Source organism: Bombus vosnesenskii, unplaced genomic scaffold (genome assembly GCF_011952255.1).
Source record: "Bombus vosnesenskii isolate JDL3184/JDL3185 unplaced genomic scaffold, Bvos_JDL3184-5_v1.1 scf7180000016274, whole genome shotgun sequence".
Lineage (NCBI taxonomy): Eukaryota > Metazoa > Arthropoda > Insecta > Hymenoptera > Apidae > Bombus > Bombus vosnesenskii.
The window spans coordinates 1937852-2042110 of record NW_022884343.1 but is presented as its reverse complement, the minus strand read 5'-3'; the positions used below and the strand labels follow the sequence as shown (position 1 = coordinate 2042110).

General features: G+C 32.9%; 10 protein-coding genes and 1 long non-coding RNA gene across 27 annotated transcripts; 7 read left to right on the top strand and 4 right to left on the bottom strand.

Moving 5' to 3' along the window:
- The first annotated feature begins 11403 nt into the window (after positions 1-11403).
- Positions 11404-14069, top strand: LOC117242546 (basic helix-loop-helix transcription factor amos). 3 transcript variants are annotated; one of them, XM_033509321.1, is made up of 6 exons: positions 11404-11517; positions 11590-11827; positions 12274-12431; positions 12724-12835; positions 13106-13317; positions 13664-14069. In XM_033509321.1, the coding sequence occupies exons 2-6, from the start codon at positions 11724-11726 to the stop codon at positions 13768-13770; spliced, it is 693 nt and encodes a 230-aa protein (XP_033365212.1). In that variant the 5' UTR covers positions 11404-11517; positions 11590-11723; the 3' UTR covers positions 13771-14069. The 3 variants fall into 3 exon arrangements, with proteins under 3 accessions (XP_033365212.1, XP_033365213.1, XP_033365211.1); XM_033509322.1 differs by having other exon boundaries at positions 11425-11827; positions 13109-13317; XM_033509320.1 differs by having other exon boundaries at positions 11426-11827.
- A 765-nt stretch (positions 14070-14834) lies between these two features.
- Positions 14835-18543, top strand: LOC117242547. Its single transcript, XM_033509324.1, has 3 exons — positions 14835-15573; positions 16250-16547; positions 16773-18543. The coding sequence occupies exons 1-3, from the start codon at positions 15149-15151 to the stop codon at positions 18423-18425; spliced, it is 2376 nt and encodes a 791-aa protein (XP_033365215.1). The 5' UTR covers positions 14835-15148; the 3' UTR covers positions 18426-18543.
- A 1084-nt stretch (positions 18544-19627) lies between these two features.
- Positions 19628-23231, bottom strand: LOC117242451 (transmembrane protein 26; the record flags this gene model as incomplete). Its single annotated transcript, XM_033509133.1, has 5 exons — positions 22680-23231; positions 21587-21764; positions 20447-20854; positions 19923-20281; positions 19628-19826 (listed from the first exon to the last, which is right to left on the bottom strand). Coding segments are annotated over exons 1-5 (1338 nt in total), but the record flags the coding sequence as incomplete, so codon positions are not given.
- A 2608-nt stretch (positions 23232-25839) lies between these two features.
- On the bottom strand, positions 25840-39685 carry LOC117242539 (serine/threonine-protein kinase OSR1-like). Of its 3 annotated transcripts, none has more exons than XM_033509304.1 (12): positions 39512-39685; positions 39244-39386; positions 35386-35511; positions 30939-31282; positions 29695-29807; positions 29318-29568; positions 28617-28791; positions 27953-28188; positions 27681-27795; positions 27332-27597; positions 26672-26858; positions 25840-26595 (listed from the first exon to the last, which is right to left on the bottom strand). In XM_033509304.1, exons 1-12 carry the CDS (start codon positions 39521-39523, stop codon positions 26518-26520), a joined length of 2046 nt encoding a protein of 681 aa, XP_033365195.1. In that variant the 5' UTR covers positions 39524-39685; the 3' UTR covers positions 25840-26517. The 3 variants fall into 3 exon arrangements, with proteins under 3 accessions (XP_033365195.1, XP_033365196.1, XP_033365198.1); XM_033509305.1 differs by having other exon boundaries at positions 28626-28791; XM_033509307.1 differs by lacking the exons at positions 35386-35511; positions 39244-39386; positions 39512-39685 and adding an exon at positions 32416-32603.
- On the top strand, positions 30532-31114 carry LOC117242545. The gene is made up of 2 exons (XR_004495288.1): positions 30532-30841; positions 30898-31114. It is a non-coding gene; the product is annotated as an uncharacterized LOC117242545 (long non-coding RNA).
- LOC117242543 lies at positions 33791-42645 on the top strand. Of its 3 annotated transcripts, none has more exons than XM_033509318.1 (4): positions 33791-34150; positions 41406-41630; positions 41703-41852; positions 42256-42645. In XM_033509318.1, exons 1-4 carry the CDS (start codon positions 34124-34126, stop codon positions 42421-42423), a joined length of 570 nt encoding a protein of 189 aa, XP_033365209.1. In that variant the 5' UTR covers positions 33791-34123; the 3' UTR covers positions 42424-42645. The 3 variants fall into 3 exon arrangements, with proteins under 3 accessions (XP_033365209.1, XP_033365210.1, XP_033365208.1); XM_033509319.1 differs by lacking the exon at positions 33791-34150 and adding an exon at positions 39730-39849; XM_033509317.1 differs by lacking the exon at positions 33791-34150 and adding an exon at positions 40460-40965.
- Positions 42646-42667: 22 nt separating this feature from the next.
- LOC117242541 (tRNA-dihydrouridine(47) synthase [NAD(P)(+)]-like) lies at positions 42668-46667 on the bottom strand. 3 transcript variants are annotated; one of them, XM_033509312.1, is made up of 6 exons: positions 45151-45293; positions 43592-44888; positions 43132-43499; positions 42919-43047; positions 42765-42849; positions 42668-42686 (listed from the first exon to the last, which is right to left on the bottom strand). In XM_033509312.1, the coding sequence occupies exons 1-5, from the start codon at positions 45237-45239 to the stop codon at positions 42777-42779; spliced, it is 1956 nt and encodes a 651-aa protein (XP_033365203.1). In that variant the 5' UTR covers positions 45240-45293; the 3' UTR covers positions 42668-42686; positions 42765-42776. The 3 variants fall into 3 exon arrangements, with proteins under 3 accessions (XP_033365203.1, XP_033365200.1, XP_033365201.1); XM_033509309.1 differs by lacking the exon at positions 42668-42686 and adding an exon at positions 46528-46667 and having other exon boundaries at positions 42696-42849; XM_033509310.1 differs by lacking the exon at positions 42668-42686 and adding an exon at positions 45523-45660 and having other exon boundaries at positions 42696-42849.
- Positions 46473-51575, top strand: LOC117242540 (putative sodium-dependent multivitamin transporter). The gene is given in 10 exon segments (XM_033509308.1): positions 46473-46619; positions 46621-46671; positions 47423-47551; positions 47626-47847; positions 47931-48271; positions 48341-48460; positions 48518-48735; positions 48835-49052; positions 49144-49376; positions 49447-51575. Coding segments are annotated over 10 exon segments (1986 nt in total). The 5' UTR covers positions 46473-46487; the 3' UTR covers positions 49769-51575.
- Positions 51576-53926: 2351 nt separating this feature from the next.
- Positions 53927-63680, top strand: LOC117242542 (sodium-coupled monocarboxylate transporter 1-like). 5 transcript variants are annotated; one of them, XR_004495287.1, is made up of 10 exons: positions 55819-56206; positions 59255-59597; positions 59824-60049; positions 60126-60193; positions 60394-60689; positions 60776-60994; positions 61138-61321; positions 61498-61782; positions 61929-62741; positions 62819-63680. XR_004495287.1 is itself a non-coding variant. In XM_033509316.1 (9 exons), exons 2-9 carry the CDS (start codon positions 59265-59267, stop codon positions 62175-62177), a joined length of 1860 nt encoding a protein of 619 aa, XP_033365207.1. In that variant the 5' UTR covers positions 53927-53950; positions 59255-59264. The 5 variants fall into 5 exon arrangements, 4 of the variants coding, with proteins under 4 accessions (XP_033365207.1, XP_033365204.1, XP_033365205.1 ...); XM_033509316.1 differs by lacking the exons at positions 55819-56206; positions 62819-63680 and adding an exon at positions 53927-53950 and having other exon boundaries at positions 61929-62177; XM_033509313.1 differs by having other exon boundaries at positions 61929-63680.
- A 742-nt stretch (positions 63681-64422) lies between these two features.
- LOC117242365 (45 kDa calcium-binding protein) lies at positions 64423-68400 on the top strand. The gene is made up of 5 exons (XM_033508959.1): positions 64423-64945; positions 65172-65631; positions 66134-66397; positions 66777-66958; positions 67106-68400. The coding sequence occupies exons 1-5, from the start codon at positions 64892-64894 to the stop codon at positions 67280-67282; spliced, it is 1137 nt and encodes a 378-aa protein (XP_033364850.1). The 5' UTR covers positions 64423-64891; the 3' UTR covers positions 67283-68400.
- Positions 68401-69362: 962 nt separating this feature from the next.
- Positions 69363-94291, bottom strand: LOC117242360 (PDF receptor). Of its 5 annotated transcripts, none has more exons than XM_033508951.1 (13): positions 93769-94291; positions 91646-91753; positions 80021-80181; positions 79259-79362; positions 78319-78463; positions 76798-76900; positions 75706-75826; positions 75133-75211; positions 74951-75036; positions 74202-74382; positions 73376-73490; positions 71631-71724; positions 69363-69962 (listed from the first exon to the last, which is right to left on the bottom strand). In XM_033508951.1, the coding sequence occupies exons 1-13, from the start codon at positions 93848-93850 to the stop codon at positions 69893-69895; spliced, it is 1449 nt and encodes a 482-aa protein (XP_033364842.1). In that variant the 5' UTR covers positions 93851-94291; the 3' UTR covers positions 69363-69892. The 5 variants fall into 5 exon arrangements, 2 of the variants coding, with proteins under 2 accessions (XP_033364842.1, XP_033364843.1); XR_004495233.1 differs by having other exon boundaries at positions 69894-69967; positions 71541-71724; XR_004495235.1 differs by having other exon boundaries at positions 69908-69962; positions 71541-71724.
- Positions 94292-104259: the final 9968 nt, after the last annotated feature.

Genomic DNA, 104259 nt, shown 5'->3' with positions numbered 1-104259 from the left:
TACATAATGTTCCTAATTAAATAAAAGCTAAGTTTAATTTTGTCAAGAGTAGTACATAATTAATTCTTAGTATCATTTATTTTCTTTACCCAAATATTGTTAGTATCATTAATTTTCTGTACTTGCATTTATCAAACTATTGGTAATCCTAAATTTAAGTTCTATTTCCAAAAAGAAAGATATCAAAGAAGTTATGAACTAGTTAACCAGTTAACAAACGCTACCTCTCCAGATATCCTCCATTCCGTACCCTTTAAATCCAAAGCATATTTTGTACCCAGAGTTGGTTGATCGTGGTAGCAATGGGAAGACGTTATCGAAGGAGGCGGTCGAAGAGGGTGAGCTATGAAGGAGCGGTACAGAAGGGAGAGACGAGGAGAATGCAATCAGAGGGGTTGATAATACGAGCAAACCGATAGGAACCGACCCAAGAGCAGCGTAATGGTGTTGGTATATAAGGCACGAGCAGCGAACGTCTGCTCCTGACAGCCCATTACCACTGTACAAACGCTAGCACAGAGCTTTGGGAGGATGGCGAAGCTTCTCCTCCCTCCCAACGTCCCGTCCCTTTCTGCGTCTGTTTCCCTCCTCCAGCTTCCCGTCGCTCTTCCTCCGCTTATACGACTTGCTCGTCCTGGGGGAAGATGCTGGAAACTGCCGAAGAACCAGCGGAACTTCCGCTATGATTTCGTCGAACACGAAAACTGCTGTCTCTAGTATGAGAATAGGATGTTGTTTGGAGGTTCTGAAATGTTTAAGAAGTTTTGGGTAGTAAATGATAGTTTATATTGAATTTGAGGTTGAAGTTGGCTTTTGAAAGCTTTAAGTTTGGTATTTTGAATCTTAAAGGAATAGAAGGTTAATTTTAATAAAATTCGTTGAGGGGTTAAGGGAACAGAGTTAATATTAATAATATTTTGGGAAGTTAAGGGAATAGAGAGTTAATTTTTTGGAGTAGTAATAATCTAGTAATTTGTAATCTTTTTATTTTAAAAATTGTCATAAAGAAAGGATTCTCTTTATTTAGCATTAACCTTACCAGGCCTTTTATTCATTTAATTTATGTAAATTCTTATATTAACAAAAATTGTGAAATTAATTAATCAGATAATATAAGAATTTACATAAAGTTAAATAAACTTGTAAGAAATAACAATGAATGTATAATTTTAAATTAAATTTTGAAACCGGGCTAATTTGACCGGGCTAGGAAGGTTAGTGTTAATTGATACCTACTTGTTAAATATAAGGTTTGTTGTTTTATGACGACCATTCATCGTTTTATACAAGTTTTAGACATCATAGTGAAGTATAGGTCTAATTCTTGAAGAAAGTTATCAATTTCTTCCCCTAAAAGTAATTATATCTAAAAGATCCTTTAAATTCAATATTTGCTACTTCTTAATCTTATTACGTTTTCACCACAAACGTTCAAAAGCTCCAATCTCCAACTTTCCCTGCTGATTTACTCTAATTTGCCATTCTCAAATACTAGAAAACAATCAATTAAACCAAATATTCCGCTTCCTAGTCTAACTTTTATCTTTTTGCAGGAACCAGAAAGAGGTTATGTCACGCGAAGCGACGTGTAATCCGACGAAAGGCAGGCAGATCTTCGTCTAGAAAGAAAGCAGAACGTGTAAGAAAGGGAAAATCCGTGCGGAATCAATTCGCCCCGTGTATCCCGATGCAGGGAGGGTGACTGGTGGTTTTTCAAGGGTGGCGTTCGGGCCACGCCTGCCGGCTAAGCCACGCCCGTTCACGAACCTATCCCCGGAGGCTGTGTCGAGGACCGAAGGGCTAATAATTCACGTCACGAGCACACCCCACCATAAAGAGTCAGCCACAGCCGTGGCGCGTCGTATATTCGGTATTAGCGTGCCGTATGAACGTTATCCAGCTCCAGTTACTGTTAATTACCGATCATCTTCCGTAATTAATTGCCTCCTCGATCGATGGAATCTCTTGGCTGTCGACACTGTTGGTTGCTGGATATCGATCCCGCGTCCCCAGTCTGTGCAAATCATTTTCACTAGGTTAGGTTATGGAGTACTCCTGGGAGGTTATAGAATATTGCCGCAGAGCACTATTGATATTGCAATAGAGGTATTTTTTCATATAGTTTGGTGTATTGTGAAAGATTTATAGTTGAAGATGTTGAAATTGAGAAGAATAGTGAGAGGATATTGAGTTTTGTCATTTTTGAGGGTTACGTTTATAATTATCTAGGTTGAAGGGCAACACTAATATAAATTTTAGCTCTTAATTAGAATTTTGGAATGTTAAGATAGTATATATTGAGATAGTGGGATGTTCTGCTTAGCTTAATGGATTTTGATGGTAAAACAGAACATTGATAAGGACATATTAAATTGTGCAGATTCTTAGGAAAGATGGGTATGCATGTTCAGATTGAAGAAATTCAAGAATATAAATAATATTAAAAAATTGGAAGATCATGTAATATGGTTTATACAATAAGAATATTTTAATATTTTAAAAGAATATTTTAACTTAATATTACTAGAGACGTTATGAAAAATGATTCAAGCAAAAGTAAGTAATAAATGAAAAGTATGGATAGAATTATTTGCACAATGAAATAAAAATACCACGATAGAAATAAATTGGTAAAATATAGAAATTGCTGAATTAAATACTCGTTTCCATTGTGCGTGAATGTGTTCTGGTCCAGCGGCGGTGTTTTAATTCTGAAAATCGATATCATCTTTTGTCATTTATTATCTCGCCAGGGAACAAGATCGCAACGATACAGGCTGGAGTGAGGTAATTAACTGGTCTGACAATTATGTAACATATTGACTCGTTTACATCCGGACGTATTTCATCGTTATTTGATAATCCATCGTCATCATGAAGATGATTGTTTTTGATGTGATTGCGAGTCGAACCTTCAAGCATAATTCAGGCTTTTGTAATTTTGCAATTTTCATTTTTTAGTGACAAAATTTCACATCGTGTTATGAAAAACAATTTTAAAGGAAGTTTATAGGAAATTATTTGAACAGTTAAAATTTCAAGTATATATTACTTTACATTAACATTTCATATAGAAAATAACACACAAAATCGTAAATTAATTTTATTTATTATATATTCAATTAAGTTTGTTTGTTAAAAATTTAATTAGTTTATTGATATAGAATATTATCTACGATAATATTAAAATACTGTTACAAATATTATTACAATATTATTATTTTTTAATTTCATCGTCATTTTCATTAAATCAGTTTCAAATCAATGAAACTGCACAATGATAATAGAACTCACTATAATACTGTAACTACGAACAAGAACGTGCAATCTATATTAGTACAATATCCAAATAAGTTCTCCTAACAACCAAACACATCAATCTCCAAATCTCCAATTTCATCGCTCCAAGAAATACATCAAATTTGGTGTTCAATCAAAATGAAGGTAAAATTCTCAAGAGTTTCAATGAAGCAAACAAATCGGTTGAAAATCGGTTACAGGACGTAAATTCACTGAAAGGAATCGACTTTGTCGCCGGTGCGGTGGTCGACGGTGTGCCCCTAAAATTAGCCACAGTGACATATTGAAGAGTGCACCGAAGCGGGCGGGTCACAGTGCCCCATGAGCCGCTTCCCCCGTCTGCTATTAAGCACAAAAGCGGTGCCCTGGGAAAATCAACTGACGCGTAACTAAACGGTGTATCATTAATTCCGACGTGTATGTTTATATCGACAGTGTTAAGCAGCATTTGCACGGCCAATTTTCCATGACGATCATAGTACCACTACAATCTTCTGTTTTTTTATACATCACCTTTACTTTCTTCGTCACAAAAAGTTCTTTAAAATGGTCGAAAAATTTTCAATGAAGACGTATCAAACAATCGTCTCACAAAAGTAGCAAAAAATTAATAAAGCAATCGATAACAACCAGAAACGTTAATATTCTCTTCGTACCTTTTACGTTTCCTGTCTCATACCTATCCAACACTCACAGAATGAAATTCATGTCACTCGTTTCCTCTTTTTTACCTACACGCACTCTAGTTAAATTGAATCGAACTAACTCTGTCTCTATTCCCTGTATTCGTTTCGTCTTGACGCCGTCTTTCACATTCTGTCTTCACTGACACCGAAACCGGAGCTCTTCCTTTTTCCGCAACACTCTGTCGCGACGAACGGATACCTTTCGTGCCAATCAAAGGCCCTCCATCGCCGAAGGTGAACGCCGATAACCGGTGCTGAGAAATCGACGTTTCCGCTCGACAGCTTCAACGCGTGCGAACCATCGCACGGATTGGTGAATTTCCAGAGGTGAAAAAGCAACGACAGAGCTTCAATACTGTGGAATCATAGTCAATTCCTCGTGTTTCTGTTTCAAGCACGTTTTAATATACGCCTCGATGATGGTTTCATGCGCAGAACTGAAGGAATTGTTTGTTAAGATTGATTTGACAATGAGTGGGGAAATGTAGATGAGAATTCTGATTATAAGTGTTAGAGAAATTCAGGTGAAAAGTAGTTTGGTAATATTTCAGTCACAGATAGGATAAATTTGGGAAATAGGAATTGTTCGAAATTTAAGGTTAGGAGATTTAAATAAGATTAGAAATTGAATCATATTTAATTGGAAGTTAGGTTAAATTAGGTTAGATTAAGTTACTAATCTTTAGCAAAATTGTGCCTTAATAAGAATTTAACGTTGCATAACAGGATTTATTATTAAGTCAGAAATCTTAGCTTGAAACTAATGTAGGTTATGGAAAGTAGAATTTAATGAAAATTTAAAGTTAACAAAAATTCAGGAAAGCTTTAAGCTTAAAAATTCTTGAGAGTACTTAATTGTAGATAATAGAAATTGTAGATAATAGAAAAGTTATAAAGAAATTCGACGAAGTCTAAGATTAAAAGCTTTTTTCTTAGCTAGGTTAGAAACTTGTTGCAGATTATGGAAGGTAAAACTTATTGGAATTGAATATTCAAGCGTAAAAGAAACAAAATTGAGTCTGACCTACATCAGAAAAATTGATCCCTATCAAAACTCTAGTTTATAATATTAAATAAATTAAAAATACCTAAGATTGAGATCAAAATAACAAAAAAAAGAGGTCCAAATTATTACAGATTAGTTCCAAAACACACATTTCTTATCAAAATCTAAATAACAAGACGAAAAGATGAAAGATAAAGCGGAGTCGAAACGCGTTAACCATTTAATTTTCCTGGTGCCTTTGATCCTTCCAATGAAGGGCAGCTCAAGAACCACACGCTTCATTGTGCCCTAGACTGTCACTACGGTGGTCCTTGGTCGAAGCAAACAGGCTTTGGGCCACCAAGCCTATTTGGTACACGTGTCCTAGCACGTTGAATCTCGGCGATCCTCCCCCTTGTTGGGTCGAAGAAGAGACCGAGCTCGTGACAAAAGGTCGGCACGCGTCGGCACGTGGCTGTCAGTGGGACAACTTCAGGGCACCAGTAAGTGCCAACGAGTAGAGGGGTCGCGAAGCTCCTCTCACTGGATCCTCTGTTCCCTCCATTTTTTCTTTTTCCTCTATTACCTTTTCGCTAGGCTAACTTAAATGACTGAGTGGCTAAGGTAAGAACAGGTTCTCTTTAGGCCAGGTACTGTTGGTGATGTAAAGATAGGTATGAAAGAGTTCGGGCTAGGTTTGTTGAACGTTAAGTAGTATATGGAAATGTTATTGTAAGGTTAAATGCAAACTTGGTATTCTTAGTGTTCAGGTTATAATTAGATTACAGCCATACTAGACTCTAGATTATAAGTAAGTTGTAGCTGATGTTGTAGTCATTTTATAGTTGGGATAGATTTGAGTCAATTAGCTAAATCAGAAATAATTACAAGGTAATTTTGTAACTATTCATATAACAATTAAGTTTTAATCACAGTACAGTGGGTTTTCGGTTATAAATAAGTTGTGGATAGTTAGTTCTTGTATATAACCAATACATAGTGATTTTCAAATTATAAATAACTATTTCCTAATTTATATTTAAGAATCATAATTTATATGTAAGCGATGATTTAAAAAAAAGTTATAATTAACCTATAAATTAACCTATAATGTGAATTCTTCTTGAGCAGATCTCTTAAAACAATTTTTCTTCTTTATTTCTTTTTTCCATATTTTCAACGTCCCTCTTTTTATCTTTCCTGGTAATTTTTCTTCTTTCTCCTGGCAATTGTCTCTGATATACCCCTGTGCTCTCTCCCTCTATCTCTCCGTCTGTCTCTCTCCCTTTCTCTCTCTCTCTCTCTCTCTCTGTGGCTCTTTCTCCCTCTCCATTCTGGTCTCTTTTCAACGTCAGACCGTCGATTGGCCGCAATTCAGTGTCGCGTCGTTGCACACAGTTTGGTGGCGGTGAATGTCAATTGCATTGCTCCGCATATTTCATTTCAGGCTGCTCCACGATCTATCACTGTTTTCAAGGGATCCTAATGATAATCTTGAGAGGAAGAAAAGACAACCAAGTGCCAGAAGTCTGTAGATTGGTTACATTATGGAAACTACTGATGTTAATTTGTTTTTATAGGAACTAAACTAAAAAATAAGATATTTTAATTATTTTATAAATATTCTTTTAATTGTGTTTATAGTAGTCTTCAGATCAATTATATCATGGAGATTAGCGATAGTGTCTTTTTATAACAGTCAAGAATAAATATAAATTCCTAATTGTTTTGTTATTTCTTTATAATCAAGTATGGTATGCTTAATGTATATTGATATTTTTGAAAAACATATTTAAGAATGTTTTATTCTTAATTATTGAAGGTTTTTAGTTTGGACGCAAAAAATTAGAATAAATAATTATTAAAATAAAAAAGTAGTATATTATAGAACTGCAATATATATGTCGGATCACGATTCGAATTTTGGGCGCGCGACGACTCTTCATGTGGACTAGCCATCGTTTCACAAAGCCGAGATTTTATTTACACGTATATACAGGTCTATCGCTAAGCTTAACAAATAATAAGTACAACTAATAATAAGTCTAACAAACACTAAGCCTAATGAATAATACGATCTACGAATAATTAAATTAAATAATACTATTAGCAATGTTTGAGTTCAAACGAATCCACGGTCACCGAGATAACTCCTTACTAAGCGAAACTAACTTAGACGCAAATGCGATCGTCGAAAATGCTCGATGTATCACTCTCCAAGGCAATCGCAAGAATGCCAGCCTCGTGGAGATTTTTCTCCCTGTACGATTGCATTTTGTTTTCTATACCCGTTTGGAAGCATCGAGAAGGTTCCAAACGCCGTTGCTAGGCACACTCGTTGGAAGCATCGAGAAAGTTCCAAACGCCGTTGCTAGGCAGTTTCTGCCTGGAGTTTTGATTACTAATACAATGTATGTCCCATTGCATCGGCACCTCCGAGGCAACATCACACGTGGCTAGGCCCGCTCTCGAGGCCGCATGCCGCCACAACCACATTTCTCGGAAAACACATACAACCACTCCAGACCTCCGTTAGATAAAACATCCATCCCGTGACCGTGGCTACGTTCAGCGACCGATTGTCACCTCGAACCCAATCTCGCTTATTACAAATCTTAAGCAATTACAACTATAATAAAATCTAGGCTAAGGTACTAGAGGATGTTCCCAAAATTTCCAAGGAAAGGCTTCGGCTTTCCTTTCATCTCCGACATATATATGTATATATATTCTTCTCTTCATTTTGTATTACAACAAAATAATAAAAATTCATGTTAATATGGAAGAGTAATGTTATTATTATATAAATCTAACTTCATTCCCAGAATAACTGAAGTTGAGACAGCATCCGTCGGATCCGCAAGATTCCTCCATCAAATAATTTCTCCCAATTCTGAACAGGTTTTCCTATCAAAGAGGGGTTGGAACTTTTCAAAAAAAGTTTCCAGACAAGATGCCTCAAACCCTCTAGATATACTCTCGTTTTAAATAACTTATAGAATTAGAAAATATTTCTGGGAGATTCATAATTGCTTTCTGAATTTCAAATTCCTAATTTTAAAAAGCTTATACCTAAATGCTTAATCACAAACACATTAACCAATAATTGAACATAAACATTTCATTTTTAAGCTATTATATATAATGATCTGTCTAAAGTCTCTATACTGTTCTAGCTATATCCTCAATTATAATAAATACATCAACCAACAGTTAAACATAAAAATTTCATGTTTAAATCTTATGTAGCCAAAAACCTAATTCACTGCAAGTATCCATATCATTCCAATTGCATCCGTAATCGTCATTTCAATCGTATCTATAAAAGGATCAAATTAAACAAAGACTTTGGGATAACAGCAAGAACCACGAAAAATCTCAAGTTTACCTTTCCCAAACCGCAGTTTAAACAGATTGGTGGCTCAGATGGCGTCACTTTCACCGGGAGCCTTGTCGGTATATTTAACCAATAAATAATTTAGCAAACAAATTGATCCCCAGAGACTATAAACAGATACTTAGAGGCACGCGTTTCACTCTGCATCTCCGTCGGGGTATGAATTGACCATATTTTCTGGGAGGTTAAAGCGTACGATGATTGGACAATAAATATTCGATAGAGTACGAGGCCCCTACTGTGAGAACCGAAGTGGGGCCCGCGGCGTGAAATCTCTATTATCGAGGGGTTGGTATGGTACCCCGTTGTTCGATGGTGGTTGTATGTGTACTCTGGTCAAACTGGTGCTGACAGGAACCCCTCGCCCCTCGGAAATAATGTAATCGCGAATTAAATGTTTGCTCGGATATCCGCGATCCCTCGGCATTTCTACGATATGGAAAGGAGAAAAGAGAGGAAACGCAATTATGTTTGTGACATAAGTGGGACGTTTTTAGTGATCAAAAATATATTAGATTGTTGTTTTCAACTAAGGAGATTGAAAATTTGAATATTAGTGGAAAAATTAGTTTAAAAATTCAAATATTAATGAGGAAACTTGGGATTCAAAAAGTAACGTAGGAAAGTTAGGTTAAGAATTGAAAAATTCATTTAGTGACCATTGATCAATGGACAGTTAGAATGTACTTAGTTGACTTAGACGTAGTCTTAGACGTACTTAATATTGATGAAGTTGACATTCACTAACTATTTTTTGGACGCAAAATCTATTTCCACGATCATCACAGAATTTAGCAACACCATTCCAGTTCCTAATTGAGACACAATCCGGTTAAATTAATTGGATAATATTGTTAACTTATGTAGTATAGTTAGCAATAAAAATAGAAATGATTGTAGACGATATTAGAAATAAAATAAGAAAATTACGATGATTATATTAAGTAGTAAAATAGAAGAAAGAAAAAAAGAGATTCTATGAAGTAGAGTCATGATGGCACTCGTTCTCGGTTGATATTGATAAAATCTTGGAATATCGTTTCTGAAAGGAGGATGCCGACCAGATGCGACTCAAGTATCGGTTTTACGAGTATCAACTCGCAAATGTTCCGGAGCGTGCCGTTTCGAGTATCGCCGTGACAAATTTCAAGAGAGCATTGTGTACCCACAAACGATTATTTATCTCAATTTGTCACGTACAACAGGGGAGAGATTTGGTCCATGTCGAGTTCCCGTGCATCTTTCATCTTTTCCATCTTATTTTAAAAATTCAGATCGGTCTTTTAAACAGATCAACTTTTTATTAATTTTTCCTCGTTATTTCTAATTTGTCTAGAAATAATTTTTTAAATAAATAAAGGTGGAGTAAATTGCCATTATTATTCAACTTTTAATTGTTCAAAAAAGTTAGGATATTGTTATATAATATTCTTTGATAATAATTTTGCAATTATACGAAATAAAAAACCTTTCACCTTTTTAACCTGTACATATTTACAACTAATTTTTAAATAGAAAAGAGCAGTATCTTCTATATCTCCAATACTATATCTTCTTCCTAACGATAAACTGTTATTTTCATAAATATTACATCATTCCGAAACATCAACCTAACCTTCAATTTTTTCTTTCAGGAGCCTAGCATGAAATTAATCTCCAACCAGCAGATAACATCAAAATATGCAAATTGAACGTGGAAAGGGCTCTACTTCTTTCGTCTGAAACTTCGATTCACATACGTTCCCCGACATAATCCCAATTATGTTGCGAGGTCTATAGTGTATATCGATGATCGACAATAGTAATTCACTTTGGAACCAACCAAAGGCAATGGGATATAGCTTTTTCAAGCTAGATGGTGACAAAACTTTGTCAGTTTACTAGGTACAACCCTAGCGAACCAGCATTGTGATCGTATTAACACCTTGCATAATTGCATCGCCACCGACGCCGCCGCGTTTCTCATTGTGCCTCCGTTAAACACGTCTCATTTGAATATTGGCCCATTCAGTGTTCTGTCTGTCGCACAACCTCTCTTCCTCGCACTGGAAAGCTCGATCACTGATAAAGGGGAAGGTTCGTGTACTCGTGGTCGCTTCCTATAATGTTCTCTGTACTCTTTCTCAGGCTGTCAGCTTTCTTTAATTGTGCACCATTTGATATAGATAACACGAGTGAGATATTAACGATTTTAATAACATTATTAACTCTTTTGAGTACATATTAATTCTTTTTAAGGAAGAAGTCAAAATTCTAGTGTAAATGATATCCATGACGTAAGTAGGAAGTTTGTTGTGATTAAGTTGCCTGCTTTTTATAATTGGTTACAGTATGTATGAGTTTTTGGAGAAATTAATATTAACTCCTATGGGAGACATGCTTACATGGAAAATATGAATTTGCCTAAATATCTGCAGTTTAATAACAATATTTCAAAGTTATTACCCAATAAAAGTCTACCATCTTCCTTTAATCTCCACCTCAATTATACAACCTCGAGTTCCAAAAAAGCTCACCTCGACATCTCCGAAAACCTCCAAAAAGTCCTCTAAAACATCGTAGATTATTCAACAAATTCCAAAATTAATCTCCGCCTCCAAAGTATTTATGTGTCACAACAACCTAACCTCTTCATCCGGAATAATATTTCTAAAAAACTTGCACAAACCTTACCATCCATGAAAGCTCTCGAGTGACCCGAAATAATTTCGTGGAAAATTTCCAGGTTTTAAGAAGAGTTCCTCCGTGTGTCTCGTTGGTCGGACTGTCGCCAAATTGTGGAAGGAGGAGGGCGAGGCGGACAAATTTCGCTGGGAAGTGGGAGGATGGAGGATGGAGAATGATAGAAATAAAATTTCCGACGGCAGTAACAATAAACCGCAGCATTCAGTGGGTTTCTACTATGCTCGTTCAGCGATCCACCAATGGCTGAGTGGTCTGAGGGTACGTTTCACCCTGTATGGTTTCCGATTGGCTGGATTCTCCGCCCAGGGGTTGCATCGATCATCCCCTTGGCGTTTCCACGGGTTTTGGTATATAAAGCAGCCTCCCCAGGGACACTGACGATAGTCTGAATCCTTTGCTGTTCGTGAATCTTCGGTTCTCACCGACCACTATCGTGAAGTAGTGACCTAACCTAGGAGACATAAGTTAATGTTAATATTATTAATCAAGTAGCAGGGATAAAACAGACTTTAACCAAAAAGTAAATTTGGTTCTAGAAGTGAATCTTTTGTGGAGAGACTTTTGAGGAGAGCTGGAAGTTGGGCAAAAGATTTTGAGGAATTTGCAGACTTGGTAAATTAATTAGGGAATTGCAAGTGAAGTGATTAATGATCTGGTAAGGGTAGGAAGCATGGCGAGCCATTCGAGTTACGAGTATGAAGACAGGGGGCAGAGGATGAGGCACCGGGTCGGTACCACTTCCAGGGCGGCTGACTCCACTGTGGCTTGCACTAGGTAAATTTTTTGCGAACAAAAAATGAATCTCTCGACACTTTTCTAAAAAATTGGAGTTAAAGCATTATTTTCTTGTTATAAAAATTTAATTTCTCTAGAATTACTGACAAATCTTGATGTTAAAGTTTAAAAGATTTTATTCTGGCTTGTTCTGAGATTTCACAATCATAAACTTCTGAGATCCTAAAATTAACAAATTCTAATATTTCAAATTTCAAAATTCCAGAATTCCAATATTTCAAATTTCCAAAATTCCAAGATTTGTCTTAAGATTTTTCATTTCTGAAATTATTGTTGAATACGATTGTAATAAGTAAAATTATTTTCTATTATAAATGAGAAACGTGGGAATGTTGTAGAAAAAAAAATTTGCTTAATAGATTAACGAATAGACAGAATAGAGAATTTAGACCTTTTGATGAATTGGTCATATTTATTGATTACAGCAGTCAGTATTACGTGGGTCCAAGCAGTGATATCAGCGAGGAGGACCTTGCAGAGCTTCCTTCCTGCGTTTACGCGGGTAGATCCACTCAACACGTCGCACACACCTCCCCACATACTCATTCTCCTCTCCATTACCACATGCCGGTTTCTACACCTGGTAATTTAAAAAAAGATCAAATACAAAGTCTTGATTTTATGTATTTTAGAATTTCCTATAATTGGTTATCCTTAGTCGGAGCGAAAAATAAGTAACGGTTCTGTCTGAAAAATTTGTCAATATTGATAAGACTTAAAATTCTAAATTAGAATGGAGGTTTAGTAAGCTGTAAACCGGAAAATTCGAAATGTCCAAATTGTTTCGTAAATTCGAATATCTTGCGGAACTTTTTTAACATTGAGCGTATAAATGAATTTTTCTTTTCGAATTTATTATATTATCTTTCCTTTAGATCACAATGATACGGAGATCAATGGTGTAGAAGAGGGCTACTACCCAAATGGCAGCCCCTATAGAATTCAACGACACGCCGCCAATATACGCGAAAGAAAACGCATGCTGAGGTGAGAAATTATTCTCAACGAAATCTTTATCCAATAATTTATTTAAATTATCATTTATCTTTTACGTAATCTAGCTCTCGAATAGCCTATACAAATATATTATAATACTAATATCAATATTTAAATTTTTATTACAGTTATCTATTTTTATTACATTATTATTTTTGCATCATGTTAAATATTACTTTTATTACAAATTTAAAAAATTGTATTGAAGAGAAGAATTTAATAAATTGTGAAGCAGGTTGTCAGTGTGATTACGATTTTTAGCAGCATCAACTCGGCTTTCGACGAGCTCCGAGTTCACGTTCCAACGTTTCCATATGAGAAAAGGCTGTCCAAGATTGATACTCTACGTCTGGCTATAGCGTATATCGCGCTCCTTCGAGAAGTGTTGGCTGCAAGGCTCGACCCATTGACCTACGTCGAGAGGTGCCTTAGAGGAGAAATAAATGGTGAACGCGCTGAATGGAACACCAGTGGTGAGAATCATTAATTAAAATTATTTGTTTTCCAGTCAGGAGTATGGAAGTACCTTAAAAAATTAGAATATTATTATATGTATTTCATTTTAAAAAAGTAATAACTTTCGAGGTCATTGGACTTTTTCACCGTCCTATTTTAACTTCGCTATATGTTTGTTGTATAATCATTTTACTATATACATATTTATATTCTTGCAGATTATATTTTATTTTATTTTATTTTAGTCTAGTTATTTAGTTCTAGTTACTTTTTTAAAAAATAGAGGACGTTCGTAATATTGAATATTTAAATAGCTTATATTAATAAAATAACTAAATAAATAAGTATTGTTTTTAATTGTAGATCTGACAGCACGTTTGTCGTGGATAAATTGGGAGAATTTAGGCGTGAATCCTAATCGACGGTCAGTCTTAACCACGCTCGCCCTAACGACGGACAATATGAATTAAAAACACAGAAGAAGAAAAAAAAATCTCATCGAGGATAATCGCAGACGAATTCTCCTTTTCTTTGTAAATAAATCCCAGTCGAATAGAGTGCCAAAGGATGTTATACATAAATATGTATACATTTCAGTTCTAGTCTGGATCGTGCAATACGAAGCGATGATATTATATTTCGTATTTCTACATATAAATAATTATATATTATACGTACACGCGTGTACATGTAAAATGGGAATAGCTATACATATATTCTAGTTTTAGTATTTTGTTTGGAATAAAATCAGCGCTTGTGAGAAAACCTATATCGATCTTATGATTCACTACTTCTACACCCTCTGTATGTAATATAATATGTATATACATATACTTTGTTTAAGATTATAAATTATATTATTTTTATTCTGATTAAATCTTAAAATAATTCTGTCTTTTAATTTCTATATTATTTATTGAAGGTTTAATTTAATATCATGTGTATATCTATTGAAGATTTAGCAGTTTGTAAATATTTTTTATTTAAATATTATATAGCATTAGTTATAAAATTATGCCCATGATCGATCAATTAATAATTCTTTTTTATATTTCCCTAATATTTCCAATAACTGTTACTGCTTATAATTTCATAATCGTATAATATTAATCTCAATAATTGTCAGAATAAAAAGTAATAATTTTCCACAATAAACGTTGCAGTATTCTACAAAACAATTATTAAAATTATTAATATCACATATATAATATCTGAAATTAAATTGATATTAATTTTCTGAAAATTCAATTAATACCAAATGAAAATTTAATCAACTAAACGTAAAAATTTCTTTAATATGAATCAAAATTTAATTTAAAGTTGAATCTGAAAGTTTGACTCAGTACCAAATTAAAAATTAACATCTGAGCGTATAATGGCCAAGTTCACAGCATCCTCTCGATTAATTAATTTAATTTCAGGGTAACATCCTGTTTCATGGTGTCATCGAACGCGAATCTTGATTGCCAGATGACACTATTGTTCCCATTATTGAAGCAGAGCAAAAACAAAAGCATGTGACACGTGCCCGGTGTCAGTATACTGGTTATGTTTCATCAGTCACTTTAAACAGGAACAGATTCGTTTAATCGGCAAGTGTCTTCTACGGAACCTCACAATATATCTACATTAAAACCAATTTATAAATATTACCATTAAATCTCTATTTTTGTGTGTAAGAATAAATAATTCTTCCCAAGGACACGTGAAGTGTATGACGTGTATTCCATTATATTCCACATCTTGTCTCCGTCCATTCATCTCTATTTCAAGTTCACCGAAAAAATCACAAAATATTATATAAGTGTGTTTGTGAATATTGAATAAATAAGTTTTATGTGAAATGAGATGGAAGGTCCGAAGAAAATGGAATCGAAACAAAAACAATTTTCCGATGATGATGATGTGAGCGTGATTGCTGTGATAAGAAAAGAAAACGATCGGTGGTCGATGGAGCAACAAGATGAAAAACCGGTTAAGCAGCAAGAGAGGAAACGAGTGTTCGAGTTGAGCGACGAACGGTGCAAAATGGCACTCCGGAAACAGCTCGATCTGGATTCGTTATCGACCGAGCAGAATAGCAAGGCTAAGGAATACGAGGCTGTCGAAATTTTGCGGAAACTTCCGCCTGGCACCATTGTGATTAAACGCGAAAAGATATATAAAGATGATAGCGATTATGTAAGGGAGTCTACTGAAACGAGTAGCGGTGGATCGTCTTCTAGCAGTGGAGTGACCAAGGTTAAGAGGATCCATCGCGCTACGAGGAAAAAGTAGGTTCTACGAAAGACGAGGAAGTTTGAGATTTGGTTTCTATTATTGAGAAATTGATTTTAATACGTGGTGGATGAGAGTTGGAATATTTGGAAAAATGTTATTTTTAGAAATTTTTAAGATTGTTGGTAGATAATTAAGAGATATTAAATATTTAAGATAATATACTAATTTGTGTATATTTGGCAAAGTATCTTTTCATAAATATGTGATATTTGGGGGAAATGTAGAATAACAAATGTTTTACTATTAAGGAATATTTTCAAGTCTTCAGACTTTCAAAATACTCAATTTTCCAGCCACCAAAATTTTCAGTCTTCCAAATTCTCAAAATTTCCAGTTTTAAAATTGAAAAATTTCAATTTGTTAATTTCCCAATTTTCTAAACATTCAAAATCTCCAAATTTACAAATTCCTAAGATGTTTAATTTTCAAAATTTTTAATTCTGAAATTATTAATTTTTCAAAAACTCAAAATGTAAAATTTTGAAGTTTTTCGATTCTTTAAATATTCAAAATTTCCAAATTCCCGAAGTTTTTAATTTTTCACTTCCAAAACTTATTCGCAAATTTCTGGAATTTCAAATTATGTAAATATTGGTTCTGGATTTAAAAGATTTCAGCAGGATTGAATATTTCGAGAAATTTATATTATTTCGTCAAAATTTATTGTAGCCGTGGAACAGCGGAAGTCAGAAGAAATCCCACGCGCGTTACCAAAAAAGACCAGGACAAGGATTTTTCCCGCCCAAGACAACGATTACTTTCTGCGAAACGAAAGGAGATGCTGTTCAATTCTGAACACATTAAACGTGGAAAATCTTCCACCATGCCTTACATGAACACAAGGTCTGTTACTCGTAAAATGTATAATGTGGGGGCAACTTATCAAGCGCCTACTATAAGAGATGCAACAGAGTGGAAAGAATGGCCTGCTCATGGCATGCATGAACGACCTGTGTTTCACCCACAAGTAAAAATTTTGCATAAACAATTGTTATAAAAAGAGCTTAGATTTACAAATTTTTGTATTTTAACATTTTACTATTTATACGATCTGTAATGTTTGTAATACTTTGTATATTTTAATATTCGTAATATTTTCGAAATTTAAATGAAATTTCGAATTAAAAATGAACATGTTTTCGAGTAAATAATAATTCGTGATGTTTTTCAACTAACTAAATATATTTTTCAGGTTGGCCTGGCTGCAGAATATTTGGGCCGTTACTTTACAAGCTTAGACGGATTCTCTTACCGAGAAATAATCGACAGACCGGAAATAGAAGTGGTATCCGTGGATCCCCATTGTGACTACCTCCCATCATCTGCTGAAAAAAAACGAACCAAAAAGATCAAGCCTAACAAAGGCTCTTCCAATTGCAAAGGTGCAAAATCAGTCTCTTTAGAGTCTACTGAAAAGAACAAATCTTTTGAAACTTGCATGCATGAAAGTTTTCACTGTGTTCTTGGTTACTGTTCTCAAATAATGACGCCAAGTTACAAAACGAATGTAGAAGGGAAAATAAGCATGTTAAACGAGAGCAAAAATTTATCCAACACTAGCAAGGAAATAGAACAGCATTCTTCGGCGATAAACACACTAGAACGCAGCTCCAAAAGCGATTCTTCTGTCTTAAGTTTTAAGGAGAATTTACAGAAATCAGTGGAAGAGAACAAATTCATGGACAATTACGCAATCACGATGTTCCCACAAAATGTGAAAAATTTTACTCAGGTTCCAAAAACACGTTTATTTCCTGCTCAGAAGGTTTATATAGCCAATCCTCAGAAATCCATTGCGTTCACTAATGCAAAAACCTTTCAAGGAGGGCATATGAAGATTCAAGAAATGGCACGACCTTCCAAGAGCCCTTTTATCATAGTAAACCCTTTAGACACAAAGGAGACACAACTTTTGAACCCAAGTACTAGTACCATAAATGTGAGCAGAATGGAAGAATCTTCAGCCAGTGAAGAGACATTAGGAGAAGTGACTTCTATATATAAGAATGTATCCAGTGAAGAGATGACAGTGAAACAGGCTCCTGTAAAGCAAAGAAACAAAGTGGAATTCACAATGACAAAACATCTTTTAGATAATATGCAACAGAATAAAATTCAGTTTGGAAAAGAATCAAATTCCATGGAAAAGAAAATATGTTACGAAACTACTAGCAAACAGTTGAACTTAAAAACCATGTCTGGCGGCATAAGTAAGGCCTGGTGCACTGGAGAAGCTTCAGAAATAGCAAAAATTCTTTCTGAGTACAATAAAAGTAATTTAAAAAAGCCAGCTATAGAAAACCAGATACCCTATACCAATGTAAAGAACATTAGAGTTAAAGAGCTCTGTAATAAGGAAGAAAATACCAAACAAACTGTTCAAGAGAGTTTTATGGACAGAAATGTGAATATAACTTTTCCTCAGGGAAAATGGAGGCGATTTCATTTAACTGTGGAGAAGCTGAAAGACCTAAAAAGTAATTCCAATGAGAAGAGACAGTCTTTGGGGATTCCGAATAAACAGTCATTGTTTAAAATTGATCAGACAATTGGAGAAATTTCATCTGATAGAAAAATTGAAGTTCCTAAACAAGTGGAAATTGTTCAAAGGGGACAATCAAGTATAATGAACTTGGAAAAGAAAGAAAGCATTCTGATGGTGAATAATAGCGTAGATTCAGCTATTGTGAAGACACAATCTTTACAAGAATTGTTGGAGAATACCGCCATGTTATATTGCGCCGCTACTGGAACTCACCAAGACGATTTGGCTAATTATATCGATAATTTAGACGGCGTTCAGAGCATACAATGGTTAGAAAGTTGCAAGGATTTAATTGTATGAATTATTGTCATACAGAGAAGCATTGCAAGGTTTCTTAATTTTGCGATGAAACTCCAACGAATTTGTATTTCATAGATTTTAACCATCTCTTCCACTTAATTTTATGTATACACAAATACTTTTCTTCTTTAATCGTTGTAATCAATATTTTAATTAGAGTAAGAGTGAACTAGGTGTGCAAAGAATATACTTTTGTTCCTTTACTATCACTTTCATTAACTACAGCTGAAAATAGTAGAAATATCTTTATTCATACGATTTACATATGTCAAGCAGCATTTAGTTAATTATTAGTCGTGTTTATATATTAAAATAACATCTTAGTGTCCTAGAACACGTTCAAACTACTTAATTTACGCTGGTAGGGTGCTGAACCTAAATAAAATCAATCTTGATTGTTCTTAACTTTTTGCACTTCGATTTTAACTTCAAATATATTTTAATAAATATATTGTTTTAGTAATCAATCATAATTTGAAAATAGATTAAAAGACTAAAAGTGCTTATAAGAGATAAAATTTTGAACTTTTTGTGATACTTTCATAAAAAGTGCAGAGGGTTAACTAGTAAGGACCATTTTCTTCGCCCTTGTGGTTAATACAATACCATCGTTGATCCCGGCGTATATAAAAATCATGCAAATAACGAGGATCGCAAAGTACACAAACAGAAGGGCGATTATGCCGAGGCATCGTTGTCAGTCTCTGTTCTGACGTCGCTTCCTATGAACATACCTGTAAAGAAAGTAATGCAACATATTCCCAAAATTTTCAGAAAAATATCTATACTTAGTACATTTCTAACTATATATAAAAAATAGTATAATCTATATCCATATTAATTGCTACTATGTAAAAATTATTTTTTTATTACAAATTCCTATTAAATAATCAAGTGTTCAATTTCATATTGTAATAGTTCCTAAATATAATAAATGTTCTGTGCATAATATTATTTTTTGCTTTATAATTAATTTTCTTTATTTTATTATAAATTGAAGTGGCCAAAGTTTTTGTTATATATTTGGTAATTTATTAATTTATTTACCTTTTTCTTTCTGATTCTGATTCACTTTCTTGACTAACTATTTTATCAGCTACTTCTTCCGTTGTCGATTCATCTTCTTCGCTGTCTTCTTTGCACTTCCGGCTTTTGCTTGAACTTTTACTAGAATCCTCGTTCCTAGTTTTCATTTTAATACTCTCTGATAACTTCCTATCCCTCTTCACCGACGATCTTTTATCAATTCTTTTTCTACGTTTGTCTTCATCACTGGAAATTTCAATTTTTGTGCTTTCTTCACGTGAAGATCTTTTTTTGCTATCACCTCTCTGAGATTTTCGATGTCTTCCAGAATTTTTGGAGCTAGATGTGGAATATCCGGTGTCCTGGCGCGTTTTTCTATAAAATTATAAAATTTCCAGATAATAAATTTGAAAATTTACTAGTCAATAAATTAATAGGTAATTTTTAATTATTCATTTATGTATTTTAAACCTTCTGGAATGACGAATATTTCTAGGAGAGGAATCAAATTTATCTGCTTCTTCCGTAGTTTCCTCACTATCTGAATAATTAGCCTCTATATCTTTGTCTCTTCTTCTTTTTCTTCTTCTTTCTTCAGAAATCCTTTTACTTTTTACATCTTTGTACATATCTTCTTTCGATATGATACTGATGCTAGGTACTTCAGATTTCTTCTTTATCTTGCTTCGATTCTCCGTCTGCACAACGTACAATCGGTAAAGTTGCAGCAGTATTACTAAAGTATTCTTGCACGTGAAGAAAATGTTCATGTAGCTGACTATGCGATAGTGGACGATTAAAATCAATCTGAATGAAAGGAATGGTCCATCCTGTAATATTTTGAAAGACATAAAATCTTCAGTTTCCTGCTGAAGACGTAAAAGTTCAAAAAAATTTTGAGAGAAGGTTTTTCGTGAACCGACAGGAACTTTCGGTTAAAATTTGAGATTTTGTATTGAGTTGCCACGAAAAATATTCTAATAAATAAAACAGACCTGTAGGAGCATGTTCAATGCAATTCCCCATACATCAATGCTGCAGCAACTAGTTTCAGTGTGCGCTCTCTTTTTAACGGCGTTACCGGAAGACAGTCTAGATTTTCGGGACTTGGTGGCTGTAAGGACGACTGTAAATTGCATCAAGGACCACGCCCAAATTCCTAAAGTCAAATATACTAAAACGGGTTCGCGAGCTATGCGGTCTTCTTTAAAGGAATCGAAAAATTCAATGATGTCTGCTGCTGTACCAATGTAAACCAATAATAATTGACTTAGTTGATCTCTGGTTAACTCTCCCTTTGGTAACATCCATCTTCCAATGATCAGAATTAACATCAGAAACTGCTCGATCAAAGTTACCCAGGTCTCTGTCGATATTTTTATGTCAGGTAGATTTATATTTACCTAAATGATAAGTTACAGTGTATTTATAATAATAAAATAATCATATTTATAGGAATAAATTGCGAAGTTTTACAACAATATGATATAATTATTGAATTTCATTTTGGGGTATACAAATTTGTAATTTTTTCTATAAAAAAAATATTAATTCCGCGGCATGGAGACAGATGGATTAAAAGAGGTTATAGCCCACAGCATCGTCTCTTTGCGATCTGCACTATTCAAGAAAAATACATCTTATTTTACTATTACAAATAAACCATTCGTTTATCTCAAAAGAACCGAAGAATTCAACTTACAAGAAGTGTATAGTTTCAAGCCTCAGAAACTTTAATTTGGTCCTGTGGAAATCATTATTTTAAAAATTATACATACATATATATATATATATATATATATATATATATATTAAGCTCATGCATATTGCACAGTTTTCTAGTTACCATATGTCACTATGTGTGTTAAGAAATAGTTGGTCGGCAAAGTCACCACTGTGATACCGACCTCTCGTATTCATCCAGTCAATATGCATAAACTATACATATATACGCATAATTTTTAAAATAGTGATATTCGTGCCTTAAAATTGATAGCTTCGAATTTTGTTCTGAGAGAAAATTTCCTTTCTGTTTATAAAAAACATTGCAAATTCGATGTGTCCCAAAATGAGGTTTAGTTATATGTACATATAGTTTACAATATTGTGAATAAAATAATGTGAATTGTACCTACACCAAATGCTTTTTCTAAGTGTTTCAAATCTTCAGCTGCCAGGTTGGTTAAATCGAAATTTTCGGATATGTTCACGTTCGTTTCGAACGTTTTCATTCTCCTATCGACCTTATCTAATTCCAGAAGCCATATCGCTGGAACTACACTGCTTAGGTACAAGAAAACGGAAGGACAGAACCTTCAGAAAAAAGAAATTTTAAATATTATATTAACTTATTGTATTTCTACTCCGTCAGTAAAACAGGGTAGTTAACGATAATGTTTCTTAAAACTATAATACGTAATAAACAGAATGTCCGTCAATTATAGTGAGAATTATGGTGTAATTAAGTTTGAGATAGTAAAGATTATCTTCTTTTGTAATTGCACTCTTTCTTAATTTAATATATTGATCGTCTTCGGGAATAGTAAAAAATACGACTTTCAAGGAATCAGTCGATCAATCATATGATATGAATGGTAAAGGATATTAGAAAAAGAGGTCACTGTTACGCAGCTCTTTCTGTATATCGATAATTTTCGACGTATAGTGGATTGTGTCTCGTCTCGCTCTTATTACTAATGCTCCAATTTCCGACTGTCAAACTGAGACGGACCCACAAAAACACACCCTTTCCTTCCCGGAGGAAAGTAGGTTTGTTTTAGCGTATAGATTGTTGCATTAGAGAACTTAAATTTGGTTACTATTCTTTCTGTCTTAAAGCAATATTTATGTATAAAGCAATGTTTATGTATAAATATTCGCAAAATATATTTGGAAATTAGATTTGAGTATTTATATATACGTATAATTAATATCTATTTAAGTTATTTCTATTTTCTAGTAAAAATGTATTTTATTATGTTATAATCATTATTATTTATACATAGAAGGTTTATATAGTAATTTTTATTTCATATAATCCCTAAATATTTCTTATTAAATTTTGTTAATGAAAGGAATATTATTTGAAGAAATTTGTTAGTATTTAATATTATTATTTATTTATTATTTTGGTGTAAATTATTATTTGTGTTTCTTCAATCACGACAAATGTAATTAAAATGATGGAAAAATAATTAAATAATTAATAAATAAATTTCCGTTACTTACCATTTCCATTCTTGATTTTCCTTTATAGTAAGCGTGAAAATTCCTTCGAAAAACAGTAACAAAATTGGGCAACTCAAGTACCAAAATAGAGGATTCTTTTTAAACGTAGTTACTTGCCAAATTGCAATAAAGCCATGAGATGCGAAAACCAGTCGCGTAATTATCGCTTTAATCGTAGCTAAAAATTTTGCCATTTTCACAATAGAATTTTTGTTTTTCTATTTAATATTTTTCACTATATAATTTTGTTTATTGTCATTCACCAATTTTTTAAAACACACAAATATCTACTGGTTACACTAAGAAATAGAAAAATATTGATAATACGAATTTTTTGAAATTTTCATTTGGATATTACATTTTTTCACTGAATCATGTTTTAGAACAATGAAATAAACAATTGTTTTGCGGTACATTGAGTGTCGTTTAACTGGAGCCCACTGTATCAGAACTGGAATGAAAGTATAGAAGCTTCAGAACGTTTGTATTTCAAACAGCCGCGCGCATGCACAGTAAAGACGGTAGTAGTGCTTAGAATTTATTCTAAACATGTGTTTCTTGAAAGGAAATTCATTATATTATTAAATAATTTAATTTGAAACATTTTTCAGCTACAAAATAATTATAACAAAATATTTCATTTGTAAAAAAATTACAAATCGGTAGAATAAAGTTATTTATAAGGAAAATGTGAAACGAAAATCAAAATATAAAGAATAAATTACAATATTGTACAATAAAATATATTATTACAATAAAATACAAGAAGAAAAATTATGTAAGAGTCATTTAATAATGAAAAGAAGTTCAAAAATTTGAACCATTATGAGTAATTTGCGGTAAGCTACGTGCATGCGCGTTTGATAGTTTTGTTCCGCAATCCACAGTAAGCGCCGAACATCGTAAGAGTAGGGAAGTTCTTCATTTCTCTTAAACAAACATTCTATTTTTTCGTAGTCTTCAATAAATTTGTATACTAGAAGTAAAATAAATTATTTTCCTCATTCCTCGTTTGTGATATTTAATATGAGTTATATTATTGTTTTATATGTATATTCTAACCTTTCTTACTTCATACCAAAAAATTATGTTTAATTAATTTTTACGTAGCAATAGCCAACAAAAATGTTTTACTACTTAAAGCATTTGAATGATATCAAGGTGTAATAAATCTGTTCAAAAGTTATGAATTACTTTATTCAAGTTTGATTATCCATTTCTCACAAACAATTAAATTCTTTCTAATAATTCTATAAAAATAAAGAATCGTTGGACAGAACTATTTCTCGGTCAATTGTGTTAAAATGCATTGCTCTTGTTTAATGATACGCATTACTGCAAAAAGAAAATGAAATCCAACAGGAGTTAACAAGCATCAATAGTTTTTCCGTAACAATTTTTACTTGTAAGCAAATACGACAATTTTTCTCGTGAAATACAAAGGAATTTTGTATTTTGCAAGTGGTTTATAAAAATTTACCGTTAAACGTTTTTACAGTAGATAAAGGAATTCTATTTTAATTAAAAAATGTTATTCATTCGTTAGAATAATTCTAGGCTTTATTTCATTTGAAACCTCCTTTTTGTATTGTTTTTCCAAGCAATAAATATTTCCATTTCTATGTACCATCATCTTCATTTATCGATATATTTATAATATTGCGAAAAATATTTGTTTCCTTTATCAATCTTACAAGAGTCACTACGTGGATCAGAAACTCGCTTAACACCAGAATCACATTATTTTAAAACAAGCTAATTACGATCATTTATTTGCCCTGTATAATTCACATACATTTTCACGGTTTTATCAATCATATGCAGAATTAGTTGCGCTTATATTTTATTTCATTCTATTTAATGTGATTCCAACACAATCTAATTTACAACCCTTTACGTCGTTTATGTCTCATCAGGCAATTTTTTTACATCAAAATCAATACACTATTAAGTCTCGAGACCACTTATTTCGGATTTTTAAAATATAGCTACAGTTTAGTAAATAAAAGTATGCAATGAACAAAAGAGAATGAACATTAATATTATATTATTAACGAAACAATACATACTGGATATATCATGAAAAGTTTTCTCTTTTACTTATAAATTATTGAACAATGATAGATAATTTCAAGCCTGACCAGAAAATAAGACCTCAAAGGGTTATTACAAACCATTCCTAGAACCTGTATCTATGAGTGCTTTTCTTTAAAATCACCGATAAAGACGTGTGAATCATAATTTTCCATTTCTCAACCGTTTGTTTCTAATGAAGCTACAAAATAATAAATCCACTATTCGTTAATTCTATTTAATTAAGTACAAAACACGTTTCTTTAGTACTTTCGCGTGTTCTACGATCCTGTAACGTGAAGCATAAGGAAATACGCTAAACGACCTTTACATCGTACAGGAGGAAAGACTGACGACTGCTTTTTTCCCGCTTTCTCTTTTTTTCGTTTTTTTCTTCTAATACAAGATATGCATTCGACCATTGCGCATATTTTTCAAGAAAGACTAAAAAGAATATATACATATACATATATATATATATATATATATGTATGTATATGTATATATATATATATATATATTCACGTGATCATAGTGATTTATGTGTATATATCCAATGATATATGATATATATATCATTTGTTTGTCTGGCATTTCAAATAAGTAAGTCAGATGTGTTTTTAAGCACCTTTCGACAGTTCGCCACTCGTTTACTTAGTTATTTGAAATTCTGTCATGCCCGCTTATGCGAGCCGGATAAACCTAAACTCCTCGAGGAATTCATCGACTATTAATATTTACACAGGAATTAATGCAATAATATGAGTGATATAGGTTGAATATATGAGACTACAGCCATTAATGATTAGAGCAAGTGAAAACTTAAGCCAGTACTATATTGTTTTCTCCTCTATCTTCGCAGGTTCAGAACCGAACAGTTGGCAGAATTGGATCAATACTTTTTCACCACAGAAGCTCATCGCGAACTACCCTTGATTATTTTCTGTCAGCTTCTTTTTTCCTATTAATATCAGCATTCATAATCTATTCTCTATTTTCATAAGACTGATAGTTCTGCATGTAGCTTTGAATGTGCATCCAAGCAGTCCATCAACAAATGAATTCTATTCATTGTCCTGTATTTTTCTGAACCATGTATGTAAGAAGTACAGACCGCGAATGCCTTATTGAGAAAATGGGGTTCATTGAGAAAGAGATGGAAATTAATAACGAGGTCTCTCTTTCCTTTTTTATCTGCTAGAAATAAATATCTGCTAGAAAGGGAAAGGATGACCGCGTTAATCCTCAATTGGTATTATTCGATTGTAGTTGACCTACAAAACTTTAGGATTAGTTACTTAATTTCAGAATATTCCACGCTAATTTTTATGGTATATTTTACGTCATAAAGACCATCAATAACATATATCGTGCAAAGTATAAAATACACAAATCTAAATTAAATACTTTAAAACTAAATATAATCAGACTTAAAATTAACCTTTGTTTCCTATAATCCAACAATATCAACTGAGGGCTAGGCATTTCTTTTCCAATACGGGTCACGCTCTTCATTTGGCACTCGTAGTTTGTATTTCATATGTTTATGGTTAGAACTAAGGAAGTGAAAGTAGCAAAAGCCGTGAGAAAGCAAAAAACGAATGGTAGAATTATTTTTGGTAGAATTGAGTTTAAGAATTGGTAAATCTTTTTTCTCAAATTCTCAGATATCGAGAGAATCCATCAGCTTTTGATACTTTCCATTCTCTGAACTGACGTTTAAGAATGGTATCCTGAGAGATTTCGAGAACTTTCGTGTGTTGCTTTAATCGGTGATGGAGATCTGAGCAAATCCTATTAATGCCTTGTCGTCCGGCACTTCGTTCGCTGCATGACCAGAATTCTGAAACAATGTCATTTACATTGAACTATCGTTTGATCTTCCTAGCCTCAAAATGTTGCTATGGAAGAAGGTTTACCAGTGAAAACGTTACAGTCCGCAACTGGCCAGCACTGTCTATGAGTTTTTGCAAGTTTGCAGCAATCACAACGATATCCTTGCCGTCAACCAACCCTGCACCAACTAGCTCCGCCGCGATTCCTTCGGCGGAATCTACTCCAACAGCGAATTCGAATCTGATGTCGTTAAGCTCTCGTTTCTGGTTTCTAAACAGGAAACGATTTTCTATTCAATAGGAAATCACAATTTAGGCACTATCTTCATTAAAATGTTTTTTATTATGAGAAAAAGATTAAGTTAGCAATAGCTGTGAAAGATTAGGAATTGGGTAGGAACGTACTCGGATTTGTCTTCAAGGGTGAAATGGGTTTCAGGACGTCTGTAATAAAAATATAATAACGTCAAATAAGTGAAAAAGAAAATAGAAATTTATAGGAGAGAAAATGTTTTAATTCTGAAATGAATATTTTGTGACCACATGAGACAAATATGATACATTCATTTCAATTTTGATGTGGAATTGGTTGAATATCTTGAATTTTTAAATTGCTTTATTATAAAAGGCGAGAAATGTGAGTTAACATATTCTTTATCAGCGGCCTTGAAATTTGAAATTTGAAAAGGTTGCGAATATAGTATTGAAATTAAAAAATGGTAAAATATAATTAAAAAGATATACCGTAATCTTAGCACCAAGTTTATGGGAACATTCGGCTCGGTGGCTTGCACAACAATGTGACTTCGTGCTGACTTCACTTGTCCATAAAACTCTTCTTCTGGTTCCTCTTCGGTACTAGATGCATTTTCGATCGTGTTAACCGGCAGAGCTTCTTTTCCCTCATCGCCACTAGACGCGCTACTGTCTTCTTCTTCCGAAGACCAAACCCATTCTCCTGTAACTGTTCTGTGTAGACGACCCGATGTGCCGGGTTGTCTCTTTGAAGCCTGGAATAAATACAAAAATAATAAAGTATAAATATAAATTATAAACTATTGGTTTATAAAAATTTAATAAGGAAAAGATATACCTTTTGTACTCGAGTTTCGAGACTAGGACCACAAGCTACCAAAGTCTGCTGCAAATACTTTTTATCCTTTGCTTTTTTGAAGAATGGATGTTTCAGCAGTTCTGTTGCTGTTGGTCTGTAAAATTATTCTCCTTTAATATTTATTGTATAATTTTTCAGTTTCTTTAATCCACGAAGAACCAACATTTCATTTGCAATTTTGTTTCAGTCAATTTATTACTATTGTTTGGCCCTTAATAGATTAATAGAACAATTTTTCCAGTAAAATTAACCTCTTTGTTGGGTCTTTTTGCAAGCAATCGACAATCATTTTCCGGAATGTTTTTCCATAGGCTTTGTATTGGTCTTTATCGTCGGCGGCAGTATCTAAAGTTGGTGGGTCATTTTGCAGAGTTAACATCAGCACCTTCATTGGAGGATACTTATGGTATGGAGCTGTACCACTGGCCATTTCGATGGCAGTGATGCCAAGCGACCAAATATCTGCTTTGAAATCATAGCCATGGTCCTGCAAGGATATTTGCATATCATAATTGATTTTACAATGTACGCATTAAATCGGAATGCCAATAGCGGGATCCAATCATGCTGCTCCAAACAGTTACATGCCTTTTATATTAGTAATATTAAAGAAAAGATTTTGTAGTTAATAATAAATAATCTGATGGACAAATAAAATAATTGTTACACAATTTACATGCTCAAGAGGACATACAAAAATTAAAAAACCCAAAGATTGAATTTAGAATTTTTTAAGTAAGGTAGAGTAGTCTTGTGAGAATTGGATATGTGTTATGAAAAAGGAACTAGCTATTAGGTTAGTACTAGATATTAATCTCTATGAAATAAAGATATGCAATTTCAAGAAGCCTACTAAACAGAAAATATAAATATGGACACCAAAAACGCAGGCTAAGAAGATGTAATGTTACTTTCCTCTCTCACCTGCTCCATGACCTCGGGTGCCATCCAGCAGGGCGTGCCCACAAACGTGTGTCTGACTTTTTGCCTGCTTAGATCTCGACCAGTCGCTAACCAGGCACTGACACCGAAGTCGGCTATCTGCACGGTGCCATCTTCTCCTAGTAGGATATTACCGGCTTTTATGTCCCTAATATTATTCTGTTATTAAAATTTGTCTATATATTATCAGAGAATCAAATACATTCAGTTTGCACTTCATTAGAAATTATTATTTCTATAACTGATCTCCAAAATTTTTTAATTACTTCAAAAACTAAAGAAGTCCAATACAAAATTTTTTACAAATAAAAACATGTTAACCCTCCATCTGCAACCTGAGTCATTTGTGAATTATTTTTATTAGAAAATTTTTTAAATATATGACGTAAAAACTGATTGTATAGTGTAGTAGAGACATCAATAAGTATTCCAGAATTTCTTCATACTCTGGAAGCCTAGAAAAGTAACAAAATTAGGATATAAACTTGCTTGGATATAAACAACCCAGTATATCCATGGAGAGTTAATATCAATGCACTAAAAAACTGAATAATATTAGAGAACAGTAAGAATTTAAGGAAAATAAGAATATCCAAGATACTTTGCAACTTAAACGTTGCGAATTACTTTTCCTTACACAATTTCATAAATCTAAAAGGAAATTAATAATATACCTGTGGATTTGCCCATTACTATGGAAGTATTCAAGGCCTTTGAGTACTTCTCGTAAGACTGTTGCTATTGTAGCTTCATCAAACACTCCATGTTTACAGTTTGTAGTTCTGGTTTTGTGTTTGATGATGTCCAATAGGGATCCACCTTCTAGCAACCTGAGTACGAGCCAAAGCTCCTCTTTCACGACGAATGACGTGTAATATGTGACCACATTCTCGTGATTGCACGAGGACATTGCCTGTATTTCTTTCTGTTAACAAACAGAGATTTTAAATAATTTAATATTTTGAGTAGTTATGTTTTTTTCCATAGTTCAATGTATATTATCAAATAATTTTTCTAATTTTTCCTCAATAATATGTAATGGAGAAATTACCAGAAGTTCGTCCATGCTTGTGTTCCATTTTTCCAAATTTATTCTCTTGATCGCGCATTTTTCCTGTCGAGGAATGCAAAATGCTGCGTGTACTACGGCGGTTGCACCAACACCTGAAATAAAACGAATTATTATAATACACAATTTTAAATGAAGAATATAAAAATTTTCAGCAATAAAATATTGTATAGGTTGAATCGAGTGTTTGAACAGTCGATGACGTAATTATACGTCATCATACGTCGTGTCGCTATCATGACGTAGCATTCTGTAGTATACTGACGTAGGATATGTACGTACTTTTCAAATTACATCTCTTTACCCCGTTTTTAAGTTTTTAATTTTTTAAGGAAAAAATGTATTATTTAATTAACAGGTTTATAAATGTAAAAAGACTTTTTTATACGGAAATTTGTCTATCAATTAATTGAATCAATTTAATAACAACATTAAATTAAAATTAATATTTAATATTTATACTTCAAAAGTTATTGTATGTATAAAAGCTGTATTAAAACCTTAAAGTAATAATCATTTTAAAAATTTATTGAAATAAAAGATGTTCTTAAAAACCTAATATAAATAGCAGAATAAATATCTCAAAACTCTATTTTTAATACTGCAACAAATTATTATACAAGAGTTACATTAAAATTTTAAGGTAGTTAATCATTTGAAACACACATTAGAAGCAAAATGTTAAAATAATTAATTATTTTAAAAATATATTCGCGGTAATGATATCTTTAAAAAAGCTAGTAATAATTCTATCTACGACAATTTATAAATATATCTGGAGAGCTTTTGCGAGTATTCTACGTATATATATTACGTTAAAAATTACTGGATCCGTTTCTCAAGCAAGTTAACTAGGTTAGGACGTATCGGGCACCGGTATACGTGCCTTGGTTGAGAGCGAGCGAGACAGTAGACTTTAAACATAGGTGTGAGAGAGATAGCCGCGTAAACGCAGACGGGGACAATGCGTCAATTTAAACCTCATTATTGACGATCGTAAAATCATCAATGTTTCAACATATTCAATTTCAAAACGTCGCGTTTTTAAGTAATGTTTCACTTAATGAGCCAAATAACTTTCTGTGTGCATAATGTCAAGAAGCAGAAGTAGCTATTCATTCGGGACCCGGTAGAGTATCATGATGTCGATCCGTATTCTGAAAAATCTCATAAATGCTTTTGTAGTTGTAGTGGATGAGGGAAATAGCGAGGTAACGATTACTCACCAATAACCTCTTTGAGCTCATAGTCGTCCTTGGTGTTCGGCCAGCCCTGCACGACCGTGGTAGAGCTCGAGGACGCCATTTTGTTCGCCAGCGTCGTGCCAAGACGTGCGTGCTTGCTGGTGCCTCGGGTGCCCCGCGCGAGAAGTAACACGCCGCTCTTTAAACGTGCGCTACCGCTGTTAGGTGCTTTCGGCTCACGTGGATCTCGCGGTTCCGCGCCTGCGCGTTGATGATTTTTCGCCGCAGGTGCGCCCGCGTTGTTTTTCGGCGGTGTCGACGCGCCGAACGACTTTTGCCGGAAAATACCCGGGGAACACGACGGCAAAACGTCTGGCGAGATTTTCCTAAAATTTAATGAAATATTTCATGTTTCATATTGAAGGATCTGTTTTTATAACTTTACTGCGATCTTTGGGTTATTGTTTATCCATTGGTGTTTTTTTATGGCTAAGAACTTCTGAATAATCATACAAATCCAAAGAATTTATTTAACCCTAATGTGATCTTTGGGTTATTTTCGATTCATTCGGAAATCACCCAAGAAATGGTGAAATCATATTCATGAAATATTAAAAATTGTAATATCTACATTTTATTATAATATTTATTTTAAATATAATATTTATTTCTAGGAAACTAGCAGAATAGAAAATTCAAGAGCCACAACAGAGTTAAGAATCTGCTAGCTGTAAACATTTTTTAAAAATCTTGTATATTTAATTTAAAATAGAATTACAAATATTTGATCGAGAAGATATGTTGGAGTTTGTTTAAAGGTTTGTTTCGGTAAACAATGCACGAATTAGGGACAGACTGTATTAAGGAGGCAATGACAATGTGTTTATTAAGTCTCAATTACATGTAATGTTGTCAAAATAAATGCGTCGACAAAGCGTCGACGCAACCTACGCAGGCCCCAATCTGATTCATTAAGTCGATTGGTCTTTCTTAGAGAAACCAACTACACGAGCAATAAATTCTAATTCAGAACAATTTGCTGATCCTAAAAGAATTTTCTTTCTGTTTTCAGTACTTTCGCTATTGTCATTATCATTATTTAAAGAAACTCATTAAAAATCCATTCTAAGGAATAGAAAATAATTATTCACTTAATCTTATTTCACATACATACCATAGCTAGTGTATTGATACATTATATGATACTCTATAGAAAGTGTACCAAAAACACTGCAATACTCCAACATCATCTCTTTAAAGTTCACATTGTGTGTCAACCAGAAAATGAAAAATTTTATTAAATCACAAGGAAATTTAAATGTAATTTAGCCCCATTTCTGTTAAAATGATTATATTACGTCGGTGGAACCGCATTAACGAATAGATTCTAATTCAGAACAATTTACTCTAGAATAACTTTTTTCCCAGTACTTTCCCCATTGCCATTTCCATTATTTAAACAAATTCATTAAAAATCCACTCTATGGAACACAAAATAACTTTTACTTCACTTACATACCATAGCGAATGTATTATACACTGTAGAATATGTATTAGAAACACTACAATACTCCAACGTCTCCTCTTTAAAGCACACATTGTATATTAACCAAAAATTGGAGGAAAATTTAAATGTCACTTTAGCCCCATTCCTATCGAAATGATTCTATTGCGTGGATGGAACTGCATTAAAAAAATTATCGAAATAAAATTAAGCTGTATGACCTTTTTCTAACCCTGTTGCGACATGCCCTGTCCTCTTTAGAATGCACGATGTATATCAACCAAAATATGGAGGGAAATTTAAATGTCACTTTGGCCCCATTCTTATTTAGACGATTTCATTACGTGGGTGGAACTACATTAAAGAAATTATCGAAATAAAGTCAAAGCTGTGTGACCTTCCTAAAGTTGACTTTTGTGATATTTTCCTGTTGTGATATTTCTATCGGGGGTTTACTCACGTAAGTGTCGAATAGCCGAGGATTAAAGTTTATCCGACATAAGCACTGCAGTCTGGTGCGCGGAATCCGTCACTACTGTCGAACAACAGTTGAAAAGATTTTTTCGGCGAGAGAGAACGAGAGTCGCGTGATACGTGACCGCGATATTAAGGTTAATCCTGGCCCGTCTGTCCAAGTCCCACCATAAACTCGGCACGCTCGTCGCGATTAGTAATTGAAGTGCTTTCATCATTGTTCGCGCGTATATCGAGAAGCAAGTTAAATAGAGAAAGAGGAAAGGAGAAAAGACAGAGAGAATCAAAGAAATGAGCGGGAAAGAGAAACAGGGATGCCAATCGCGGCACAGTCGAAGAAAACAAAGATGGAAAATGAAAGAATAGGTTAATACGTTGATTGTCGCACGAATTTCCTATATCTTGACCTAGGAGCCACAACAGATCGAAATATACTATGGCATAATATTTAATTTTTGTAAAATTAAATTGTTAATTATTGTATTTGTACACATTTTTTCTAACAATATTATTTACAGACTGCGGATTTTTATTGCGAATTCGTATTTTTGTAAATTTAATTAAACAAATGAAATCTAAGTAGAAATTTATTTCATCCATTGAATATTATAACAAATTTTTTATATAAAAGGATAAAAAATTCGCAACCTAGTTACTTTAATCATTCACGTTATTAACAGTTTGTTAGTTTATGAAATTTATCTTATTTTAATTGCTCTAAGAAATTTGGTAATGTAGGTGACTCATGACCAGCGTGGTAGTCAACGTGTTAAGAAGAAAATAGACGGAAAATTGTAAAATTTGAAAGTTTAGGAAAGGACAGGAAATCAAAGAATAGAATTGGTGTGTTTTTATGGGAAAAAAAGGATAAAAGAAAGTGTATAAAGGATAAAGAACATGACAATATGAAAATGAAAGGACAAAGAAAATGACAATATCGAATGTATCTTTCGAGTTATCGATATCAATATCAGGACGTGTCAATCGACACGATTAAAAAATTCAATTAAATGGTAGGCGATCAAATAGCTACGTGGAGATATTAGATTTCAGTATTTGCAAAAAGATCTATTGTCGATGTTCTTTACTTTTGAAATGACAAATGACCTAATGCGATCAAATCCTGTGGGTGATATAAAAGAGCTTGATAAAAGTTGAGAGAGCAGTGATCTGGCTCACGGCTTCTAATACAGGTGGCTTTTTGGACAGCACTATCGTTGAAGCTAGACAAATTGAAGATTTTACCATTATGCATCGATTAGGTTATATTACCATGGTAAGTATTCACAAAATATACTAGGAATTTTATAAAAAATTTTAACTTGAAAGTTTCAATCTTCAAAGTTTGTGCTCACAAAATTACGAATTTATAAATTGTATAATTTCAAACCTAGAAACTTGCATTCCAAAGTTGCAAACGTGAAGATGTCACATTTATAAACCTTTATTAAAAAATTCCAAACCTCAAAATTTAAATACCAAAATTTAAATACCCAAGTTTCAGATTAAAATATTTCGAATTTTTATATTTGAATCCCAAATTTTGATTGTTCATAATCTAAACACCAAAGTTTCATATTTAGAAGTATAATTTTAAATTTGAAAATTTGTGTTTAAAGTCTTATGGAATGGAAGTTATAGCGAGGAATAACAATGTATATTGCAAAATGTTTGCACTTTTGCGTACATAATCGTATCCTATATATATAACATGCTGGCAGCTTTAAACACTTTAATTATCATGGATGTACTACTACGTCATTAAGAAAACTTGCGTTGTTTGCCATCGAACCATTAGTACGTCTCCGTGTGTTCACCATGCCCATTCGTAATAATTCATTTAGAAAGACATTAAACGCACTCGTTAATTTGTAACGTAAATTGCGATTAAATTTAGCGTTTCCAAGTTTAAATTTATCGTCGCACATATAATTTTAACAAGCATGCAGACGATTCAAGAAATTAACTGAAAACAAATCAAATCGGCACTTTAACTAGACATATGGTAATCGCCTTTGAGATTAGTTCATAAAAATTTATCGATTTTACAATTATAATAACTATGGTTACAATTTCAAATACCTTTCAATAGACAATGACAAACAATAATTCGAATATTTAACATTTCAATAATTTATATTAATAATTGTTTTTAAGATTGATTCGTAAAAATTTTATCCGCTTTATAATTCAACAATTGTGAATAGAATTTCAGGTACGTCTGTGCTTTTTAGAAACGAACAACAGTTTGAATGTATCTCAAATTTCAATAAGTTCTGTTGACATTAGAAATCCCTAGACAACTCTCCAGTAAGCAAAACCGGTCACGTGACCACACGCGCAACAATCCATCATTATTAAATAACCGAATAACCGTCAATGCTTTTGAATTCGATGCAACGCAATTTAAAACGAACCTTCTAAAACCACAATTGAAACGAATTGCTACGTGGGGAGGGTCGATGAAATTCCGAATTACACGAGCAAAATGAGAACAATGCTGGTACTCACCTATTTCTCCCGAGTACTAATGTCGTCAAGAACCTGTTGTCTTGAAACTTCAATCCTTCTTCTGTAGACATAGGCGCCGCGGCGCCAAGCGTGCCGGTCTTACGTTGCCTCATGCTGCCCGTAATTCTGCGAACAAACGAACGTCTAAGTTACACCGGTTGCATACTGCAGAGGTGCCTCGCGCTTGTGCTGAATACATTTGTTAATTAATAATTACACTGCTTAAATTTGTTAATCAATACTTACGCTGCTCTCTCTAATGAATATACTACGGGTTTTTATACAAATTCATATTGTTGAGAATATAATTAAAAAGGTAGAATTTTAATAGGAAATTATTTTACTCGCCAAGCATTATAGAGAGCAATACACTTTGGATATTTCATATTATTTTTTTACATTATGTGTATTTTGTGAAACATCGCAAATTTCATGCAAATGCATAAATATTCAAAATCTGCTAATTAGATATTTTTATTGTAATATTCTCTGAACTTTCTCCCATTTGATTGAATATTGTTGAACTTTGTTTGGAGTTTATATTGTTGAATGTACAATTTTTAGTTTTTCATCTTTCAATATTGTTGTAATGGAATAGGAACTACAGAATGCTTTTTCTGTCCTGGCAACATATTATTTGCATTCGTCCAGAACGCTGACTGAGGTCCCCGTGCTGTCAGCGTGTGGAATATTTCTAAATTGGCGGTCAGTCGATTGTCACCTAAATACCTAAATGGAATAATTGGAGCTGGATTGGCCTTACCGGCTATTTTTAGCCAGCATCAAGGGGTAGCCTCTATCTGGCTACCTAAAAATAATCTCACAGCGAATGGACCTTTGGTTGTTTTCAGTCTGTGGCCCTAAGAAATATTTTAGATATCCTAACATATGATAATAATTCAACATTTTCATCGATTTAAAATGAAACAGAAGAATAAAGTAGGTAAAGTTAGGGTCAAGGTATTCAAAGATACAGAACATTATAACGAGTAAAATTTCATGGTTTTGAAGAATAATTCTCATTTTTCGAATAGCTATTTTATTTAGAATTTTCGTACACGTCATTCGCGATTTGCTAATAGGATTAAATTCGTCCTCGCGAAAATGTCTTGACAGCATGATCTAATTGTCTCTTTAAACACAAGATACTCGTGTGCATTCCTTCTTAATATAGTTATACACAAGCTCTCTGTCTTGAGTAAAAAATATTCCCCAGCAGATTTCCCCTAGCAACGGAAAGTTTTATCTTAAGAAAAAGTTGTCACCAAAGTGTTAACTGGACTCGTTACATTCTTCAGATGTTCGATTACATCCAAAGTATTTAAAAAGGGCAAACAGTTACAGAAAAAAGGAAACGCCATATGGAATTAGTATTAGCAGAAATTATCTTCAGCAAATTGAGTAATTGTATTTATCGACTGTTGATAAAAGAGTCAAAAGAATTGCAAAGAACTTTTTGCAAATTTGAACAATAAAACTAAGTAATTCTAATAAGTATCAATTAAAAACAGATGAATATGTAAAAGAGACAGAATGAAGAAATAAAAATTTGTGAGGATCATGCGAGATGAATGTAGGTAGAGCGACACGTCGACTATAGACTTAAATTAAAGTCTCTGTTCTGCTCAGGAAATGAAACTTTTAACCCAAATAAGATGCTCGTGCATAAGCTGCGACAAGCTTTGAAATAGCTCTATAACGGAGAAAGGGAAAAATTTCTTTACAAATATTTATAAAGATAATTATACTATTTCCAAATATGATAACTAAACAATTTCAGTTTCACTAAAATTAAGTTCTAATCTTTTGTTAAAGAATGTAAAGCGAGAAATTTACATTTTTATTGGCTAAGTCACAGTGGCTAACTAACCGAAAGGAAATGTATAGACTCCAGTCTTACAAAGTGGAAAACAGAATGATTAGAACACTTGCTGCCTTATGACTGGCAACATGGAGCGAATAACGTATTGAAACAACAGTAAACACATCACGTAGTATTTTAATGGGATTCTTGCCACATGGTTACCACTTATGACAAAGAATTTAATTGATTTCCTAAATTAACGAGTCTAATAGCCTCTTCTCTGCTAATCGTTCCCGTTTACAAGCCGCGTCCCGTCCACAATTTCGTGTTCTGAATTGCGTGCTAGCCGGCTATCTTCTCCACTTCCTAACAAATGAAATTACACAGTTTCTCAATTGAAAAATAGTCCATATTATTCTCTAATTAATATGCCATAGCAGAATTTATATAATTATATATTTTTTATTTTTTTATTTGAACAAAGTTTACAAGTTGATCACTTTGACTATTATTCTTTGTTTAATATATTATAGAAGAATTTTTATAATTGTAGTAATTCTTTTTATTATTTTGGTGAATAATTTTTGATGAAATTTATAAGTTAATGACCTTGACTATTGTCTTCTATCGTGATAGTATTTTTATTTGATTTTATGTCTTTTAATTGATAGCACATTCAACTCTGATAGTTGAACGTAATGGTATAAAGGCTATTAATAAATTTAAATGAGGCTAATACGTTTTGCAAAGTCCCAGTAAACGAGTGTGTCGACTGTCCACGAGAAATTCCCGGCAAAAACTGTTCGAAATAGGTCAACACTTGCTGATCCTTGTCAATATTATCAAAGAGAGCACATGTTTGTGTTTAATTTTTTCTTTGACAGCAGTTACGTGAACACTTATTCTACTATACTTTATTTCATAATTGATGGTACACAGACATGTCTTTTTCAGTATATAGATAGTCACTTTGTGCAGGCACATTAATTCTTCAAACAACTAAAAAAAAAAAAAAAAGGATAATATAGATTTAGAGAAGGAAAAATGAAGAAGAATTTGAAGCAAAATGCTACCATAATAATCTTATGTCTATCTTAATTTCTTAGATACCACGTGAATTTATTGAAACGACTTTGCATTGAGACCAAGTCAAGTGGCGTACACGTTTCAACAAACAATCTGATGATTTTAGATTAGATGACCCCTGCCATTATTCAGTTCCTGATTTTTTTCTACTCGTTTAATTTTTTAATTACGGGCGAACACCATAAATCATAATAAATCATAATTTTTGACGATGTTCAAGATGTTTTTCTGAAGAAAAGAAGAAGGAGAATTTCGAGTGACCAACTGCTTAAGTTCTGTCTAACGGTATTCGTCAATGGAACCTTTGCTCAGGAGGTCGAGGGTCAATTGGTTATTAACTCAGACAGCAGTAACGGCTATTAAACCGTTTCACTGTCATAAAAATTGCCGTAAAAAAGCGAGGAAATCACGTTCTTGCACTAGTCATCCGAAAATCAGGATACTAAAAATGCGACAATCAAAACTGTAGTAGATCATTATCCATTCCTCCTTAAGAGGGTCAAGCATTCCTCAGTGTAGAATTCTATGAATTCTGACGTAATTCCACTTTGGTCTACTTATCCTGAAAATTTTACTAGAAAGAGAATTAACACTCAAATCATCAATGATCAAAGTATAAAACATATACCAATGAAGGAATAAAACCTACATGCCTATTATCTATGAACCTTACAAAGGAGAAGAAAATCTCTCTAAAAAATTGGTCTGCGACCAATAATTCATCCATCCTTTAACTACTTTCAACCACAAACAGTAACAGTTTCTTAGAAATTCTAAGCAAACGGTCCCAATAATGCCAGTGTTCCCATTTGCAACCAATAATACTGCCTTGAAGCATGAACTGCCATTGCATTCCATTTCCACCCAGTTTATCTTCATCGTTGGACAACAAACAAGCATCAAAGCATATAGGGAACAGAAAGCACAACAGCTTATCTGAAGTTATCTCTTATCTGCTTATATCTCACCTGTCGGACGTTGACTTCACAGATCCATTCGCGTACAGGTCGGCTGCCATATCAATCGTGCTGGTCCACTCACATCTCCTTCCACTTGGACACGTGTTTGTTCCAGAAGAAGATATCGGTCCGACCGATTTCACCGGCTGTCTCTAGACAGCCAGAAAAAAAAGAAAAAAGAAACAGTTCACTAACAATGGCCAACCTTGACCGAGTTCGTTCTCACTGGACCAGTGAGCCGGTCCCAAAGCACGATCACGTTTTTGGACACCCTTACGGGAATCGTCATGTCGATTTCTTCAATGATTATAATGATGCAAATGCTCCTTTCACTGTCTACGGTATTGAGATAAGTTGGAAGAAGCACACGTTGGAAGGACGCAATTCGCTGGATACCGGAACGTGGAGTAGCAAAAACGTCACTGCTGGCAGAGTTGCAGTCGGATCGTCCTGAGTTTGTCGTCGACTGAACTATGTCAGACGGGGGCACTGTCAATTGGATAACTACCTACTACACAGCGACGTGCCACCGCGTGGAGAATACGCTTGATAGCGGTCCGAGCTGACGACCTCCCCTCCTGAAAGTGTTAATTCACTTTTAATTTTGCCCATTTGGTGAACAATGCTTTAGTTTTAGTTATTAGACACTTTGAGGTGTAATAATTGTTACTGACTTAGGGTTTAAGATGTATTATTGGGAGAAGAAAGTTTTAAGGCACCTTTAGAGAAGAGTTTCTATTTTTTGGATTTCTAATCATTAGACTATGAATATTTGTGCATTTATGGGGGATTTAAAAGTAGAAGTGATGATTTCCAAAAATTCCATGATTTCACTTTCCTAATTACATCCATAGGAATAAAAATATTAATCCAAAGGAACCTACAGTAGAGGAATAATTTATAAACAGAAATATTAAATTAAAGTGTCCATTCTCAAATTACAGTTATCTCTGGAAAAGGTTTATAGCAGTTTTAATGACTTAGAGTATTTTTTTAATTTTTTGATCAATAACTCTAGTTAAAGAGAAAATTAGCTTGAAATTTAAAAATTATGAAATTTGTTGTTTAGTATTAGCTAGTATAGTTGAATGTTTTATTGTTTCCAAATTACTCCTCTGTTTTTGCTAGGTGAGTACTATTCCACAGTCAATTTAAAGGCAGAGTCACAGAGATCGGCACGGGGAAGACCAATTTATATCATACGACGCGAAGCACATCAGCTCAATCACGATCGACCTTGCTGACCGGTTCATAATCTGTTTTTCGCGGGACTAACATCATCTTCAAAGATTCGTCAACACACTACTCTGATTTCTGACATCACTAACCAATTGATCACGAGACTAGCTCGATTAATCCTCTGTTAAATTTCAATTAATGATCTTCATTGAACTAGTTTAATATATCTTCACCACGCTGCTGCTGCCGTAAATACTTTAATATAATTCCAGTCAATATATTGAAAAATTAATTTTATATATTCTTTTGTATGTTCTCTTTTTATAGACGTTTATTGAAATGATAAAGACGATGATATCATGAGTTTTTAATGATATTTCGTGACATCATGTTGCGTCATCGTTAAAATTTAAGCATTGACGGAGGTCTCAGTCAACGTTAGAGACCCATCAAACTTGATAAAGCATAAATCGTATGCAGAGGGTTCTACCAAGTGGGAATGGAAGTGGAGTGAATCAGTCGTTTAATAATGTAGTAACTGACAAAATGCCAGTACGATTGTCGATTATTGATGTTTCACGTTTTTCGCAGCTTTGATCCTCTAGACTTGATCTTTCAATATTTCTCCTTACTATAATAGCCAAAATCTTTATTCTGTTAATACAGTATAACTACATTTGTAGCTAATCCAATTCTCATTATGCAATTCGTAATTTCTTGAATTGCATTCTCTATAATGTATCTTATATATATATATATATATATATATAAGCTGTACTGTATTAGTGTTATATATACTAGGATTATATGTATACATACATATATACATATATATATATATATATATATATATATATATATCTTTTTTACTGGATAATTCATATTTAAAATAAGGAAATTCATTTCTTAATCAGAGTAAAAAATACAATGGAAATTTGACAATTCATAAAAAAAGTGAGTTCTATTTTATAATTCCTAAATTTTTTTTATAGTTTGCAGCTGTAGGAGTGTTAGGGATGGATTCTTACGATCTCTACAAGAAGTGCAACAGAAGTTTTCAGGAATTAAAGAAACTGGATGTCACACAGTATCATGATCCTAGATATCATCCTCCCCTGGGGCGGGACCTCTTCTATCTACCTGAAGAAGAATATATCAAAAAGCTTGAGAACGGGCAGCAACGACCCCTTAATAGGGACAATAGAAATTCATTGCCTGTCAGTCATACTGTACTCAACAAAGAGAAATAAATGGAAAGCGAAGTCTAACATTTTGTACTTTGTCTATAGGACTATCATAGTCTATGTGAAACTGTAACGGAAACAGTGCGGCTAGATGATTCTGAATACGAGTACCAACCGCCTCTTTATCACGAAGTTTACTGTAAAAGTCACAATTTGCTAGATAGCTTGCAACGCGCCACAAATCCATCGAAGCAGGTAGATTGAAAAATAAAAAAGAAATTCGATAGTTTTAGCAAAATTACCTCAAATTTAGAGTATATGTAAACTTCCATTGAATAAAGTACTGTAGTTAGTAATTTAGGTGTTCCTTGAGTAGAGAAAGTCTGGAATCTGAAAGAAATGATTGTTTTATTCTCATAGTTGTAATACCTGAGTGAAATTGTGAGTGTACAATAGTTTCTCTATTTGAAGTTAATTTAGCATTTTAGAATATATTAGGTTTCTATGATGGCAATTGTCAACAAATTAATATTTATATATTGCGAATGCAATAACATAAAATATTAACCTTTGCCAATGACCAGCCTTGGAAGATCTCTGTAGAAGTTGAAGATCTCTTGTTTCTGTTCTTGTATTAAGTGAAGTATATTTATTTCAGAAATGCGTGCATAATGGCTTTCATTGCGTGCAAAGAAGTAAAAGCTTGTTATTGGTAAGGCGGCGATGGGAGAACGAATGTTGGGAACCTTTCGTCAAGCAGATTGCCAGTGGTTGTGATTGCATGTGGCCAAAATCTGTCCTAGGAGATATAACTAATCATTACTAGTCTGCAATAGTCTATGTGTAGTCCATAGGTGAAGCAGGAAGGTTAACGATCAAGGAATGGAAAGATAAATTCATTTGGCATCACATTTCAATCCATTGATCACTTTGCAGTGGTGCAGAAGATAGAATCATTATGTATATTATGAATTATATCTAAATTTGTGATCTATATTATTTGTTAGTTAAAGTTGTTTATTTCATTGTTTTCTTTTTATGTAGCTATAAGTGCTTAACAAAATAAAAACGATTTTTTTGTTCTTTTACCTAGAATTTATTCTATGTGGTAAACGTATATTAAAAATAGGAAGGAAAAATATTATGATATAAAACTATTTTGTTTACGTGACACATTTATTATTTCCACGAGTTCGCCTTGTGTTTTGGCAAAAAATGAAATCCTTCAGGCACTTTTCCTAGTAACATTTCTCTGAAAATGAAGTCTAAGTTAAAACAAAGCAAATGCGTTAGATATGACATTGAAATAAAATATTTTTACGATAATTTAATCCAGTCTGCACAATTTGAACTGGCCATTAGCGTTTCCATATCATCACGGCCTCTATAAAATGGAGGTCTTTCATTAATCCTTTGTGGTGGTTTCTCTAATATTCCAACAGGAATATACCTAAATAGAAATAGAATTTAATAATTTACACAACATATGTATAGAAATGTACATATGTATATATGTATAAAAAATCAAAATTACCTATGCAAGAAAGATATCCACTCCAACATAAACCTCCTTGTTGTCTCGACGCCACGAGTGTCCGAGCCCCAATGTTCAAGGCCATATTTAGAATATTTTCTCAAGATCTCAAATCTTTCTGAACTTGATATATCAATCAACTTCTTTTCTTTTATTTCAGTGAATATCCATGGCTTTATCAATGCCCCACGTCCTATGGTGATGCCATATATAGAAGTGTATGCATCTTGAACTCTTCGATAATCATCATATGATAAAATGTCTCCATTTCCAAATACTGGAATAGGATCAGCTAGTTTCGCGCATTTTTCTATATAATCCCAATCAGCTAACTTTGTATACCTTTGTTCACGTGATCTTCCATGAACCTACATTAATTCACAATTAATAGTTAATATTTTTTAACATAATTTATTAAAGTCTTATCATAACAACTTCAGAGTATAATTAACTTACTCACAGTAATCATGGACACACCCCAATCACGAAACTTTGGCATCAAAGTATGTGCAATAGGTTTATCTATGTAAACCCCTGTTCTAGTTTTTACAGTTAAAGGTATATTCATAACCTGATTAACAGATTTCACAACAGTTTCTAGAACATTTAATCGATTCAGCATACCACTGCCTCCTCCCTGTCTATAAATTAGATCTATGGGACAACCAAGATTCAAATCAATGAAATCAATATCAATTTCTTCATTCAGCAACTGTGCACATCTTGTTAATACTCCTGGGTTGTTTCCACAAAGCTGTACACCAAAAATGTCTTCGGATTCATGTCTTTTTACCAAAGCCCATTCTTCATGTGCTCCTTTCAATATCCTTGGCGCCAGAGCCATCTCTCCACAAGTTATGTCTGCTCCATATTCTTTGCATATTCTTCTAAATGGTAAGTTTCCTACTGTTGTCAATGGGCTTAACAATATCTTATTCCTCCAATCAATTTTTTTCTTTTCTGAGTCCCTACATTTTATTAAATCATAATCTTCAATAGGGCCAAGTTTCTTCTCTGTATTTTGAGTCTCACGAGCTTTATTCTTAGATTCATTAATAGAAGTATCTAATATTGGACTATCTTTTACCTCCAGTTTATCTCTGTCCAAGGATTCATCAATTTGTTTAATTTTTTCTATCTCTGGCTCTTGTTTAACCTTTTTTGTTCCTATATTTTTCCTAGATGGTCCATTTGCCTTAACAATATTTTCAGATTTAGAAAAATTATATTTGTGTTTTCTTAATTGTGTCTGAATATCTTTAGCTAAATGATTTTTTGTAGAAGGAGGCCTTTTCCTAAATTCGTCCATTTTTTCCTTGTCAATAATATTCAAACCTTCTTTTGTCAAGTGTTTGGAACCCATCCTACAGGCAGCACCACGTGGACACCTGCCGGTGAGCTCAAAGATATAGCATTCATCAGTGATATCATCTGGCTTAATCTTTAAATATTCAACTCTGTTGTGCAAAAATATGCACTGATTATTATCACATTTCCTTTCAGGCTCATCTACTGCTTGGTCAGCTATCCAGGGACATAAATTCAGTTCACGCTGTGTCTTAAATGGTGGTGGCCTTGCTTTGTTTTGCCCCCTGAGCTTTTCTTTTTTATCATCATTTTTAAGCTTTTTGGTTGGAGGCTCATCCAATATAGAAACATCCTCACTTAAATTAGTTGTATTATTTGATACTTTCTGCTTGTCAGTCTCAGTCAAACATTTTTCACTTAGAAGTCTTACATGATCTTCTATAATAAACCTGTGACATTTTATTACGGATAAATTTATTATACAAAAATAAAAGCATTTTTTTTATCGGAAGATAAATTACTTAAGAAAATATTACGACATAGAAGTATTTTTGTGATCTTTATTTTATTGCGTTCGACAGAAAAGTTTTGCATAATGACAGAATGCCACGCGGTTTGAACAAATCGAGGTTATGTAGTTATATATGTTATTTATATGAGTTACCTTGAAAAAATTGAATGTTAATAGTCAAAATAACAATGATTACTTACTCTTCTTTAATTAAGCAGACACCTTTTTGTTTATCATCACTGTAATCAAATGAACAATCTTCCACACATTTTTCACTGTAATCTGCCATTTCAAACAAGTCGATTGCCTGAATAGATTTCGAGAGATCGATCAGTCGAGAACTCTGAGAATTCACGAATCAGTGAAAACGGTGTTATTAATCAGCCATCACGGAAGATATTTAATTATTAGAAGAAATTAGTAGAAAATAGTAATCAATTTTACTGTAGCTCAGAGTATCATGCATTTGGAGTATTATTATAAATATTTTTATTTTTAATTACTATTTTAGTGTAAAATAATTTTTACAGTGAGATTTTTCATTTCTACATAATTTAAAAATTAATAGTCACGTTTATCGAGTTTTTGTAGCTTCATCCAATTAATTAAGTTTCTATTTAATTCCAGGTAATGATTTCTTAAATCAGGATATCGATTACGTGTTACGTAATTTTTGCATAACAGATGTATAACATATAGCTGAGTGTGCTGAAATTAAGTATGATTTGAAAACATTAATGAAACGTTAAAAAATATTGTTAAGTTATCCAGAATAAATAAAATGGCTAACTTTATAATACCGATGCATTTATTTGCGTATATTAGTGGCTATGTAAATAGATATCGACTACCTTTGCCTCTAATTATGTCACCACAGTAATTTAAAAGTACAGAACAGTGGCTCTCACAATAAAACTGTTGAATCCTAATCGTATTTAAAATAAAAAGAAATTTAATTTGCACCCTTTTCTTACTAATAAAACAATATTGCATAATCTATAAATGATTTAAATTATTAAGCTTTCTATGGAGTTATTTATTAAGTATTTATGCCCAATTTTTTCCCAACCTTAATTTATTCCTTAATTAGTTTTCGATATAATGCTTTATATTCATCAAAAATCTAATTAACGAAGAAAAATAATCTTCCTGCATTTGCCAGTTTAAAATAAAAATTTTCATAGAAGAATTCTAATAAAATCCTAGATATATTCTCCAAAATATATGCTAAAAATGTTCAATATTTCTTAGGAGATTGGAATTCTTAACAAATGCTTAATATAAAGACCAATTCATTGTTGATTAAATACCTCATTAAAGAATGAAAATAAACATTTTAATTAAATTCTAATATTTTTTAAAGTGCGCTGAAATTTTTTAACATTTCTGAGCAAATTGAAGTTTCCTAATCTAAATAAAAAATTTCCATAGATTCCAATAAAATTCCAATATTTTTTAAAGTAATATGAAATGATACAGAAATGTATTTAAAATGGTACTCTCGTACCGTTTAAACCCGCACGCGCATAGTTTCAATATGGTGTTGCGTACTTCTACACGTGTCCTTGTGTACTCACGCTACTTTTTCATGCGAAAGATCGAGCATGTTAAAGTCCTCCAACAGTCAGTAACAGACAGAACAGCGACGCGGATGAAGAGCGATCCGTCGTAGCGAGATATTTCTGTCAGTTGCATCGGTGAACGACGTTGTGACGGTCCCGGTAAGTTCGCAATATGCTTGACGATACATCTTTCTATCCATCGATACGAATTATCGTTGAAACGGCTTAACAACCATGTAAACTATTGTTTACATCATCAACAATAGTTAGTCCTTCGATACAATCAAACACAGCGACTTAAATGATCAAAGAAATAGGATTACATGAAGTTTATGCGGTTGATAAGAACTATCGCTAATTTCACAACTCAATAAATATGGGTCACTATATTCATTGTTGTGCACTATGAGAGTCCTAGATGATACTATAATTGGTCTGTACTATATAATTTGTTTATTTTATAACTGATAAGTGAACAGTATTTAAATATGAACTTCTTTGATCTCTATATGTTTATATGCCTATATAGTCTGCTTCTTGCATTATCTTACAGGTTCTTAGATTTTATAATATTCTTTTTCTTCAGTAAGAATTTTTTTATTTTAAAAAGAATTTGAACTAAATGTGATACATATCCAAGCATTTGTGATGCAAAACTATGTTTTGCTTTCAGTAGATAATATTAGAAAATAATACTTAACACACATTATAAAGATATGGTGCTTAAGGTAGATTAGGAGATTATACTTATATCTTTCTTAATTTGATCTTTTAGTTTGAACTTATAGAATGTATTTCAACTTTATTTTCTTCTTTGACTATTACATAGAATTATTTTCTGTTTAATATATATTACCTAATGCATCTGTGTGTATAAAATTAATAGAGTATTCCTTGCTTATATCAATAGAACAATAGTATGGAAGAAGTAGGTACATTACAATGGGAAGATTACCTAGTCATAGCAGTCACACTATGCATAAGTCTGGGCATAGGTATCTATTACCGGTTCAGTGGTGGACGACAAAAAACTATGGAGGTATATACATCATTCTTTTAAAATTGTGGCTTCTAAAACAATGTTAAATTAAAACAAAATTATTTTCTTAACAGGAATACTTCATTGCCAGCAGGTCAATGAGCATCACACCTGTGGCTGTCGCACTAGTGGTTTCCTTCATGTCTGCAATTACTTTATTAGGAGTTTCTGCAGAAAATTACACATATGGAACACAGTTTGTAGTAATTAATTTATCATACCTCATAGGAACTCCTCTTGTTTGTTATGGATTTTTACCAGTATTTTTTAAACTCCAAGCAACAAGCGCTTATGAGGTTTGTATGATAAATTTCGTTTAAACAAAATAAAAATGATAAAAAATTATGTATATTTAAATTACATATTTATCTCTTTCTAGTACTTAGAAAAACGTTTTGGAATCAGAGCTAGAATGATGGCTAGTTTTGTGTACTGGCTGCAATTGCTTTTGTATTCTGGTGTTGTACTTTATGCTCCCGCTCTAGCATTAGAGGCAACAACAGGAATTTCTAAAACTGGCAGTATTATTATCCTTGGCTTAGTATGTGCCTTCTATTCAAGCATAGGGGGTATCAAAGCTGTTTTAATCACAGATGTGTTTCAAGGATTGCTGATGTTTGTTTCTGTCTTTATTATTATCATCATAGCTGCTAACGAGGCTGGAGGTATAGGCAGAATCTGGCAAATAGCGGAGGAAGGACATAGGATTGAATTTGACAGGTACAATGTGTGGCATAATGAAAAATGATATCTTAATTTTGATAAACTAATTATGAAATATCTTCCAAGTATTTCGATAGACCCCACAGTTCGACATACTTGGTGGTCGCTCACTATTGGTGGTTTATGCACGTTTCTATCACTGTATGGCGTAAATCAAGTTCAAGTACAGCGTTTGTTAACAGTGAGGTAAGTATCACAATGAGTAAGATATGAAATGTTATTAATTTTACATAATATTTTTAGAGATATAAAAGCAGCACAGAAAGCACTTTGGCTGGCATGGCCAATTTTGTCAATACTTTCAATGACTACGTGTTTCTCAGGATTAGCAATATATAGTAAATATTATAAATGTGATCCTTTGCTTCAAAAAAGGATATCATCTACAGATATGTTGATGCCTTTGTATGTCATGGACACCATGTCTGACAAACCTGGTTTACCTGGTCTTTTCATAGCAGGTAAAATTTATTGATATTTTTATTTTACCTCTTAATGCTTAAAAATGTGTTAATGCAGGTGAAGTAAATTCTTCAAACTAATATATTCTCATATCTTAGGTATTTTTAGTGCTGGTCTCAGCACTATTTCAGCAGCATTAAATTCTTTGGCAGCAGTAACACTAGAAGATTATTTAAAACCAGCATATAAAAAATGTTGTGGTAAGGAATTCTCTACGAGTATGTCGACAACCATGGCTAAGTTACTTGCCCTCATTTATGGAATTATTTCCATTGCCTTGGCGTTTCTGGCACAATTATTGGGAGGTGTTTTACAGGTATCCTTTTTTTACCAATTAAATCATAAGAATACTATAAAATATTGTCGGGATTTCATTTAAGAAAGTTTTACTTCTATTGATGTTATAGGCTGGCCTAACAATATTTGGGGTAGTGGGCGGTCCATTATTAGGCCTTTTCACTCTTGGAATGCTCACAGAAACAGCTTCTGAAACAGGGTCTGTAATAGGCGTTACTGTGTCTCTAGCATTTTTGTTTTGGGTTGCTTTTGGACAACCCAGGCCTATTCCAACAACACTACCAGTTACCAATAGTGGTTGCTCAAATGCAACCATTTTCATCCCTATGGAAAAAGTACCATTGTAAGTAATTCCTAACCTTAATTAATCTTTTAAAAAGGAAATTTTATAATGAAATAATGTTTTATTTTAGGAAATCAGATGATTACCTCTATGTGTATCGGGTCTCTTATATGTGGTATGCTCCAATTGGATTTTTGATGACGTTCATAATTGGATTAGGCCTCAGTTACTGTTTGAACCGGATATATAAAGAACCGAAAGTTGGGCTGGATACCAACTTGTTCTTCCCTGTAATAGGAGAACGTATACGTCACAGGAATAGGGAGATTTCTAGTAGTAGTGAGAACGTGGTATCAAAGAATGCTACTGAGCACAAGAAGTACATTTTCAATGTAAATTCGGCTAATGATGTGGTGGAAACTTCTGATAATACCAATACCACCAAACTTTAATGCATACTTGGTTAATCGCTTGCTTTCTTCAAGTGGCATTTTCGATTCTAGGCATTCCATACTTTGTTTTGTAAGCCTAAGTATTGTACGGGACTTGAAACCACTTAAGTTGGTCCCTTAAAAGAAAAAAGATGACATGTCCAAAGAATGAATAGGAAAATTAAATTATTATCCATATTTATAATACTAAATTTAATTTTACCGTAGTTTGGCTGTACTGCTTTGGGAGAAATAAAAAGCGGGATTCATATATTTATTGATAAATTGTTGGAGGTAATTTTAGAATGAGTCAGCTGGGCTAGAAAATTGCCCATTTGGACATGTCAGTTCAAAACACCAATATTATATTATAAAAAGGTATTTGTCGGTGCTTTTAGCCCATAATAATTACTTATTTGTTTGTAATTATTTAGATAATAGTATTTCACTATCAAGCGAATGTCTTCCATCTTGTTCCTAAACTGCCATTTTGTAATTTGTCTATAAGATGTTTTACAGAAATGCACAAGTTACTTATTTTGTTTCACATATCAATGACAAAGACACGATGGCATGCGAATTTTTATGGTACCAAAAGAAATGTCTTTTATTCCAAAGAATTTGCGCACATCTGCTCAATACAGATACTTAATGTATTCACTCTTAAGTATCACAAATATTGTACAAATTACTTTATGGAATTATATTTTTCGTAGATGCACCAGAAAAACAGGTCTAATCTTTTTTACAATTGGACGATAATTAATTAAATAATGATTCTTTTTATTTTAGAATTGAGAAACATGCACTACAAAATTGTATGTAAGTAATAATACTCTCTTACCAAAAGAGGCTATATTTTAATTCTGAATATAAAAAGATATATTTTTATATACAATAGTTCAATACAGAGTATTCTATGGATAACTCATGATGTTTTCCAAAACAGATATCCGTAGAGTGTAAATTTTATATTTATAATAGGTTTGTTATTTAGTGTGATGATATATGCAACACTTCCGTCATTTTTTTCGGCTAGTCTGTCAGTCAGTAGAATGTAGCAATATATTTATCCAAGCTTCGCTGTACTATGCAACAGGGGTCAATAAAACAATGTATGTGTGAAAGGAAACGATGCTATGAGTAGCAGCAATTATTTTCAGTTTCTCCTCTTGTTTATCCAATGAAGAATCAAGTAATTACAATTAACAGTAAGACAATCGAGCAGCAGGAATGAGTATTTATTGTTAGAAATGATGGACTAGCTTAGAACTGAAATTTGTAGCTTTTAATTCCCTCTTTAATACATTATATCTCTTTCAATAAAGCAAATCAGAAGACTTCTTATGAATTATTCCAGGGAATAACATAACATAACTTCTTTAACATACTTTGCATTAACTTATATTACAACTAACTTCCAGCAAATGAAATTTAATTATATTTGAAATTTGTCAGACTCTTTAATGGAAAAATTTGTTTGAAATTAATTACAAGTTTAATTTTTTGTAGGAATTAGTGTTATGAAATTTTAAAAGAAAAATAAAAGGGGACAACGTGTATTTCAAAAGAAGTTCTCGCAGAAGAAAGAGAACGATCTAAGGTGCATCTGGAGAGAAGCAAGTCCCAGATCAAACTACTAGTGGCCAGTTGAAACCAGTTTCAATTTATCCGTGGCTCGCGCTTCGATTACTGGGCTCTTTTTAATTATTTTTCTAGCGAAACTGTGACCGCCATTTTCCACGTCCACTACTTCTTTAACAGCCAATTAATCCATCAGGAAATCTAACTGACATTCTTTTTAAACGAGGTGTCGAATGCTATACTTATCCATGTCCTCTGAAAGACTCAGTCTTCCTCGACTTAGTTAATTCTCTTTCGAATACGATTATCCAGCATGAAATTGCCGTTAGATGTAAATACATATATAAAATTTACCATTTTAAGTCTTCTATTATACTGTATATCTTATTTGACAAGTAAGTATGAGATTCTTGGATATGCAAATTAGAATTACTAAAAAATTAATAAATGAATGTTTTATGTTTATTATAAATATTTAGATTTGTGTTATACTAATCAATTTTCTGGTCTTAACTTATAATAAATACAAAATAATACTGCATTCTCTTTTCTTGACAACTTATTACAATAAATAATTTACTTTATTGTACAAAAATCACTTTATCTGCTATATTGAATATTTCAGTATAGGATTTTTGAATGTATAAATTCAAATATGTATCTTATTAAATATCTTATATTTGTCTTTTGATCATTCCTCCTGGTTTTAATGAATAAACAAATTATTGTGAAAAGAAGCTATTGTAACATTACAGTGATTTAAATAATGATTTATTTCATTCGATTAAATAAAATTTTTATGAATCTGATAGTATAATATACAGATGTATTTATATTTACTTATTCTCATACTTACTTCTGTTTATCTTTCTAAGGTTCTCTTTCTCCCTGTTCCTCTCTCTTTCCCCTGAAACTCTATACACAGGATCATCCTCCTGTTTACCTTCGAAGTCAACGGTCTCTTTATCTTGATCGTGTGGCATTATGCGAGCAAAACTAAGGAACAGAAAGAAAAACAGAAAACGTGTAGAATTATCGATTATTTTGACAGCCGAAGTATTTTATTAAATTAGACTAAACCAAAAGTATAGATTATAGATGAATAGTGTATTTAAAATACATGTGTGTGTGTGTGTGTGTATGAGCGTATTTATGCGTTTCTCTCGAGCTCGTAGAGTGTATGAAAAATTCAAATTTCTCAGCTTTCACAAATTTAAAGTACTGTTTTAATTGTTTGTGAATTGAAAATTTGTTTGACGAAAGAGTAAGTACTAATTTTATTTTGATTCTTTTAAAAGGAAACTACTAATTAACCTAAGGAATTAGAATATAGCTTCATTTATATAAAATTTCAATATCTTCTTTAGTAGAATACTAATTTTAGATTTAAAACCTTTTTAATCTTTATATTTATACAATCTAATAAATTAATTATTAAATGGGAAAAAGTTTCAATATCTTTAAATATCTTCTTCAGTACATCTCTTCAATATTTCTTCAAAAGAAGATTAATTTTACATTTTACTTTAACATTTATACTTTGTATAGTTTATATATTTATATATTTATTGCCATCAATTGTTAAATCATTTGGAAGTATTCTTTGAAGAAGAAATTTACTAGATATCTCTAAATGTGTAATTACTGGTTAGTAATGTTATTTATTTCGGTGTGTTCATTCATCAATTAGCGGTGTAACTTGTTTAACCCAACATGAATCATGCGTTCCTAGTAGAATTACTATAATCATTAGAGGAAGAGAATTTCATTGTATCACGTTGTGTCATATATAATCTGGAGCATTTCTTGCCTCTCCCCACCATCTTCTTTTGTGTTTTCATACGCATAGTGCAGGCGTAATCACCTCGCCATAGTGAATTAACTTATGTTTCAATTATCAAAATGTAAGCTAAAAATTTTAGAAGACAATCACATTTAGAAAACCGATAAAATGACAGATTCATTCAGAAAAACTCATGAGTTCTCCGTTGCTAGAATGAATAACAGATAATCTCCTATATTTAGTCATGAACACATTGTACATTTTTCCTAAAATTATCTTCAACTATCTTCACTGATGAAGACTGTCAAGTTCTTCATTCCTACTTTTATCAAATCTTTTTGCATAATCTTTTAACTTCAAATTTTTTAATTTTTCTTTCTTCTTCGTTATTAATTCCAATTGTTAATTACACTTAACTCTTCTAATTCTTCTGCCTCCTAAATTATGAAATATTCCTTCCTTTCTCATTGTTAATTTTTTCAGAGTCTGCTTGCTACTTATAACAAAAATGATATAAATGAAAGTGTCAGAGATGTAGAACTTAGAGGAATATTGTTGATTTACAACCCTCTAAATGGTAACCGGTTGAATCCCGTTCCAACTGACTGCAAACATGGTTTTCATGTATACTCTGGTTGGTGTCGATTTTTCATGTTCCAATCTTCAGCATACAGAGCGGGTAGTGGTAGTTTATCAGCTCTCTTTATCGAGGAAACCATTGCAATCGCGAGTTTGCTCCTGCAACTGTTCATGGTATCTCTTGACATTCTTCATAAAGTATGTTTTCGAGTACGAGTTACTTCATGGAAGCTGTGGAGGATAAGGACATGGAAATGGTAAGTTTATTAAAGAAAATGAGCGAAGAATCGGAGAAAATAGTAACTTGTTACACAAAATTATAATTTAGAGCATTTTTCCCTTCTTTAAATATGACATTTTCCATTTTAGTCTCTTTTGGTGTTTTACAAAAGTGGAATAATTACTTAGAAGTGTCTGCAATTGTACTTTTCAGCTGTTTTAGTATTCTGGTAATAGAATTGGTCATAATTTCTGCTTCTACATTTCTTTTTAAATTTCCCTATTAAAATTATATAATGAGGTATTAAAATATTAAAATATTCCTAAACTTGAATTCTTTTCTTTTTCAGCATTTTGCATTAGTATTTCCTATAATATCTTCTTGAATTTTTGCTTTGTAACTATATTAGAATTTGTTTTTCTTCTTAATACTTTACATTAGTATTTTTCATAATTTCTCCTTTCCTCATTTCTTCTTGAATTTGTCCTGCAATTATAGCAGAATATTCTTCAGTTAGACTTTCCTTTTCTTCAATATCTTTGCATTATAATGTTGAACAAAGGAAAAGAAGAAGAAAAAGAAAACGAAAAATAAAGAAGATTTAGAATACTCTTCTGCTCAACTCTTCTTCATTTTTGGAAGCATTGGATTAAATTTCTACGTAATACATGATTTCTTCGTTTCTCCTACCATTACATTTCTTTCTTTTGCGTTTTGTGATTGTATAGTAAGAGCTTTGTATACTTGATGGACATATTGTAGTATTTGCTGTAATTATAAATAGATAGCTAACACCATTTGCGGCAAATATCTTATTATCAAATTGCGTCAAACCATGACGACTATCGATTGCCATTAACATAATTTTTCCCGTGTCTACGATGCATAACAGCTGTTTAGCATTTGAATTGGCAAATTCATCAATAAACAGAGAAACCGTGTGTAATTTTATCATGTTTATCTCCAATCTGGAGCAACAGTTCTACGAAATTATAAGGAAAATAAAAGAAAGATTCGGTAGCAATTGGATCGTCGATAACAAAAATTAAAAGAAGATTTTATCAGCGTTAAGCGTCCGTTTATTCTAAGTTAAGTCTATTATTCTATGTCAAACTTTACTAATTAAAAGTAATTTCTAAGTTATGACGTTGACTGTCTTCGCTTAATTATGAATAATAAGTCTGTCATTGAGAATTTAGGAAGATCACGGTGTCTTCCACATAAACATGGATCAATTAAATTAATCTTCAAAATTACATAAGATACATTCTGCTTTAAAGAAGATATAATAACATTAAATACAAGTTTTCATTTCTTCTTTCGATGTTTTCCTTTCTACTAAAATTTTTCCTTAAATTCTCTACTTTCTCTTCTTTTCTAAATTTTTTTCTTTTAAAAGTCTCTTCTTTCTTTCTTCTTTGTTTCTTGTGCCACGTTTTGCTTGGTATAATGATATAACGATATAAAATTCTTACTAGGATAATTTGATTAAAGCACGAGAATCAATGGGATGTCAATAGAGTGTCACGGAGAAGAGTTTTCAAAAAAAAGTTAAAAAGTTTGAAAAATTGGAAACGCCACCTAACCAACAATTTTTCTAATTTCTCTAAGAACAAAAATCTACCTATTCAATATTCCATCCTCAAAGTATCAAATTAATATTACCAAAATTTAGAAGACATAATCTACATTCTACATCTTACCATTTTCATTTAATTAACAATTTTATATTACACCCTCGCCCCACTTCGCCTCATAGCTTAAAGTATCATGTCTTTACCCTAAACACACGTAGGCCACTTAATAACAGCGTAATTATCGTGGTCATAAGTATCGTTTTCATAAGTCCGCAGAATGGAAGAAACTCGCAGTCCTGGAAGGGGCTGGTTCATATAAATGGACACATGTGACAATTAAAACGACAGTCTGAAATCGTTCTCCGCTTAATCCGCCGGCTCCGTTCCAAACAAGACGCGTGAAACTGAGAGTCCCAATTAATTAGTCAGCTAAAGTTTCTCGTCACGACTTCTTCAATTCCATCTGGGATAATTCTGAAGAGCTAGTTTGATCCGTTGCTCGCTAAAAAATCCGAGCATATATGCGTTACGTCAGGAAGGCTAGCAGCAAGATTATACAGCTGCAATTTCGTACCTTTCTACCAACTACACGACATCACTAGCGCCTTAGACCATCATTTTCATATTTTTCTTTGTATATCTTCTTCTCTTCTTTTTCTTATTTTTCCATCTTGGGAAGGTGGACTACGTTTGGGTTATCTAGAAGTTGTTAACAGGTAAGATATTGTTTTGCAAATCTTTCTTGATATTTTGAGTGGTTTTTTTTAAAGGTGTCTATAAGTTTTAATAGAATAAAAAAGTAAAATTTTTAATTCTGAAGATATTTTTGTTGTTTGTGTACTGAGTAGTTTTTTAAAAGTATCTGTCGGCTTTTGTATAGGTAAGGGTAAGCTTTTAAAGTAAAATGGTAAGATTTTTAATTTTGAAAATTTTTTTAATTTCTTCAATGGTTTTGGTAAAATTTTAATTTGATGCCCCTACTAAAGTGAAGAAGTAAAATTTAATTTTGAAAATATTCTTTATTATATCCTAAATGATTGTTTAATGTTTGTTGTCTTCAGTAAGATTGGAGGCATAGTTTTTCTTGAAGAAGTTAAACGTTTCGGGTAAAATGCTTTGAAAGTTATTGAGCATAAGATTTTAAGGTATCAATAGTTTGAAAATGTTGTTACTCTTGAAAATTTCTTGGCAAGATATTTCAAAATGTATAGAAACAAAAATTTACAGAATTTGGAGAATTTGTATAAATTTTCAGAAATTAAGATACCTAAAAAATTATAAAATTTATAAAAAAATTCACAAAGATCAGAAAATCTATAAAAAATCATAGGAAGAGAAAACAAGTATCACAAAATTCATAAAAGTAATAAAACGATTAATTTATGGAAAAGTTGCACATTCTACAGTAATAAGTTGTTAAAATTGAGTTGAAATACAAGGCAGATGTCATGAAAAGAATAAATAACGTGGTATTACCTCCTTCATTCATTTAGCTATCCTATAAGAGGCGATAATATTTACGGATATCTGATTCCCTTTGCGATTATCAAAGGAAGGTCCTGTATTTCCGCTTGTGAGCTTTTAAATGGATTACAATACAAATCATAAAAATTTACTAGTGATAGCGTCATGTTTTACAATTTTTGAAATCCAGATTCCACACTTAAACCTCCTCTTTCACAAAAGTACTCCAAAAATGAAATCTACATACAAAAAAGTTCTCTGTCATTTTTCATTTTTCACTTTATATAATATCTAATATTTAAAAAATAAGTTTGATTTTTATGGGTCTTTTATTGAAGAAAATATTTAGGTTTGGGATTCAGATTCTAAAATTTACATAAAATAATTTCAGATATTAGCATAAAATGAAAAATGGGTAATGAAGGATAAAATAGAAATTTGTAGAGGAATAAATTTATAGAAAGTCACCAAAAACCAGGGAATCTATAGAAAATAAGAATTAGAAATATAAAATAAAATATAGAAATAGAAAATTTGTGGGAATTTATAGCAGAACAAACGTACAAAAATTAAAAAATTTATGGACACATTCATCCAATTAAAAAATGAAGAGATATTTATAAATTGCATAAGACAAAATATAGCAACTGAATACTTCATAAACTAAAGAAGAAAGCATAAAAAATATCCAAAATTCAATAAAAAGAAAGAAAGAAGAGATATGCAAAATTGATTTGAAAGTGTTCTTATATTGACTTGAAATGCAATGGAAGATTTTCATGTGCATAAAATTGTTTACATATGAATATGATAGAAGATGTGACTATGATTCCTTGTTTAATTACATGTTCCTCCTGAGTTTGAACAAATTGGACCCATTTGTTTTTGACTTAAATTTGTTTTTGACTTTTGATTTGTTTTGGCTAGGGTCAACCAGATTCCTTAATGATGATCGAACGCCGGTGTTAATAGTCACAACTACGGTGCAAATCCTTCTAAACAATTACACTATTGGTGAGACATGATATACGTTCAATAATCGTTCCATTCCAACCAAAGCACACATACAACACACACTTTGCTTATGTAAGAAAGAATCAAGTTGACTAAACGATTACTAAGCCCATTTGGTCTGTGTATTCATACTGGATCGATCGACACGAGCAATTGTTAGTTAAGTATTTAGGTTTCAATGCAGCCGATAAACACAGATCTGTAACAAATGAAACAAGAAAATGTAATTTGTTTTGAGATACATGCTTTTATATATGGAGGAAGAGATGGAATTTTGAGGAATTCCTTTGAGAATTATTTTCTTCTTTGAAAGATTAATTTTTGTAAGTCTTGGAAATTTCTTCGAAAATTATTTTGTTCTTTGACAGATTGATCTGTAAAATAATATTTTATGGCAATATTTTTTAATAATATACTGATACCGAGATTTTGAGATATTTCAGAATTTTGGGAAGACAAAGATTCAAGGGGAAGAAATTTTGGGGAATTTCATAGAAAATCATTCTGTTCTTTGGAAGATTAGATTGAAGAAGATATAATTATATAATATAACTATCTCAAAATAATGTTTTGTGAGAATTTTCTACCAATGTTTTGATACCAATCTTCAATAATAAATTTTAAAAATGAAAATCGAAATTGAAAATTAAAAAGAAATTGATTATGGACTGATTGAAAGGAAAAATCAGTTGTTATGTTTTTTACATATTTAATAATTTACGTGATACCGCAGATATGTAAAATGATATGGAAACCGATCATATAATGGAAATCAATCTGGGTAGCGCAGAAGTATCGGCTAGCTACGTTTTCCACGTGATTGTAGATCTATAGAAAACACACGATCGAGTGTCAATAAATCAAGCTCAAGGACGGAAAATGCCGAGTACAATTGACATTTGCTTCAATTAGTCTTACTTATATTTCCTGTATCTTCATAATCGATATTTATTATATTTTTAGTAAATTTGAATTTAAAAAATTTTTTACAACTCGTTTAATAAAAATTTACTTATCAGAGTAAAATTTTCTACTTATCAGAGATTCAAAATTTGTGGAAATTTATAGAGAAAGAAATATACAGTAATTAGAAAATCTATGAGCACGTTTCTTCACTTAAAAAATGTAGAAAATAGTATAAAAGTTTAATACTCTCAAAAGTTAAAAATATTCAAAATGAAAAGAAGAAACTATATCAAAATAACATCCTAACTTCCGATTTATTTCAAAAGAAGAAAAACAGCTACAACTCACATTTATGAGAAAATTCTCTTTTTGTATTCAAGCTCCTGAAAAATGAGGTCGCGTGTTTTGGTACTATTCTTCTGTCTGGCGATTTCTTCAGCAGAACAGCGGCCATCCGCAGAGACAAAAGAAGAATGCATAGAAAACCATCCCGTCCTTCTCTACTATTTTTCATGGGCCGACTATATGGTGTTGGCTGCTATGTTGGTAATCTCATGCCTAATAGGTACTTTCTATGGTTTCTTCGCTAAGAAGCAGGAAACTAGCCAGGACTTCCTGCTTGGTGGCTCAAGCATGGGAACGTTGCCTATGGCGATGTCACTGGCTGCTAGTTTTATTACGGCTATTGAACTTCTGGGAAATCCTGCCGAAATGTATGAACAGGTATATTTTTTTAAAAGGGTATGATTCTATACAGTAGATTTAGATTTATTTTGGAAAATAAATTTTTTAATTAATTTTATGAATATAATTTAGAGATCCATGGATTTCTAATTATACAGATCTTCTTACTTTTTGGTGATTAAACATTTATATCCAATATACTGACTCATCAAATTCTAACTGCACTACAGTTATTATGATAAAACGTTTGTTTGAAAAATTACAGGGTACTCAATTCTGGATGACATGTCTGTCTTTTATTTTGGTTGTACCCATTACCTCCTGCCTATACCTGCCGGTTTACATGAAACTAAGATTAACCTCGAGCTATGAGTATCTTAATCTTCGTTTCAACCGGCATTGCAGACTACTTGCCGGAGGTCTTTACATGCTGCAGATGATCTTCTATACATCTGTAGCTGTATATGCGCCAGCGTTAGCTTTAAGTCACGGTGAGCTTCAATGAAACGTGATACGACTCGACTAATCCGCGCCCTCTCGTAATTAATGTGCCTTCTCTTCTTACAGTCACGGGCCTCAATACTTACATAGCCGTCACTCTAGTCTACGTAGTCTGTATCTTCTACGCCTCACAGGTATCTATCCTTCACTTTGATTAATTCGAAGATATATTTTTCAAGTTCCTTTGTTTTTTTTTTTTTTAGTTTCTTCTTTGTTTTCTTCCCATTTCTCTTCTTTCAAATCTTCTACCCTTTTTTCTAAGCGTTTTTTTTTCATTTTCTTCTTTCATTTTTATTTTTATTTTATTTTATTATTCTTATTATATCCATTCTAGGGTGGAATGAAGGCCGTCATAATGACGGACACCTTCCAAGCAGCGGTGCTCCTCGGCTCCCTCTTCCTAATCGTTGGATGTGGTCTTTCTTGGGAAGGAGGACCTTCCTTAGTATGGCAAGTCAACGAACAATCTGGAAGAATGGAATTCTTTAACATGGACCCCAGTCCAACTGTCCGACATAGCTTCTGGAGCGTGGTAATTGGTGGGACCATTTACTGGACCAGCATGTTCTGTAGCAATCAAGCTTCCGTCCAAAAGTACCTTAGCGTAGAAAACATTGGTCAAGTTAGAACGTAAATATATTCAAAAATTTATTAAATAAATAAAAAATTTACATATCTTCAGTTTCATATTGCTTTAATTTACCATTCTATTCCAGAGCCTTATGGGTATCAGCTTTTGGTATGATTATAATATATACCGTAAACTTCTTGACTGGTATGGTGCTCTATAGCACTTACAAAGACTGTGATCCTCTACTAGCTGGCTATATAAGTGGCCAGGATCAATTGTTGCCACTATACGTCATGAATTTCATGGGTAGTCTCAAGGGAGTGCCTGGTTTTTTTGTTGCTGGGATCTTCGCTGCCTCATTGGGGTATGTTGAATAACTTTTTCTGTATGTTGCATATCCTTTTCCTAATTAATAAGATAGCTGGGTTAATATTTAAAGAAGAAATATTTAGATAAAATTTGTAACGATTCCAAACTGAAGAAAATATATCTTGGAAAATGTTTTAGAACTGTGGCAAGTGCTCTGAATTCCCTGGCGGCCATAACCTGTGAAGACATTCTCCAAGGGGTACTCAAGATGGAAATGCCAGCCAGGAAGGGTGCAATTTATGCTAGGTGGATTAGTATCTTTTTTGGAGCGCTTAGTTTCACTTTGGTTTTTGTCGTAGAACGACTTGGCAGCGTTCTTCAGGTATCAATTTCTTCATATACCATTCTTTTTCTTCAAAATCTCTATAAAGTAATTGCTCTATCAAATTTAATCCATAACAATAATTTTCCCATGAGTTTGTGCTAAATTTCTAACATAATATATTTAGTGTGAACTTACTTTTTTGACATGATGGTGGATGAAAATTAATTTTGCAGGTCGCACTTTCGTTCAATGGCATGGTCGGGGGTATTACCCTGGGATTATTTTCTTTGGGAATGTTTATTCCATGGGCAAATGCCAAAGGAGCAATTGTTGGTGCCATCACCAGTATGGTAATTGTCCTTTGGATTGGCCTGGGAGCTCAAATTGCTTTACTAAATGGTCAAATTCACCTAGACAACAAGCCAGTGTCAGTCGATGCTTGCCCATGCATTAACACTACAGACATAAACCTAAAACAATCAAATGACTACAATGATGAAGTTTACTCCATATATAAGGTACTTATTTTATTATTTTCCTATAATTCTATTTATTTGTTTCTCTTAGTAGCTTCTGACCTTTATATTTCCACTAGAACAAAGACCTTAATGATAATTAATTATTTAGTTTTTAAAACTTTAATTTTCGTTCCGTTTATTTTTAGATCAGTTATCTATGGTACAGTGGAATAGGTTGCATCCTGACAATGTTGGTAGGCGTGATTGTGAGCTGTTTTACAGGTTTTCAGAACTCAGCAGACCTCGACCAGAACCTCCTGAGTCCACCCATTGCTTCTTTGTTGTGTATGAAAACAAAACCATGTGCCAATAATGTCCATGGTATCACAAACTTTGGTCTGGAGTTGGACGATGAAAAATCTCAGGTGGAAAATACTAAAAGTCCAAAGATATGAAGAATAATACCTATTAGTACATTTAGGGAAGATTTTAGGAACTGAAACTTCCTCTTGAGATTATAGGATTATGAGAGCGATCAGATTATTTTAAAGAGTTATGGGAATATTCCAAAGAATTTGTCCAAAAGGCAGCAGTTCCTAATTGCAACAGTATATTCTCTATTTTTATTTCTTTAAGGTTGTTTTCTATAGTCAGTTAGGGAAGATCTGCGCTGACTGCACTAGAAAAGTCTACGTGTTAGTTTTTAACAAAAGAAACTTGCTAAATAGCAAAATGATAAGTGCAGAAATGATTAGAACACTTTTGAGAATTAATTTTGTTGTCTCTTGCTAGGGTTTCATAATTCATTATAAGTTTGCAAAGTACAATCATAGATTGCTTCATTCTGATTATGGTGCTTACATAAGGCTCGAAGAGAAGAAGAACAACTAAAATATTGACTATTAAGAAGTACTTCTACCTTGACAACTGAAGAATAGATGAGAAGATTCTGAATTACAAACTTAAAGTTTTGAAACCTAAACAGGACAGAGTGAAGCATTACAAACAGACAAGCCAAAGTAACAAAACTCTTTCAAAGAGATTCAATTAAGAATACTTTTTAGAGTATGAAGTATCTTACTTTTTATACTTTTAGTGTATCATGAAGAAGATAGTATTTAAAAAATATTGATGAAGAAAAAAAATCTTAGTAGCTTAGAGAAGGACCATGGATACTTACATACTTAAGGATACTCAGAGAAGACTCCTTGCCAGGAGACGACTCGGGATTGTGTAGAATAGCGTATTTATGGCAGTAATTATTGATATAGTACTTACTTTAAATTGTGAATTTCAACCATTCCTGAGCAAGAAACCTCCTCGCGGGCGGTTGCAATAATTAAAAATTAATCACTAGGAAATTCTATCTGTAAGTTTTTATCATGTTTAAAGAAATACATTATTCTATTATTTTTATTTTTATATTCATACTTTTAATGTAAGTGGAGGCAACTGTTATTTTACATTTGAAGAATCTTCTTCGTTTTAATATGAAAAGATTATTTACTTTTTAAAAGTAAAATTTTCCAGTTGATGTTTTATCAGTATGTTAAAGGTTTAACGAGTGTAATTTTTTCTTTTCTTTCGTAAAGAAAAGAATTTTTATACTTTTCTTCATCTCTTCAAGCACCAATCCCGCCCTGAGAAGCTTCTACCGCGTGAAACGTCAACGATTCGTTTAGGAATCTTCTTTTTGACGCCTTGTTAACTCTGGAATGGTTTTTCTCCTCTTCTTTTTTATTCTTCGCTTTTTTCTTCTCTTCTTTTTTTATATTGTGGAGATGAAAAATCATTCTTTCACTTGACTGCGGATCTGTACTTCGTTTCTTCCGAGTATTTAAGTAGCTGAGAATATACGTGAATATATTTTAAGTAAGTTTCTTCATTATTAGATAAAGTATTTGAATATGAATATTTGTGTATATAAGAAGAGAAATGTATTGGGTAGCTTTGTTACACTTGTCAGTCTTCATTTCTTAATTTCTATTCCTTTCCTGTGTAATATTCCTCTATTATTATACGTAATCATATATTAATTTAAATATGCGAGTTTTTGGGTGTGAATCTTTATGTATTAATTTAATAGAACTTTTTCTTAGCTCTCCTTTCATTGTCTCAAAAAGAAATCTAATTTTAAATAAGAAAAGATGTAATAAAAAGTGAGTGACAAAAATAAATACTTTCAAGAAATCTAGATATTATAATTATAAATTAGATATTAAATAGAAGCATTTCCCTAAGAATAATAAAATTCCAAAAATAAGAGGGAAAGGACTGGAAAGAAGATATTTTTCTTCTTTTCTTTAATGAAATCTTCTTAATTCTCTCATTTACTCCGATTGATAATAAATGTCTACAGATTTATATGCTTATGAACATAATTTAAAAAATGGAATCCAGATACAAAATTATTTTATTATATTTCAATATTTCATATATGTTTGGGTATCATATGTATTCTCTTCACTTTTACACAAACAACTAAGAGGTCATTGCTCTAAGGAGAGCCAAAAGCTGGTCCAGAAAATTAATCAGAGGAACAAGAAGCTGTGGTCCAACTTTTACCACTACAGTTCAATCAGGAGACAGAGAATATGCATCTGTGATAAGAGGAACAGTGACGGAGACGGCGATGAAAGTGGAACAGGGAACGCCATTGGGAGAGGAGAGAGAGAGAGAGCGAGAGAGAGCTATAGAGAAAGGACACGACAGTGAAAGTGGATCAATACGCAGTTAACGTTTCGCCAGGCAACGTGCAGCCAGAGTTCTGCTTGATATTCGTGTTTTTGTCAAAGAACAGAGAGTTATTAGTGCAGCAAATAGACTTTGTGCAGTGTCATCATCATAAATTGTCTTGTTACACTAAATTACTTCATTATTAATATTGTGTCGTTAATTTATACTCCATTTCTTACTCAATGTTTCTTACCAAGTGCATACAAGCTCTGAATACATTTGTAGGATTGTTGTTATTAGCTTGAATTGTTTTGACGCGTGTTGAGTCATGAGTATCTATGGTGCAGTGTCATCAGTGATAATGTTTAACGTAAGGACCTATGAGTGATTGTTAGCAATGATTTCTGAGAGGCTGGATAGGTAGTCACAGTGATGATAATTGAAGATTAAATGTAGAAATGGAAAGCTTCAAGTTCTGGGGCTGCATAATGGTATGTGGTGGTCTTGCATTGTAAAGGGAGAACCAGCCATGTATCTTTCCTATTTTGTAAGTAGATTATGTAGTTTTCTCATTCTTTTTTCTATGTTCCAAAAGACTTTCTTAATAAAGGCAGTAATTAGACTATTTCAATGCTGTTTCCTGCTGTGAAATAAGAAAATCATAGAATATTTAATAAAAATTCCAAATATAAGCAGATAAATAATAAAATTTTTCTGAGAAGAACTCTTCAAATGAAATTTTTATTTCACTTATCTCAATGCTTCCTGAATAGGTACACAAAGTCACCTTCAAGTCAGATTTACGGTGCTTCCGTTTTCTCCGTTGGACCATTCTAGTGCCTCTCGTTATTTATTTGTCCCTGCTCTTCTTCAAGTACAACAGAAACGTGCCCCTAAGGAGTCTGACGTCCACCACCGCTGTACAAGATAACAAAGGATTCATGATTGAGAATCTTTTCATAGAGCTGGAAGCAGTGACGGCCGACAAGAGGGATTTGGAACATTATAAAGAAATTGATAAGAATATCAAGGACGTGGAGGAGGCAGAGAATCAGGAGAATCCAAGAACTTTGCTGGAGAATATCTTTCAAAGAGCTGATACTGATCAGGATCAATTGTTGGACATCCAAGAATTGGCTAGATGGATTCATACGAAAATTACCGAGCATATCAGCCGAGCCATGAAAGAGAATGTTGGTTTATTTACCGCTATAGATAATAATCCGCGGAATGGTGAGTAATTTTTATTGTACAGATCAGTTTAAATGTAGATTTTGGAGATTTAGGATACAAATTTAAAAGAAGATATTCTTCTTTATAGAGAAGACACAAGTGTCACTTGAATGTAGAAGAATACAGAACAAATAAATATATAATAATTTCTAAAAAAAAAAAAATATCTAAAAACTATTCTAATTCTACGAAAAATTTTAAAAACATTGAAAAACAATAATTTTTTCCTGAGAATACAAGAAGAAAGGAGACTATACACTAACTAAACTTTAAGCTCAACTGTGATATAAATACTAATCCTTTAATTATACAAAATTGAATAGAAAGTAAATTATTTCAAGAAAAATTTCAAAATTTCAAAACTAAAATCAGTGTAATTCAAAATCAATGTAAAATATTCAATGTTTTCAGTTTATCTAGACGATAAATGTTAAATTAATGGCCAGTAGAAAGTAGATATGAAAGAGAATGTAAAATTGTACGTTCCCTCTGAATATTCCAGGCGAGATCTCATGGGAAGAGTATCACGCGCACTTTCTCAGGTCCCACGGATTTCCCGAGAGCTATGTGAGCTCGCATGACAAGAAACACAGCGATATGTCGCGTACCTTAAAAGAGAGTATAATGAGAGACAGAGCTAGATGGGCGGAAGCGGCAAGAAATGATCCGGAGAGATTGGCACTCGACGAGTTTCTGGCTTTCACCCACCCTGAGAGCAGTCATAGGGCCTTACTGCAAATGGTGGAAGATCTATTTGAGAAGTTTGGTATGGACACTTCGTATTTTATCTGGAAACGTAATTTTTTAACTTTTATGAGTGAATTTTAATTTCTGGCTGTTTTTACAATTATTATTTTAAACATTTAATTTTAAAGATTCTTTTAGTGTGCTACATCATTTTTGGTCTTTTCAAGGTCAAAGATAACTAACAATTTTCCTAATTCCCTTTTTATACTAATTTTTTATAGTATCAATGCTTTTTTCTCTTCATAATATTAACATTAACAATTTCTGCAATTTTACTTCTATTCTCAGTAATCTAAATTATTTTCAATGTTTTTGTATTATTAATAATGTTAAGAATAATGATTCTGTACCGATAGAATAATAATTTACATCATTCTTCTATCTTTTTTCTATTTTAGACCGCGATGGGGATGAACAGTTGACAGAAGATGAATTCTCGGATTTACCCTCAGAAGGGATGGGTCTGGACTTGAAGGAAGACAAACGAGAAGCGGTAGGCGGAAGTGACGACAGGCGGAAGGAGTTCAGACATCTTATTGACAAGAACAAAAATGGAAAAGCCGATAGAACAGAACTTCTGGTAATAAATCTGAATCTGCCATTTTCAGGGGCACATTTATTAAATTTATTAAGCATATATTTATACATATTAAGGGAAACAAATTTTTGTTGAACTTTTTCATTTTTATTGTTTTTCATTAATTTTTTAATTAAAATTCTATTCCAGATGTATATAGACCCAAGAAATCCAAGGCACGCGATACAAGAAGCCCAACATTTAATAAGTGTGTCAGATACGAATCTCGACGAGAAATTGAACCTATCCGAGATTCTGAGCAAAATGGACCTGTTCCTGGGTAGTAAAATGGTAGACACGGAAAGAAGTTTCCACGACGAGTTTTAATTGCTCAAGATTGAAAAAAGAGACTCAATGTTTAAGTAAAGAGAAGAGGACAACTGCTTTAATTTTCTAAAGCAAAATGGAACGTACTCTCCAAAATTGGGCGCCATTTTTTATTGTTAGGAACCTAACCTTATTGTTGACAGTAACCTAACCTCCTAATCGATAGCGACACATAATGATAGCGTTGTTTTTATATGAAATTTGATAAATTGTGCCCAATTTTGGTTTTCTAAAAACCTTTTCTTCAATAAGAAGAGTCTTTTACTCTTGCCGGAGCAGACAATATCTGTTTCTAAATGATACTAATACCAAATGTCTCAGTAATTTTCAATTAGATTGAGCCTTATAATCATAACTTATAAATTAAGAGTTTGAATGTTTTGTTTGGATAAGTCAAATTATTACACTTATGGGTTAAAGAACTTATTTTTCCACAAGGATAAGCATCATACTGTTTTCTCTGTTCCTCTAACCCAGGATTGATGTCTTTCTCTTTCTCTCTCTCTCTCTCTCTAATAAATAATCCAGTATTACTATTATATATTGAACTTTGTACGTTTATTGAAAAGCACAACGAAGATTTTCATGTGCTTTTAAACCGTGTCTGTGATAGTCTTTTAACGTAGAATATTATTTTCGAAATTGAGGTTAGGACGTCCATTAAGGTTATGTCTACTACTATAAGATTTTTTAAGATTATTTATTGCACTTTTCTGTTAATTCGTGATAGAACAAATTCTGAACGGGGAAAGAAAATGGACAGTAATAGTAAACTTGAAAGGAACGATGTTGAAGATATGAATCAGATTTTGAAATCCGTCCTTTCAGTGGATCTCCACGGTTATTTGTTTAACAGAAGTTTCTTCGTTAAACTTTTATAACTTGAAGAATTCTAATCATGCAAAATTTTGTCTATTATTAGATTTAATTTGCGTCTTTAAGAAGTATTTACATAAATGTGTTACATATGTAATTATAGAGGACATATATCTTACGTTGACTGAAATTTGTAGAAATAAAAATTATGAATGTTCCTCCTCGAAGAAACAATCTTGTACTTTATAAAACGTGTTTTTTTGTACATTTATGGTGGCAATAAAAATTATTTGCAAATATCAGAATATTATATATTTCTACTTAAAACAAACCGTGTGTTTCCTAATTTAATTTAAAATTCCATAAAATTTTGAGGTAACAATTGTTTAATGGGTAGGCCATGGAAATGTATACTATTTTCTAAATGTTATAAAGAATTATAATTTAGAATTATATAAAAAGTATAAAAATTGTGATTAAAATTATGCTTATAGAAAGTGTAAAAATTAAAGTCACAATTCTGCAAAAAACTTCATCAAACAGGGTACATGTCACGATAATTTATTTACATTTTAAAAAAACTCACAGCTACAAAGTCATACAAGCGATGATGCGCTCGCTAATTAGCTAGCCTTACAAATTAAATACCCTGGGCCGTTTGACAAAAGCTTAAAAATATTACACAGTACGTTCTGTCGCAGTAGTCAGTCTATAATTCATGAAGAGAGTGTTACAGCTATTCAATGAAAATTTGTTGATCAAAAATTAATTATCAAAGCTTCAGTTCACCCATAAAATAAATATTTACAATAGGATATTTGAAAACCTTCTGGTTTCCCAGTTTTATTTTCTTTTTGTCTGGGTTAATTCCAGAAAAAATGATATTGTTATTATAACGATTTTTTATAAGCATAGATTACAGAACATTCTCTTAATTTATTTGACATTTTGGATTGTTTAATTTGAAATTCTTATTTTGTCAAATATCTTTTACACTCTGATTGGAATTAATTTCTTCCCAAGATGCACATAGTGCATTCTCTAATGTATTAGATAAATAGCATAGGACGCAATTGATGCATTATCAGCCACGATTATATTTTAAAAAATAGAAACAGCAATACACGTACGTCAATTACATCTATAAACGTCTCTCTTCTGTCGTTTTTCTTCCAAATGAAGATATCAAAAAATAAATTGAATCTCACTTGAATGTGTCTCTCGTAAATTCTGTTCTTAATATATAGAACTCATTTTTATTAAAAAAAAATTAACTTCCTGAATTTGATTAATTATTAGTCATTTTTGTAGAGGTACCATTTCAATTCTCTATGATATGTCGCTTGAAATAATTCTCATTAAGAAGAAAATGAAGAGAAGTGTATATTCACACGATTCACTAATTCTTAATAATCATCTTTAACAATTTCCTCATGCCATTCACTATGACTTATGTCACATACAATTTACTTTCCAACTTTTCAACAAAAAGTCTTCAAATTCCAGATTTCCATCCATCATTCTTCCTCAATATCCACTCAATCAGACATCGGTAAATTATTAATTAACATTTCATAGATATCTTACAATGTCTCTAGAAATTACAAAATTTGATGGCCATGCTGCTCGAGTAAAGAAGTTTATTGAAACATTCAGAATGTTAATCAGGTCAAGTTTTACGCTGTGCTCATCATCTTCATCCATTACTCTAATCAAATTTCTACTAATTGAAAGTCGAACGATTGAGTCTTTAGATTAATTTCAGGTTGTCCATTTTTCATGATCCACAGAAGCTCACAGCTCATCTTCATGGTCTGAATGGAACTTTGAAGCTTTCGTCCAGAGAGGCTCCATGGTCAGACAGCTGTTCTGAAATCGTAAACTAGTATTGCTTCCACCAAATCATTGGGGTCATCTACAACAATACTTTTTTCTGAACATGGAACACTAATTGAAACACAGAGTTTTCATTGTTATATTGGTTTTTGGGAATTTAACGGAAATACACCTACGCGTAACATACATTTTGGAAGAAATATTTGCACAAAGAATAGAAAAACAATTGAAAACATTGAAGTTATATAGATCAAACAAATTGAAAGAGAAGAATCAACTGCTTGCAATATCGTTGATACAGTTTCTATCTTTTAACTTTATTTACTAAATGAAACAATGTGTTCGTTAATTAATCCAGAGGTTCTTTTACAACAATAAAAAACTATTGTAGTTAAATGTAAAAGCAAGTGAGATTGAGAAACGGACTGGTTTGTACAAACTGAGCATTTCAAAGCAATTGTGAGCTACACGTCATGCAAATTATTTACACAAAGAGCGAACAATTATGCTAACTATATGCACGCGAAGAACTAAATTGTGAGAAGAGTGTTTAAGAGACAGACTAGTTTCTGATTGATAGAGTTTAATATATTTCCAAACACTAATGGATTATGGCAACAGCAAGTATGGAAATTAATAGAAAACTCCAAATTTTAGCAGTTTGAAGAAGTTGTACGAAACACGATAGAGCATAAAGCAATTCAGAAGAAGTGAGAGAAACGAGGAAGAGGCAGGAAGAGCTAGAATCAAAAGATTCTCCCAAAAATTTAAGGAGAATGCAAAGAAATCTAAGCATAAGAAGAGTTTCAAAACGCTTGAAAAATCCCAGTAGAACTTTGAAAATCTCAAAAGAACCGGGGAAAACGAATGAGAACCGAAGAGAGCTGGGGAGAGTCGGGAAGTGCCGGGAAGAGCCGGGGAGAGCCGGGGAGAGCGAAGGAGAACCAAAACTAAGAAACTCTACAAAAATTCATGAATATTATAAAGCGATGCAAATTGAAGGAAAACTCGAGAGAACTCAAGTGAACCAAATACAGTTAAAAAAAAGCCTTAAAAGAACCATGGTGCCCGAAGGAGAGCCAGGGGGAGATAGAAGCAAGAAAATGAAACTTTAAAGAACTTTACGAGAAGTGCAATAGTGTAAAAAGTGGTCTTAAAAGCTTTAAAGAGTCCAGAAATGACCAGTGAAACTTAACAAATTCTAAAAGAACTAAGTACATCGAGGGAGAGTTAGGAAGAGCCAAGAAGATCTCTCAAGTTTGCAGACCCATTAATCTTTGTAAATAACAAAAATTCGACTCAAGGACAAAAAGTTCCATCAAGATATAGTGGTAATCCGATTGGATAGAAGAAATGAAACCAAGCAAAAAAACAACCCAAAGAAAACAACAAGGTTAATTACTTCATTGATAATATTTAAAAGAATTGCAGAAGAAACAATTGAAGAGATAAAATTGAATACATCCAAAAGAAGTGTATCATGGTGTAAGTTCATCAGCAGCTTGAAGAAGAAACCTAGTAGAGCTTCCTTTAATTAGGATGATGTAAGTGGTGACATAGAAGAGGAGATGCAACAGTATATGCTTCCGTGTCTGCGTGTTTTTACCTACTGGTACGATGTTGCGAGGAGGATCAACCTTCGATGTTGGTAATGATCTAAGTGCGGAATGGCGAAGTTTCCTCGATCATTACTCACTCGGCAGGTCGGTCCGGTGGTGGAGTATTTCCACCTCGACAGCACAGTCTTATCCATCCGCTGGGTCTTATCTCCTCTTCCTCCATCTCGATCACTGCACGTATTAACAATCATTATTCCGTCACTTTCTTTGTTCTCATTCTTTTCGTTCTTCGATCTTCTGCTCCTCAACGAATACAATTTTTTGAGCTAAAGAAATTTTCTGCTATCTCTGCCTTGTAAAACTTTTGGCTAATTTCCTCGTTTATAACAGATGGGAATAATTATAATATAGGAACTCAGTAATTAAATTACTAAACGATGACTGTTAGGAAATGATATTAGTAAAAGGGAAGATCACATATTATTGAAATAACTGTGTGTCAGTTTATTTAAAAAAAAAAAAAAACAAGTGATTTTTCTCTAAATTATTTCGTACTTTAGTTGTCAAATGGTGAATTAAGGAATTATTTAATTGCCAATAATTTTTTATTGTACTTAGTATTTGGCAAATGATATTTTGCATTTATGTGTGTATTTCTCAAATATTAGACTTCTGCTAATTTACAAACGAAATGTCAATATGTGCAGCTATATGTTAGCAAATGTTTTAAATTAAATGTAACCAAATGTGACGTGGTAATATAATTTGAGAAATCGCCTATCAAATAATTTCACTTGATCAATTTAATTTAATTTTGTTTGCCAAATATCTTATTTTTATAATACCCACACTCTCGCTATACGATAGTAATATCAATTAATCCAAATACAAATATTTTATTTCAACAGTTTCTTATGCTTGAAATTCAACAGTGACAATATTAATTAATTCAAAGGCAAATATTTTATTTAAATAATTCACCGCACTTGCTATACGTCAATAGTAATGATAATAATTAAGTCAAAGTGAATCGCGGAACATTATCGTCGATTACAATTTGCACAGTTTGGATAATTTGCAGTTACAATTGCAGTTGCAATTTGCCGATGAATTGTCAAACACGGTTTGTACAAAGGGCAAATTTGGCCCATACAAACGAACGATCCAAAACACGGATTTGCTTTATATTTGCTTACGATAAACACTGCTTTGTCAAAATATTTCTCAGAATTCCCCAATCGTCAGATTCCACTGTATTTAATTAATTAATAATTCATTCCCTCCTTGCTACATGTTAATAAATAGGAATTTTTAAGTTAATAAAATCGTAATATAATTTGTTAATTAATTTATCAATTAAATGCATGAATGTATGGAATAATGAGAAGAAATATTCGATCATTTTGGAATATCGTAAATCATGTGAGAAAGCTCATTTCAATTTTATTTTATCAGAGTGTTATACGTAGAATGTCCCTTCAAATACTAGTATTTTGATATTTGTTCTAATATTTTAATAGATTATTCTCCTGTCAAACAGATGTTTGTTTATTAGCATAGAATTGTAAATATTAACATACTCTGATAAATAGAAAATATATCCTGGTATTATCCGCCTTGTATCAAATAATAAATCATCGTTTCTAATTACACGTCTTTGGTTTAATTTATTTGATAAAGAATTATATGCAATACTAGGAAAATTGTAATTCATTGGATTATATTTTTGTAAGTGGAATTAATCAAACTTAGGAGAATCGTAAGTTGACCAAGAATTTTCAAAAGCATTTCCACTTAAATCTCATGAAAGCCAGCAATTTATAAGAGAAACTCAGATGATTTACAATTTATAAATATTTAATAAATTCATTAATTCACTCACCCGACGCGATTCTTTGGGGTTGACAACCACTGAATGTCGACTGTCTTCTTGCTTGTAAGTCAGTTCCTCTTAGAGAAAGGTAGACAGAAATAGTTTTGTCCAGAGCGAGCCTCACCTGTGTGTACCAGACAATAATTGGCCCTTAATCGTATCACTAAACCAACCATTCACTTACTGCAATGCATATTTGAATAATTTAATTAAGAGTAGGGTGGAATGTGAGTACAACCTAAATTCCACGCCTGATAAATCCAGACTAATGTTTACGCGATACTGCGCCTCCCTCACCTTAGAGTAATTTATTTCTCAGCCTAAATCGAGCTTTGGATATATTAGCGCTCTGCGAATTCGAAACGCCGTGTTTTTGTATGAATTGTTCGAAGATGAATTATAATCTCTGGTTTGTCGTAATTTACTTTTGGAATATTAGCAGGTTTTTGATTCGTTTTTACTGTAAATTACTATATTTAATGTTAATAGATTAAAAATTGGATATTTGATATTAGTTGTGATTCAATTTTGGAACATTGGAAGGTGGTTGATCAATTTTGTATATTAAATTTAGTGTAAGATTAAAACATAAAGTATATAGTAACTTATCAGAAAAAGTCATCAATAATAATTTATTAGTTTTAGTCTTGGAGCTTAATTTTGGTACTCCCAAGAATGCCCTGTCTTCTTCCTTCTTTCTTTCCATAATTTAATCACTTTAGGGTTTTAATCTACTGATTATATTATACTAGACATATAATATACTATATTCGATTTGAAACAAAAGAAGACTGAAATAGAGAAATTTGTTCATTTTTAAGTTCAATTGTCTCACCTCGCCGTTTAAAAAGCAGTACAGTGTTGCGATGAAGAGACCTTGAAAGGATTGAAGGAAATGCGTAGAGTAAGACCACAAGGCGAATTTCTTCACGTTGTGCAGGGGCACCTCGATCATGAAGAGCACGTTGGTGATGCCTAGTAAAGGCAGAAGCACCACAGCTGCCCTCACAGCTTTCCTGTAAGAAGGAAATTAGCAAAGGATGTTAGAATTATTTTTGTAATGCAGCAAAATATTTTTTTCGAAGATCAGAATTTATATTATTTTTCCATTATTCATAAAATATTGAAGTAGTACGTTAATTGTTATTTGTATATTTTAGCATTATACGATTCCTCGATATTACATTGTATTTAATAATAATTAATTAATAATTATATGTATTAATAATACGTATTACGTGTATAAATATTAACATTTTCATATTTAATTTAAATGATTTAATTTAATATTACAACATTGTATGTAATATTACATTATCTTGTTATATAATGTTTTCCCTCCCTTATATTTAATTATCTAAATTCAATTATTTTCTTTAGCCACTACTTTCTTACTTTTAATTAAAAAGTTGTGAGTATAGTGTAAACACGTTGACCCAGCCTTCGTGAAGTCTATTAATTAAATATCTTTGTTCTTTTTTGCTTGATAAGATTGGACAACTCGTTGTATCTTAGCTACTTTATCTTCTGCTTGTGACACTTACTTCGTTCTTAGAAAAAGTTACTGTCATGTGAATTACTTACAAGACTTGCTCGATTTCGCTGGTGTGACTCTGTCGAAGCTTCACCACGAGCACTCTGACGATGTTCAGCAGAAACAGAAAATTGAGCTGAAGGATCAAAATCAATACAAAGATTTCTATAGTTTCCTGTATCTAGCCATTGTTGCAAATTAAAATGTATCTTTCTAAATTGATATTACTCACCAATATCACTGCAAATCTAGGTCCCTCTAGGATCCAAAAGTAGGAAGACAGATTGTATCCAGACCAGCATCTGGTAAATCTGATACAAGCACCATAAACAATTCTTATTTGACAAACTTCTACCAAGAACTGATGATTGGAATTGGAGATCCAAGTATTAAATACTACATCAAATTATACTAATTTACATAATATATTTTCATTATATATTTTACATATAGAAAAATTGGCTCTTGTTCAAACAATTTATCAACTATTCAAAGCAAGTATATTTAATTCCGGTGAAACTTACTATCTTCTTTGTAAAAATATGAAAAAGTTTACATGGACAATTTTCTCTACAGCTGAGAAAATTTAAGATTTAGTTGAGGATTCAATAGATTTCTACACCATTCCATAATAGATGCAATCTCATCTGAAAGTGGTATTCAATCTGTCATGGTGTCTAACTAAATGAAGGGAAACTTTAGGTAGATGCACTTAGAGGATGAGTTTTAGAATCTTAATCACCCATAGCTGAATTTCATGTAGCTATAGCTTCATTTCCTATAGACGTGGCAATCTCCGACTTACTTCGACTTTGGATGGTAATAGAAGGCGGTGATGATGGCCCAAACTAGCGTCATTATGACGGGACATCCCCATCCGATGAACCGATACATCCTGTAGTATGAGTTTTCTTGGAACACCGTTACTGGAACAGTAAGTAAAAGACGGTGCGATTATTTGATAGAATTTCACTTAAACTTTTGATTCCTATAATAAAGCAGAACTTTGTAACATGGAAAATTTATTGGGACTAGGTAACTAGGTCAGTTACTTGAAAATTGTTTCAGATGTCTTAGTAGATATACAGAGTGTTTTATCAACTCCACTTATCCCAAAATACTTAATATTTAAAATTACTTACAATTATTTAATATTTATCTTGCAAGATAAATACACTAGTTAAAATCACTACTTTAATACTTCATAAAACCTACTTAGAAATTTAAGAAGAAACCTTAGAATATTTTTTAATAAAAAATTTAGTAACTTAAAGCAGATTGCTATTGGTATCTATGGTATTAATTTTGAATTACAGAATTAGCAGGAGACTGAATATAAGATATAATCATTGGTATTTTCTCTTTTCATTGTAACTTTCTAATAGAGTTTCATACAACCAATAATTATGTAAATTTCATTTCTTATTTATGTCTATAGAAAGTCCTTATAAAGTTTAGCTAGAAAAAGACTAGAACATCTTGTATATACAAGATGCTATGCTGTTTTTGCACTCCTAAACGAACTTCAAATTTGTTATCAGTATTATAAGTTTTCCCTAAAATATAGAAAATCTTTAGTTTGAATGAAGATATTTTATTTCACAAAAAGTTTTCAATCTTAAATTCAAGTTGTTAAAATTGGTAAGATTCAAAATTTAATAGCAAACAAGTAGAATAAGTTTTTACTGAACCAACGTGATCAAGCTAAAAATAGAAGAATAATTGGAAAGGAAAGATATGAGTTTCCTAGTGGGAACAAGAACTTGAGAGCAAACAATTTTTTAATTAGAACTGAATCGTCTTAGAGCCACGAAATTGGTTGGTGAAATATTTGTTCTTCGGTTTCTATGTTGATAATGTAAAGGAAATTTTGAAGAATAAACGTCGGTTCACTTACCAGTGACCATATTATGCAAGAACAGTCCCTCTATGAACATCCACATGAACATAGCGGTTTTGGTGTACTCCAAAAGGGCGTAGCTGGCCTCACAGAGCACAGGCTTTAAGAAAAAGGAGTTTCGAAAGTAGATTTTAACACTAGACTGTCTTTGACGTCTGTTAATTATAAATTTAACTTGTCACTTGGATCTCTTTCAATTTCTTTAATTTCTTGGAAATAACAATTATTGTTACATAATAATTAATTAGGATATTATTGATTAAGATACTAATATGATAATTTCTTTCTTTTTAATGTTTCATTTCTGTTTGAAATAAATTATATTTTTATTTGGAAGAATTAAAGTTAATTTATCTGAAACTGATTTACCTTTATTAAATCTCAATTTTATTAATCATAGAAATTTATGTCTGATTAATAACTTGAACCAATACATAAAATATCTTACAACTATAGATTAACTCTCCTACTACTATTGATAAATTGTCTTTCACTCAAATTATCTAATAATAATTACATAATGTCTAATAAATATTACTATTTCAGATAATTATATTTCTGATGAAAGAATAGATGTACAACCTCAGATTATTGATATATATATAATTATAAGGAATAAGGAACGTTTTTTTATTAATAAACGTTCTTGATTTTACTTTGTTTTTTAATACCGAAGCTTTAAAAGTACAATAGTTGAGCTCCTGACAACGAGCAACACGGCGTGCCAGCTGCTACATGCACAGCGGGTTGCTCGCTGTCAGGTGCCCAAGCGTTATACCTTTAGAGCTTTATTACTGGAAAATGAAGACAGATTGGACGTGTGTTTATAGAAGAAAAATGTACCTCGTTCATATAAAGTTTCTTAATATATAATCGCTCACAAAGTTCTACACACACTTTTGTTATACAATCATTTACAGTTATGTACCAATATGAAATATTTTTGAATTTGCTCAGTATATTTTGAGATGGAATTACTTTAAAAATTATAAAACCTCCAATTCTGCGAAGATTGCAGATCATTATTAATGTCTACAGAAAAGCTACAAGTTTACTAACATAATATTAAATCTACACTTTTATAAGCTCATGCAAGTACAACAAGTATATGTAAATATGTACATTTTTGTGTCTTCTTACTTCTTAAAAAAAGCACAATAGATTGTTGCTGTTCTTTAAATGCATATATGTTTCAGAAAATGTTCAATTAATGCAAAATTTTATGCCAAAGAAATTGCTGAAGATAATGTTCTTGTTGCAATTCAAATTTATATGCAATATAATAATAATAATATTTTTCAAATTTAAGGATTTATTCCAAATTTCAGACGATGAATGTAGACTTTTATGACTAATTGTGTATCAGTATAGGTGGAAAACAATGACAATTCGATAGTCAAATATATATCAAATGTAAGGAATATATAATTTCCTATGTCTCATGATATATTAATTAACCAGTATGTTGACAAATACAGTTTGGAAGCAACTATTTATTAGTTAACTACAAACACTTACGGTGTTTCCAATGCCATGTTGAATACCATAAGTCTTCCTCCTGAGGACCTCAATGTCTATGTACAGTGTTAATCTAATCAAGACCTGGACAACCATGGCGACGAACAGATTCTTGTGTATCCTGGTCCTTGTGTTTCTCAGGGACCTAGATTGGCATGAATATTATCATCTCAGTTCTACGTAATTTATTTCCATTTTCATGTGGCATTGTTAACGAGAAAGGTGCTGAAATCTTTGTGTCTTGTTTGTAAATAAATGGCTTTTCAGTATCTCAGAAACCGTGTGACACAATCAAGGTTTCATTACATTAATCACAAAGCTCTAGCAAGAACTTAACCTAATTCCCTCCAACAACTGTATTTCCCATCTTTCTGCTGAGATTAATTATTATTTATATAATTGTGCTATCTTGATATTTGGCATAAAGATAAATGGAAAACAGAAATAGCCTAGTACCAGCTATAATTAGAATAAGAAGATATACTATTGGGTTTGGCAACTGATTGGTGGTAATGACCAAACCCATAGTTGGTCTTTGAGGTTTATTCTATTCTTGAGACTTTTTTAAAATGACTATAAAGGTATAATATCGTTATTTGTATTGAGCTCTAATTGATTTTTTTAAATTTTCAAAATAAATATCTATTTTAATTTTATTATACTTTGACAATAAAATTATCTTTTAAATGGCAGAATATTAGCTCGTACTTACGATAAAAAAAATATTTTTTTTATTCTTTTATTCATAGAAAACTTTGCCTAATTTCCACATTTTAGAAGTATATTACGTTTATTTACATTGGCTTTCAATCAATTTCTTTCAAATCTCCAAAATATGTATTTCAATTTCACTATAGGTTTGTAATAAAATAGTGATTGAAATATTACTTAATAATATTACCTTTTAGGTAGACAAATTTTAATATGATAAACAATTTACCTAAAACGACAGAATATGGCAAGCGAAGCAAGCAAAGCTACTAGAGAGATGCTTAAACCAACGAATTCTAATGTTCGAGTCTTTTCAGCTATGTCCAGCTTCATCTGAAAAACAAAGAAAAGGTACAACCGATAAAAAAGTTAATTCTCATTAGCTTTTTTACACAAATTATTACGCGTCTCCAGTTTTTACATTTTTCCACTCGTTTTATTATCCAATAGCTACACGACTCTTTTCCATCATTTGATTCTTTTTAATCTTATCTAACAAAAAGCTCCTGGATATTTATACTGTGATCAATAACAGTTTTATTTTTGCAATACGACCAAATAAAAAAATATATAAATCTCTTATCTTTGGATTATCACGTCACCTCAATTTTTTAATTTTCATTTCCAATAAATAAAAAAAAAAATCTTACGTAAAAAATCGTTTCTTTATTAAATTTGTTCTTGAACAAATTTCATGTATTTGACGCTATTCCAGATCATTCGTATTCGGGTATTACTTATGCATTTAAAAAAAAATTCTGTTCCAACGCTGCTCATGTATCTGACTATATTTAAAATTATTTACTTTCAGATACTAATTTGATTATATCTAAAATAATTTGTGTCTGAACGCCCCTAATGTATTTCATTAATGTTCATCTTTGAACATTAATATTTGGCTTTACCATATAAATGGATACAATTCAGATTCTCATTTAATTCATTTAATTCGAATTTCAACTGATAATAATCCAGCTTTTAAGACACTCACGTTACCCTCGACGGTGTTGGTGTAAACTTTTCCATGCAGCCGGAGCATTTCTGGTGTCAAACAAGTTGTGTAGTTTGCCCAGCCGTGCGAGTATTCCTCGTTATTCGTCCCATTCTGCCCCTCCCATCGACCATTGTAACCGCACTTCTTCTCCACCGATTCTAAACAAACAACACGCTCAATTTAACAAGTGCGAGCTTCCCTGATGGTATCAGGTACGGTGCAGTGTTGGTTGTACTGTTTTGCACTGTGTTGTAGCGTTATACAAAACCTAAGAAAGACAAATCGATTTACTATCTTGTCCAATTTGGTCAATTAAACTGTTTGATTAGTAATTAACCAAAATATCTCACTTGGCTGGAATCAAACAAGCTCTAACTACCAACATTTGTCTAACTAATCCTGAACAAGTTCCACAATTATTTAGCGCGATAAACGGAAACGTTGAGTTTTGGAAATTGGTTTAATCCTTTCGCTTCGGGCAGTCTAGTCCGCCGAAGTACTGTCACTGAACGGAAACGCGCGCCAGAAATGCGCACAGTGTGCATAGTTGCAGTATATACGTTTACCTAAGTCTTAAATAACAATAATTCTTGTAAGAACCGTATATGAAATATCGTTTCACTGTCAATGGATTTAACAGATTTTTTAGCACGAAATAGTATACGTTCGCTTGGATGTTTGAAATATATTGCTTAAAACGTTTTGACGTTGTATCAAAAATGAGTAACTTTTAAGAAGTAATTAATCCAATATGTCAATAAAATCAACACAAAATGTTCTGCCGATAACGAAAAAATATATTATTGACTACAGATGGCACTGGTGTATTCCCGATGTATGGGGTACCGAACCCAGAATTCGTCGCGTGGTTGCCGCCTATAATCGGCGCTCGTATCCACAGGTCATTTCGCGGACGCCGCCTATAAGCGGCACTGGATTTGTGCTATTTTCGAAGCAATATATTTTACGTATAATTCTTTATAATCCTTATTCTTATTTTGTAATTTTTATAGTTTTGCCAATCTTTAAATTTTCATAATTTTTGTCATTTTGATCGACCCCAACTTTATAATTTTTTAATTATAGTCTTGCGGGATCTAGGAGTAATTAACACAGTAAACTAATAAGAAATAATGATAAAAATTATTAAATACGTATCATCTATTATTAGTACCAATACTATTCTTATCGATTAAACTGATATTTATTAATATTAATATGTTATTAATAATAGCACGTTATTGTATTAATTACAATTTATTGTCATTAATATAAATTATTGACCATTAAAGTATTCAATTCAATTTAATGCGTTTAACTTTTAATTTATGAGAAAACCAAAAAAACTACGAAACAGTTTCCTTTTTTGACAAATTTTATTTTACCTTTGAGTTTCATAAAAGAAATTGATGTAAATCGGGTTGCTCGCTCGTCTAATTAATTACGTTTATTTATGTTTAACATCTGCGAATTATTTTGCAAATTTTATTATTTCCAATTACTTCGCAAATGTTACAGAATATTCGGCTGCTTGGTCTCTAATAAAATTTGCGAAATATTTAGCAAACGCAACGCTGTCGGTAAATGTGAATTAAATTGGTGAACTACCGACACAGTTTCCACCAATGCATAGTAAATTGCTCGTCGTCAGGCGTCCAAAGAGAAACAAGAACTCAAGAATTCCAAAAGTTCAAACGTAAAATACAGATTGCAAGGAAAGAAAGATATTTTATTCTGATAAAAAAAGAATGAACCAATTAATAATATAATAACAATTATTTTCAATATGTACTCGTATACTAAATAATTAAACATCCAAATATATTGTACAGTACACAAATATATTGTGATCTCTACAAATTATTTCACTGTTTAATCCTTAACAATTATTAATAACAATTATTATGGTAATAACTATAACAATTACTGACAATTGGTAGAAGTTGCAAAATGATAATAATTGCTAAAGACCGAGCAGTGAAATAATTTACAAAACTCCCATAATGATTTTAATTAACCATACAGTTCTAAATTACAGCTAACAAAACTTTACCAAAAATCAAAACAACAAATGTAAATTAAATAAGGAATTTGCTACGTCAATAGTAATAATTTGAACATTCTGATGTCTCTAAAATTTTCCAAGAAATTTCCATTTCACTTGCAATCCGATTTAACAACTTATAAAAATAAAACAAAGAAAGATAAGAAGATTTTGAGTACTATTTGGATTACGTTGGTTGAAATTTGTGGAAATATCAGAGACTGAAATAGGGATGTATGTCGTGGGTTATTCTAGTCTCGCACATGAAAGTAAACGGATTCGCAACATCATGAATCGGGGGATGATCCACAATTCCAGGATGCGAATGCTGGAGGAGCTTATTTCCAGTACGTGACTCGATAAACCGGTGCAATTTCGCACGATAGTTAATATTCCAGTAAGTATCGGAAACCGAAGGCATTACATGATACAGTTTTTTTCGGTTTCTTTAACATCTGCGGGAAGAAACAGAGCAACGATACATGAAAACGAAGTTAAGCATGAATATTCCACAAACTCGAGTACATCTGAAGAATAAAAGAAGTACGAGTTGTTACGTTCTTATAAATAATATACAGGGCTACAGATGTAAGAAAATGTAAGGAGCGATTCTTGAAGCTAAAATACGATGAAAATCAAGAATAAAAAAATCGCGTTTTCGGATTTGTTTTTTAGTTATCGTTAATTAAAAATTGACCGAAAGATCCCTGTACGCATGCAACCCTCCTTACACGAACGAAAGTAGGTCAGCCTAAGCAACGGGGTGTACGGAGATCCTCAAATCGAACGATATACATGGGTTGAATAAACTGGGTGCAATAAGATTAAACACCCTGTATAGTGTTTCGTTTATAATGAACATTTGCAGATTGGCTTTAACAACTGGGACAAGCCATAGCTTGTAAATAAAATAATAGAAGATAAAAAGGATTTCATCAGGGAAATATAAATGAAACAAATTTTAAAAGGAAACTTTATTCATAAACGTATTATAAAATGTAATATAATCTCTGTTTGTCATACGTGACTATTGTGAGGCGTAGCTTGCCCGAATAAAACCGTGCGCGCCCTAATTTGTTAGATTAACAGTTCGTTGAAGTGAAAAATAAAATACATATCTCAAACAAAAATATTCTCCAAATTTCCCGGAAAGATTTTCTGATGTTTAAAGAGAGTTGAGAGAGTTCGAAGATTTTCGAAAAAATTTTCTAGCATTTCAAGGATGATCAGCAATCGGAAGTGAGATCTTTGAGCCTCTAGCATTCGTCTTTTTAATTGTCCTTGTCTTTATGGAAGCATTGTACGCGCAGCTTGGGGAAAAGAACCGAAGATAGACTGAAACCTGGCATTCGTTCTCTGATTTTTCCTGTTTAATGTCAAGACTACACGTGAATTTTGATCGCTGAAATAGGAACTATGTGTTCCAAATTAAACCATATTAAAACGTAATCATGGCCATATACAGATATTCAGTGAGCTGAAAAAAATGTGGTTATATAGAAGAGAAAGAGGAATGAGAAGAGGAAGTTAAGCTATATTTAATTGTAGTTCGTTATTCAAATAAAGATATAATGAAAAACCTTCCAGGAATTAAATTCTCGTTGTGGAATTTATTTTTGTTTCAAATTAAATTGATGTATCGTTTTCTACGGTTTAAAGCATACCAACATCAAATTTTATATAAAAATTATATATTCCGAAATTTATTTTCAATTGATCGGGTGAAAATTAAAGTAGAATTTTATAAAATTCGAAACGCCAAAAATTACATCATTTTCATGGCAGATTTGTATTCAACTAAAAGCGGTTATTTTTCAAGTTAATAAAAGAACCTTCTTATATTAAATGATTAAAAGCAATGGGAGGATACTACAACAAGGTATCAATTAAACAATAAAAAGTTGACATTTCATTTTTAAACTTGAGATTAAAATTAATTAATAAAATTTCATTAATTTTATGTAAATTTAAAAGCAATATTTAAATAAATTTAAAAATAAAATTTATATCAAATTTATATTGAATTTAAATGAATCGAAAAATGAAATTCACACTAAATTCATATTAAATTTATATAAATTGAAAAGGAAATTTTATTTAAGTAAAATTTAATTTTATAACATTATCAATGCATTTTATTAATTTTCTGTAGAAATAAAATTAAGTTTCTGAATAAAATTGAATTTTGTAATTAAGCCGCGATAATCCCAAGAATAAATTTCTTTTGAAAAGAGATTAAAATACAATGTTATGAAAAATGGCATTCTTCTGATTGGTAAAAGAAAAAATCATTTACTAATTGATAAAATTCGCGAGTATTTTCTGTATCTTAATTATTGTAATAATTATCTTCAGAATATCGTAGTGATGAACAATACCTGTATTGATTTTTGAGGCACACCACATGCCAATCCCGTGATAGAAGATTTCTCAAACTAGGAGCTTCAATAAACACGAATATCTATAAAAGAACGGAACCAGATGCTATCGGCAAACCACTTGCTTTATGAGTGCAGAAGATTTGAAACACAGTTGTACAGGGGCAAAGATACGGACTTCGCTCAAGTACAACTTTGACGTCTCAGATTCACGTTAAAAATACTCTCAAATACTTAGAAGAAGCTCAAATATACTATGGAATCTAACAGCAAGAAGATGTAGTAGAGAACAACCGAGGCATAGCTGTCGCTAATGATCCTGTCGATGCGACATTAAAATCAAAGGAAAGAAAAAAAAAACTGTGTAAACAAGAGATTCAGAAGCTTCACTAATGATCAGAGAAGTATCCGGAATCGAAGAATGGTTTGTCTTTCTCGTCTGCTCGGTAGGTATTCATTTCAGTTGAAAAGTGGCAAAGCCCCGCCCACCAGCCAGCTGGCATTTAAACGGACATGGAAATTCAATGTAGCCACTTTTTCAAGTGATTCTAGAAAAGGAGAGAAAAAAGCCACGACAAAAAAAAAAAAAAGGAATTACACGTCGAAGAAAATAAGCAGTAGCATTCTTCTTCGCGTTGATAATACCTACTCCCCTTCTTTCCAATTGAAGAACGAATCTGAAAGCGGGTATTCCGTAGAAATAAATCGTTCCATCGTATCGTTGGCTGTATGTTCGCATTTCTACGTGAGATCTTGGAGAACAGAAGTTTTTCTTATTTGAAAATCTGTTGGAAACAGTTCATACTGTTGCTTGTGATTGTTATTAAATTGTTATTAAATTATGAATTTTTAAATATTGATATGAATTATGGAAATACGATTTCAATTGAAAATGTCGCGATTGTAAATTGAGGTTAGAAATGTATGGAGATGATGAGGTTAGAAATGATTAAAAGAATATTAGAAAGTGATCTTGTTTATGAAGCTTTGGACTAGAATAAAAACTGAACTGAAATTGCAGCTGGATATACTGCAAATTCAGGTTAGTGGCGTTCAAAGATTGAAATTAGAAAATTAAGATCGAAAGTGTTTAGGGGTCTGAAAGTAGACATTCAAAATAACATTGGAAATATTATAAATGCAGGTTAGAAAAAGTCTGGAAAGGATAAGGTTAAAAATTATTAGAGAATTGGATTAATGATGTTCAAGAAACTCAAAATTGAATCTGAGTGTATTACAAATCGAGATTAGAAATATTGAAATATTGGGATTGGAGTATCTAAGAAATTTTAGGTTGTAAGTACGCAATCAAATTGTGTGAATTGAGGTTAGAAGTTGATACTGGGTTATGGAATAGTAGGGAAACCAAACTTAGATTGCAAACCACGATTGTAATGAGAAATGCAATATAATGAGCAATGGAAATACCAGCATTTGAAATTGGAAATGTTCGTGCAACATGAGAGCAGACGTCAGTATTAAGCTTGTAACGAAGATACATCATAATTTGGGATGACAATTATTTAGGAAATTGAAAATGGAATTAGCAACACTGCAAATGGAAATATTTACGCAAATTGAAATATAAAGATAGATCGAATGTACAGATAAAGTGAAAGATAAAGAATAGAATATGTGAAATACGTCTCAAAGAGATGAAACAATATTCCAAAAAATTCACGTCCGCGAAGACGAAGTTTAGTTTCAAGTGAGTGCGCGGAAGATGCTGAAGAGAATTTAAAACATAAGAAAGGGAGATCAGAAATACTTGTAAAATACATGTGTCAGAATATTTCAAAAAAGTCACGTCCAGGTCATGAAAAATTGTTAAGTGTTTGAAAAATATAATCTTAATTTAAGAATAACTAAGAAATATAATGAAAAGTATGGGGGAAAGGGACAAGCGAGAATACTTCACAAAGTTAAGCAACCGCGAAGATTCGTATTTAGGAAGAAGAAAGATCTAAAAATATATAAATCAAAAATATAATAAAAAAAATAAAAAATCAAAACTTTGTAGAAACTATGGAGCAGAATATTTTCCACAATTCACATCCAAGCCTAAAACTCAGATTTTGGAAGAAGAAGAAGAGAAAGAAGAAGCTGAAAGTCTAACACAGATATAATAAAAAGGGTATTCAAAATTAAAACTTTCTGAAAACCACAGACAAGAATATTTTACAAAATCCATCTTCGATCCTAAAAATTTAGGTTTTGGAAGAAAGAAAAGAAGAAACAAAAAGATCATAAAAAATCAAATACCATAGATTCCCCAAAATCCTCATCATCTCCAAAGATTCAGATCCTGGAAGGACCACTTCATCCCAATTTAACCCACTTACGTATCCCAGAAACGTGGCGTATATAGTTCGAGGACGCAGTCATTCCAAAAAAAAGAAGAAAAAATAAGAAACTAAAAAACAGGAAAGGGAGAAAAGAAGGACGCGCAGAGAAAAGAAATTTTCGTGAATTAACGACAGATGTGACTCGTTGTTGTCGTTCTTCTATTCTCCACGGTGTACCCGATTCAACTTCGCTACTGCGCTGAATGCAACCTGACCTGCATGCAAATTCCTCGTGTTGTTACAATACGAAAATCCGTCAGGGGACTTGGAAGTATACCAGCTCGCTGTATTACGTAGAGTTCGGTGTTGGATCACCGGGAATCATTCGCTTCGTTTCTTGTTTCACAGATTCGTTTCAGTGTGAAATTTATTTTCTGCCGTTATCTTCCTCGAGATTTACTTTTACAGAACTCGATCCTAGATCAGATTGTCTGCATCGGATATTTTTAACGACATTTTTTGCTCGGGTTTAGCTGGAAGCCTTCGGTAAATTGAGCGAGACGCATTTTTTCTTGGAAAGTCTAATGATTGAAGGTTTTCATTCTTGGAATCGTAAATTTTAATCCTCCATTGTAGCATTTTTAAATCGTATATAGCTTCGTAAAACAAACATATTTAAATATTTGTAGACATCTTTTATCAATACGCATATGCAACCGGTAAATAAGATATACAGAAACATTTCTTCGGTATAACATATGGGACCCACACTAGGGGTGGGTATGGGTAGGGGTGGGGTAGAGAGTATTTTTTGTCTTATATATGTAACAAGTACATGATTCATTTCTGTTCATTTTTCGGTGAAATGAAATTAAAATGTAAATTTTTAAGCGCTCGACAGTAGGCAACCAGCAACTCCGCCGAAATTGCATTAGAAGACGGGTTGCTAGTGCTCAGGCGCGTCAAATTGCGATGTCTGTAGTTATCTTTATTTGCACATTTCTGGGTACATTTCTTCATATTAAAAATGGTAGAAGATTTCAAAATCTGTTAATACCAAATTGCAAAATTATTTTTTGTGTAAAATACGAATAAAAACTGGTATTACGAAAATCGTAATGATTCTAGTATACTGTTTGTTTAATAAAACCATCTTGAATAAAGCAGAAGATAAAAATTTCTAGATTGGAAAATCTTTTTCCGAATACGAATGTAAGAGTTACTTAAACTGTGTGTTCCTAACCTATACGTAACCACACGGTCGAAATGGCTATTACCATTTCATCGCATCAATATGAGGATTTACGTTCAGTACATTTGTAATTTGGCTCTATATATAACTCAAACCTAATTGCATCGGAAAGCTGTTTAATCAAGGGGTGTTCCTTGAACAGATATAACGGTTCATAACCTAAATCTGATTGCACGATACAGCTGTTTAACATCGGTCTACATTAACCAGAGGATATATCGTGAATCAGTAAAATGATTTTCGAAATCTAATACAAATCTAATCTACGCACATAGGTGTTTAAACAGACAGTACTTTACGAATCAGCATAACGATTCTTAGACCAAACCAAATTGGAAACCAATGCAAACCTAACCGTGTTATACATATAGTGTATAACCTATCGGTCGTTATTATTAACCGTCGCTATAGTTATTATTTTGAAGAATGGGGAAACGAAGAAGGAGAAATTTGTATGGAACCATGCATTTTTGTGAACCGAAATTTTTGTTTTGGTTACCATTCTCAGATCAGTTAGTATATCTCTTGTAAATCATTTGTTTGGCCCTATATCGATTCCAGTTATCCCAGAATCGATTTTTGTATCAATTTTGCGATAATTGAAATCTTACGACGCTAAGAAAATATTTAGTTTCATTATAAAGCTGTTTAACCATGACGAATTGTACTTAAACATATTTCAGACTTGAAGGTTAGGTTTGCATTTGTTTAACTTCCTACTTAAAGTCTATTTTAGGAAGAAATTTGACAAGGAACCATACGTTTTATACATTTACAGAGGATTTAATACAAAAATCTAATCTGTGACAATATTTTTGTTCACTAAATATTATATGTTTAATATTATACATATATTATATTATATGTATATTTAGGGCCGGTCTCCTTTAACCGGAGTCGTGTCGTAAGCTGACGACATCGATTCCTATCCGGGATTCGCTGACACGGGCAGCTTACTTGAACTTGCCACCCGGTCTCCGCAATACATTTCCGTTTTCACGACGACAATAACAAGCAGACAGTGCGAATGAGAACCAGGGAACTCCCGATACTCGACCCACTTCGTCGCATTTTCATTGCACTCGATAACGCTGTCACATGTTACTGCCACTAACCGTCCGGCAAACCCACTTTAACTGTCTTTTTCCATTCTCTTTAACAATAATTCTATTCTCCGCTGATTGAACTAATCTTACAAATTTCGTCGGAAATTCTTTGGAATGTAAAGGATTTTTATATAGGATTAATGGAGATAATCCTACATTTTAAATTTGTCAGCGTTTTTTACGTTTTTTAGAAATTTATATAAAGTTAAGGTACACCTTGAAAAAATGGCGGTCTAAACCAGAATACCAACTTAAACTTATCTTCTCTTAAAGCTTGCAGAAGGACGAAGAAACGAAGAAAAACAAGCAAAAGGGAATAATCATGGGTTAAGTAGCAACGATTTAGGTTAGAAGTACTTAAGAGAGACTCTAAATTTGTTTTACATTTGGGACGCCATCTATTTAGGGAGCGTTTCCATAAAGATTATGAGTTTGACTCAGGAACTTGGTTCTCCTTTGATTAGAATTTGGTACGAACGTTTGGGAATTTCTGATCGCCGATGTGAACTCGTCAACATTCTTCCGCCAACGTCCTGCCATGCAAATGCGCCTTTAGCCACCGTGGAATTTCAAGGTTTCGCTTCGACGAGCTGAATTAAAAAGTCAATAACACCGAAAAGCATTCAACTTTCTCAAAGCCTGGCCAACGACGTTAATTACATCTGAAATAATGACAAACTTCCCCGGAAAAAATCCGTTAAACTAGTTGAAAGTTAAAAATACTTTAATCGAGATGGTACTTATTAAACTTCTTATTAAAAAACTATTCAAACTATTAAATTATTCAATTAATTAATACTAACTGTAGTTTCTCAGGTCTACTTGGTATTTATTGGAAACGTTTATTCGTTCTTTATTTATTAAAGTTAGATATTTACTTCTTCCACGTAATCATCACCTATTGCACTCTCTACGTATCTCTTACGTTTTCTGCGTTTAATTATTTTTATCAATTTTTTTGATTTCCAAGTCCTCGAATAGGAATTTATATTTGATTCCTTTTTCATTCGTTAGTCTATAATTAGTAACGGGTCGTTCTCAAGTTGCACGTTGTAGAAGCTTTTTACATTTTGTCTAATGTGACGTAATGTGCGTATATTCCGATTTAGATTCCTCGTATAAGTCTATTATACAGTATAGTAGTTCGGTATAAGCTCTTGTACAGTATAGTAGTTCGGTATAAGCATCGGTAGTTCGCCAAGCTACCTACTTCATTACCAGTCAGCCTTTTTCTTTCATAGTCAAATGTTGGAAACGAAGCTTAAGGCATCTCGCATTAGGTTAGTCTCCTGATTCTTTCTCGAACTCTGAATGCATTTTGTACCGACTTTTTTATGCACGGTGTACTTTCTATACCTACGTTGAAGGTCTTACGGAGGAAACGAAGTTTAAGCGATTAAGAATAAATCTGCATTATTCATTTAGAATTTTCGTTCACATCCGAAGCTCTTTTTCTCATGGAAAATGCATTTCATTTGTCTTTCCAGGGATTAAGCAAGGAAAAATAGTCTAAATTATTCTCCTGAAATTTTCTTCCGTTTTCTCACTGATCTTCTCATACGGAATATCTCCCATTTTTCTTCTCACGTTTAATGACTCATTGGAAACAAAGCTTAAGTCATTTCAGAATACATTATATTATTCCTCTGGCATTTTCTTCTATTCTTGATGTTCCTTTTCAGTAGGTTGCTCATACAGAATACTTTTTTATTTCTCTTCCCACAGTCTCTCATTTAAAAACCTGGCTTAACCTCTTAAAGAACACTGACACATTCCATGTACAACAATAGAATTAATTCTCTTTCAATTCAAACAGTCCAGCGCTTTATTGTCAGATGAATATTAATCTTGCAAATCCAACTTTATCTGGTTTGTAACAATTATTGGAAATAAAAATTTAGAAGTCGTCCTATATTTAATATTATACTTCAAAGTATAGGAACTTTCCATTCTGTATTACAACAGAAGAAAGAAAGAACAGAAATATGTCTCTGTCATATTATGAAAGATTTTAAAAGAATAATATAAAATCCTTAAAAGAATGATATAAAAAATAATATATATAAAAAATGATATGAAAAACAATTTCCTATAATATAGGAAAATATTATTTTCTATAATCCTTCAAAGCATAAAAAATTTATTCTATAATGTTGCATCATAGAAAAAATGATAGAAATTTGTTTCTATGGTAAACTGAAAGATTTTAATTTTTAAAAACGTTTTAACTCTTTTTTGATTGGTATGTGAATATTATAACACATACAATGTTGTGCAGATAATATTTGTAGCCACTGTGTGTATAAATCTTAGGAAAATACTCACTGATTAACAATCAACATATCACCATGTTCCCACCAAACCTGATTTCTGTCTTCAAAACGTATTTGGAAATTCCATACATATAAATTCTAATTACATTATTACTCGATATTCTCTTCACTCACTTTCCTTCTACCTACGTTCCAGCTTTACATCTATACATACAGTGTATACCAGCCCAGGTAACAAGCAATTTAAATGTGCATTCATCAAACGGTGACACGTGTATACTTACTGGTTGCGTCGAATACATCTTCGAATGGGCATTTCTGTTTGGTCGTTGTAGATGCTTTGGTCGGTGGCCAGCAGAGCAAAGAGTCCCAGACCGGTTCACACCACAGCTCTGTAAAATGAAACAGAAACGGATACGTGAACCACATTACTGTCACACCGTGTTTCCTCGTACTGGACCGCGTGTCGCTGCTTCATACAATTTTGAAGCCGACTACCTAACTGATACACGAGATTGGTTGCTCTTTGAATTTCATTTGCAGCTTTCGTATGCGGAACGAGCCACCGAAATATCCCAGGAAATCGACGTCTCTATATTTTGTAGCATACAGAGTGTCTCAGCTAAATTGGGTCTCCTCAATATCTAGCTGATGCGTGAGTTACCAAACTGTTACATTACATTACATTACCGTTACGTTATTTCACATTAAAATAGTTAACTTCTAAGTGGAACAGATACTGAGAGGAAATTGCAGACAGATACGGAAATTTAGAATTCAGAGCACATGGTAGGAGGGTGCAGGTTACTGGAAATTGGCCAATTAGTAGAGAAGAGATAGTCAAAGACGAAGGAGAAGATAAGTCTGTAGATATTGAGATTATATTGAGAGAAGAGTGGGGACAAATACGGAAATTTAAAATTCAGACCACGTGATAGTAGAGTGTAGGTTTCTAGAAATTGGGCAGTTAATAGAGAAGAGATAGTCAACGAAGAAGGAAGATATAAGTCTGTAAACTGGGTGAAGAAATTGGAAACGAAGAAGAAGAAAGGGGCGAAGAGAAGAGAGGTATTTGCAACGTTTTTAGTTAAGTAGGCTAATATTAGTGATGTTTGTAGATTGGAAATATATATTTGACAAGACTGTAAGCGGTATTATCCTTTACATACACGTTATTTTGTTAAATAATTTGATTACCCATTGTACTGCTTACATGAGAAACATCTCAAGGCAAAGTTGCTTCACTTGCACTTCGCACCTGCACACTGTAGCCTACTTCTTTAACGCCATCCTGAAACTAAGCGTTTCAGGCCTCATTTTGTCCACTTTGATTGACCGATCAAGTTAAACGACTTCTGGTCAGATCTTGGAAGTTGAACAGTTTGATCAGTCAAGAGAAATATCGATCAGTGTACATGGAGATAATGGGATTTGAAACCGTCAGTTCCAGGTCTACCCTGAAGAAGTGGACTGCAATGTGTACGGAAGGTTCGTGCGAAATGGAAGTGCAAAGTGCAAGTGTAATATTGTAGTTGCACAATTGCTTCCGGAAAAACCAATACCATGACACCTTACCACAGTGAAGATTTGAAATGTAAAATTCTCAAGACAAAGTTACACAATTTCAAGGAGCACCTGTAATGGTGGAAGGAATTTTTTCTCAAGTCTACCTCACTCGCCTCTTGAAATAATTTATCTTCGTCACGAGAATCCTCTTACGCGATTACAAGTGAGCCAGATATTTAGACGATCACATTTACGTAGCTCAGACACCCTGAATATCGATTGATTCACTACCGGTGGAATTTCTTTCTTTATGGTATTTTTTTTATTGATAGAATTCTGTTTTTAACCTGTTTTCGATGCGTTTATTTAATTGTGTAATTATTTTTTGAAATTTTCGTTGATACGCGTATGATTTCTTCTTTGAATTTCATATTAAGGTTTTTTATTTAAATATCTAACGTTAATTTGAATACTATGCTAAAATCTTCAATTTACTATCTGATTTTCAAACTAGGGTATCTACCTGCGATTTACAGTTTGGGTTTCGTATTAAAATTTCTAATTTACAATTGTATAATCCTCTTTTGCGGTTCTTGTTTCACGTGGATCATCCCACCTTTGAATTTCAGCTTAAGGTTCCTCGTTTATAATCCGAATTATATACTAAAGCTTCCATTTTGCAGTTTCAATTTCGAGCTAAAGTTTCTACGTGCAACCTACGGCTTCAATTTTGTATTAATATTTCTAATTTACAATTACTGTACTGTTTTACATTTTACAATTTTTACTTTGTATGCACGACTTCCCTTATTAGGGTCTTCGGTTCAATATTTTGACCTCTATACCCTTTCTTCCCACTTATTATACTTATAACTTAGCATAATATTCTATCAGTACTTACCTCCATCTGGAGGCTGAAAGTCCTTATACTTGTCGCTGCAGAACTCCTGCGTGCTATTGCCAATGGCATTACCGATGCCCATGTTTCCTTTAATTGTCCATTTTCACTTCCTTTTGCCTCTACATGCATACAACTTCAACGAACACGCCCATACGACATACAGCAAATATACCCTGTCCTCGGGTTTCTTCATCTCTCGTCATCGGAAACCATTTTCTCCAACACGAAACGTAATCGAATTCGGCTATTCAATCGAATATCCCCGCGGCCACGCTGTTCCTGTCTTCTCTATCGTTTGCACGAACGAATTCTGGCTGGCTGAATCCTTTATCTCGTGCAGAGGAACGCTGACAAAGGCAAAAGGAATTTCTTCTGAACCGATGAACGCTCCACGTTTAAGCTGCCTCTTCGTAACTACGATCCACGTCGCTTACCCAGCTCCAGGACTTTTTTATTCTCCAGTTATACTCGTCGCTGAACGCTTTGTCGCTTTCTCTTGATAACTAATCGCTTCTGTGATAATAGGGAATAGTTTGGTAGCGTTTGGAGTATCTTTGACCACGCTGACTACTGAACTTTCTTCTGAAGAAGTATGTTATGTCTTTTTGAAGATATCGATTCTGTAGACTCCTTGAAATGTTATATTTCAGCAATAACGAGACGAACAGAGAACAATTCAGTGGCGATTGTAGTGTGTTTGACGATGTTGGTTACTTCTCTTCTTTGTTCCGAGGAGATTATGACACATCCAAGTGGTTTTCTGCAGATGCTTCTCAATATTGATTTACATTTTATATATTGGCAATGACAGAAAGAACGTAGAAGGAGTTAGTAATGGTTTGAGTGTGTTTGACAATAATGATCGCTTCTCTTCTTTGTTCTGAGGAGATTATGACACACCCGAGTGGCTTTCTACAGATGCTGTTTCTTTACATTCATTTACATTTTATATATTGGCAATGATAGAAAGAACATAGAAAGAGTTAATAAGATAAGAGTTTGAGTGTGTTTGACGATAATGAACGCTTCTCTTCTTTGCTCTGAGGAGGCTGTGAGAGCTTTGAGCTCACATGGGGATACTGATTCCGTAGATCTCTTTAAATTTTATATATCAGCAATAATGGAAAGAAGGAAGAAGAGTTAATAGTGGTTTGAGTATGCTTGACATCGTTTGTTGCTTCTCTTCTTTGTTCTGACGAAGTTTTATGAATATCAAGTCGCTTTTTGGAGATAACGATGCTGTAGATTCCTTTGAATTTAATATCGGCAATAATAGAAAGAATATAGAAGAGATTAGTAGTGGTTAGAATATGTTTGACGTGATTGGTTCCTTCTCTTCTTTCTTCTGAGCAAGTTATGTGAGGTTCCAGTGTGATGGTTTTAAAACATGGTTTTCCATCCAGTGTGATGGTTTGCTTCTATATATCTCTTTAAATTTCATGTATTGACAATAATAGAAAAAGTTGAGGATTGTTCGTTAGGGGTTGAACTATGTTAGCCACATTGATTTCTCTTCCAACACCTTGGAAACCATTTGGAAACAATATCTATATATTTGTTGTATGTTAGTATATCAGTATATTAGTTTGGATTTTGTATATTAATTATGTCGCAGTGCAGACTGGTTCTCCCTTGAGTGTTTTTATTTAGATTCCAAATGTGAATACTTCAAGAAATGGGACGTAAAGAAATACTTTTATGAAAGGATGATGGATGAAAAATTGCATGGAATGCAAGCTTTCTGCGGTAATTGGGCTTTGGTCTGATCCATGAAGCGTTTCCTCATTGATGGTCTTCACCTGAAAAGAAAAAGGAATAATATTGTTAATGAGAAACAGAATAGATGGAAAATATTATTGAATTAAAAAGATATCCAAATAAATTAACAAGAAAAGAAGAAAAATCCTTTCAGGTCTTGTGACCAATCGTATAATTATAAAAATTGGAGACACGGTATTAATATCGTACATTGCCTCACTTATCGCTGACCATTACTAATGAAAACCAATATCAGAGTCTCCAAAGCTCTTTTTCCCTTTTGTAGGTAATTTAAAACAACTTCGATGCTTCCTAACTTAATTAATAAAATTCCTAAAAATCAATATAAAGATACAAATTTCTTGCACAAAATTAAAGGAAAAATGAAAACACTCTTTGAAAATAAATCGAGGACAAAGCGAGATATCAAATATTCTTTCCCACAACTGAAGTAACTTTATAACTAGACTGCGAACGTTTATGAAAACTCGTTTTCTTATCATGAAATGTAAAATGATTACAAAAATGAAAAGCAAACATTTGCCCCGCCTACTCACCGTTATGACGCGTGTTCTACTTTGCATGTTTGACATATATTTTCATACTGTGTGCAATCTACAGATTATGCATCTATGAAAAATGTATAGCTACAAAAATTGGCAGAATGCGCGTAATATGGAAAAATATATAAAATATCCTAAAACGCAACGAAACGCAAATGATCAGACTACAGATATTCGTGTAATTTTATATTTTTATGCATACAATTGAAAAAGTGCAATCTAAATGGTTTGTTTCATCCATTAAATGTCATAACAAATTTACTTTAAACGTTCCATATATTTCTACATATTATTGGGTTAGCAACTAAGTAATTGCGGATTTGTCAATACCAGCTAATGACAAGATCCGCAATCACTTAGTTGCCAACCCAATATATGTATTCTATTCTTCTATCCTTTTCCACTCTTTAAATATTTTGCTCAATATACGAATTTCCATAAACATCCACAGCCCAATTATGACCATCTCTAATATCGTAACATCTGGGGGCGTCCCTATGGCCAGGAGAGTCCGTATCTTCTCCGAAGAGAAACAAACGAAAGAAGAGTCTTCTTAATCCTTGGTCGCTTGTTGTAGATCAAAGAGACGCGGTTCTAAATAACTTTCCCTGCCTCCTATTTTTATTGTCTGCTTCTAGCAAATCAGTTTTCCATCTCTATTATCCATTCAACCGACTCTGTTTTCCATCAGCACCGTTACGTGACATTTCCGAGTCCAAGTAGATTAGACCTTGAACCTCAAGGGTCTGCAGCTCCATAAATAAGCTCCCTTTAAAACTCCAAGTTTCTTCAACTAGATTACCACGTCTTTTCCCGGATATCCAACTAAAAACTGTTTTTCCTCGCTTCCGAAAATTTAACGAACCCAATAATCTTCCTTCGGAAAATTCGCGCTCCCAACAACGTCTTCTCTTCGCGTCAAATTCCATCCGAACGAAATTGAAACTCGTTTGCCTGGCGTTACAAGTGTGGCGTTGGGATCGTTTCCAGGCCAAGAGGTAGTCGTCGAAAATCAGCGACGCGATAACGCGAATTCCGGAAATGGGGCTTCAGATATCCTCGGGAAATTTAAGCGGCCGTATCTAATTCCGAGCGTTCTCTCCATATCGCTTTAGCTCCATAAGCCAGATATGTACTTTCATTTCGTTCCGTTTCCTGCCTTTTTTACACAAGGAATTAATGGATTATGGTTGGAAAGAATTTCCTCGCTCTCTCGAGTACTTTCCTCGTTTTGTAGAAAATGGGCTAAACTTTCTTGTGTACAAAAGGTAGCTGTGTGATCATAGTCTTTGTTTCTTTTCTCCAGGTGGATGCTTCTTAAAGTGAACTATTTCATTTTGTCTTTATTTATATTGTCTTGTAAAGTAACGGATAATTTATATTGTTTACATTACAATTTATATTATTCCATTAATAGTACTTGATTTATATTATTTATACTGTGCTTTATATTACTTCGTTGATATTAGTAGTTTAATAATATTAATAATTTGACTAAGTTTTGCGTTTCGTTAATACTGTTTTTTAATTAAATATTGTCTACTTTGGTAACTGTAAGTAGACTATGGGTTTATGTGTGTATTTATGGCAGGTGCTAAAGCTTCGCTAATTTAAATTCAACAAAAGAGAGTTTATAATTAACCGTTCATAATTCTAGACACAGCCAGTAATGAATTTGATCAGCTGTTAAATACGACCGTTTAATTAAATATAAATTCGCCGTTAATAACTTTACAAATATTCAACAACGGATTTACATGACCCGCAATGATTTGTGATCAAATCTCTCTACATTGAGAAATTAAATAAGGGAATTATTTTCGACGAAAAATGTAAAACGGAAAATTCATGGAAATTGAGTATGAAAAACGCCTCTGTCGAATTAAACATAAGAACAGGAAATTATTTTGCCAATATGTAATGGTATAGAGGATTTGTGCAAATTTTTATCTTATTTGTATTTATTAATACCATCAATAATTAAATAATAATTAATATCAAGTATTCCACTGTAGGTTTATTATACATTTTATAATTTGTATCTTCAAACCTTGCATGAATGCATGAAAACACTATAATAAAGAAATTAACATACGATTAAATAATCGATAGAATATAATAATGTTCTTTGTATCGCGTATTGTAGCGTGCCTCTGGTGGAACAAGTTCCCAGTCTGCGAGGACACTGTTTATACGTTTCTAAGACTGCACCGGTGCTGAAAGTTTACTCATAAAAAATTCTACTTTCTTTAGACTTTTCCTTATGCCGTGTATGCACGTACACACACCGAGCTCGAATATATTGAAGTTCGCATGTGTCTCACTATGAGAACTTTGAAATCCAAGTAGTCTTTCGAATCAACTTTTTCATTAACTTTGCACGTCAGGCAAGCTTTCCAATATTGGATTATATGCTTCGTAAGAGAATACAAAGTTCGAAAAATATACGTTGAAAATTTCTTTCGTCTAATTATTGCGGATTTGTACTATTTGCAATTAACGTAAACTCCTGTACAGTACTACTGTAACTACTCTACCCGGTGGATCGGTATGGATTTTGGATCGTTCTACGTAGAATTTAGTTAATCAGCTAAAAATGATGAGCTGGTGATGTCTAACTACTTTTCGTAGAAATTTAAGTCCCAGCCCACCACTGGATACGAGATCTCATCAAGCTTGGTCGACGACCACATTGTGGCCTTAGGACGTAGCGCCACTATAGTGTCCATTAGCGAGGAAGTGTTGCGCAAGAGAGAAGGAGAAAAATGAAGTGCAACGGTAGTTTCTTTGCTCGAGTCTCATTGAAATCACCGGCACTAGACTCGATAGTCATCATCGATACCAGACTTGGTCGACGATACCTTTGACTGACTGGTAGTATCAGCACAGGGGATTTTTGCTTACGTAGATTTCTTGCTGCAAACAGTTGATGATCAGATTGAAGGTTCTGGCCCAAAGCTATCTCACACCATGGATATCATATAGATTTGTATTAAAATTACGCTCAAACTTAAGGTCAATTAATCGAAATCAAAGCAAGACTTATTTAATTGCTAGCCAGCTTGTGTTCTGTAATGGGTGCTAGGTCCGGTGACTCTTTGCGTAGCCCGGAATCCATCCCTCGGTCAAGGCGGCCAGTAACGGTGCAAATATAATTTGTCGGACCGTAATAATCATAAGGAATTATCATAAAACTAAGCATTTCCATATTACCGTTAGGGGCCTTGGTATAAAATACCTTTAAGTCAAGACGTTCCTTATGGTTATTGCTTCATCAGATAAAAAGTGGGTTTTGCCAATTTTCTCGGGATTTCCAGCCGCAAACGACCAGTGGTGGGGCGACCAACACCTAGCAAGAGTTTTCCTGAACTTTACTGGTTCAACGACTACAGATAGGTCAACATATCTGCACAGGTTTACCATCGTCAGATCAGTCATCATCTTTGCACTGGATTCACATCTGTAAGCCAGCCAACATCACGGCACTAGGTTTACATCTTTAACTCAGTCAACATCTCTGCACTGGTTTATCAGCCTTAGATCAGTCATCTAACTAACTTATATCTATACGCGCCAAGCGTAAACATCTTGTCTACAAGTTGTTGGAATAAAGTGTAAATTATAATCTGTTAGCTCAGTGTTATAATCAATTTAACCACCTCTATTGTCTTAACCGAAATAGGGAATCGATCATTTCCTGGTGTCGACTGTATATCCTAACGGGAATTTACCACTCCCGTTGGCGAGCATCCTCACTGTTGAAGCAACTACTTCAAGAAAAACTGTACATCTTTATTTATGTGACCTGGAGACTGCTATTACGCAGAAATATCCTAAATATGAAGCGATGCATATTGTTGTACCCTTGAATATACATCATGTTTGGGTTGTAAGGTCTAGGAACAAAGAAACTAATAAACAAATCTCTATTTATGTTCCCTTTAGCCTCTAGGTCAAACTATAAGGTTAATTTTTTTGGTAATGTCCTTTTGCTATAAATACATGAACGTGCTCCCAATCATTCCATTGTCTAGTAATTCTAAGAGAGTAAGGATCTGAATCAACATAAACTTATACCTATACCTTTAATTATTTGAATATATTTTTCTATCATAAATTCATCCACTCGTTCTTCAATCTGGTAGCAATAAAACTACGTAAATAAAAATCTTTTCTTATTTCTCTCTGCTAATACCGTCAGTTAGTCAAAACTGCAGTAGGTCAAAGCTGTCGTTGGTCAAGTCTGGTATCGGTCAAAGCTATCGGTGGTCAAGTCTGGTATCGGTCAAAACTATCGTTGGTCAAGTCTGGTATGGGCCAGCTCTGGTGTCGGTGAATAGTTGCCGGTGAAATGTGTGTCAGGAAGATCCGTGTCGGTAATTTCAATGGGACCCGTTTCTACTCCACATGCTAGAGTCACGATGGTCGCGATCAAATTGCTTCGCGTGGCTTCATGGGATCTCGTATCCATGGTATACGTATCTGCCCATATCATGGCTACCACTGAAGGGAATCCCCCACAAGGGCTGCTAGTGTTCCCTTGTTGCACGACTGACAATCAGTAACGTAACCTGATCTGAAATCAATTGTTCACGAGACATTAATAATACAATGATGAAATTCTTTTAGTTTTCACTTTCTTTTAAATCAAACACTTGCCAACGTATATGTGAGATTTTTTCTGACCAGAATAAGACCAAACACGATACGGTTTAAATCACATCTACATGCATATTTAAAAGACGAAAGAAACTAAGTCGATATCATCGAATAAGTAAGTATGCTGCGAATTATATCGTGTTTTGGTATTGTTTCGATCTCACCATTACACTGGTACAAGCTTTATTGAACAAAAGTTGAAAAGAAGAAAATTTCATCGATGTGTTGGTATTGTCTCACCGATATGTTTTCCCTTTCTCTTTCACACGCATTGTCTGTTTCTAAGTTCGACAAAATGGTATCTATACTGTACACTTAGCATCGATTCCTCCCTCGATGAACGCCTGACTCGACCACCAATTTGCGACTGTTGTACTGCAGTTTACCGCAGATTTAGAGTGTCTAAACATCTGTTAGTGGAGGACCGTGTGTCTAAGAGCTAATTCTCTTCTACTAATTTCTGGCTATTCCCTGGATAAAACTGAGAGATACATCAAAAATACTTTTTCCAAAAAGACACTCCGAAAAAAGCTATCTGACCTTTGACCTGTCTGCTGTAACGTTCCAAATAAAACTGGCATGTGAACTGACCAATATAAAATTCTTTTACGAAAAACACTCTAAAATAACCGTTTAACCTTCGGCTGTTACTAGTAGATTAGAAAAAACAACTAACACGCAATTCAAAGATGAACCAACTGAAGATCATCTGAAGAGAGACCCAACCTTTGACCTGGCGAACGCAACAGCCCCTTTAAAGGGAATACCGCGGACCATTTAAAGCGAGATGAACCTGTCGATATTGAAAAATGTAGCATCCAAACTGAAAGGGAGATGATGCCATTATACTATCGCATCGTTACGTCTCAGTGTCATCTTCTCCATCGATGGCCTCACTTTTATCATACAACAGAAGAATCGATGAGACAGTCTATCTACCGATAGTCCATAAGGACAATCTGACATCCTTTTCACTGATCAATTTTTCATTAACGCTGAACCTCTCGAGAAAGCTTACCAATACTAATTATACAGGGTGGTTGGTAATTGGTGGTACAAGCGGAAAGGGGGTGATTCTACGCGAAAAAAGAAGCCGAAAATATAAAATAAAAATTTTTTTCTCTTAATTTTTCCATCGAAACAACGATCTACAGTGAGATCCGTTATAACGAGACGCGATAAAGTGCACGCGTACCGAGCGAAAATTCAAAGTCGATTTTCTCGAAAACAAAGCCTCGAACGAAAAATTTTTATTCTATATTTTCGACTTCTTTTTTCGCGTAGAATCACCCTAGTACTACCAGTTACCAACCACCCTGTATACTGTAGGGAGAAAAATATTCGGTCGATCTGATTGCACGACCGATATCCGGCCCGGATCTTCCGCTTGCCAAGCGGGTACTTGCTCAATTAAGTTACTTCGTTCTTAAAGTTTCAAATAGCTGCCATTTATAGTACTACTATTATATTACAAATTTTGTTAAAATAGTAGAAAATTCGAAAAATTTAAAAATTTTATATTGGAAGTGTACTGTGACTGATGTATCGCGGATTCGTACTACTTGCAAGTAGTTATGGAGTATGACTGCCAGCTATAAATTATTACGGTTTAGGACATCTGCAGATTACATTTATTGAAAATGTCTAACAAATTTTGTTTTATCCGGTATTTTGCTTTAGTTTCCATTAGTGTCAATTTAGTTTTATTTTATTTAGCGTTTTAGATTACGAGATATATGTATATAATACGAATGAAATAATTTATTTATAATAAAATATTTATCATCGACTGGTAAGTATTTGTTATTGGAAAATCACAGTATCTAAGAATTTAATCCTTCTATATCAATTTCAAATTGTATTTTAAATAAAACTAACCCATTCCCGCTAAAAATCGATCGCCCAGCTCCTCAGTATTGAACTACGGATATTCATGAATTTATGGAAAATTTTGACGCGCCAAAATGCACAGAATGCGCGTAATATGCAAAGTTTACCACCCGTTACAATATTTCGTAGATGAAACAATTTTTTATCCATGTTGCAGATTTTTAGTTATATTTACAAAAATATGAATATCCGCTGTCTGCTCATCACCATATTCATTCTTTATTCAAGCTTCAGATTTTTTAAAATATTCCAAAAAATATGAATTTGCCTAAACATCCTCGGTCTATTCATCACCATCTCAAGTTTTTGTTCCAATCCCAGGTTACTAAAAACACTCCTGAAAATATGAATTTCCTCAAATATCTTCATTCTGCTCATCACCATCTTCATTTTTTATTCAAGAACCAGATTTTTTAAAATATTCCGAAAAATACGAATTTGTCCAAGCATCCGCAGTCTACTTATCATCATCTGAAAGTCATTACCAAACAAACGAGTAAGATCCACGTAGATCCACCGTAGCTGCCGATTGTAGTTCCATCGTGGGGAAATTCATGTGTAAAATTTCACGGAAAGAAGAAAAGACTTCTTCTTCTTCTTCTTCTACTTCTCCGAGAAAAGTGGAGGTAGAAGCATAGAAGAGGATCGAGGAAAGTCAGAGAAATTCTGCTCCATCGTTCAATGATCAGTAGTGAAGTTGATGTGCAAAGTTTCGAGAGACAAGGAAGAGGACTTTTTATTCTTCTTGTGAGAGAAACGTGGAGGCAGAAGCTTGGAAGGGGCCTGAAGAAATTGGAAATCGATCAACCCAGGAGAAAGAGGGCTAAATAGAGGGAAATCATATATTCCAAGGATCAGGCAGGATTTTCCTCGGCCGATACATCTGCAGGTTGGAGAATCAAAGAGTATGAGTTTCATACGTTAACACGTTGGAATTTTGTTTCCTCTTTTTTCGTTCGTTTAAGAATATTGAATCCTTCTAAATATACTGCAGCGAACAGAATATGAAAATGGAATTGGTGCGGTTTTTTTGAAACCCTTGGAGACAAAATAGGAGAAGCGTCACCGGATGACGCGTTAAAGGCTTACATTGGATTCGCGTAGAATTTTATTCGCAATTTTTTGCTGGTCCATTTAGGCAATTGAATTCTGGTTTTTAATGTACTGCGGCTTCAGGGTGGAAAGTAGAACGTGAAAATGGAGTTTCTCTGAATAGCGATTTTAAACTCTTGAAGGGTAAAATACAACCGAAAAAGAAGCAACGTTTCGATCATTGTAGTAAATTACGGAAATAATAAAAAATAATAAATTTTTAATATCAAAGATCGATTTAAAAATTCCGCGTTTTTCATCAGATTTTTAAGATTATTTTTGAAGGCCAGCCTTTTTATTCAAATTCTATTATCCCGATAACGTAGAATGCACCCGGAATGTTTGACTCTGCCCCATTAGAGTCACCATTCCAATCAGGCGATGAAAGCGATGACCAGAGCCCGAAAAAGAACATAAATGTCAAACCAGTAACGAGCGTCGACGTCGATTTTCTTTCAAAGGATTATCGTCAATTTTCACTATTCCATCGTTACGAGCAATTGACGTCAGCTACGCTTTTGTATGAATC

What these genes read in the sequence shown, in the direction of transcription:
- LOC117242546 (XM_033509321.1), top strand. Translation starts at nt 11,724, where the DNA reads ATGGCGAGCCATTCGAGTTACGAGTATGAAGACAGGGGGCAGAGGATG. An exon ending in TCCACTGTGGCTTGCACTAG is followed by an intron (nt 11,828 to 12,273) that starts GTAAATTTTTTG and finishes TATTGATTACAG; the next exon opens with CAGTCAGTATTACGTGGGTC. An exon ending in CGCTGAATGGAACACCAGTG is followed by an intron (nt 13,318 to 13,663) that starts GTGAGAATCATT and finishes TTTTAATTGTAG; the next exon opens with ATCTGACAGCACGTTTGTCG.
- LOC117242547 (XM_033509324.1), top strand. Translation starts at nt 15,149, where the DNA reads ATGGAAGGTCCGAAGAAAATGGAATCGAAACAAAAACAATTTTCCGAT. An exon ending in CATCGCGCTACGAGGAAAAA is followed by an intron (nt 15,574 to 16,249) that starts GTAGGTTCTACG and finishes AATTTATTGTAG; the next exon opens with CCGTGGAACAGCGGAAGTCA. An exon ending in GACCTGTGTTTCACCCACAA is followed by an intron (nt 16,548 to 16,772) that starts GTAAAAATTTTG and finishes TATATTTTTCAG; the next exon opens with GTTGGCCTGGCTGCAGAATA.
- LOC117242539 (XM_033509304.1), bottom strand. An exon ending in GTGAAGTCAACGTCCGACAG is followed by an intron (nt 35,512 to 39,243) that starts GTGAGATATAAG and finishes GTTTGTTCGCAG; the next exon opens with AATTACGGGCAGCATGAGGC. An exon ending in AACTTGGTGCTAAGATTACG is followed by an intron (nt 26,859 to 27,331) that starts GTATATCTTTTT and finishes TTTCCTGTTTAG; the next exon opens with AAACCAGAAACGAGAGCTTA.
- LOC117242543 (XM_033509317.1), top strand. Translation starts at nt 40,888, where the DNA reads ATGCAGAGGGTTCTACCAAGTGGGAATGGAAGTGGAGTGAATCAGTCG. An exon ending in TAGTAACTGACAAAATGCCA is followed by an intron (nt 40,966 to 41,405) that starts GTACGATTGTCG and finishes TTTTTTTTATAG; the next exon opens with TTTGCAGCTGTAGGAGTGTT. An exon ending in ACAATAGAAATTCATTGCCT is followed by an intron (nt 41,631 to 41,702) that starts GTCAGTCATACT and finishes CTTTGTCTATAG; the next exon opens with GACTATCATAGTCTATGTGA.
- LOC117242541 (XM_033509309.1), bottom strand. Translation starts at nt 45,239, where the DNA reads ATGGCAGATTACAGTGAAAAATGTGTGGAAGATTGTTCATTTGATTAC. An exon ending in GTCTGCTTAATTAAAGAAGA is followed by an intron (nt 44,889 to 45,150) that starts GTAAGTAATCAT and finishes AAAATGTCACAG; the next exon opens with GTTTATTATAGAAGATCATG. An exon ending in TGGATATCTTTCTTGCATAG is followed by an intron (nt 43,048 to 43,131) that starts GTAATTTTGATT and finishes ATTTCTATTTAG; the next exon opens with GTATATTCCTGTTGGAATAT.
- LOC117242542 (XM_033509313.1), top strand. Translation starts at nt 59,265, where the DNA reads ATGAGGTCGCGTGTTTTGGTACTATTCTTCTGTCTGGCGATTTCTTCA. An exon ending in CTGCCGAAATGTATGAACAG is followed by an intron (nt 59,598 to 59,823) that starts GTATATTTTTTT and finishes GAAAAATTACAG; the next exon opens with GGTACTCAATTCTGGATGAC. An exon ending in AAGTTTACTCCATATATAAG is followed by an intron (nt 61,783 to 61,928) that starts GTACTTATTTTA and finishes GTTTATTTTTAG; the next exon opens with ATCAGTTATCTATGGTACAG.
- LOC117242365 (XM_033508959.1), top strand. Translation starts at nt 64,892, where the DNA reads ATGTGGTGGTCTTGCATTGTAAAGGGAGAACCAGCCATGTATCTTTCC. An exon ending in CCATGTATCTTTCCTATTTT is followed by an intron (nt 64,946 to 65,171) that starts GTAAGTAGATTA and finishes CTTCCTGAATAG; the next exon opens with GTACACAAAGTCACCTTCAA. An exon ending in AGATCTATTTGAGAAGTTTG is followed by an intron (nt 66,398 to 66,776) that starts GTATGGACACTT and finishes TTTCTATTTTAG; the next exon opens with ACCGCGATGGGGATGAACAG.
- LOC117242360 (XM_033508951.1), bottom strand. Translation starts at nt 93,850, where the DNA reads ATGGGCATCGGTAATGCCATTGGCAATAGCACGCAGGAGTTCTGCAGC. An exon ending in ACTGCTTTTTAAACGGCGAG is followed by an intron (nt 73,491 to 74,201) that starts GTGAGACAATTG and finishes TGGTACACACAG; the next exon opens with GTGAGGCTCGCTCTGGACAA. An exon ending in ACCCCAAAGAATCGCGTCGG is followed by an intron (nt 71,725 to 73,375) that starts GTGAGTGAATTA and finishes TAATACGTGCAG; the next exon opens with TGATCGAGATGGAGGAAGAG.